General features: G+C 41.0%; 4 protein-coding genes across 12 annotated transcripts; 1 reads left to right on the top strand and 3 right to left on the bottom strand.

Moving 5' to 3' along the window:
- The first annotated feature begins 3,288 nt into the window (after window positions 1–3,288).
- LOC111859760 (inward rectifier potassium channel 2-like) lies at window positions 3,289–10,980 on the top strand. 3 transcript variants are annotated; one of them, XM_072704785.1, is made up of 4 exons: window positions 3,289–3,498; window positions 5,348–5,410; window positions 6,699–6,827; window positions 7,336–10,980. In XM_072704785.1, the coding sequence occupies exon 4, from the start codon at window positions 7,486–7,488 to the stop codon at window positions 8,827–8,829; it is 1,344 nt and encodes a 447-aa protein (XP_072560886.1). In that variant the 5' UTR covers window positions 3,289–3,498; window positions 5,348–5,410; window positions 6,699–6,827; window positions 7,336–7,485; the 3' UTR covers window positions 8,830–10,980. The 3 variants fall into 3 exon arrangements, with proteins under 3 accessions (XP_072560886.1, XP_023698497.1, XP_023698496.1); XM_023842729.2 differs by lacking the exon at window positions 6,699–6,827; XM_023842728.2 differs by lacking the exons at window positions 5,348–5,410; window positions 6,699–6,827.
- Window positions 10,981–51,614: 40,634 nt separating this feature from the next.
- Window positions 51,615–79,270, bottom strand: LOC111859759 (dual specificity mitogen-activated protein kinase kinase 6-like). 4 transcript variants are annotated; one of them, XR_011984840.1, is made up of 14 exons: window positions 79,167–79,270; window positions 78,876–78,994; window positions 67,655–67,721; window positions 67,309–67,357; window positions 63,162–63,275; window positions 62,730–62,849; window positions 62,470–62,586; window positions 61,530–61,581; window positions 61,147–61,274; window positions 60,612–60,689; window positions 60,185–60,324; window positions 55,836–55,881; window positions 52,434–55,557; window positions 51,615–52,133 (listed from the first exon to the last, which is right to left on the bottom strand). XR_011984840.1 is itself a non-coding variant. In XM_023842727.2 (13 exons), exons 1-13 carry the CDS (start codon window positions 79,253–79,255, stop codon window positions 55,480–55,482), a joined length of 1,197 nt encoding a protein of 398 aa, XP_023698495.1. In that variant the 5' UTR covers window positions 79,256–79,270; the 3' UTR covers window positions 51,615–55,479. The 4 variants fall into 4 exon arrangements, 1 of the variants encoding a protein (XP_023698495.1); XR_011984839.1 differs by having other exon boundaries at window positions 51,615–52,607; window positions 53,080–55,557; XR_011984841.1 differs by having other exon boundaries at window positions 53,080–55,557.
- Window positions 79,271–80,016: 746 nt separating this feature from the next.
- LOC111859758 (BTB/POZ domain-containing protein 17) lies at window positions 80,017–85,475 on the bottom strand. 2 transcript variants are annotated; one of them, XM_023842726.2, is made up of 3 exons: window positions 85,200–85,475; window positions 83,826–84,111; window positions 80,017–82,551 (listed from the first exon to the last, which is right to left on the bottom strand). In XM_023842726.2, the coding sequence occupies exons 1-3, from the start codon at window positions 85,444–85,446 to the stop codon at window positions 81,474–81,476; spliced, it is 1,611 nt and encodes a 536-aa protein (XP_023698494.1). In that variant the 5' UTR covers window positions 85,447–85,475; the 3' UTR covers window positions 80,017–81,473. The 2 variants fall into 2 exon arrangements, with proteins under 2 accessions (XP_023698494.1, XP_072561399.1); XM_072705298.1 differs by lacking the exon at window positions 85,200–85,475 and adding an exon at window positions 84,994–85,073.
- A 3,478-nt stretch (window positions 85,476–88,953) lies between these two features.
- LOC111859762 (vesicle-fusing ATPase-like) lies at window positions 88,954–133,519 on the bottom strand. 3 transcript variants are annotated; one of them, XM_023842731.2, is made up of 22 exons: window positions 133,414–133,496; window positions 122,740–122,757; window positions 120,527–120,612; window positions 119,309–119,408; window positions 114,791–114,830; window positions 113,107–113,273; window positions 112,582–112,689; window positions 110,809–110,884; window positions 110,219–110,374; window positions 106,957–107,156; window positions 104,909–105,074; window positions 104,437–104,511; window positions 103,734–103,921; window positions 103,038–103,133; window positions 102,639–102,795; window positions 101,818–101,951; window positions 101,615–101,681; window positions 100,624–100,703; window positions 99,682–99,816; window positions 98,972–99,085; window positions 98,721–98,772; window positions 88,954–90,127 (listed from the first exon to the last, which is right to left on the bottom strand). In XM_023842731.2, the coding sequence occupies exons 1-22, from the start codon at window positions 133,423–133,425 to the stop codon at window positions 90,084–90,086; spliced, it is 2,271 nt and encodes a 756-aa protein (XP_023698499.1). In that variant the 5' UTR covers window positions 133,426–133,496; the 3' UTR covers window positions 88,954–90,083. The 3 variants fall into 3 exon arrangements, with proteins under 3 accessions (XP_023698499.1, XP_023698501.1, XP_023698500.1); XM_023842733.2 differs by having other exon boundaries at window positions 98,717–98,772; window positions 133,414–133,495; XM_023842732.2 differs by lacking the exon at window positions 122,740–122,757 and having other exon boundaries at window positions 133,414–133,519.
- Window positions 133,520–144,179: the final 10,660 nt, after the last annotated feature.

Here is a 144,179-nt window from a genome sequence, read left to right as displayed (position 1 = left end):
GGAATTGGGTATCGTGACCGCTCCGAAACTGCATGGGATCAGCCACAGATTGTGGCGGTAATAATTAAACAACTGAACGCGACTTTTTGCTTTAAAATTTGTTTAAAATGTAAGTTAATTTACGTACAGAGTGGTAAACTGGTCGTGATTTAGCACATTAGCCTGAAATATATCAAACGGTGCTGCCAGCATTCCTTGACGTACAACATGAACATGTCTTTTGTGTTGTATATTTCTTTTAGATAAAATGAATAGGAAGACTGTGCCTGTGCCTCAAAATGTCTGAGTGCCCAGTGATTGTTTTTGTTGTTAAAATAAAGCTATGTTATATAAGTTTAAATATGAAGTTCTGATTCTTAAATAAATTATGTTTGTACAATTTGAAGTCTCATTTTTTAAATGAATCAATATATTGGCGGATATGGGGCGAGTCTGTACCGGATCCGGTTTGAATCCGTGATTTTTAGCTGTTCCGGATCCGTCCAGTTGTGCAAGTGGACTCTGTTCCGGACCTGTTGTGCGGATGTGTTCCGGAGCTCGTGATACGTCCGGCGCGGAGTCATTTTGCTATCTGGGTACCTACGTGTACTGTCCATTTTCCTTTGATTACCCAATTGGAATTCCTACGCGAAAGCATAGACTAGTGTTTGGTGCGGTGCTTTATATAATATTACTGTGTAAAAAAGGATATCGTCCACAGTTGATGGCCTCAGCTAACTCCTTCGCTCCCGGATGACACATGAGAGATTTCGCTCACTTGTGGCGCTGGATGGCGAGAATAGATCTCGCAATATGAACACTATTGGGAAACAAACGCTCATGCTCTCTCCACCAGGAAAAGACGTCAAAAGAGTTGTTTTCGTTATCTGAGATAACTCCGAAATTCTCGGACTTGATTTTAGTGGAGGTATTGGCCACAACTTTAAACTCTCCACTTGCTAATTTTCTTTTCAACTCCTCAGCATCCATTTCGAACAGTTGCAGGAGATCGCATGCGCTTTTGAAAATGAAAGTGGGAGAGATTTCCGGGAATGCGCGTGCAGGCGTAAACTGACATGGATTTTACATTTTTTCATCTTGAATGCAGGGATTTTTTTGTGTCATTAAAATATAACCCTAGGGTATTTTTTGTTGGCACATGATGTTTTGAAAACCACAATTTAGACCCGCGCTCTCCTGCGTCCGACCCGAACCCGTATCCGACACAGTAGAATATTTTTCACCCGTTTCATCAAAATTTGCGGGTCACCCGCGGGTACCCGAACCCATGCAGGACTCTGCCTGGCAGGACCTTTATGGGAGAGATAGTAATGCATACTAATAGATGGAGTTATGACACTAGTCTAATTGTATTAGTTTTGTCGCTTTTGGGTCTGTCTTGTTTTCTGCTTACCTACAGTTTACAAAACCAACCTGTGTTTTTAATATAAGCTAAAACCAGGGAAGCTACCTGAAATGTTTTCATATTTTTTCTATAATTGCAGATTTGCACAATAAATATTTTATGTTCACGACTACTTTGAAATGTGTTAACATTTTATTATACAAATTCCTGGTGCAATGCCTTTGCTATGGACATATGTTACCCTTTCAAAAACAGTTATATTGGAATTTACAGATCAAATTATATACCGCAATACATACCGTCTACCGTCTATGGTTCAAATTATACCGCAATATGAATTTTATGCCATTTCGCACAGCCCTAACTGCCCCTATAGTGAATTTAAGCCGGATTTCACATATGTAAATGTTCATGATTGTGTCAGCTTCAGACCTACTCAGATACATTAGAGTGGCACCCCTGGAATAGAAACAAGTGCTACATATTTCAAAAATAGCGCCATCAAAAACTTTGCTGGGTTACGTATAAACATTTAACTTATGTGAAATCAGGTCTAGTTTCTTGTTGGGGGGGGGGGGGGGCTATATTATAAGCCCAGCAAACTATTTGCTGATGCTTATTTTATATATCTGGCACTTGTTTCTATTGCAGGAGAGGTACTATAATGTATCTGAGTAGGTTTGAAGCTGACACAATTTAGTTTTCTGTTATGCATAAACATTTTACCTATGTGGAATCAGGCATATATTCACACTACAGTTAAAATCCAGCAGTCTTTTTGCTGTTGCTTATTTGATATATCTGGCACTTGCTTCAATTCAAGGAGTGTTATTAGAATGTGTTTGCATAGGACTCAAGCTGGCACAATACAATGTCAATTCAATTCCATTTTATTTGTATGCCACATTTTCACAACATTTGATTGTTTCAAAGCACTTTACATTATCCCTGCTCAAAGCACCCAGTGAGCAGTGGGTCTATTTCACCTGGGCAGCACTGTATTTAAAAGTCAGCAAACTTTGTGCTCATGCTAATAAGAGATATGTGTCAGTTGTTTCTATCCAAGCAAACTTACTGTAAAATACACTGGAAACCACTTATAGGGATCACGGTTATTGTGATCAACCGGTTATATGGATCAAAAAGCTTGGGACAGAATCATCCCTATACAAATACTGTTAAATAATTCACTTATAGTAACCAATTTAATTAAATAAGACTACAACTTAAAAAAGGAATGCATAAACTTGCATACATTTTTTCACCCATGTTGTGCAATGCAATTACAAAAACAATTAGCTGTACTCAATATGACATCAGAAACATATAAACACAAGTTCTATATTTTTATATAAAAAGATTGACCCTCAATGATGATGTTAAAGATAAAGAGTGTCTAGTTTGATGTCATTAATGTGTTACAGAAGCTTGTGCTGAAACACAGTAAGGACATCATACTGGATTGTCAAGACCAACTACATTTTGCCTACCACTGCAACACATCCACTGCATTACTCTCCACACTCTCACATGTTCAAGGTGCCTATACATTCACCATGGATCATTTGCTTATATTGCAAAACATATTAATTTGCTTTGGAAAAAAATTTATTTATATATAAATGTGTGCATCCATCGATCCGTCCATCTTTCAACCGCACACCCAGTTCTGGGTCTTGGGAGGGGGCTGTAACTTAGGTAGGCATTGTTACTATAAAAACTAAACATCTGAATTTTGTCTTCATAACCCAGTTATCAACTTCTGGCTGTGGTAGATGTTATCAGATTGTATATGTTTCCTTTTACTAACGTAATGCAACACCAAGAGACAAACGCAGCCGGTGCACAGCCTTTGTGAAAAGGTATTTGTATTGAACCTTCTCTGTAATGCGATTGGCTGAGCGCGAAAGGGGGGGGAGGCGTGGTAAAGTAGAGACACTATTTACGAAGTCACGAATGTGAGCGACATCGTCCTTCAGATATACCATGGTCTTCTAAGTGAATCTAATTGGCGCTGCTAGTGGTTGAGAACCACGCTTTGTCGAAAAATCAATAAACATTTAGGCTACGGGATATTCAAACCAAGAAATATCAAAAGTCGGGGAATGTAGAAAGGCAAGCAACCGCTGGCTACTCTTCCTAATGATCAACAGGTAAATATTCATGCTGGTTTTATAGCCCATTAGGAAACTGTTAAGTAAACTTAAGTAAAAAAAGACGAGAAGTTGCCTGCATTGGAATTGAAGGCAATCGTTGTCAATACAGCTAGGAAAACTGCATATTCAGAAGAACATTTATATATAAATGTGTGCATCCATCCAGTTACGAAAAACCTCGTTGGTGCACGTCCTGGGGCTGTTTTCCGCGTTAAGATGTTTGTAAATGTTTCATAATGTAGATTAAATGTATTTAAGGGAAACATGTTCTGCATCGGCGCGTAACTTTAATTCACAGACCAAATAAAGTAATTCTGAATAGTAGAAAGGTTAGACGTGTTTCCAATTCACAAAGTAATTCTGCCAGTAGCCAGTTTTAGCAAAGGGCTATATCAAATTAAATTCCATTTTAATTATAGGGTGATTACTTAAACGCATGTCGTTTCAAAATGTACGAATTACAGAGAGTGGTTTCGGTAGTGAACATTTTCTGTTCTTAAGGTAAACGGTCTCGTGATTGACGAATAGTTTTAAGACTTAAGCAAGACTCGTTTTAAGCTTTTAGGCAAAAGTAAATAAGGATGAGTTGATGTTGCGAAGGAGCTCTGCTGTGGCACGGCCGGTGTTACAGAAACCTCACACTGCCGATCCGGAGCGCATCTCCCGGCATGATTTAACCAGATTAATCCGGACACTACTGTCAGACGTGACACTGTTTTAATTATGATATAGCCTACTTTGATTTGGAAAAACTCCCAGCTATGGAAAAATAATGAATCAACTTTTTTGAAGGCTTATTCATAAAGTTTCTTGCACCTGCTCTCAGGAACTTTTTGGGAATCTGTTTTAGTCAATAAACCATCCATCTTCCGTTATTAATATAAACGTTTGATATAAATATGCAATATGCAATGTGTTTCTGTTTAATATATTTCTGGAAAATTTATATATAACTACGCCATTACGCACCACTGGATCTTCTCAATAACTGAAATCTAAAAGTAATCCGAAGTTTTATTTTATTCGTTAAACAAAATTTTGTTCAGCCAAGGATGGATATCTGAACATGATTACAAGTTACATGAGATCACCAGGTTTTTATGCCACATAATTATCATCGTCCTCTGATACAATATTTTGATATGTCATGTTTTTCCCATATGGTTAGTTAATCACACTACGGCCTGTAATAGAAAATAAAGGATGGTCTGGAAGTAATCATTCACAATTCACCATCAAAAATGTATAATCACACTGATGAACAAGAGGACAGTGTTGCTCCAGTCCTTGTTTTGTAGGCCTTTCAAAATCATAGGGTCACTGGATATTGGCTGAGAAGCCAATTGATCTTTCAAGCAAAAAAATAGACATGTTTATATAACAATTTTCCATTCACTTCCTCTGCATTCTGTAATTACACGCAGAAGAAAACAAATACCTGTGGGGGGGGGGGGGGGGCAAAGTCAGTATTTCACGTAGGTGTTATACAGATAAAACAGTACTGAAAACTGATGAAAAACAGAAGTGCTTTATTTTACAATGGTACAAGCAAAACTGATCATTTAACATTACTTGCCGGCCTACAGTTCATGGTTTTATTTGATTTTGGTTACATTCAAATACACAGAAAGCTATACAGCATTAACTTGAGCTTGGTGTTGGCATCAGGCTTGCTTGTAACAACTTGTGGCTGATTTTCATTAGGGTTTTATTTTCTAATGCCCCAAGTTTTTTGCAAGGACTGACTCACCACAGTCATCTATGTGCAGGAATTGGCTGACAAAGCAGTGCATGCATAACAAAAACAGGTAGCAATGTCTGACTGGGGGTCTTATCCCACATAGAGGATGTCGCTTCTGCGCAGTATGGGACCAAATCCGGATCATTCCTTGGAGCTGCACCCACTAAGGTAGCAAGAAAGGGTTTGACATTTTGAGCTTCTAGTAAAGAGAGAAAGATTTTGTTTGGATATGGGTGCCTGAGTAGTTTCATGGAAACTTGTTTACCATTGTTATTTCTATTGTCTCAGCATAAACTGAACTTTGTTCAAACCACACAGTTAACCTGATACCTACCCATTTGTTTACATATTCATGGTGACAGTTGGTTGTTTGGGTTAGTTAATTTTGGGGTTTGGTTTGACGGGAGCCATATAGCCATATTGTAAGACACTCTATTCAAAACTGGGAAATGGGGGCCTTTCTATCATCCTTAACTTAACAGGCCATCCTCACAATATCAGACACATAAACATTAACATTAGTTCAAACCACCAGGAATATGAGCAGTCTTTCCAACAATAATCTGAAAGTAGGAAGATCATTTCTAAGTAAATGGAAGAAAAACTTAAATGGATGGATTTTTAGGTGGCTGCACAAGTGCTGTAAACACCTCAGGATTTATGGAGAGTACAGTTTCCAGATCCAATAGATTTTCAAGTGCTCTAAGATTAGAATGAACTGCATGGCACATTCATAATCAGACCCTCAAATACAAAGCTAAACTATCATACCTTTCATCTGCAGAAAAGAAGGCAGTTTGCAAGGAACTTCCAAATTAAATCTGACCTTAAAAGTAAAAAAAAGCATAACAAAATTACAGATGGTGGATTAGAACTGGAGGAGTTTCCAGTAACAGATGGCCTCAGTCAACAGTATGTTTGCTTTTTGGTTGCACGTGGTGTAATGCATTCAAGTTATAGAACTGTGTGATCTGACAAATTTGTAATTTGCACGGTGTTTTTTTTTTCATTTTGTTTCTAATTTTGTCGTAGACAGAAGTAAATTAATTTTACTCTAACTATAATATAATTCCATACTCTAACTACACGCTGTGTAAAGAAGTGCTTTCTCAAATTAATTTCAAAATGTTCTCCCACTAATTTCCACTTATGGCTACGAGTTCTAGTATTTAAACCAAGGGTCTCAAACTCCGATCCTGGGGGGGCGGAGCCCTGTGTAGCTTAGTTCTTTCCCTGTTCCATCACAAGTGATTCAGGTCAAGAGCTGTGTGGTAATTAGCACAAGGAGTTGAATCAGGTGTGTTAAATGAGGGGAAACCCAAAAATGTGCAGGACTCCGGCCCTCCAGGATTGGAGTTTGAGACCACTGATTTAAACTAATATTGAAATAGCCATTTGGCTGAACAACATCCAGACCTGTTCGAATCTTATAGACCTGGATCATGTCCCCCCTTAGTCTCTTTTGATCGAGGCTAAACAGATTCAGCTCAGCTAACCTCTCCTCATAAGACATTCCTCTAAGACCAGGAATCATTCTTCTAGCCCTCCGTTGCACCCTTTCTAAGGCAACAATGTCCTTCTTAAGGTATTGTGACCAAACCTGCACACAATATTCTAGGTGGGGTCTTGCCAAGGAATTATACTTGTACTCATTTTTAAGTCATTGACCTTAGTTACATTAGTGACCTTTTTATAGGAAAGGGAGGAAAATTTAGAATGTAAAATGCCAAATGAAATATGGAGTTAGCACTTTCAGACACACATCTTTAGTGCCAGGATGATGCATTAACATGCTTGATTAGTCAATTAGTGTGCTGTATGTCAACGTATTACATTATCAGGAAGAGGGCAGGATGGCAGGGCCTAGTAATGTAGACATTCTTATGGCAAGTGTTTCATTTTAACTTTTCGGTAGGCCTATTTAATTGTTAGATTTTGAAAAATTGAAATAATCAAAAATTGTATTGGGTTATTCAACAAATTAGTTTTTGTGTTAGTAACTGGGAAAAAAAACTGTGTGATTAATCAATACAAGAACAATAGTTTCCTTTGGGTGGTCTGTCACAGCTGTTTTCTGCTTATCTTGTGTGCAGAGCTCCCATTCTTGCTGAGGTGCATGGCCCTGATGAAAGAAGACTGAGCTTCACTACTGTGGGATTTCTTTGGTTTAGCCAAGGCACGGTACGGGGCAGAGAAGCAGCTTCCTAGTCCAGTTGGTCCTGTTTTCTGCACAGGTTGGTCCTATGAATGTCCCAAACTGTTCCTCAGAAGGTTCTTCCAAAAACTTTTCCAAAGCAGTAGAAGTGGAGCCCTCGTCAGCAGAAGCGATGGATAGTGTGCGGGCCAGCCACTACAGTGTCGTGCCCTCCAGAGTAGATGGCCCCAAGTTGCCCACTGTGGCCGTGTCCAATGGTCACAGCAATGGTGATAGCAAGGTGCACATGTGGCAGTCGGTGCCATGTCGTTTCGTCAAGAAGGATGGACACTGCAACGTGCACATCATCAACATGAGCGAGAAAGGCCAGCGCTACATAGCCGACATCTTCACCACCTGCGTGGACATCCGTTGGCGATGGATGATAATCATCTTCTGCTTGACCTTTGTGGTTTCGTGGTTGTTCTTTGGCTATGTTTTCTGGCTGGTGGCCTTCTTCTATGGTGACTTGGGGAATAGCTCCCAGCAGTGTGTCTCCAATGTCAACAGCTTCATGGCAGCCTTCCTCTTCTCTGTGGAGACACAGACCACTATTGGCTATGGTTACCACCATGTGACGGAACAGTGCCCCATTGCTATCTTTATGGTGGTTTTCCAGTGCATTGTTGCCTGCATCATCGACGCCTTCATCATCGGTGCCGTCATGGCCAAGATGGCCAAGCCCACGAAGCGCAATGAAACTCTGGTGTTTAGCCACAACGCTACAATAGCAATGCGGGACGGCAAGCTATGCCTGATGTGGCGAGTTGGCAACCTACGCAAAAGCCACCTGGTGGAGGCCCACGTAAGGGCTCAGCTACTCAAGTCCCGGACCACCGCCGAGGGGGAGTTTATCCCCCTAGACCAAGTAGATATTGATGTGGGCTTTGACACTGGCATAGACCGGATCTTCCTTGCTTCCCCCATGACCATCGTCCATGAGATCAACGAGGACAGTCCCTTCTATGATATGAGCAAGCAGGATTTTGAGACTGCTGGATTTGAGATTATGGTCATCCTGGAGGGCATGGTAGAAGCCACATCCATGACAACCCAGTGCCGCAGTTCCTACCTGGCAGGGGAGATCCTCTGGGGACACTGCTTCGAGCCTGTACTCTTTGAGGAGAAGAACTACTACAAGGTCGACTACTCTCATTTCCACAAAACCTATGAGGTGCCGAGCACTCCGCTATGTAGTGCGCGGGAGCTTGCAGAAAAGAAGGATAATGAGTCCAGCTCTAACTCTTTTTGCTATGAGAATGAAGTGGCAATGATGGACAAAGAGGAGGCGGAGGACAAAAGCGAGTACAGCAATGATGGGAGCAGTTCACAAAAGGCTTCAGAGTTGGAGCGCAATCTCTTCATGACATTCAAACGAGAATCTGAGATTTGACTGCACAGTTGATGGGAAGGGAGTTTTTAAGCCTTGAGTGTTCATGAAAGCCCCGATGAGGTATTACTATTATTATTACTATTATTGTAGGCCTAAGAAACAAACTGTACCCCCCTTACAAGGACTGAAAAAAACACAGCACTAGGACAGAGTGCTGTGAGGTTGTGCACATAGTGATGGAGATTATTCTCCAGACAAATGTTATGCATGCGTGTGAAAAAGGTCACAGAACAGCAAAGAGACAAACAAAATGGCAGGATGCTGCTGAAATTTAAAATAACAGGCATGCTTTACAGGTCATCAGCCTGTTGAGTAACCAGACCAAGATGGGTTAAGTAGCATTGTTTCCCTGTTTACTCATGTTATTAGATATTGCTGCTATACGAAATGCTCTAAATTGTACATTTATTCATATTAAAGGGAAAAGAATTTTTGAGACAATAGAGTAGCACTTTAAAAGGAGCATGTGTGTGTAAACACAATATGCTTCTAACATCTTAATTTGTTATCAGAAAGCTGTCCTGTTTTTGCACATAATCTTTTAGATTTAGGCTGTCTGACGGCAAGACTACTGTTTAGCTATGGATACAGGCATGGCAGAAGAAAGACTCATGCCAGGAGAGAAGTCTCACTCTTGTACTGCCATCTGAGGTCTTGTGTGCACATTAGGCCAAGTCTTTGTTAGTTCCCTGAGTGCTCTTTGAGGAAGTGTGTATCTACCAGTCTCCTGAAGGCAGCCATCGTCTACTCACTCCAAAGTCAATGCAAAGAATTGACAGCTAGCAAAAAGCAATTTAAAATTTATCCTGTCTTTTGTGATACGATGGCTGTAATCCCGTCTAATTTTTTTAAATGTCACTTGATCTGTTAATGAGCTGGTATCTTAACAGAGGAGCTGTTAATAAGCAGGGTTGCTTTTCTTACAATTTGGAGATGAATGCGACATGATCCTTTCTTTTCACGGAATGTTCCATTCTTGTTCAGTGATTGCAGGTCATGCATGGTGAGTGGGGGTGTGTGTGTGGGTGGGGGGGGGTCACAAGAACTTATTTATAGTACATTATTTGACCCGTCTTTCACTTGTCAGATTCTATCATTACTCTGCAATATGATACCATGCTTTCTAAAAGGCCATCCCTTTTAAAAGAAATAATCCTGTGTAATATACAGAAAGAATAATTATATATATATATATTCAATTATATATATATAATTGTTCAATATGCACAAGAGACATATGCCTTACATGTTTGGTTGTGTTTGAAGGACTATTTTTAATTCTTGTCATCATATGAGGAGCTTTAAATGTCAAACTCCACCCAGCAGCACCATGAGAGAGTGGCCTGAGCCTGGCTGGTTTTTATGGTCGCATGCCTGTTTCTGACTGGTGGATTTGGGGTGGGCAACCCCCTGATATTATGGTCAACCCTCTTTGGCAGTAGGCAGCGGTGTAAAAGTAGATTAAGTGTGAAGAATTAGGAAATGACATACTGTGTGGCTCTGAGGCGGGCTGGATGTGACACATGCAACTCCACAGTGATAAAAGGAGGGGAAATGTACCAAAAAAATCAAAACTGGGATTAACATTCAAATTTGCTACCTATATGATAACAGATGCTACAGGTTCGCAGACATTAATAATATCACTGTAAGGTCTTGGAGAATTATTGTATGTATGTTACAAATATAAGTTTTAGGATGGAACCATTTTTAGAACATTACCTTGGAAACGGCACCACTGATATCCAAATTCCATGGTTCCCTTTCAGGTCCTTTAGTAGTCTGGTACCCCTGAAGTCGCATGTGACACAGAGTCACTAGGCCCAAGTCGGTCCAGATCAGTTAGTCATGGGTCCTGCTCCAAATGCCAAAGCTCTAAGAGATCACCACTCTCGGTCTACACTTCTAACCTACCACGGTTTGTCTGGAGAGATTCTGGAAGAATTTCGTCCCCTGCTTAACCCAAATCACCAATTGAAATTGTAACTTTAAACTCTGTCAGAAAGCCCTTCCCATGTGCAATCTTTTTTGTAACAGTCTTCCTACTGTATTGAAAATACACACAACGCACAGATTTTTATAAAAACAGATAATATAATAACTGTTATTGTTGTAAGTCTTTTTCAATAAAACAGAAATGATGAAAAAGTTCTAGATTTGTATTTGCACTGGTCTTATATTTTATTTCATAGTCACTCTGTAAGATCAAACCTCAAGTGAAAATAAAAAAAAACCTATGGCAAAATATATGGAATCACTTCTCTTGGAGGATGTTCATTCAACTGTTTTACTTTGTAGCAAAAACACAAATGACAGTTATAACACAAAACATTTTGATTTGTAAAACATACCTAAAAATGTTGTAAGGAATCACCTTGTAATTTGCATTTCTAAAACAAATAAATAAAGTCTAAATATGCAAATTAGTATACAGTTATTTGAGAGCACTTGCACCTGGCTGATTGACTGGAAACATGGCCCCAACAAAAGAGCTATCAGTCAAAACAATGGAAAGAATTATGAAACTCCTTCAAGAAGGTAATTCAACATGGAGTGCAGCAAAAGATGTTGGTTGTGTCTAAAATTTAGAGCAAGTACAAACAAAATGGGAAGGTTGTAAAAGGGAAACATACAGGTAGACCAAGAAAGATATCAGAACGTCAGGACAGAAGACTCAAAGCAATATGGCGTGGAAATAGAAAATGCACAACAAAAGAAATGGAAAACAACTGGGCACAAACAGAGTCAATGTTTGTGACCAAACTGTAAGAAATCGCCTGAGGGAGATGGGATTTAGGTGCAGAAAAGCCAAACATAAACCATCATTAACACCTAAACAGAAGAAAACAAGGTTTCAGTGGACTAAAGAGAAGCAGTCATGGACTGTGGATGATTGGATGAAAGTGGTATCCAGTGATGAATCATGAATCTCCACTGGGCCAAAAAGATGATGCTGGAACTTTTGTTTGGTCCAATGAAATGTATGCATAGACTGCCTAGAGAGAATAGGTACATTTCCATAGTCATTGATGTGATGGGGATGTGGGTCAGGACCAGGGGAGAAGGCAGTGATCACCTCTACAGGAAATGTAGAGGTGAACATTATGGACACTTTTCAGATTGCATAAATCTAAGGTCGGTTTGGTGATAATAAGTCATTTTACAGAATGATAATGCATCTCACCACAAAGCAAAAAGCGTTAAAACTTTTCTTCAAGAAAGGCATAGCAACTCAATGACATGGCCAGCAAACAGTCTGGATCTCAATTAGATTGAAATTCAATGGTGGAAACTGAAAAAAGTGGTACATGACAAGGCTTCACCCTGCAAAGCTGATCTGTCAACAGCTATACAAGAAAGTTGGAACCTGACTGGTGAATAATATTGTTTTTCATTAGTAAAGTCCATGCGTCAAAGAATTCAAATTGTCATAAAAGCCAGAGGAGGTGCAACAAAATACTAATTATGATTTTTATGGCTCATGATTCCATAACTTTTTCCTCACCATGGAGTGATTCCATATGTTTTCTTCTACTTGATCTGAAAAAAAGTCCCATTAGTTACAACAATTTCATTTGATTTTTTTTTTACAAAGCCAAAATGTTCGGCTGTTAAATAGCATAGTTTTGTGTCATAACTGTGATTTTTTATTTTTTGCTATAAAATAAAACAGCTCATGCATATAAGAACATCCTCCAAGAGTAGTGATTCCATATTTTTTGCCATTGGTTGTATTTCCCAGCTGTATTTCCTTAAAAATAGACCCACTGTTCACTCCTATAGGAAAAGGGACAGACAATCAAACCCCCATGCATTTCCATAATATGTTGTATTTTCACTTGACATCAATTGAAATTTTGCAAGTTCTTTATTCTCATATTGGTATTTGACTGACTTTACACAGTTTGATATTTGGCCAGCTGTGCCATCGCAGATCATGGCCCATTCAGAGGACACATACATGGAATTCAGCTCCCAGGATGCAAATGTCATACAAAATTCTCATTAGTAAATCCTCAATGAAGTTGTTTCATATCAGAAAACTTACCACAGCTTGATGTGGTAACTCTGAGCCTTAATGTTTGAGAAATAATAATAAAAAAAACACATTTACTTTAAAATCTTTGAACAGCAAGTCCCGTTTATATAATTGAATCTCTTTATATTTTCTGTAAAGAGGAAACTTCTAAAGCAGAAATAAAAACACACACAGCCAGCTTACTAGAATTACACACGGAGAAAATGCAGCTAATTTTAAATGCAGTAGAATGCATTTGCAAGATCAATTTGAAAACTAGATTTGATTCTACTTTCATTCTATTTTCAGTATCCCTTTGCCCCCAGGTATTTTTCCACATCATATAACCATCATCTGATACTCTTAGGTGGAGGAGCTCTAGTCTAATTCAGTCAGTCATACTTCACCACAACATTACGGTTTATGCCACTTTCAAACATATAGGTGTCTGCATGAAACTCACCATTCTTTTTCCAAGCCATCAATTGCAGGTAAGCAGTCTAAGATTCAGACCTACCATCCTGTGGTGCAAGAGCTAGTGAAAGGCTGACGGGGAAAACTCAGAACATGTAATGTTCTTTTGAGAATGGTAGGAAATGAAAATAGTGCAAAATACTGGCCAAACAGGCCATGATGTTTGGCAATACTAAAAATCAAACTGAACCCTATAAAATGTAACGATTACTAAAAACTCCCATAAATATCTTGTGAAATGTATTTATTTACTTATTTCTCTTCAATAACCATTTTTAGCCAATTGCCTAATAGGTGCCTCTTCAAGGACGAAATCCATATTTACCGGGCGTTCCACAGAACCTCCTACAGTAAGTCATGGTCCTTTCAAATATGAGTATTACGGTCAGTGCAAATAGATTAAGTTTGAGTCTGCAGCACATTCAGCCATATCAATTGCATTCTGGGTAGATTCACTATTACTGAGAAAATCAATGCTTCATACTGATGATGTAAACAGGGCAGATTGTTCAGAGGTCAGTCAGATTGTAACCTTGTTATGTAATCTGTTCCCTGTCCCATTATAATGATTGTCTCTGTGGAGTAGCTGTGTGTGAGAGTGTGTGCATGAGAGAATGACAGGTGAAGGCTGATGGGGGACTCCCCTCTGACTGGATGTGGACACACTGGAGGACACAGCTGGCTCACACCACTGAAGTGTCAAATGTTCAGGCCCACCAAGGGATGCCAGCATCTGAAAAGCTGTCTCAATAAGCCTAAAAAGGTGGTTACAGATGGTTACAGAAGGAAATGTGAAAAAACTGAAAATGTTTTATGCAGGGAAAACCCAGAACATGTGGATCCATGCTCTATGCAAACGGTAAGAGCAGAATCTACAGGGAACATACTTGTCTATCAATATTTTTGACAATACTTTGGAGTCCTTTTTGACTTGTGTTGATAAATACACAGGTCTACAATTTTTTTTTTCAGGTGCCAAGGTTTTTTGAATGGATTTAAGGTATTTTGAGGGTGCTGATTTAAAAAATCGCATTACTTTTGCTGAATTGGTTCTAGTTTTTGAGATAATGGACATCCATGATAATAATGCATTCCCCCAATGCGACTTGTGTTTGATAACAAATGCAATAACTTTTGGTCTGTCTTTTGACTCTTTAACAGTGTCTTAGGTAATGAAATGAATGATGAAGTGTTGAAGAGAGTCTGAAAATAAAATTAGAGTAAAGTTCACATGTGCGTGTTTGCATGTTCATTTATTGCTGCTGTTACCGTGGTGGTGAATATTTACCCAGATCAAATCTGCCAAGTCCTTTCAAAGGATGGGCATCATGGGAACACCTGTCTGGCATTTAGCCAGAAATGGTTGAAATGCTTGTGATAGGGCCATGAAAAAATGTAGTTTTGCCAGAAGAAGGGGATCCATGTTGCAGCTGTGAAGTCCTCTCTTCTGCCTGGTACAGAGTGGAAAAGAAGATGTAGTGCTTTGAGCACTTTCTCCACCATCCACACTTCAAAACCAGTCTTGAATGAGTTGTGAAGGGTATATAGGCCACAACTTCCTACAATTACTAACTGTGCCCCAGCAAATTGCTCACTACAGTGTGAATGTCATCATTGGACGTATAGGAGTGATGTCAGCTAACCATTTGCAAAGCCCATAGCAATTCTCCTGTCAGTGTGTCGGTTGAGGAGAATGTACTGAAGGCATTGCTTGTCGTGGGATCCGGAGACACTACCAAAGTGGGTGTAGGCCTATCTGTAGAGTTTATACTTGCAGGACTGGCAAACAACTGAATGGTGACAGTTGTTGTCTGACTTTCAACTAAACGCTTGTGCTTCTCTCCCCTGATATATGAGTCGATGGCTTTAGAGCCCATTATTGCCAGTTTGATTACTTTTTTTACAAAGGTCGCATCGCACTCCATAGACATTAATCGTCTTTTTCAACCAGCCACAGTACTTTTTTTTGAAGCATTGACATTAATAGCAATTAACAACTAATCAATATTGTATTATTTAATCAAATCATACATACTGTAACTTTTTCCTGTCACTGTTAGATATTTTGAATTTCTTTTTTGTATGATGTTAGACTGTTTACTTACTAGTTGTAATTAAAATAAAACTATTCCTGCTATTTTGAATGCTTTTCAAACGTGTTGCGTTAATTAATTAATTCATTAGTCAATTAAGTATTTCTCAGAAACTAGAGCCAATCTGGCAAAATCAAAGTCATATTCTTAATCAGCACCATAAACTTAATATAAAACTGTTCAGACATCGTTGGCACCAAAATCACTGTATACCAGTGTTATGTATTTTTGATTGTTCCCTCTGTCAAGAAAAGCTAGCTCTAATATACACCTTATATTTTGTACTTGGGTACAGTGACAAATGTGTTTATGTCCAAAGGGCTGATGCGTGGAAGATACTGTGCAAACAGAGCAAGCCATCTTGACAGTGCTAACGTCAGCATGTTGTGGGTATGTACAGGGCTGATGACAGGGCAGAGAAACTGGGTCATTGTCCCTGGGCCCTAGGTCAAGAGGTACCAAAAATTGGCCCTCTGACCTTTAAATAATCTGCTGGAATAATTCAAAAATACATATCTGTGAAAACCTTATACAGTATTTTTAGTTCACTTAAAAGCTTATTATTTTTTAACTTCCTACGTTTCCTTGAGAGAGTAGTTGAAAACAATTTTACTTCCCCCCCCCCTATAATGCAAAAATTGGTTTGGTCTGTCATGCCATGGTATAGTCAAAGGTGTCTTTTAGGCAGCCCCTCCCCACTCTGGTCAACTGTCAAAATGGCACGTTGTCAAAAGTCAGGCAATCTGAATATGATAGAAGTGCAAGAGACTTTACAGCGAGGTATTTGAAAAAAGATGTTGAATTTTAGTGGTGGGGCTTCCCTTTTAGTCAGCCTGTATTTTGTCTGGGTGTAACAGTACACAAAATTCACGTTGCGGTAAGAACCATCAATTTTGGCACAGCAGAGAAAACTGTTTGTTTTGAAATTTATTTTTAAATATGCAAATAAACACAATTAAGAACAGCTGTAAACCAAAGGCAATGCATCTGTCAACGTGTCTGAGTAACAAAACCTAATACATATTTGCAAATTGTGGTAAACATATATAGGTCTATGTAAACAAAAATATAACATCATAACATCCATCCATCCATTTTCTATACCTGCTTTACCTCTTCAGGGCTGTGGCATTACAATAATTCCATTGTGTTCTCTACTATTGAATATGATTGCATTTTTATCAACATGAAGACCTCTATATGTAGTTATGTTTTTGAGTCCAATCTGAATTTCATAGTAAAAGTACCTTAAATGCCATGAGGGCTTCCATTGCACACACACACCAGAGATAGTCTCAAATGAGTTAGCATGCTGGGTGCTGGTTTCCAGCAGAGTTGGGTAAAACAGAGTCAACAGACTGTTTTCATCTTATTAACTACTCCTTCTCCAGTGCTGGTGTACTTCACTATGAAACTAAAACTTTCCAAAACCAGCGACTGTGACTGATTGTAACCAGCTTTAGCCATAACCAAATCAGAGCTAATATTGGCATAGTATTTTCCATGTTTATCTATTTGTGAATGTAGGTTCCATCCATGTCAATCAAGGTATCCATTTGTTTCATTGTGAGTACCGAACCGAAAATGATGTACTGAATGGTACATGAGGAATAACTGTACGTGTACAGCCTATTATATGAGGTGTGCTCTTTTAGTGAGAGCTCTTTTGCCATGTGTAAATAAAACATGTGTTGTGTGTGTGTGTGTTATAGTCAGTAAGCAACCTGAGTGCAGTCAGGAATTGTGTGTGTGGAGGAGGGAGGCAGGGGGTGGGTGGGCCATTGAGATCATCTTGTCCCCGGGCACAAGTACTGTAAGACACATGGCAGACCCTTGAATGATGTCAACAATGTGTCTGATACCGATTTTAAGGAGCTAAAATGTAGTTAACCTATGACATTAGATGATACAATTGTACATCATCAAAAATTAAACATACTTAATACTTTTAGTTAATATTACTCACTTGATTATGCCAATTTGTCAAACTCAATCAGCAGGAAAAGTCTTAATAGAAATATAAAACAAGCCACCTTATAATTTAATCTGAAAACAAGTGAATAACATGAATTCGCAAAATGCTGAATTCTCACATAAGACTAAATTTAAAGTAAAAAACAAAACATTCAGTCCTGAAGTTTTCGTGGTATAATGCGATATTTCCATTCACAGTCAATCACTAATAACTCCTTTAAAATTATGTACGAAATTATTCTCTAGATGACAGGGCATGGAAACCTTTTGTTTTTTTTTTACTTAGTTAGGGAATTAGGTATAGTGTATACATCACTACACATGCATTCCAGCTGGTGCAACCCTAGACTGCACCATGACACTTACTAATCACTTACTAATAATCACTTACTAATAATAGGAGTGTCAAATTATAATGCATGAAGTATAACTCGTTGGCACTGTCACTGACGATAGAACCTTTCTCATCGGAACTGTTTAATAAGACATTATTGGTGCAGATTTCCTGCGTTCTGTCATTGTTGAGAAATTTGTGAAACCTGAGTATCTACCGATTATATTAGACATATACGTGTCAGCGTATATACAATATATAGCAGATATAGTGCCAGTATTTATTAACTCAGGTGTGGACAGCCACCATGCTTCTTCCAAGATCATCGGGTCTATTTATAGATCTGTGGTTTGCCTGCATTCCCAGACCCTTGCAGCCAGCCCCTAATTGACCTCTGCCTTGGTGATTTATCAGCAACTGAAACGGTAAGAATCCAAAGTATGACACCGTGGGTAACTTGAGGAAAGTAATGAGGCGTTAGGAGTCGAAGGGCTCATCATGTGCATCAAGTGCACAGCTTAACTAGCAGGACCAGGAGGCCGTGTTTTGCTCTAAGAACCAGAGGTGTGATATATCTTTTACTACAATCTGCTTTAATGATTTTGAGATTTTACTAGGTTCCTCTAAGAGTAATTGAAAACATTTAAATAACAGCAAACACAACATAATGCATTATGCTACAACTGTAATGTAGAATCTTTGGGGCCTAGATTCTAAGTCTAGTAATTTCATTGGCAAGTATCCATCTAAACAAAGTAAAGATATAGCACAAATATAGCACAATTTCCAACCAATGGCATTAAAAGTACCTGGGGTAGGGAGCCAGAGGGATAATTTATACCTGACTGACCAAACAAACAAACAAACAGAAAATAAACAAATAAATAAATAATGAATAAATGACTGCACCACAACACTTTCTGTACTATTTTGCCCTTGCTTTATTTTACCTTTCACCTCTTTGTAACTGAGTGTTACTGAATACATAAGCCATGAGAGATCCTACATCTTGCATATTGGGACAGATGTTTGACCGTGTGGACATTTTCTTTCTCAAGCTTTCTTCATGATGGGATGTGATGGGAAGGAGAATAACGCTAGAATTCAATTCCATTTGCTTACATAACTTCTTCCCCATGACATAGGAAATCTTCCTGATTTAAAATGTATAAGCAATTGATAACATTTTGCTAAAATGAATGGTCATAGTCTCTCTGCTCCTGCCACAATGAAAACTCACATTTCATGTGTTAGGCCGCTATTGTGCTGACAAGATTAACACTTTGAACTGATAATAACCTGGGTTTATAAAACACAGCAACACAAATCCAATACCAGTGTGTATGACATTACGCATTATAGAGTCATTCAGGTAAGGGAAACTGTCGAAAGAATAATGAAAATGACACTTTCTGACTATATTTAACATATACTGAAAGGTATACAGAAGTCACATACAGGTGCAAATAGATGTGCAGCAGGATACCTCTGGGGCACTGACACTGTTATGAGGGACACGCTGCCGCAAGCAGGACGAACCACAGCAATTCAAACTTCTAGTGAGTCCAGAGTTTGTCAAAAAGGGATTATGGAACTCAAGCTTTTGGGTGTCTAGGGCAGGTCTGAGTATCACAGGTGGAGTATATTGCTGGAGACCTGTCGAAGAGCATAAAGAATATTCAAACAGGCACGTAAAGAACAGCATTATTCAGGTCAGTGATCTGTAAACCTGACCAGACTTTCACTGTGCAGCTACACAGCCAATTAATAAAAGAACCAACTGTAACATTTTTAACAAGTCACATTTTTTAAGAAAGAAAATTGAGACTCTGGAGCAAACAGAGTTTAAGGGTCTTGCTTAGGGGTCCAATGGTGAAATCACTCCACTGATTGTGGGATTTCATCTAACAACCTTCTGACCTCAAGCATGGGATTCTTACACATTGAGCCACACACCACCACTACCTTTCCTGTAACCTTTGCTATCTTGCCTAAAAGAAGTATATAAGTGTATAACATGCATTTTATTGTATTCCTTTTTATTTTGCCTTTGTAATTTTTTTTCTACAGCTGACTAACATGCACTTATTGAGAATCTATGGATGGAGAGAACGTTTCACAGTGCTTTATCTTCCCATCACAGCTCTTTAGTAAAACAGTACTTATAGTACCTTTTTTTCTTTTAGTACCTTGTTTTGGAAATTAAACAGGGCAACATAACTGATAGTTATTTCTTTAAGGTCAACAGTTATGACTTTGAGAAAATTGCACGGCGATAAGGGGATTTTTTAAGTCAATCTAATAATAGATGGTCTTAAGTCGTTCCCTAGTAAATCCATCCATGACAAGGGGCACAGAATATGTAAGAAGAGCACATGCAACCAAGGGTTTTTATTTAATTACCACATACCAAAAGACCTGCATGTGTAGCCAAGGTGCTCTAATTCTACTGATCTTGCAAATGATAATTTAGGAGGAAACTAAATATATATAAATATATTTGCACCATTTAAACAGAGCTTCACTTAGCCGGTGTATTATTATTTATTTTTTTAACAAAAGAAACAAAATTCATATTTAACATAAGTGCCTTAGGGTCAGTCACCAACTCCAACCCAGTTTCAAGGAAATTATGCACATAAATCTGTACCATGTTTTGTACAAGTACATTAGACAGGAGTGTCAGCAAAACGATGTAAAGTAATACTGACACTCTCTGTAGAAGTAATATAACAGCCTAATTTCAGGATGCTCCTGTCACGTTTCAGGTTCAGACGTCTGTCACTGAGAGGAGCACTTTGATGGGGCATCGCTGGCCCCAGCATTTCACAGGCCACGTTTCAGCTATTGCCTACGCCTCAGTCTTCTTCTGATCGGGTTGCAAATCCACATTAGAGACCTACATCTCATTTGGCTTTAAAAACAGATTCCTACTTGTCCTGACACTCCACCTGCTCGTGCCCTTAGATCCAGTCAGGTTTTTTGCAGAACTATTGGTATTATGATTCCACGAGCCTGATGTGACTGTCGAAGAAACAAACTGAGCGACATGCTATTGCTCTTTTAAGCCATTATAAGCATTACAATCTGAATAAAGCACAAGGAGATTAAGAGATCACTACAGGACCTCTAATTGGAAAACATACATCCCTCCATTCATCTCTCACATCTGTTTATTATATACAGAGTAGTGTGGGGGCTGAGTTGAGAGTATAGGGCATGAGGCAGGGGACACCATAAGCATGACACCAGGCTATTGAAGGCCTCTTACCCACATAAACTCACACACTATGGCAATAAACGAGAGGAAACGCAGAGGAGAACAAAAGAATCCACACCCACAGAGTCAGGATTCAAACCCCACACCCTAGAGGTGTGAGGGTACACAGAAGCTCAGGGATTTAACCCAGTATAAGTAAATACATCTTGATGTGAACATTGGGCAATCATATTGAACAAAAATCTACAAATGGAACTAAGCTTTCAGATCTATGTAAACTTGATATGAGGATATGTCAGGTAAAACCTGGAAGTAGGAGATACACCTAGCTTGTCTGGAATACAATCTGGCCTTTGAAGGAGACAGTTGAATGGTAAATGGACTGCATTTATATAGTGCTTTTCTACTCCTACGAGTACTCAAAGCGCTTTACAATACATGCCTCACATTCATACACCAGTGGCAAAGGCTGCCAAGCAAGGTAACAACCTGCACACCGGGAGCAATTTGGGGTTAAGTGTCTTGCTTAAGGACACTTTGATGGGATCAGGAGGAACCAGGGGTCGAACCTGCAACCATCTGGTTGCTGAATAATAGCACTGGCTCCTGCGCCACCATCTTCCCCGATTGCTGAATGCTTTGCCCAGTGTAAGCTGCAGGTAGAGGAGATAACAAATCGCAAATTCCTCAAATCGGAAGTGGTGGCCTCAAAATGCAGTCAGTCAAAAAGCGGACTCACACAATGGCAGAAGGCAGGACTGTCCAATCTGACATTCAGGAGGGTCAGGCCATCGGTAGCGGTGTCGATGGGCTGACATGAGGAGTTAAATCGGGAGGAGGAACATGTCTTGGCCAGCAAAGGAATGTATTTCGGGAAGAAGAAGAACTGTTGCCAGGAGAAGTTTGGTGCCTAACCGGTGCACAAAACGATTTGACATCAACCCACTCATCCACTTCCAACTCAGCAGTTTGACCTTGTATAGGAAGGTCAGATGCTGTAGGTACATCAGCCATCATCCTTCTGCCACTGGCACACCTGTATGTCCCATTAATGCCGTGAGACACTGAGGTTAACCAGATGTAGTAAACAAATCAGTATTTTCTGTCCATCAGTGAAGAATGTTGATTGGATGATAATTTTGGTGTTGATGGCAGTGGTGCTCAATTACAGTCCAAGAAGCCAGAAGCATTCTAGCGATAAAGGACCAATACAGTCATGATTGCATTTTCAGTTCAGTTTCCTAACCCATTCTAGACACAAGCCTCATACAAGCCAACGGCCAAAATGATTATACCTAAACCATATACAAGTACAAGTACCACAACAATCTCATATTAATCACATGTGAAACATTTCAAAAGGAGAAAAAAATGTAAAAATAATGTAAAGATGTCGTACCACCAAGTAAGAAACCCCTGAATTGTCATGGTTTCACTGTGGTAAAGTGCAAGGGCAACTAAAGGGACCACAGTCCTCAATCCCCAACCCAGTCAAGATGACACTGAGTAAGGAGCCTGCTTTGTACAAGCAGAAATACTGTTAGGTTAAAATTTCTAGAACTGTGCAAACCGTGAAATTTTGTGATTAATATTAACAGCATTCAGAGATTAAATAGCTTTTGAGTTCAGATTTTACCTAGAACTTTTAGTTATGCAACTTAAGGACCTTGTTTTCTACTTGGCATTTGTCACGCTCGCAAGCTGGCGAGCCGGGAAGCAGGCGAACGGAGCCAAACTTACGGGCAAACGGGGTTTAATCTGGGCAGAATGACGACAAACATCCAACATGACATTACACCACAATGACTGGGGAAGACTGACTGAGACTTGGACTAAATATATAAGACTAGGCAAAAGGAACACGCAACAGGTGAGTACAATCAGGGATTAACACGAGGTAACGAGGTGGGCGTGGCACACACGAGGATCGGACGGAGCTGGGCGTGACAGAACCCCCCCGAGGGGAGGCGACGGACAAGACGAGGGAACCAAACATGGAAAACAAAAGCAAAACATTAACGGGACACCGGAAACAGAACAGACACGCAGAACAAGCAGAGGGGCAGAAACCAAGACAAAACCCGACAAAGGACGGGGAACGCGGACAGACAGACCAGGAAGGGAGACACAGGGGGCACAGAGGGAACACCGAAAGGCAGAACAAAAGGACCCACAGGAGGAGGAGGAGCAAAAACAGGAGGGAGAAAGGCAAAGGGAGGATGAACCAGGGAAGCCTGAAGGAACCCAGATGGGCTAAGGGAGGGGCTGCAGGCGAGAGGGAGGAGGGAGCAGGAGGGGACCACACAGGGGCCAAGGGAACGGGTCGAGGGAGTGACGGAGGAGACACGGAGGGAGCAGGAGGGCACCTCGGACGGTGCCGTGGGCAGTGCGGCGGCAACAGCAGCTGGCAGTGCCGCGGGCAGTGCGGCGGCAGCAGCAGGAGGCGGTGCCGCGGGCAGTGAGGTGGCAGCAGCAGCATCAGCCGGTGCCGTGGGCAGTGCGGCGGCAGCAGCAGCCGGTGCTGCTGGCAGGTCCGGAGCCGGCAGGTCCGGAGCAGGCAGGTCCGGAGCAGGTAAGCCTGGGACTGCCCCTTTAAGGGCTTTAGGGACCCGGGAAATAGCGTCCCTTACGGCGCGTATCCCGCCTAGACCCAGGCGTGCCGGCCGGTAGTTATAAGCCTCCAATGGAGGCGGCTTCTCCTGGTGGAAGCTGATTGGGCGGGCAGCAGCGGTGTCGTCCCAGGCGTGCGGTAAGCTCCCGGGCCCACTGGTTGACTCCCAGGCAGGGAGCAGAGAGCAGGCTCCCAGGAAGAGCGTCGGGGCTTCTTCCTGCTGTGCTCCGTCCCTCTTTCTCCGCTTCTTCCTCCGGCCGGGGCAGGTAGGAGGAGACGGGGTTGCCTCGGAGAAGGTGAGCGGTTGGAGTTGTTTTTCCATGAACCCCTCGACCAGCTGCCGGAGGTGTTCGCGCACGTCGGCAATGACGAGCACGCCCGTGAGCAGAGTCATCCCCTGAAGGAGGTGACCGCTCTTGCAGGCTAGCTGCCATAGCCCCGGGTCCTCAGGGACCTCAGGTTGAGACAGCTCTCCAGTACAGCACCTCATCTAGCAGCTTGAGGCGGCTGTCCTCAAGCTGCGGAGGTGCGCTCAGGAGATCAGTCATTATGTCACGCTCGCAAGCTGTCATCTGTGCTTATGCGCCAAATGACTGTTCAGAGTACTTGGTCTTCTTTGATTCCCTAAGTGGTGTGCTGGTTAGCGCACAACGAGGGGATTCCATCGTTTTGTTGGGGGAAATTTAAACAAGATGACGAAATCACATTGTAAAGTTCTAGTTTTACATTTAAAAATTACTTTCAAAACGTGCATAATTTGCGTCTTTCATTTTCAGTTTTTTTGTGATTTTTTTTCGGGTTCAGTGTGTGTGTTTCAGTCGCCATTTTCTGAGTATGTCGCACCGGTAATAAGTAGCCAAAGTTATGCTGTACTCTCGAATCCATCCGTAATTGTTGAGGCATTGGAGAGAAGCGGAGTTTATTAATTGCTTAAATTTGGGGGGGATCAGCTGCAGTGTGTAAACTAATTTTTAAGCTAGAGGTCCAAGATGCATTTATGTAAATTTTATTTACATCCACACATCCATCAATCTCCCCACTGCTTATCCTGATCGGGGTTGCAAGGCTTAATGATAATTACGACCGTAATTGCTGTAACACTATTATTATTTATATCGCATGGTTTTATGCTGAAATATTGCTACAGCTTTTGTAACTTCATATTAACTACAGTTTAACCCTATGAGTAAAGCCAGTTGAAAAGAGAAAGCAGATACGGCGCATCAGTTAAATGAGTTTTTCTTTATAGATGTCCAGATTTCCAGTTGCCTACTGAGCTTTTTAAATTGGTATTTTAAGCGAAAATATTAGCACCAGTTGATCCGTCGGTTGGTTTACTCGTAATATTGGTATTGTTCCAGCAGCTGATTAATTCACTGCTGGTACAATACCGATATTACAAGTATCACATTTTCCGTAAAATGTGGTTTCTCGCAGTTGTCGTACAGAATCATGGGACATATTCGGTCCTCCAGAACGCTAACCGAACGCCATGTAAACGCAATAGCGTCGTTTTCCTCGCGTTCGTCAGGATTTGACGCCAAGAAAACGTTGCATGCAGCATTTATTTGACGCCACCTGAACGTGTAGCCGGCCGAACGCCAGTGCTGAACGCCCGTGTGGACGCTTTGATTTGCTCCAATGAGCAGAAAAAAGGTCGGCGCTCACCTGGCGCCACGAACGCCAGAAAAACGCCTGGTACAGACGTCCGTGTGAACGAGGCCTAAGGGTGTCCATAATTGGACATGGTATGAACATGCAGATCATATCATCTGATCTGCGGCCTTCTGTCTTGGAAAACTTGGGTGAAGAGAAGGAAGGAATACTTTGAGGACCTCCTCAACCCTGCCTCAGATACATCTACGTGCACTGCCTTTGAGACATCTGAGGGCACAGAGCACAAGGGGGCTGGAGTGGACTTGCCCATCACTGGTGCTGAGGTGGCAAGGGTGGTTAAAGAGCTACGTGGCGGCCGGGCCCCGGGGGCTGTCACCTAAAGGCTCTGGATGTTGTGGGGCTGTCATGGCTGACACGCCTTCTCCACAGCACGTGGAGGTCAGGGACAGTACTGCTTGATTGGCAGACCAGGGTGGTGGTCCCCTTATTTAAGAAAGGGGACCAGAGGGTGTGTTCCAACTATGGGGGGATCACACTTCTCAGCCTTCCAGGGAAAGTCTATTCTGGGGTACTGGAGAGGATGGTGAGATCGATAGTAGAATCTCAGATTCAGGAGAAAAATCTGGTTTTTGTCCTGGTCATGGAACACTGGACCAGCTTTATACCCTTGCGAGGGTACTGTAGGGGGCCTGGGAGTTTGCCTATCCAGTCTACAGGGCTGCCCTTTGTCATCGGTCCTGTTAATAATATTTATGGACAGGATTTCTAGGCGCAGCCAGGGTGTTGAGGGTGTCCAGTTTGGTGGTCTCACTGTAGGCTTTTTGCGGATGATGTCATTCTGTTGGCTTCATCTGCTGGGGACCTCCAGCGTGTTCTGGGGTGGTTCGCAGCCAAGTGCAAAGCGGCGGGGATGAGGATTAGCACCTCCAATTCCGAGACCATGGTTCTCAGCTGGAAACGGGAGGATTGCCCTCTTCAGGTCAGGTAGGAGGTACTGCCTCAAGTGGAGGAGTTCAAGTATCTTAGGGTCTCATTCACGAGTGAGGGTAGGCGAGACCGAGAGCTGGACAGACGGACTGGAGTGGTGTCTGCAGTTTTGCAGGCGCTTAACCGTTTCGTCGTCGTTAAAACAAAACTGAGCTGGAAAGCAAAGCTCTCGATCTATTAGTCCATTTTCGTTCCTACCTTCACCTATGGTCATGACCTATAGGTAATGACCGAAAGAATGAGATCGCGGATTCAGGCAGCCGAAAGGAGGTTTCTCCACAGGGTGTCTGGGCTCTCCCTTAGAGATATAGTGAGAAGTTCGGATATCCAGGAGAGTTTCAGGGTAGAGCCGCTGCTTCTCCACATCGAAAGGAGCCAGTTGAGGTGGTTTGGACATCTGGCGCAGATGCCTCCTGGGCGGCTACCCAGAGAGGTTTTCCGTGCATGTCCTACACGGAGGAGGTCCCAGGGCAGACCCAGGACGCGTATCTCTCGTTGGCCTGGGAACGCCTGGCCATCCCCTCCAAAGAGCTATTAGAGGTAGCGGGGGCAGGGAGGTCTGGGAATCTCTCCTGAAGTTGCTACCCCCGCGACTCGAACCCCAGACAAACGGAAGTTAATGGATGGAGGGAGAATAATAATGCCAACACCTCGCACAATCAGAGAGTGCACAATCAGAGAGAGCCGACTTAAACCTTTTCTCTGGGCGAGGTGACAAGTACACAACGCAAGCAGTGTATTGACTGTACTTGCATGCGTAGCTTACGTCTATCTGAAGGGTTAAAGGTCATGTCCACCAGGGGGCAGTGTGAGAAAATCATCTTGGTTAGCTTCTTTGTTTCAGGTCTCACTTGTTTTGTACGAGGTTATGACATGAAATGATGTATACTCGCTGCCTCCAGTGATCGAGTTGCAAATTTTTTAATACTGCTGCAAGATTTTCTGTATTCTAAACACTGCTCCACTGTTCACTCTGCCACATGTCATTTTACTAGACCATGTTGAATGTCGTCATATATCTTGTAGTAGTTAGTAATTTGTACACAAATGACACTGGAAAATATTGATTTCTGCAATAGGTATGCAGTATTTATAGTTAAAAATAAATAAATTTCCCACAAACAAGGCTATTCATGAGTGTTTTATACAGCAAAGATGAAAATGATTATGAACAGCTTGAAGAGAGCGCATGCAGAGCTCATGCAAAAGGAGTGCCAGTAAACTTTAAAGTAATGTTGAACATATACTAGATAACCCTGAAAAGGAGTGGGCAATAAGCTTAACAATATAAATGTTCTAGTGAAAAATAAACCCCACGCTCTTGGCGAATTTCATAACCAAGATTTAAAAATACCAGAACTGTACTGATTAATAACGTTGCCTCCTAATTATCCTCTTTATCTAATTAGTGAATTTTATCTTACTCCTTCACCACCTTAGCTACTGTGTGGTGAGTGTACTGGTACAGAACGGTTGATGTCGCATCATCTAGGTGGGTGCTACACAGTGGTGGTTCAAGTGCTTTTCCACTGTTCTATAAAGCACTTCGGTTGACTTGAAAAGTGCTATATAGAAAAAGCATTTATACAAAATAATAGCTCAGTCCAACAATCTCTAGAAAACCTATTGTGAGAGATTTAACAAAAAAGGCAAGATCTTGAGAAGAACAAGTGTTCTGTCTTAATGGGACAGCATTACTGTGTAACAGAGTGATGTGGTTTGGCCAAGATGGCGTCATTGTGTAGGTATAACTCCAGGGCATTGACAGGAACTGGCAAAACAGACATCTGGAGTTTAAATTAAATTATGCTGCGTCTCTTAAAAGAGAGGCAGAATGTCTGTAAAAGATATTACTGCTCTGGAAACGGAAGCTGGTGAACGAGGACATCAAAGACAGCTCAGGGACACAAACTTGGACCGTATTAAAAACCTCACAAAGACTAATGCTTCTCTAGAGGCATTAAGCAGAGCTCACACAGGCATTCTGTCAGCCCTTGGTTTAATGCCTGGGTTCACTTTGATTTAGGGCTGTGTGATATGGCATAAAATTCATATTGCGGTATAATTTGAACCATAGACGGTAGACGGTATATAATATGATCTGTAAATTTCAATATAACTGTTTTTGAAAGGGTAACATATGTCCACAGCAAAGGCATTGCACCAGGAAGTTGTATAATAAACATTTCAAAGTAGTCGTGAACGTAGAATATTTATTGTGCAAATCTGCAATTATAGAAAAAATATGAAAACATTTCAGGTAACTTCCCTGGTTTTATCTTATATTAAAAACACAGGTTGGTTTTGTAAACTGTAGGTAAACAGAAAACAAGACACAGGACCAAAAACTACAAAACTATAATACAATTAGACTAGTGTCATAACTCCATCTATATTAGTATGACCATCTCTCCCATAAAGGAGTTCGGGTACCTGCACGGGTTCGGGTACCTGCGGGTGACCGGTAAATTTTGATGAAACGGGTGAAAAATATTCTACTGTGTCGGATACGGGTTCGGGTCGGACGCAGGAGAGCGCGGGTCTAAATTGCGGTTTTCAAAACATCATAACCTAGGGCTATATTTTAATGACACAAAAAATCCCTGCATTCAAGATGATAAAATGTAAAATCCATATCAGTTTATGCCTGCACGCGCATTCCCGGAAATCTCTCCCACTTTCATTTTCAAAAAGCGCATGCGATCTCCTGCAACCGTTCGAAATGGATGCTGAGGAGTTGAAAAGAAAATTAGCAAGTGGAGAATTTAAAGTTGTGGCCAATACCTCCACTAAAATCAAGTCCGAGAATTTCGGAGTTATCTCAGATAACGAAAACAACTCTTTTGACGTCTTTTCCTGGTGGAGAGAGCATGAGCTTTTGTTTCCCAATATTGTTCATATTGCGAGATCTATTCTCGCCATCCCGATGTTATGCTGAAAAACGCATCCCTGCCGAAAAAGGCATCCCTGCCTTAGAATGCATGCCGTTGTTCTGACGAGTTGAGCTTTTAAGGGTTTTTTGGGGGTTAGCGTAAGGGTTAGGGTTAGGGGTTAGGGTTAGGGCTATTGATTAGCACTACGGTAGCCTAACTCGACAAAGTAGCTCAACTAGTTTCAGATCAACGACCAATCGGTCATTTAGAGACAGGCATGCATTCTACTGCAGGGATGCTTTTTTCGGCATAACACCGGCATCCAGCGCCGCAGGTGAGCGAGATCTCTCATGTGCTGGATGTGTCATCCGGGAGCAAAGGACTCAGCTGAGGCCATCAACTGTGTACGATATCCTTTTTTACACATTAATATAAAACACGTGCTGCACTAAACACTAGTCTATACCTTTGCGTAGGAATTCCAATCGGGTAATCAAAGGAAAATGGACAGTGCACGTAGGTAGCTTATAAAACATAATTTGTAGGGTAGCCTAATGTACATTTTACATAATTTTAATTTTATTAACACATTTGATTGTAAGCTGGTAAGGCTATGTGTGGGCATGGCAGTATCAAACATTATTTGAGTTTGGAGGTAGGCTACTACCGTTTGTTTTGCTTCTTATTAGGCTGTTATTAAGCAGCGTGGCACACCACTGGTCGTTTGTTGTGGCAATAAACTTCTGTCTTTAGTTTTGGCAATCTGATTTTCATTCGGGTGTGGGTCGGATGTAGGTATTTCTTTAGAGCGGGTCAGATAGGGGGCGGAATTTCATTTTATTTCTTTCGGATAACGGTACGGATACGGGTTTAAGTATGACGATACGGGCGGATGCGGTTTGTCAAAATCAGACCCGTGCAGGACTCTGCTGCCAGGTGCAGCAATAATCATATAAATAATTTCCATATAAATCATATAAATAATAAATTATTTTTTAAATAATTTATTATTTATTTGATTACGTCATTTTGTGGGCGAGGAGCGGAAATTTCTGCGGTAGGGCGGTACAATCAAAATCTCTCCCGTTGGCCAAATTTATATCGTATACCGTTTATACCGCACAGTACTACTTTGATTTTAATCTAGTTACATTTGGCACATTATTCTTATCTAAAGCTCAATAGCATATTGATAAAAGGTAATATATCGAGCAAACTGAGTTGTTTGTTTTTGACTGGTCATTGGGGCTTGGAAGGCTGGTTAAGACATCACTGAAGGTCAGGGAGCACAGTGCCCCTGAAATGGGAAAACAACAGCTGAGCGGAAGACATCTTACAAACTGGCAGGAGTTTGGCTGCAGTTTAGAATTTCGCACTTTGCATATGAGATCACCCCCCTGTGGCCTCCAAAGTATTGTGCGAGGAAATGGACCAGGCTGGTGATCCACTTCCGACAGGGGTGAGATGATCACGGGGGGACATAAAACTAGGAAAAGGGCAAATGGGTGATCCATCCATTTGCAGGCCTTTGCAATGAGTAGCGAGCATATAAGAGTTTAATAGTTTCCACGTAGCGTGAAACGTCAACATTACCGTACTTCTGCAAAGAGTCTCCATATGTTTGTATACTACCCACCTGCTTTGCAGAGAGGTATATCTGAAAGATTCCTGTTTAGGGAATAAGAGGAACTTATGTGCATGTAAATATTGAAAAGTTATAGCACAAGTCTATATGCAGATATGTGAAAGAAGGCATGTTTACACATAGCCCTGCTACAGCAGAATTTGGGTGACGTCTCCCATTGCCTGATGATGGAGATGACACCTGCAACAGTGATGGCCTGAGGCAACAAATTGAGCTGCAGAGAGAAATACAGGGATTGGACAAGATGGAAAAATGAGACAAAATTCCGGAAGGACATGAATAGAGCTTAAAATAACTTCTCACAACTGGTGGATCTGAGCTGTGCCTCTTCAAAGTTGTATTTTGGACGGCACTACTCTGCTGGCCCATGTGCTGAAGTGTCCGAATTGTTAGCGCCGTTTCAGACAGACATCAACAACTGTGCTTTTGTTACGCTGATGCATGATGTATGCCGATGAGAAGAGGGCAGCGGAATAGCAGCGGCAGGAAACTGATACAGGAATTGCTATGTGTCCCACAAGAGTGAGTCTACTTGGCATCACTATAACCAGAAGAATTAAGAGGAATCCACTGGAGCGGAACTTGTGGTGCAACAGGTGATAGTGATAGCTGTTTATCACTTATGTGTGCTAAACCAATGGGGTGGTAATGAGTACACGCACATCCTGAAAGCAGGATTTCCATCTCAGATATTAACTTTCCAGCACAGCAAAAAGAAACTGTCCTCTGTGACCTGTGCTGCCATCCCTCCATTTTGTCAGAAGGGAAGTTGTCACCCTCCCAGAAAAGGGCTGAGAGGGTTGGACACAAAGCCAACTTATTAACCTATATCAGAAAGAGAACACATGCTGGCCTTATCACAAAAATTATACAGGTATATACAGCTCTTTTAACTCTTGTTCACTCACAAACTGCAGTTTATTTCCTAGAATTTCTCCTCCCTCTAAACATCAATTACTTACATACATCACACAAACTCCAAGACAGGAGCACAACAGACAGGGGGAAGCCAGGAACATCCAGTTAATATTCTGTTTCTCAGTTATGCCCACAGTGAATCAGATCTCACCTGGGCTTGGCAGTTTCCCTGCCTTTGTTAATTTACTGATTTTTGGATTAGAAGATACTGTAACTATTATGGGTGGTAATAAGTATTTTTCGGCCAGACAATACAGCTAAAATAATATATAGAATAGATATTAATCTGTTCAGGGAAAGGACATTACAGTTACACTAGTGACCAAAATTGTGGAAATACTTCCAGTTTTTAGAGATTGCAGAACTTTATTCCAATGTATGATATTTGTGAACATTGATTGTTTATACACTACCACCAATATTTACGTAATAATTTTAGACAATTTTACATAATGCCAAAAATGTTAGGATCTCCACAATTTTCAACACAAAATAACAATTTTGTAATAGAGGGACAGAACAATGGCCTCTGGAGGCCACGGCTCGATTCCCCACCCGGCTCTATGTGTGTGGAGTTTCCATGTTCTCTCTGTGCCCGGCCATAGGTGATTCCCTGCCATGTGTGGGCGCCCTGCCTTGGGTGATTCCCAGCCTTGGGTGGGCGCCCTGCCTTGGGTGATTCCCTGCCATGGGTGGGCGCCCTGCCTTGGGTGATTCCCAGCCTTGGGTGATTCCTTGCCATGGGTGGGTGCCCTGCCTTGGGTGATTCCTTGCCATGGGTGGGCACCCTGCCTTGGGTGATTCCTTGCCATGGGTGGGCACCCTGCCTTGGGTGATTCCCTGCCATGTGTAGGCGCCCTGCCTTGGGTGATTCCCTGCCATGTGTGGGTGTCCTGCCTTGGGTGATTCCCTGCCATGGGTGGGCGCCCTGTCTTGGGTGATTCCCTGCCATGGGTGGGCGCCCTGCCTTGGGTGATTCCCAGCCATGGGTGGGCGCCCTGCCTTGGGTGATTCCCTGCCATGGGTGGGCGCCCTGCCTTGGGTGATTCCCAGCCTTGGGTGATTCCCTACCATGGGTGGGCGTCTTGCCTTGGGTGATTCCCTGCCATGGGTGGGCGCCCTGTCTTGGGTGATTCCCTGCCATGGGTGGGCGCCCTGCCTTGGGTGATTCCCAGCCTTGGGTGATTCCCTACCATGGGTGGGCGCCCTGCCTTGGGTGATTCCCTGCCATGGGTGAGTGTCCTGTCTTGGGTTATTCCCTGCCTTGTGCCTGTTGTTCCTCAGGCTCTGGACTGCCTGCATGAGAAAGGTAGTATGCAAAATTAAGGAATTTTATTACTGCTAATATTAATCTGAACAAAAACTATGAATGAAAAGGGTTATAATTCCCGCACAGTTCACACAATACAGCAGTTCAAAGCCTTAAATTAAAACTGACAGTCTGCACTTTAAGCGCATATTGAGTGCTTAAATTCCTCACCATTAGTGGACTCAGGGCAGTCCAATCTGGAGACATGATACTGCAAGTGGGACTTGCCAAAGAAACGCTACATACAGTGAAGGCTGGACACCTGTAGGGTTGCCAACCAGAAGTTTACACCTACCCCTAAAGCCAATAAGGTGTCCTGTTAAACAGTGAGGAATCTTGTAGAGAATCAGACGACAAGATGTGGGGCTCAGTCTGTTAGGATTGCTCAGCAATGGGGCTATTTTGTGTCTGTTTTATTCCAAGAGTTTTAAAGAAGTTGAAATCCTTACTATCAAAGCAAAGTAAAAAAAATGGGTAGTTAGATTTTATCAAGCTAAAAACAAGAGGTTTTAAGGACAGAAACCCTTAAATTGTCATTGTTTTGCTGCTGGAAAAAAAATGTTAACATCTTTATTTTTTGGCTCAGCCGGTTAGGTTGTAACAGCCCAGAATGCTCCAGGGGTGCCTGGTTCACAGTTTCCAACTAAGGATTCCATGCATCAGGCCCAGAAAAACTTTTTATTAGATGTATTACTGAACAATGCAATAGACATTCAGATGCAGGCAATGTAATATAATGTAATGTTTGACTACTCCCACAAGCAATGGCAAATTGTACTGAGGAAACTTTACCTTCCTTCAATTAAAAAAAAAAGATTTTTGTATTGATCTTGGAAACAGGGATATTATTGACATAAAGGTTCTTGTGTGTGAAACCATCTGGTCACCAAAGCACAAGGCATTGGGGAGACAATGGGGTGAAGCATATTACCTCTGTCCTGAACAAAGACTGTCTGTCTGGGTATTGCAGATCGCCCACAAGTGCTTAAACTTAGAGAAGCAGCTGCATCAATGTCAGTTACATAGAAGGAAAGCTTGGGGTGTATCGGAACGTGAATTTTTAGGCTTTTTGTTTTTTTTATGATACCTTCTCCAATACTTGTTGCTCTTTAACAACATAATGGCACTTTTTAGAGCTTTAATGAAAATCTGGAAACGAGCGAATATGAACCAGTTCTTAGAGAGCTGTGATCAGAGGGCTGCAGGTTCAGCTCTTGAGTTTGGGTTATACCCTTGAGGATGGTACTTAGCACGAATGAGTTCCATAAGTACCCAGCTACATGAATGGGTGCAATGAAACAATTGTAATCAATGTAAGGCACCCCCGATAACGTCATCTGTTCAGCAAACAATTGACTAATTAAATTAATTAACTATGAGGTCATAGGCACTAGAGAACTGATACTCAGGGCAAGATCCCAGACAAACATTTCTAAGGGGTCAGAAACTCCTACATTTTAATGGCTGTAGAGGAGGCCTTTTAAAGCCTTTAGGGGAGACAAATGCGTAGGTCTCAGAAACATTACAGGATGTGCAGCAGCGCACAGAACATGACATCAGCCCTCCAGAGTCATCACAACAGCCTGGTTGGTTCCCTGGAGCTGGTGACACAGATATTTAGCACAATAGGGTTAATCATAGTACTTCATGTTAAGTTTCCCAGGTTGCCATAATTACACAAGATGTAAGTCTAATGCTTCCATACCTGTGACATGCGCAGAGAGCTCCACTGGAAGGGTGATGTCACAGTCTGAAGACCAAAAGCATGAAATAGAAGCTTATTCTCTAAAATCTTCCAGTTAAATATCCATTTATGAAGTTATAAAATGTTTGGTTTTATAGTATTTTTGTGGTTGGTCATCATTTCATTACATTTTGCTAGAACGTTCATTACAGTTATGAAGGAATATTTTCACACTAATACAGAGATCAGTTCCTTGATATTTAAAATCTGTTTTACTGTGAATAGTGCAGTAAATCCTTAACTTTCCAATATGAGAAAACCAGCCGACCAGAACGCTACAACAACAAATTTTCTAATTGTCACGGTGACTGACAGAGGACTTGAAGCTAGTGACCAGGCCATGCAGCTGGGGTAACCCCCCCCTGGAGTAGAGGCGGGAAATCCCAGAGCAAAGCAGACAAGTGCAGAGGTTTCACACACAAGTCCAATAAACAAAACTCAATTCTGACTTATTCTTAACAGATTCAGGTGTCTTCCATCCATCCCAAAGACCACCAAAGACAACAACATTCTGGCAAAGAGGAACCATGGTTCTTACACATAATCATGATTGAGGGACAGAGAGAGACATAACAAGAGACACAAAACAAGAGAAAGAACAGTAGAGGTAAAGGGAAGGAAAATTTTACTGTCTTCTGGTCATTGACACTCTGCCACTCCCAAGAGAAAACTCCTTACGTGTCCCTCCTACACCTTTTTTGGTTGGTTAAAACCATTGTTTTATTTTCATTGTTGTTGTCTAATGTCATGCCTTGCAGAAGTGCAAAAAGCATAGTCTTTTGGATTAGAAGGTACTGTAACTATTATGGGTGGACCATCTCTGTGGACCGTCAAGTGTCTTGTTTTGGATTTCAAATGTTCCAGTTTCCTGCGACAGCAGCAGGTTTGGAAAGCTGCTGAGAATGTGGCCCATACCACAATGAAACAGGTTTACAGCAAGTGCCTTAAATCATTCAAAGAGCAGATACTGAAGTATTTTATGAACAGACAGACCTATTCAAATTGAGCCATGCAGGTTTGGATCAGAACTACATCCACATCGGCCTATATAGGAAACTGAATTATGTCATATACGTCTGAGTATTTTTAGGAATCCTGAACTTTCAAACAATCCGTTTCTTTGTGTAAAGCGACATCATATAAACTTATACAAGGAAAAAAAAAACAGGAAGTGGATTTCTGTATCACAGAAACCACCACCCCCCACAAACATACAAGGTGTTCTTTATTTTTATTTAAAGCTATTTTTTCCATCCATCTGTCAAGGCACTTTGCATTTATTTTTGTTTTCAAAAGGTACAATCATGAAAAGAAAGAACAACCTGTTAAATCATCACATGACTCTACGTCAGAGGTCTCATGGAACCTAGATGACATCTAGAAAATTTTTACAACCAGTCATTACTGTTTTGGCCCATTATTCATATTCATATTTATTAAGGGTTACAATAGCAAACACATCCTTAGAGTATTGAAACACAGCAGGTCATTTAACTTGAATAAGCTCTGGGTGCCAAGCAACCACATTGTCTTCAGTGAATCTCATTCCTTTATAATTTCATAGCCAATTAATTCCACATACTCTCAGATACATAACGATCGAGGTCCGTTCCTACGAATGTATAGAATTGGTCGATAAGCAAGGAGCTGCCCCTTACTGATATTTCAAGCGTACTGTAAGCTACTAGTAGCGGGCTTGTATGAGGCGCCGTTTAGGAAATGACTTTTCTTACACACACACTCATATGAAACGGTCGCACACATACAGCTGAAATTAACTCACACACACACATGTGAAACGCTCACACACATACAGGTGAATTAAGTCATACATATATAAAATGACTCATTTAATAAACATAACCCTTACAGGATGAATGAAGCTTTTCACACATGTATGTGCATATGTGCATGGGAACGTTTTACTATATCCAGAAGGTGCTTCAATTCTGGACCCTCGCGCGTTTTGTCACATCGGTGCAGGCTGATGTCAGCGCATGAGTATAAGCAAAAAGCTACATGAATTCCGATCTGAGCGTCACATTCAGGTCTCATGGCAAATCACGAATCGGATACGTATGAAATTTAGTACCACATATGAAAGTGGCACAAATCCGATTTGAAAAGATCAGATTTGCGTGTCCACACAGCCCTGAAAAGATCAGATCTGTGTCACATTAAGGCAAAAAATCGGATTTGAGTCACTTCAGCACGGCAGTATGAACGCAGCCTCTGTGGCAAGGTGGCCTGCTATAAAATGCCCCCCCTAGTTAGAATCTCAGCCTTATAGCTCAGCCCAAAGTAATTTCTCCAGCATAAGTAAGGGACAAACATCAGTAACTGGTGCAAGTGTGGTGCATGCAGGATATTCCCAGCTTGAGTTGAGGGTGGGGGGGGGGAGGGCTTCTGGCTGGACAACTAGCAATACCACTTGTTAGCTATAATATACACACGGTGTTTACAGTCAGTGGTGAAATTTTGGTGACTTTTGATTACTTTTGGTCTGTCGATCAATGCCAGATCATTATATTATATTATACGACGACAGGATTGAAGAAAAATTTCAGCAGAATGGATTCAACAAAGTGTCAAAAATGTCTTTCAAGTAAGAATGCCTTCTTGCGACTGAAAGTGACTGTATTTGCACAGACGAGCATTGTCGAGAAGAAAAACATTACTGTAGCGACCGAGGCAGTTAGCTTGATAAATACAATTTTATCAACCCCCGATGTAATAAACAACATCGCAGCTGCCATAAATATCAGCTCTGTTGCACCAACTAAGCCTATGTATCACCTATGTATCTCTATATGTATCACCTCGATGCATCGCAGTGCATCAGTGAAAAACTGTATCATGTCTTCATTACCCCAAACACCCAACCACCGGAGAAAAAGAAAAAAGATCAAAGTTCGCAAATGCATAGTATCATCCAGTACCGTGATCAAGTATGACGATTGGAAGAATGCCGTTCCGTTAGGCCTATAATGAAAATCCATTATGGATATTAAATTACATTTAATAAGCCGACTGCTTCGGTCTTTAAACGGTCCCGTTTCAGATCTACCGTAAACACTAGTGGGAGCTAATAAATCTTTAAGATATAATATTCCATCTCGGCTGAAGCGGTATCTTTCGAAAAGAATATCATCCGGCAACAATAAAGGATCTTGCCAATCGTGCAAAACCCTCTCGATTTGAAATTCCCTTCTTAATATTTGTGCACCGATTGCATTTGGTCACTCATCCATGACTGGAGAGGCCATGACTGAATGGATTTCCATGCACGTGAGCTAATCCTTGTTTACGTAGAACAAATCTGCTCCGAGCAGGTTTCAGGATTTGGATGTGATGCTATGACAACACATCCAGCAAGAGTTAAAAAAAACCGACAGATACAAGATTATGCCAAATCGTCAACAATTACATCCAGCTAAAAGAGTAATCCACGTATGAAAAATACCCCCCTGATCGTAAGACCAGGCCATCAGTAAACAAGTATGTTGTTCAGTGAAGAGTTTTTGTATAAGAAATATGTAATAAATAAGGAGCAGTATGGTTTCACAGGTAATATGAGACAAGCGAAAAAAGGAAAACCAGATATGTGCAACAAATAATTCAACAAAAAGTGAATGGTACATGAGTAGGGAGTGAATGTTTAATTACACCTGTCAAATAGTGTTAATTAAGCAGTCTGATGGACTGAGAGTAGAAACTCTCATGGAAAGTTGCTATAATTTTCATTAGTGTGGTCAACTATTAGGTGATCCAATGCCATACCGTTTTGCAGAGCTACATGTGGAACAGTGGATAATTCAACCTTAACGGCCTTGTCTGATTGGCCACTTTTCCAACTGCAGTCTGTAGGGCAGCCACCTCTGTCTGAAGGTCTGGCACTCCAAGGGATGGAAGAAAAATCCCATAGAAGGGTCGTGCCGTAGAAGTGTGGGGCATATAATGACAAACCCAACAGTTTGAAACATTCAGTTTAGCAGTAACTGCTCGGGCCAAAAGCTCCACAGCATTGGCATCCATCACCTCCGTTTTCCCTCGGTCCAAAACCTGTCGTGGGTTTGGCTCTGTTGGAGTACAGCAGGTGACACAGCTGGAAAAAGCAGTTCTCCAAAACGTCATACTATCAATCCCAAATATAACTGTCACAATAAAAATCAGCTTAACAATCTCACACACTCAAAAAACAGTGCTGCTGGCTCGTGAAACTTGGGTACTTCCGAGAAAGGGAGCAGCTGCGCACCTGCAATGGTGAACGTTCCCAGTTAGTGTTCCTTTGCATGACGTGGCCAGGGTGACAGAGATATTCCTCCTTTTAACACTCTCAGCATCAGCTGCCAGATTTTCTAAATTTTTTTCAGGATTTCTGGGAGGGAAACTCATCTTCAATCCAATTCCCTGCCCACTAAAACAACACGTCTGCTCTAGAAGCCCATTATGGACTTCTTACCAATAGAAGCAAATAACAGTAAAAACATTAAATGTATACACTACAGATTTTTGAGCTTCGAGCTGCACAGCTGCTTCACTCGTTAAGCCTGGTCTATTTGGTCACGGAAAGTCAACACAGTTGTGAACCCCTCAGGAGCCAGTCCTGAAAGAACCACCAGGGTCGGACATGCGTCTGCAGTGGACTCGATGGATCCAGGCGTTGATTCCCTCCACTTTCACTGCGTGAGGGGTCACCATCATGACCTACTGTGGTGTCCTCCATCTCGGCATGTTCCATCTCTTCCTCCTCAAGTCACGAACCTGAGCTCCCTGGTTCGAGCGGTGTCACAGCTCGTAGTGGTTCTCCCTCTGGATTCCTCCAATTGGCACGAACCTGGTCCCAGGCTGCAGCTATTGCTTGCCGCAAACCTGTAAGATAAGTCAGCAAATCCCCATCCTTGGTTTCCAGTGTAACATATCATGAGGGAGACAAAACACGCATTGGCCTTCCTATCAACACTTCAAAAGGAGCCAACCCTGTTTGGCGGTGTGTCCTGGCTCACATGAATAACAAAGCCAGGGGCAGGGCATCCACCCAGGGCAGGCCCATCGTCTGTGAAATTTTTGCCAATTTCAGTTTCAGTATTTGATTTGCCCTCTCCACCATCCCTCCACTCAAGGGGTGATATGCGCAATAATACTTCAAATCAATTTGCATCCAGTGGGACAATTTAGCCAGGGTCTCTGCAACAAACGCAGGACCATTGTCTGTGCTGATTTTAGATGGAATGCCCCATCGAGGAATCACCTCCTTTAGCAGACATTTAGCTACGCTCAAAGCATCAGGGCGACGACAAGGGAATGCCTCCACCCATCTGGAAAACAGATCTACAATCACCAAACAATACTTGTGTCCCCTGCACGGCATTAGCTCAATGAAATCCATCTACAGGTGATCGAACGGGCTTTGGGGACTCGGGGTCACTGCCGGGTCGGTTGGAATGCCCTTTCCCACATTGAATTTCATGCACACCATACACTTCCCGCAGAATAGGGCAGCAGGTGCAGGAAACCCAGGAGCATGCCACACCCAAGTCACAGCTGCCACCATCCTGTCACGAGACACATGATCCAGGCCATGAACGGCTTTGGCCATCCCTGGATACGCGGATCTAGGGAGATAAGGTCGGTTAGTCCCAGAATGCTGTCACACGCCTTCCCCATCACACCGTGCTCCTCTCCGTTTCCATCCGCGGAGCTCACCCTCCGTTGCACCTGTTTGAATCAAAACAAGGTCATTTTCAGCACATGATTTATCAACATTCTCTGCCAGCTAAACCTTATCCCCAAACCCAGTGGAGTCCTTAGCTAAACTTTCAGCCCACTGGTCTGCGAGGTCATTCCCCTGTCTGATTTCATCAGTCCGCTTTGTGTGGACCTGGCATTTCACTATTGCCACCTGTTTGGGTAGCATGAGAGCGTCCAGCAATTGTTCTACTAACTGATGATGCTAAATGGGTTTTCCAGTGCTGGTACGAAAACCTCTCTGCTTCCACAATGCACCATGATCGTGACACACCCCAAAGGCATATCTTGAGTCTGTGTAAATCAGCGGTGGCCAATCTTATCTGCAAAGGGCCGGTGTGTATGCAGGTTTTTGGGATAACTTTTACAGTAGGTCAGCTGTTCACACACTCTTCAGGAAATCAGTCCTCTAATTAGTAATCTAATTAGGGAGCTGCAGCAAAAACCTGCATACACACTGGCCCTATGCAGATAAGATTAGCCACCCCTGGTGTAGATAGTGACTTTCTGTCCTTCAGCCAGTTGGCAGGCCTGTTGCAGTGCAAACAGCTCAGCCGCCTGTGCGGACCAATGTCTGGGCAGATGCCCTCCGTCCACACGTGATCCATCTTGCAACACCTCGGCATAGGAGGTCGCTGGGGATCCAACCTCCAGCCTCAAAGAACTCCCATCGACAAACAGGATGTTGCCTCCTTCCAGTGGAATGTCAGTCAGATCCGCCTAGGTCCGCACACACAGTCAATCATGCGGTTCCCCGTCCACCCCCGTGGGAAGGAGGGTCAAACCAGCCTCCCCTCTGCCCCTGATGCACCAAGCCTTCACTGTCGTGTCTGGCTCCCCTGCGGGTGATGGCTTCCCTGCCACCTGACGGCTTGCCTGCCGCCTTGTGCCCCGTTGCAAAATATACAGTGGAGCCACTCAAAATCACGGACTTACCCAAGGTCTCGTGCATCCACCTATTACGTAAAAGGTCACTCAGGTGTCCACTTGGACCGCACCCTTTCCTTATCACAGGAAAGGGTGCCGTCTTCCTAACCATGGTCAGTGCTTCCCCGTGCTTGGATTCCCACAGTCACGGCAGACTTTCACATAACATACTCAAACGCTACCAAAAACATAACTTTCAGCAACAAGCAAAGCAGCAGCAAGAATGAATAAACAGAGAAGCCTTTACCTTACCAAAACAGGTCTGGCCAAATCAGTCACAGGAATGTTCAGGTCTGGGACAGTGTGATCTCCATTGTTCCTTGACGAGGGACTGGGCCAGTCCTCAATTTCATCTGGATCTGGTCCCGTCCAGCTCTAAGCTATGCTACGCCGTACCCACTTCTCTTGCAGGATCCCTCCATCTGGATGAAGCAGAGAACTCAGTGGCCCCACGTTGGGTGCCAAACTGTGGTAGAAAAATTATAAATCAACCTCTCTGTTAACACAGAGAGTCACTTAGAATAAAAGTCTGGACCTCTGAATTTGGTGGGTAAAGAAAATCAATTTTATTCCAGCAATTCCAAGTCACCTCCAGCACACAGAGCAACCAGTTGATAAACCATAACTCCCAATTCCCAATAAGGACTTCTAAGTCCTGATTGGTCACAAAACACCAACAAACCAAGTTGAAACGCATAACAGACACAATTCTCCTGCTCCATTGGTTCACCTTGGTAGCAAGGTAAAGATCACCCATTTTGCTCAATTTACAGGAATCTGGCTCGGCTTCTAGACTCTACTTCAGATATGTATATAGATATTGATTATATGACATTGAATTACTGTTAATGTTAGGGTGTTCCATTGATTAATGATTAACACAGCCGTGGATACAGACAAAGGACTTTATTCGCGGGGTAACACACTTAAGAACACACATAACCTTAAAAGCCGGACTGGGGAAACAAACTGAAACGCAGACTAAATACATTGAACTAATGACAGCAACAGGAAAAAGCTGGTGAACATGGGGAATCCACATGGGGTAGATGAGGGGGCATGGCACATGGAAGGATCAGACGAGCGGGACATGACAGTTTCTTCCCCCTCCCCTTGCTCTGCTGTCTGCCTCTCCAAGGTCAGAGCTCTCTTCAGGGTCTGCGGAGCTAACCGCAGGCAGCTATCACGAAGTGAGGTCACACAGTATTCAAAACAATCTCTTCTTGCCTAAGGCCTAAGACATAACAGACCCAATATGCCTCCCCTCCCGGGCCTACCAATGTCCAATTTTACTTCCACACCAACAGAAATGGTTTTCAAGCCTCAGCCTAGTAAAGAGACAGCTGTGTGGGTGGGTTGTGTCCCTGCTGTTTTGGCTGCTCTGTGCCTTCTGAAGAATACGTCCTACAGGGAGGGCAGATTAGCCTTGCTGATGCGTTCACCTGATTTTACCAGCTTATGCTCTCAGCAATTAGTATCTGGATGGGATTTCCCAAAACACACACAGCAGTCATTGATACTCTCGAATGATTGTGGGCAGCTAAAAAAATATCTGCGTGGAGAGATGGCTTCTCACGTAGTAGGTAGTAATGGGGTGTCCTGGAGACGGAGTACTGCCATGGCCTTCACATTGCGTCAGACAGCTTAACAATCTCACACACTCAAAAAACAGTGCTGCTGGCTCATGAAACTTGGGTACTTCCGAGAAAGGGAGCAGCTGCGCACCTGCAATGGTGAACGTTCCCAGTTAGTGTTCCTTTGCATGACGTGGACAGGGTGACAGAGATATTCCTCCTTTTAACACTCAGCATCAGCTGCCAGATTTTCTAAATTTTTTTCAGGATTTCTGGGAGGGAAACTCATCTTCAATCCAATTCCCTGCCCACTAAAACAACACGTCTGCTCTAGAAGCCCATTATGGACTTCTTACCAATAGAAGCAAATAACAGTAAAAACATGAAATGTATACACTACAGATTTTTGAGCTTCGAGCTGCACAGCTGCTTCAGTCGTTAAGCCTGGTCTATTTGGTCCTCTGTCACTCCCCCTCTTTAATAGCCTAAATTCTCCAAATTAACATGTAAACAACACATGCAGCAAATATCTTGTAGAGAGGACTCAATAGGTCCTATTACTGATTACATTTCCCTCCAGTTGGCAAACAGGGCTCAAACAACCACTATGATCCTCCATATAGCTTGATGAAATATTCCTCCAGGTCATATATTTACTGGCTGACATTGATGGGATTCTCGGATGGCATATATAGCCCCTTGTGGTGTGTACCCATCTTGAGGTCAGTGGCAATAGAGACCATGGACAGAGTGCCTTCTGCTCCATCACGCAGGTAATAGTGAGACAAGCTTCACAGGTGGTGAAGAAACATGAGGTAAACATGGTAAAATAATGAGAAAAGTCCCAGTATACGATCTCCCGTCAGAGGTTTTCAACAACAGTGCCACCCAGCTGTGAATAGTGTTTTTTGTAGTGCTGCTTGGTTTTACTGACATGGCTATAGGACTGGCAGAAGGTACAAGCAAACTAAGCAGCTGCTTAAGGCCCAGCGGCCACCAGGGGCCCTTGTCCATTTGATCAACCTGCCAGAATGGGAAGGAAGATGACAAAGACAACCAGATTAATCGAATTTTGCTTTATTCTCTGAAAAGGTTAGGGTATCCCTGAGTTTCTGAATTTTCAGAGCCCACTGTTTGAAGCTGACCCATGGCTCAGTCTTGAATTACACTGAGGATACCAGGCGGATTGAACCCAACCAGATGGCTTGGGGCAGGAGGGTGCCAGTGGAAAATGCCATCCTGTGCCAGTGGTCCTGCTCCCCATCCACAGGCTACGCATATCCTACACACTAACCCTGCCTGTGCTTGGAAATGACACAGCGAGAGAAAGCTCATACCTCAAACAACTCAAAGCTTTATCCAAGTGACCTTGTACTAGTGCTATAACCATTTAGTATGTTCCTGTTCTTTTTTTATTCACACCAGAAAAACAGAATACAAAAGATCGTCTATGACAGTCTTTCTGACGGCATATCAAGTTGACCTATACGCAGCTAATTTAGATATTTCTATGGATACAAATGCATGAGATTTCAAGGTGCTTTATGCTAATGCATAAGTATTCCAAATATATTTACTAACAGCTGTTTCATTTACATTTCCTTTTAATTTGCTTTCCCTGCCAGGAGAATTTTTCAAGACACCCAAAGCGCTTTACAGAACCAACGAGGAGCCACTTCAACCACCACTGTGAAACCATTCTGGGGTAGGAGAGAATTCACCAGTTAGATTTAAGGGGTGAGTAGGACATCTCATTTGAAAGGGCCACAATGGGCAATTTTAGCCAGGGCATCGGGGTACTACCCCCTATCCAAACCTGCATATCTTCAAATGGATTACCTAGTCTGACCTGCAGGGGGTTTGGCTGCTGACATTTGCAAATAATGTAAATAAAACCCTGGGGAACCCAGACCACCTTATCATTATAGGAAAAATATGTCCATTGGCTAAAATGATCATACAGACCCAGTGAACTCAAAAACAGGTGTTTTGTAAAAATAACCCTTTCCCAGTCCATGTTATGAATGTGCCATATACGACCCGCTGGACTGTTCATGCTGTTCCAACTTGTTAATTTCACCTATGAAATAAGAACAGAAAAGAAGGAAAAACCAAATCTTTGTAACTCTCATTTTCAAAATGCATTTATTAAGTTTTCCTTTTCATCATTCACCATGTGCTGGCAATAAAACACATGCCTCAAACATGCCAACCCATCAAGAAACAGGTCAAGTGAACAGACCTGCAAAAAGGTGCACTACACAAAGAATGTTTACCTGTGGAAGGTTGTAAGGTCTGGTGCAACACCTGTATTCCCTCTGTTTTTGTCTGAGGCTGATGTTGAGCACATGGAACATCATCATCATAGTTGCCAGAAAAGTTTCAAAACATCCAAAACCTATTTGGACATGTTATATAACATCAAAACATTTTAACTGATGATGCAACATTTCTGCCACTTACCTATTCACAGCTTGACTGGTGAATCTTTGCAGCGTTGGGGGCCATATTTATTGTGGAAAAAAATCTGGTTAATTCAGTCAGTAATCACTAAATGTCACTGTTACTGGGTCGTATATGGTACAATGGGCTGTAAAGCAAAAAGAAATTCTTAACTTTGATGAGTGGGATGAATGTGTAAGGCAGAAATAAAAGTAGGGGTCGTATATGACCCCGTGGATTCCCAGGAATAAATCCATAGCACTTTAAAATAGAATTTTAAGATTTCACTTAAATTTCATAAAAATTCAGGCACGATTTGCATTACAAATGAAAAGATGTGCATATACTGTATGCATACTATATACAGTTAGACATGGGCAGTGGGTCATTATATAGTTGGCAGCACAGCCCATTCTCCTGCACCAGTTATACTAACCGATACACCTGTTAATGTCCTACTACATCCACTTACAGGTGGCTCTTGATCATTGTATATTATTTACTAAGGACCTTGGACGTAAATGTGGTCGAATGTGACTAGATCTCCTGTATCTCAATGTAAAACTGTATTTAGTGACAGTGACAAATTTCTTTGGCCTTATGACTTGAGAATGATTCTTTGTCATGAGCATAACCTGCCTGCGCATACTTTGTGTAAATATAACCAGACCATTCTATTTGACAATTTCTATTTGCCAAGGTTGATAATTAAGTGGAAGTCTGTGCATATCCTATGTACTGATCAGTTTACTTCAGTTAATCTTCTGTCCCGCTAGGGATTTGTGTACGCATAGTCGGAAGTGTTCATAAATAGGCCTATATGCATATTCCAACACAGCAGAAGAAATTGATAAATACCATTCTATGCGTAAAAATGTGCGTATGGACATTTATACTCAAAACTGGTCATACGCATGGTTGATAAATGAGACCCCAGGTTTGTCTGAGTGCACAAAGGTGTCAATAGCTGCATAATTTAGATTTTTCATCAAGTACAATAAACTGTAACACTTACTATAATGCCATAATAAACACACTCAGTATAAAATTTTATACATAAACAAGGCCCATGATAAGTACACTGTTGGTGTCATGACCTGCTCTTACGATCCTCGTGTGTAACACGCCCCCTCATTACCTACGCGTGCTACCCCAGTTGTGATCACCTGTTGCCTGTTATTTTCTGCTTGTCTTGTGTATTTAGTCCACGTTCAAGTCTGTTTCCCCAGGTCCGTCATTAACGTGAATTTGCCGTGTGCTCCCCTGTTGCCTTGTCAACCCTGAATAAACCCTGTTTTTGATCGCATTCACGGCTCTTTCGCCTGCTTCCCCGCTCGCCGCACGCCGGTCATCACAGTTGGAAGAGGGATGGGTATTGAAAGTGGTTTAGAAAGATCATGTACAATTACACATTTCAAGACAGTAGTCCTCCAGGATCCATGGGTGATACATTCCAAGACCTGTTGTGGATAACAGTGAACCATCCATGGACCCCACATGCAATGTGGGTTTTCATGTACATATTTATGGTGAAGTTTATGTGATATACTACGAAAAGTAAAACATTGCCAACAATAAATACAGTAATAATAAAATACTGTGCATTATAAAGTACTGGACAGTACTGTACTCTCTTGAATGAAAGGAATTCTGACACTTCAGCCTAATTCTCAAAAAACAATTTAGTAATGAAAAAACATCATCTATCGAGGGATAACAGGGCAATGAAAATAATGTTTTTTATACCCCTCAAAGGACGAAGGAACAATGAAAAACAGGCTACTGTCACACATTTTACAATGAAAAATATTGTGCCCGGAAATAACCTGTAATGAGAAAAAATTATTTGTTATTAGCCTGTTGTACGTACTCAGCGGTTTATGCCCTGTACTCACATGGCACATGGTTTAAAACTTATGACCCGATTCTGGTATCCGTAAACTTTTTTTTCTGAAACCACGGAAAGGGGGTCCCACTGTTGAAGACATAAGCACTTTTGACCCTTTTCTGTCAGACGGAAACATGTGACAGGACGTAACCACAAGAGTCTGAGCAGAGCACCATGCAAAGTGATGACAAAGATACAGTGACACCAGTAATACTTAAGGAGTTATTTTATGATCACATAAATCTTCTGTATATCTTTCCCCCACCAGTTACGAGGTTAGACAACCACAGGTAAATTTGTCAATTTTTAATAAAAACCCCCCCCAACGCAATAAGCGTACAAGATATTCCAAAGTAAATACTTAATTAAGCCATCTATACTGCATTTCCCCAATCACCCCTTGCCCACCCAATTTTCATTATCCAACATGTCACTCAGGTTTAAAACACAAATTCTTAATTCAATAATTCTCTCACAATAATTTAACATGCTGACAGCACTGTCAGACATCTATCAAATAACATATAATAGTAATGGTGTATAGGATATGACCCATCCAGAAAGACATTATTCGATGGCTACTGCAAAGAATGTTATAGAGCACCAGGCAGGATATGAATGGTCAGGGCTAGCATGCATGCTGATGGTGAAGCTCCTCCAACATCCATTTCCCAGTGACAGTTCCAGGCTCCTCTGAGGTTCAGGGGGTCATCTCAGATGGGACTGATACTACACCCTTTGACCTGACTCTTAGGGGTCCTGCTCGTGATCCAGTGCAGGCATTGTGAAACCCGGGCCAGGGTAGACTTCCACGTGAGTGCCGGGGCCCGCTCGCACACTCCACTATGCATGGCCCATCTCAGAAGTCTCTACTTACAGTGTTTGTTGCCTCTTGTTGCAGTCTGTGCGGTTCATAATTCCAGCAAGGGTGTGTTGAAGGCAGGGGACACAGATGAAGGCCCAAGTGTAGCAGAGGCTGATCAGTGAGGGTGATCAAAGACTGATAGAAGAGGAACCTGTGAAATGTCCTGATCGTTCAGTGAGAGACCCTGGGAGGCAGCCATCCACCTCTACCAATGATGAGGAATATTCAAGCTGAAAGAAGAGCATTCATGCACGGAAATGCTGAGGAACCTCCTTTCATTTAAGGAAGATTCACTTCCCTTACATCATTTACAATCATTATCACAAAGTATGAATGATCTTTCCCGCAGAACAGAGGTTCCTCCGACCATCTGGCTTGTCTGAGTTAGGAGTACATAGCCATCGCAAGCTCACTCGCTCGCTCACTTTCACTGTAGATCCAGCTGCCAACTTACTCACACAGGGAGCATCAGGCCAGACACCTGGCACAGCTCACTCTGAAGGTGCCCTGTAACCCAATCCGAGTGGCCAAGGTGACAGCTCTGTCCAGAGAAGTGGCCCACTTTGCATTGAGTGAAAAATGTGTGAGGGATCAACCACTGTTGCCAGGGGACACACCTAGCACTTTGCCCCAGGCACCGATGCAACTGAGTGGGGCAGCAGGGAATCTCACAGTAGAAAATCACTGGACATATTTTAGGATGGCACTTCATTGATCAAAAACATTCATTACCAAATGCCCGCTTCAACAGTGCACAGTGATTAGTAGTAATTGTATTGAACAACCTAGGGAAGTTTCTAGCTATTGAAAAGATCAGGGGCGTGACTTTTTTTTTGAAGTAAGGAAGATTGGCATCGGGGATAAAATACTTGGGGCTATAGCCCTGAGTGATCAGACCTAATGATGCCCATAGACAAACCACACATCTATCCTCAGAAGTGTGTAAATCTAGACATCTAACCCAGGTGAATTTAACTCCTTTATGGTATCTGGTTAAACATAACAAGCAAAGACTACCTGAAACGACAACTGATTACTGTGTAGGTTGGATACTTTATCTATATCCTGTAAAATATAAAAACAATTCAGCTGCCTGAGCCATGTGTACTGATGTTTAGTTCCACCTGATGGAACTTTGAGGTGGGATTTTATTGATCCCAGATGGACAGGAGGATGTTACAGCAGCTCTCACAAGAAAAATACACAGACATGGAAAACTGACTGAATAAAATATAAATGTTGAAATAAAATGAATAAATGTACAGATTTAAAAATAGACAAATCTTAATGAGCAAAATGTACATATGCAAATAAATAAAATGAATTCAAACATACCGTTACCATTTTGGAGAGTGTTGACTGGACAATTTTTGGCTGGAATATAAAACATACCCAACAGCCTACCCCCAATCTTGAAATATTAAAAACCTTGATGCAAAGGCTATAAGGGGCTGATAGGCATCCAAATTTGGCCACTTTCCCTTCCCTGGTTCTCCCAAGTGCTTGAGAGACTTAAGCATACAACCAAATATGACGGATACTGGCTGGTTTCGCCTGGAGGTCCCACACTCCACCTCTGTTGGATTCTGGACCCTGGTCCCATGACTCAGGATGATGTAACCACATGACCATACAGTCTATTATGAAGTTAAAAAGATGCTGGCATCCCCTCTGGATAAAATTACACCAGACTTCACCGGCCGTCATAATCACCGGCTATCCAACTCTGGAATATCTGGCTATCAAAACAAGGACCTATGAAAATACTCAGGACACAGGGGCATGTACACCAAGTGACATCAAAACTAAAACCTATTTATGAAACTGGAGGAAGACATTACTGCAATTTTTATCTTCGAGGAACCATGTGGACTGTACAATCCATCAGTCTTATTTTTAGAACATGTAAACAAAAACAGTTTCTGGTAAACAGGAACTCACAGCCTCCACATTTCTCGTGTCAGAGTGCCTTACCTATCGATCGGTCACCAATTTACAGTATACAACCGAATGCTGGTAGCTTGAATGGGGACAGACATCAGCCTCTGCCTTAGCTTGCCTTATTCCCACTCCATACACAATGGGAAGAGCATAATTTTACTGTCAGGTCCTGTCAGCTTCCCTGTGCAGTGACACCGGACCACCTACACCATTCCAAACACACATCATTCATGGGACCCAAAGCCATCATTGGTTCTTGCATTATTATTACGCAGCACAAGGTAAAACGTATCATCAGCACAGATGCCATCTTTACTCCCATGCTTTTTGGCTGGAATATAAAACATACCCAACGGCCTACCCTCAATCTTGAAATATTAAGAAACTTGATGTAAAGGCTATAAGGGGCTGATAGGCATGCAAATTCGGCCACTTTCCCTTCCCTGGTTCTCTCAAGTGCTTGAGAGAATTAAGCATACATTACATGAAGAAATAAAGAATAAGACGTAAGCCGACCTATTAGTATTGTACAAAATCAACAATCCATCAAAAAGGCACAACTAAACTGCTTGGACTATCTACAGTGTTTTCAAAAAGCTGGAAGATATGCTCGTAGTCAATGAATCTTATTTCCCATCAATCACAGTACTGGTATGTATGATCATGTGTGACAGATTAGCTACCAGTGAAACTGGCTATAGGTTTTAACAGGTATGGTACACTCTATGACAAATCCTTAGGAACCAGCTGCTTGATAAGCCACAAAGAGAAACATTCACTCGCACTAACAAACACCATCTTGGCACAGCTCCAGGGACACTGGAGGTGTGCCACAAGCTAGTATTTCATACCATTTAGGGGTTTTCTGGAACCCGACCACTGCAAAATGAAAACAGGTCTATAAGCAGAGATGTGGGGAGGGGCTTTAAGTAAATGCACTATCCACTGGAGGTCCGTTGAAGCACTGGTAGGTATTTAAAAGTACCAATCTTCGGTTTCCATAGATTGTGGCTACCATGTTTGCTCACAGCCAAAAGGTTCACAGTTTGAAACCAAGTGGAAACATGCTTGTATTTCCACTCCCTATCCCAGCCATAACACAAAGCTGTTTTTTTTAATTCCACAAATACCATCCCCCCATCCCTAATATTTACTTCCTTGATAGTCTATAATATTCTGCTTCTCAGTTTTTTTGTACTGCAGACTTTTTAATTAGATTGCACTGTGTGTTCTGTTTTTGCACCTTGTCTGTCTTGCACTAATGTATATTGTTTGTTTGTGCTCTATGTTCTTGCTGTTGTATGTATAAGAAGTTTATCAATTTAATTCTAATATCTATATTACCTATTTATCTAATCTAAAAACTAAATTAAAAAACTAAAATGGAAAAACACACAAAATGAAGAAAATCAAGCTTTTATCAACCATGTTGGGTCTTAACTCATACTTATGTTGTATTAAAAGAAACATGTTGAAAGTAACCATTCTCCAACACCAGCACAGCAAATAAAAACTGACATTCAATTGAAACCTTCAGTAATGCTGGAATATGAATACTGAGAAAAATAACACTGCAGACCAACTCATACAAATCAAAATGTAATTGAATCAAAATTAAAACTACATTTGCAATGCTGTGTCCAACAGTACAGTACAGAACATAATTTCAAATAATTTAAATTCAGTGTTTAATATATCGGCAGCCATCACAGACATGACTTTGCAATCGTAGCATAAAGAACAGTGTTATTCGGTTTTTGCTGTATATTAAGATTATACTGGAGGCGTCTGCATACAGCTATCTTCACAGATGGGTTAAAAAAAAAGATGTTCATTTTCACATTGGTTTCACACAACAGGTTGCGCATTAAGCTTTGGTGCAAAGCTGTGTAGGACCCAGAACTGACTTGCTCCAAATAAGGTACTGAGGGAGAAAAAAAACATTATCATTGAGTCCTCAATTGTCATAGGATCCTTGCTCCGTCCCCAAAATCCCACATCACAGGAGACTTCTGTGTAGCTCCAGGTACGTAAACCTGCCATCTTCAGTGACCAGATCAGTAGGAGTCAAACACTACGGTGAAAATTTGAGGCGTAAGAGTCTGCAATACAGAATACGGAGAAGGTCAGATCTAATTCTGGGGGGTGTCATGTGGAAACCTATCAGCAAGGCACTGAAGAGAAAGGGAGTTACAGATAAAAGAGGAAAGGTGGGGAGATATTACAAGGCCCTTTAAATAGGCAAAGCCCCGGAACAGAAGGTTCCATCTTTGAACATTTCTCATGACTCTGCTAAGAAATGCTCTGGACACAGAATGGCATTCAGTCCCCACTCATAGCAAGGTGGCTGTGATTTGCAAAGTAACATAAACAGTGCAGGAATATTAGTTCGTTCATAGTACCTAGAAGTTCAGTGTTAAGTAGATCACTGTCCTGAAGACCTCAGCCAGAGCACATATGGTCAATTAGCCAACTGTCAGTCTGTAACAAGTAAAACTGAGGCAAGGTGGCAGTACAGGCAGTCCTGCTGCAAGGCTCTCACCAAACAGGTCATGTCCCACTGCCACCACCCAAGCCTAAAGGAAATAGACCACATACTTAAAAATAACAGCTCCTCCGAAACACAACGCAGTGTCAAAAATACTCATTGTTATGTGGCTAACATTCAGAGAGCAGCCATAGAAATGCAAAAGGGCTCCAATAGGAAGTCAATTTTTCATGCTTACATACTCCTGCAGCCTTAACGGCCCCTCCAGGAGGAAGCCGGAAATGACACTTACCAGTACTGGCTGTAACAACACATGTGCTTCTAATCAAATACATTCACACAAAGCCCATAATTCATCTGCATTTGCTGGGCACCTTTAAATATCTTTGATATTCACAAGGCAATGGACAGTTATGCACAGAAAGTATTTGTGATGGACCTTTAACAAATAAGCTTCAGGGATAGAAATTCAGCCAAGTTAATTTGAATTTGTTCTGTGCATTGTTACATCTCATATTTCTGTCGCACCAATACAGTATCCGTCAAATATCTTCACTTACTGCATCCATGCAGAGCAGCTTAACCTATGGCTGAACGACAGAAGTTCACAGTCACGCTCTGTCTCTTTACTTTTCACACAGCATCCCCTGGCAGTGTAGGAGGTCAATTTGAGACACACAGACGCACATAAAAAAAAAAAGAACTGCTCATGTTACTGCACAACCAATAACACATAAGTCATTCTAGCTGTTCTCAGCTATTCAGGCTGATGAATGCAAGGACTGGAAGAGCAAACCTGGTTCCCTCAGGGGTAGAAAGACAGAGGCGTATGTAATAGAGATGCACCGATCGATCATCCAGGGACCGAAATTGGCTGTCTTTCAATGTGCTCGGCCCAGACTGGAGACCAGCCGATCTCATGCATTTCCGATACCGAACTAGTCCATTCTGCGCATGCACCACACATCATATGCACAGCGGTGCAGATAATAGCCTCACAGCCATGGGATCACTCATACCCACATGCTAACATGTCATTAGTGTGGAAGTTCTTCACTGTGTGTGAGTGAAGACGACACAAAGCTTGCAATTTGTAATACATGTAAAGCTAAAGTAAACCGTGGTGACACATCGGAGGTAAATTTTAAACCGATTATTAAACATATATTAGACAAATACTCTTTAAAAGGAATAATCATTAAAATTGCAAAGCTAGCTAAGGTTTTTTCCTATGACAGAGTAAAAATGTTTTAGTAAAACTTTAACCCCCTGCAACATAATGTCCGTACAGTAGGAAGGTATGAAAAAGCCTGATCTTAATCTAGCTTACTAGCGATGTAAGAATTGTATGCGCATAACATGCGATGTTGGTATTATAATATTACCCTGCATCTATTATTATTTGGAAAAGTATAGCACTCTTCAGTTTTATTTTGAGGTTTGTAACCTATGGACTGTAAGACGAGTAATAAAGAGAAAAAGGTCAATTATCCGGTGAATTACAACATACTGGAAAATTATTTAAGTAAATGACATCTGTTTTATTTAAATCTGTTGCACCTGCTCTTGTTTGCTAAAGTAAAATGTGTCAGATAAAATTGGGGGGTACAGCAGCTCATTTTCAGTTAACTGTTATTTATATCTCGTTTCCAGACTTGTTTAAGTGAGAGAAGATCTGTAACTTGCAGTTTGTTGGAAATTGTAAAATTTAACAATTTATTTTATTATGAAAATAAAATTTTGTATTGAAGAAAAGTTGATTTTTGTTTGTATATGATGCCAATTGTAATTCTTAGAAAGAAAATCGCGATCAGCAGGTCAAACTTGCAAAAACATCAGAAATCAGAATTGGCCAAGAACATTGCAATAAGTGCACCTCTAGTACTGTATGTAATCAGCATGGGGACTGAGGTGCAGTCGAGTCATTTCAGGCTCTGTGGTTGATCCACAAGTTGGACGGGTTCCTTCTGCATCACATTCATGGACCAGCCCTTTTGACATTTCACATGGCATGTGTGCAGATGGCCGCCTGAATCCTCTCTCTGCTCATGACTGACTTGGTCTGTCCAAACAGACGCTTATCTGAACAGTATTTCTGTGTTGGGAATCAGTTCTATCACATGACTCTGCCCATATATGGACAAATTATAAAGTAATGATAAGCATACATGCACTAGTGTTTATGCTTTTTCCCCAGGAGAATATATGTTTATGAACCCACATTCAACTGTGGCTTATCCAGTACAAGGTTATGGTGAGGTGGAACTTACCATAGGAAAAAGAGGGTGCATGCGAGGGGAGACCCTGCAGGGGACACAGGGCATCCACACGCACACACATAGCAGAGAACATTCAAAGCCCAGCTATACCATGAAGCTATCAGGCTACCCACTGTGCGTCACTGTGCCTCACTCACTCACTCACTCACAATATTTCAAATGTTAATCTTCTTTGCATGAAGTAGGTCTGATTACTGATCCCTTTAGTGGTTTAGTGGCAAACTCACTGCATGAAGGCCAACTGAAACTGGAATTACTATTAGAGGGTACAAATCCAACCAGGCTGGGCGACAGGGTTATCATAGTAACACCTAGTTTCCAGAAAGGAAGCCCCCATCCCTTTTGTAAGCCCTCCATCTTGTTCATGATTCAATACTCATCGGTTGGCAATACGGGGACCCTGAATACCAAGCAGCGAGTGAAGAGTAGGTGTCCAAAGAAGTATTACCCCACTAATCCTGCAGAACTCCCAAGTGTTTGCTAATTGGTGGACTGGCAGAGGTGCCCAATATTTCAAAGGTCACATGGGTAATGCCTGACAACCAGAATACTGGTGAGTTGGCATAGTGCCCAATCCCTCAGAAGTTATTTGGGCAGTGCCCGAGGGCCCAGGTGCATCGAAGCATTGGCATAGTTGTCCAGCCTGGCAGGGGTCCAATGGGAAGTCAGGGACTGTCACTTTCAGTTACCAAGAACAACCTTGACGAAGCTGGATACATCTGTCTCTTTTGAGTCGTGAAGTGTGAAAAATGGATGTTGCTGCAACGGGGCAAGAAAGTAGCAGTTAGATTAGGACACAAATGTTGCATCATGACAAACCAGCATAAGTGAAACAGTTTTACAGTCAAATCCTCACCATTCAAATGTAAATGGCTATAAAAAGAGAACAAGTCTACCCACTAGTGACCATTTAATAGAGATGCATCTGATCTAATCCACAGGTTCAGATGTTGTTATGCATTGAATTACTTACACACACTGATTTCTCAGGAACAAATGGAGGTTTATGCAAGTTCAAGTCTGTGTTCAAAACTCACCATGAGCTCGGTGTAAGCTGGCCTCTCTTTCGAGTTCTTCTTCAAACTGAAATGGGGTAAAACACTCAGATGAGACATATCACAGGGACATCTTCAGTAAGGCAATATCAAAAGGCAACATTATACATTGCGAAAAGACCAAGTGAACAGAATATCAATGCAGGTTCAAGAGCCTCAGAGCAGTTGAAAATTGCATGACTTGCTTCTGGAAATATGGTTAAATCCTAGAACATTAGTCACTAGTCATTAACTCCATTGTTACTGCTCTCTGTTACATCCTGGACAGGTAACAATGACTGTTGTGGCGCATTTTCACTGGCATCCAAGAACCATGCCGGACCCAACTCCAGGTTTGGAGAGCGACAGTGATGTAAAACCGGTGAATCATGATTTAATAAGTGCTAATTTCCACCATCACGTCTGTGAGAATCACCTGATATGTTAACATCAAATGCTAGCAGAATTAGTATTTGCTTGAGTAAATTTGTATTATGGCTCAGTTTAGCCATGCCTTTGACCCTGTTAGTGAGCATGGTTAGTAACTGTCAGAATGGCTACAGCACGGGTACGGCTCACATCATTTCATGGTTCCGCTTATGTACGGCTACGTTTTTGGTGGTAGTGGAAAAGTGCCATTAGATATTAAGAGATGGGGAAAAAGAATCACTTCCTGGAGACCTGGAGGACTACTTTATACTGAAAACTCCTGATTCCCCAGAAGTTCAACTCACATCGACCCAACAAAAATGTAACCCCTAATCACATATACATATGTGATCCAAGGCCAGCTGTTTGCAATCTCCAGTGGCATTTGGGAGTTCCAGCAAATGTTTCCTGTTCCCATTAAATCCCTTTGTATATTAGGTGTATTAGTATATCCATCCATCCATTTTCTCCCGCTTATCCGAGGTCGGGTCGCGGGGGCAGCAGTCTCAGCAGGGAATCCCAGACTTCCCTCTCCCCGGCCACTTCATCCAGCTCCTCAGGGGGAATCCCGAGGCGTTCCCAGGCCAGCCGAGAGACATAGTCCCTCCAGCGTGTCCTGGGTCTTCCCCAGGGCCTCCTCCCAGTGGGACATGCCCGGAATAGCTCACCAGGGAGGCGTCCAGGAGGCATCCTAATCAGATGCCCGAGCCACCTCATCTGACTCCTCTCAATGCGGAGGAGCAGCGGCTCTACTCTGAGTCCCTCCCGAATGACCGAGCTCCTCACCCTATCTCTAAGGGAGAGCCCAGCCACCCTGCGGAGGAAACTCATTTCGGCCGCTTGCACTCGCGATCTCGTTCTTTCGGTCACTACCCATAGCTCGTGACCATAGGTGAGGGTAGGAGCGTAGATCGACTGGTAAATCGAGAGCTTCGCCTTTTGGCTCAGCTCCTTCTTCACCATGATCCGCCTGTCGACCTCTCGCTCCATCGTCCCCCCACTCGTGAACAAGACCCCGAGATACTTAAACTCCTCCACTTGCGGAAGGATCCCATCCCCGACCCGGAGAGAGCATTCTACCCTTTTCCGGCTGAGGACCATGGTCTCGGATTTGGAGGTGCTGATTCTCATCCCAGCCGCTTCACACTCGGCTGCGAACTGTCCCAGCAAGAGCCGAAGGTCACGGTCTGATGAAGCCAACAGGACCACATCATCTGCAAAAAGCAGAGACCTAATCCTGAGGTCACCAAACCGGACACCCTCAACGCCCTGGCTGCGCCTAGAAATTCTGTCCATAAAAGTTATGAACAGAATCGGTGACAAAGGACAGCCCTGACGGAGTCCAACCCTCACCGGAAACAAGTCCGACTTATTGCCGCTCATGCGGACCAGACTCTGGCACCGGTCATACAGGGACCGAACAGCCCTTAAAAGGAAGCCCGGTACCCCATACTCCCGGAGCACCCCCCACAGAACTCCCCGAGGGACACGGTCGAATGCCTTTTCCAAGTCCACAAAACACATGTAGACTGGTTGGGCAAACTCCCATGAACCCTCCAGAACTCTGCGGAGAGTATAGAGCTGGTCCACTGTTCCACGGCCGGGGCGAAAACCACACTGCTCCTCCTGAATCCGCGGTTCGACAATCCGGCGGACCCTCCTCTCCAGAACCCCTGAATAGACCTTACCAGGGAGGCTGAGGAGTGTGATCCCCCTATAGTTGGAGCACACCCTCTGGTCCCCTTTCTTGAAGAGGGGGACCACCACCCCGGTCTGCCAGTCCAGAGGCACTGCCCCCGATGTCCACGCGATGCTGCAGATGCGTGTTAACCAAGACAGCCCCACAGCATCCAGAGCCTTCAGGAACTCTGGGCGGATCTCATCCACCCCTGGGGCTCGACCACCGAGGAGCTTTTTAACCACCTCAGCGACCTCCGCCCCCGAGATAGGGGAGTCCACACCCAAGTCCCCATACTCTGCTTCCACGTCGGAAGGCGTGTTGGTGGGATTGAGGAGGTCTTCGAAGTACTCCCTCCACCGACCCAAAACGTCCCGGGTTGAGGTCAGCAGCACCCCATCCCCACCATAAACAGTGTTGATGTTGCACCGCATTCCCACCCGGAGCCGCCGGATGGTGGACCAGAAACGCCTCGAAGCCGTCCGGAAGTCGTTTTCCATGGCCTCGCCAAACTCCTCCCAAACCCGAGTTTTTGCCTCAGCGACCGCCGAAGCCGCATCCCGCTTGGCCTGCCGGTACCCGTCAGCTGCCTCTGGAGTCCCACAGGCTAAATAGGCCCGATAGGACTCCTTCTTCAGCTTGACGGCATCCCTCACCACTGGTGTCCACCAGCGGGTTCGCGGATTGCCGCCACGACAGGCACCGACTACCTTACGGCCACAGCTCCGGTCAGCCGCCTCCACAATGGAGGCGCGGAACATGGCCCATTCGGACTCAATGTCCCCCGCCTCCCCCGGGACATGGGAAAAGTTCTGCCGGAGGTAGGAGTTGAAACTCCTCCTGACAGGGGATTCAGCCAGACGTTCCCAGCAGACCCTCACTATACGTTTGGGCCTGCCAGGCCTGACCGGCTTCCTCCCCCACCAGCGGAGCCAACCCACCACCAGGTAGTGATCAGTTGACAGCTCCGCGCCTCTCTTCACCCGAGTGTCCAAGACATGCGGCCGCAAGTCCGACGACACGACTACAAAGTCGATCATCGAACTGCGACCTAGGGTGTCCTGGTGCCAAGTGCACATATGAACACCCTTATGCCTGAACATGGTGTTCATTATGGACAATCCGTGGCGAGCACAGAAGTCCAACAACAGAACACCACTCGGGTTCAGATCGGGGGGGCCGTTCCTCCCAATCACGCCACTCCAGGTCTCACTGTCATTGCCCACGTGAGCATTGAAGTCCCCCAGTAGAACAAGAGAGTCCCCGGAAGGAATGCTCTCCAACACCCCTTCCAGAGACTCTAAAAAGGGTGGGTACTCTGAACTGCCGCTCGGTGCATATGCACAAACGACAGTCAGAACCCGTCCCCCCACCCGAAGGCGAAGGGAGGCTACCCTCTTGTCCACCGCGGTAAACCCCAATGTACAGGCACCCAGCCAGGGGGCAATAAGTATGCCCACCCCCGCTCGGTGCCTCTCCCCGCAGGCAACTCCAGAGTGGAATAGGGTCCAACCACCTTCAAGGAGACTGGTTCCAGAGCCCAAGCCGTGCGTCGAGGTGAGCCCGACTATGTCTAGCCGGAATTTCTCAACCTCGCGCACCAGCTCAGGCTCCTTCCCCATCAGAGAGGTGACATTCCATGTCCCAAGAGCTAGCTTCTGCAGCCGAGGATCGGACCGCCAAGGTCCCCGCCTTCGACCACTGCCCAGCTCACAATGCACCCGACCCCTATGGCCCCTCCTACGGGTGGTGAGCCCATTGGAAGGGGGACCCACGTGCCTTGTTCGGGCTGTGCCCGACCAGGCCCCATGGGTATAGGCCTGGCCACCAGGCGCTCGCCATCGAGCCCCACCCCCAGGCCTGGCTCCAGGGGGGGGCCCCGGTGACCCGCGTCCGGGCAAGGGAAAACGTGGTTCCAATATTTTCTTCATCATATGGGGTCTTTTGAGCTGAACTTTGTCTGGTTCCTCACCCCGGACCTGTTTGCCTTGGGTGACCCTACCAGGGGCATAAAGCCCCGGGCAACTTAGCTCCTGGGATCACTGGAACACGCAAACCCCTCCACCACGATAAGGTGTCGGCTCCAGGAGGGGTATTAGTATATCAACAAGCATTTTAACTGAAACTGGTAAAAAAGAACAGAAACTTTAGAAGACGACACTGGTTCCTCTCTTTCAGCACATGCATTTGACAGGCCCCGGGCTGTGGATTCATCACGTCAGCAGAAGCTGAATGAGGGACTCACCATTGAGACGTGAAGTCCACAAACTCAGGAGAAAAGCACTCGGCGGGCAGCTGGGGTGACGGTTCCTCCACCACCTGCTTGAGCTGCTGGAAGGGTGTGCCCCATGAGTCATAGGGGAAACGCAGGATGGCTAGCTCGATCTGGGGGCCAAAGATATAGGGGCATTTCAACACAAATGTCATTCACTAATTGGAATATATATTAGAATACAGGCAAATGTGCAGAATATTTACAAAGAACAGATCTAATCATATTATTTCATATTATTAGCATACAGACAAGGATAAACATAGCAAACAATTGCTGTCTCATCCATGCATTTATGTGTGTGGTCGAAATGAGAAATCACTTCTGGTAACACTCCAATATAACAATGTAACTTTGGATATAGAGTGTAAAAAAGATACAGCGAGACTAAAATACCCACCATTGTGATGCCTAAACTCCAGATATCAGACTTGACATTGTAGCCCTTTTGGTTCAGTTCTGGGTTAATTCTCTCAGGCTAAAGAACAGTAACAACACTAGATTAGACCAACATATTATGTCAGCACCCTCCCCAGAATCAGGGCTCCTGATAATCTCTTCACTGCCCCAAAAATATGGCCCTCCCCCAAGCTCAGTAAACTCACAGCTAGGGCTGGGCAATTCATCAGATTTTAATTACAATAACGATTTCGGCTTCCAATGATTATCAAAACAAAACAATCAAGATAAAACAATAATTATGCCACATTTTCGCAATGTTGCTCCCATTTTGTCTTGTGTTGTAAGTCACTCCTTTCCAGCTCCATATTTATTTCTAGGTTGATTTATAGAATTCAAGGAAATCCACTGACAAAAGGCATTGTTTAAAAAGTTCAATAAATGCATAATATTTCCAATGTCTTAAATAAGGATCTCAGTATTGACCAAAATAATGGTGATTATGATTTTTGTCATAATCAAGCAGCACTACTCACAGCCATGTACGGCTTGCACCCAGCGTCCATGGTCTTTGCGACAGAGTCTACCAGGTAGCCGCTGATCCCAAAGTCACACATTTTCACTTGGCCCTGAGTGTTGATGAGAATATTGGAAGGTTTCACATCTGGAGAAGGCACAAACAGAGCTGTCAAGGAAGGCTAACACCAGACTAGCCGCAAGCAAAAATATATTTTAGACCAAAAGCTACCATATGGTCATGAGCAGCTTCTATTTGCAAAGAAACCTAAAACAAACATGGAATAAACAGGCATATATCACTGTACTGGCCAAGACTCTCTGTTCTAAGCAACATTGATCACTAATAACAGTTTGTCTTTGCAAATGACCACTGGTGAAGAGAGAGCTGGCATTTTCTTACCTCGGTGGATCACGGATAGATTTCGGTGCAGATGTTCCAGTGCCTTTACAATCTAAGAATACAGCGAGGAGATCAGAGGTGGGGAGCCAATCCATGAGAAATGACCCCTTCCCCAGAGGTGCCCACAATTACACACCATCCCTACATAATCTACACATTCACTTTTAAATATCATAAATATAAAAATATAATAGAATGTAATAATGCCATGACCATCTTCCCACCTGCAAAAAAACTACATAAATAGAAACTTTCAATTTACTGCTAAATTACTACTTTAACAACAAAGTTATAATCCAAACTCCTGTTTGTTCTGGTAAGCAAACATATTGAAAGGGAGTATGTCTGTCCTGTTTTGGTAAACAAATGTATCAAATAAGAGTATGTCCATGCTGGTCTGGCAAGAAAACGGATTGAAGGAGTGTATATTCGTTCTGTTCTGGTAAGCAAATAGATCAAAGGCGAGTATGTTCGTGCTGTTCTGGTAAGCAAATGTGTCAAAGTGTGTATTAGCATTAAAAATCTACAGAGTGCTGTCACTGCCTTCTGCCATGTCTTCACTGACACAAAACAAACCCACATTGTATGCTGGGCCTGTGTCAGGGAGACTGTTGCTCACTTTGATTGATGCTGGACAGTATTTACCAAGAGTTTTTGAAAGAGCAGCAATCAACCACAGTTTTAATGATAATTAAAATCTGAAATGGTAATACTAACTGTCAAGAATTTTAATGGTTCACCATGAAAGCAGTAATCATCTCATCCTAGAGGCATAGGTTCTCATATCAAAGTTAGGGAGAGATGTATCACATAAGACTCATGTCATTCACCAGCCCCTTTCAGAACACCTCATCAAATCAGACAGTGGAATACGTCTGCCCCTGGCTTTATTACAAAAAAAAGCTTTAATATCAGCAGCAATAAGTTGGCAACCACTTACAGATACCGTGATCTTGCCCAGGATATCCTCTGGGATGGTCAGGCCCCTGTCGATCACCTGCTTGTAGAACTTGTCCAGAGATGTGTCCATAAGCTCCATGCAGATCCACACATCGCCCTTGTGATGGTTAAAAGATCCAACAGGATAAGCCAAGAGAGGCAGAGCACAGCATTCACCTCCACCAATAAGAATGGTTTCAAGGGGACGATTTTTAAGGCATTTTTTAACATACTACCAAAAAAGCAGTGCCTGTGATATACCTCTCTGAAGAGTGCTCCATAGAAAGTCACCGTGAAAAAGCAGTCTACTGTCCTCATGGAGATGTCCAGATCCATCAGCAGGCGCTTCTGTTCCTGTGTGTTCACCGTGGCCCGTATTCTCTGGAAAAAAAGGGCATGTAGGATTGGAGATGCCCCTGTGGTGAGATTGCTGTGAAATTCCCACAGGTTAACTGGTCTGTCAAGATCACCACAGAAGACAGTACTGTCCTTTATTCCAACAATTCAAATCATATTCAACAAAATCAACCAAGATGCGTATTTTTGCGTACTTTTTTGTATACACACCTGAATAATTTTTTAAATGCCTGTAAAAAAATGAAACACCTTGATTATTTTATATAAAGGGCACTTCTAAAATTGCACTGAGGTCTATAGCGGTCCTAGAGGATGCCTCTGCCCACTGCTGCTCACCTTCACAGCCATGATCAGGCCACTGGGGACGTGTCTCATCTTGTCCACTACGCCATAGGCCCCCCGACCCAACTCGCAAATCTGCTCCAGGTCATCCGCCTTCACAACAAAGTTCTACTCAAAAGCCAAAGCCATGGGCAAAAAGTGAAGGATCAGTTCAGTTCAAAATAAGCATTAATCTTGAGAACTCAGCACCATACAACACAATATACTGACATCCATGACCAAAAATACATCTCTATAAACAGTACCAGTTAAAAGATTTGAATTACCTGCTGTAATATATAATTATCAAGGGTTTGAATCCCATTGGCAATGAATCCCGAGCAAACCTTAACCCAAGGTACTCCAGAAGCTACTCACACCTTCTCACCTTTACCTGGCACTGGCATATACACACACATTACATATGGGTTCCTCATACATATATACACACACACAGGCCTAATTCTGTCATTCCCTGATCAGGTGGCCGGAGTGTACTACACTGAACAGAAAACTAGGAGCACTTAATTATGAGGGATGAAATAGATTTTCATGTCACATAATTGAATTAAATTTCTTGCTAATAAGGGTACTCGAATGGTGAACAAACTGTAATATTTTTGTCAGCAAAGAATATTGAGTGTCTTTTTAGCAAATGTTAAGTGAGTAACATGCAAATGTAGAAAACCTCAGTGTGTGCAAAAACTTTTGACCAGTAGTCTATGTGTGTGTATATATATATATATATATATACTGTATGTGTGTATGTGTGTGTATATATATATATATATATATATATATATATATATATACACACACACACACATACAGTATATATATATATATATATATATATATATATATATATATATATATATATATATATATATATACACACACACATACAGTATATATATATATATATATATATATATATATATATATATATATATATATATATATATATATATATATATATATATATTAGGGGTGGAGCCGAACCCGAATACGGTATTCGGAAAGGCACAGATAGCGTGTTTTACTTATTTCGAACAAATACTTTAAAAAAAATTTGTATTCGGGAACAAGAAAAACTTTATATCGCTCTGTTTACATAGCTCTGTTAGCTCGGTCATTTAGAGAATAGGCTGTTGACAGAGTAGCGTTAACGTTCAATTAAAAAGGTTAAAACAATGCTTGTGTAGTTGTGTCGAATTGTATGCACTCGTGGGAGTTATATGGTACGTTTAAGTTAGTCTGTCTACTCTGTCTATTGCATATCTATAATTATTATAATAGATATAATTAAAGAATACTTACACTATAACGTAAATTAGAAGTGTAACGCAAAAAAACTGGATTTTTACGCCTATTTCGAATACAAATACTTTCCCCCCCACAACAAATACAGATACAAATACCGGCTGCTTTGCACACCCCTTATATATATATATATATATATATATATATATATATATATATATATATATATATATATATATAGATAGTAGTGCTGGGTATTGATTTGAATTTCAAGAATCGATTCGATTCCAATTCTCAAGATTTAGAATCTATTATCACGATTCAATCCAATCTGTTCTGATCTGATATCGATTTGGGTCAGTGTTTTTAAAACAAAAAAGCTGTTACCTTAATTATATGACTGTGTAGTTGTGCAACATAGTAATACTAGTATTATATTGACATTGAAAAACAAATTAATTAAGTATTGATAGTTAAAGATTTTAAACTTGAACTGTAAATAGAAAATAGAAAGGCGTTGCCTACTAATATCTTTAATCACGCACATCGTGAATTCAATGACGCGACAGTAGGTGATGTTAAAGATCACCAGGGAAAACTGTATTAACCCTTTGACACCTAAGCCTCAAAATGCCCGTCTGGATTTTTTTTCCTATTTTAGCTGTAAAAAGGGCAGAAAATGTTAAAGGGTAAAATCGATCTTTGGACATACGAATCGATCTTTAGGAATTATTATGAGAATCGATTAAGAATCAGAGAATCGATTTTATCGACACAGCAGTAATATATAGGCTGTGTTTGTTGTGAATTTTTTGGGGTTTTATGTATAGTACATTTAGTGATACAGTAATCATGGCCCCTAAGAAAGTAAGCAGTGATAGCAGCAAACCAAAGAGGAAAATAGTGAGAGTAACTGTAGAACTTAAAAAGGAAATTATAGAAAGGGGGTGAATGTGTGTCTGCTCTCGCTTCGGAGTATGGGATTGTCATTTATTTAATGTTTATTGCTTTCGTATGTGTAATTTTCATCTGTGTTTTAGTTCTATACTGATTGTCAATGTTTTTTTCCATTAGTCAGGTAGGTAGATAAGTTTAAACAGGCAAGCATTTGGGGGTCTGGAACGGATTAAATTCATTTACATTATTTCTTATGGGGAAATGCGACTTGGACCTCAACCAAATTGCAACTCAACCAGCCTTCTGGAACGAATTATGTTCCTGTTCCAAGGTATCCCTGTGTCTGTGTGTGTGTGTGTGTGTGTGTGTGTGTGTGTATATATGCCCCCCACCCAACCAGCCCCCTTGTTGTTTATTCTGTGTGTTTCTCTCTCCCTTTGCCTTCTTCTATATTCCTGAAATGCTCCACTGACTTACTTCTAGAACTGCCTCCTAACACTCTGCCGACACACACACACACACACACACACACACATATATACATATATATACACACACACATATATATATTAGGGATGTAATGATACACTCAACTAACGATTCGATATGATTCACGATTCTGAGTTTTTTTTTTCTCAAGAATTTTTGACAGAATGAGCTGCAGACAAATGTATCCAAAAATATTCCTTTATCTTTCTAAACTGTGCAAAATGTGTCCTCTGTTACAACTCGGACCAGGGAAGCAGGAGCGGGGAGACGGAGAATCAGGGAATACAGGGGTTTACTAGGAATTAATCCTTTCAAGGGCATAGGAAAAACGTAACGTCAATGACTGGACTGGGGAAACATACTCAAACGCAAGACTGAAATACACAGGACTAATGGCAGGAAACAAAGAGCAGCTGGTAAATGTAGAGATTCCACACGAGGTTAACAAGGGGGCGTGGCACACAGAAGAATCGGACGAGCCAGGCGTGACACCTCTTCTTAACAGTGCAACTGAAATTGAATAAAATACTGTTTTTAAAAAAATAAACAGTAACACTTTACATTAACTGCACCTTCATAATGCTTTTATATTGCATTCATAAAACGTTCAGTACACCTTCATAATGTATTCATTAAGTATTCAGAAATCATTCATAAACATCATGCATGTATACCTTTACATCCTAACACTCCTTAACAGCTGTAATATACATTAATAACAAACATTATATAATAACAAGCACTATAATTGTATAATCATGTGATGTTTGTTATTAATGCATATTAAAGCTGTAAAGGGATGTTAAAGTGTACTTACATGTTGCTTATGAATGTTCTTTTAATGCATTATGAAGGTGCACTGAATGTTCTATAAATGCATAATTAATTCATTATGAAGGTGCACTTAACATAAAGCATTACCAAATAAATTAACTCTTGCATGTGCAGCTTTTTAGCGTGGTTTGCCCTTTTAATAATCTTTGCTCTGGCGGTGGTGAATTGAGCTCACTGTGGTGCCGGTGGACATGCTGTTCGTTGTGCTATTTGTGTATGTTATCAGTGTTTTACAATGTTTGCACGCAGTTTTTGTCATCTGTGCTTTTCTCACTGTTTTCATTTGTGATTACAGGAAAGCTAAAATGCTGCCACACCGCCAATTTAAAATCAGGGGGTGTGTCCTCAATTTTAAATTCGCTCGCCATCTCGCATTCGGTCAAAACCAAAAACTAACATACGACGTCGACGTGAATACACAGTGACATCTGACATCAAATTCACGTTGTGAAATCAAACGTAATATTACACCAATTTTGCTGTTATGTAAAGTACCGTGAAGTATTCCTAAAGTAGCGATTCATTTTCCACATCAGCTGGTTTAAATCGTCATACATTCACATCGATTTTTAACCGGTTTGCGATTCATCGTTACATGCCTAATTTTATATATATATATATATATATATATATATATATTAATTATACAAACACATAGCCCACCATTCCCAGCTCGTACCTTGTCCCCAATAGTGACACAGGCTTTAGAGTCCAGGTCTCGTGGAGGTCTTAGTAAGATGGAGAAAGATTAGATGGGTTATGTCACCTTTCTAAAATTCACATGGAACATTTTTTATGGGGGTTATTCTCATCTACTGCAATGGCTGAGAAGCCATATATCCAGCTGCTTCACAGACCATTATTCTGGAGGACAATAGCACTCCATCCGGGAGGAAATCCGAAACCCTGTTTCTATTTCATAAACATGTATGGTGGAAAACGTGCATCTCTGTATTGTGTTTTACGACAGTGTTTGCAAGCTGTGCATGACCTGTCTGCCCAAAACAGATGAGAGTTTTCCTTACGACGCTGCTAACGGGGGCTGATCAAACACCTCCTTGGAAATCTTGAGCCTGGGATTCTTCCTCCTACCTGGGAGGATGGGAAACTGAATGTTACAGCGGTCATGGACAGAGCCTTTCACATTTTCTAAAGTCTTTAACCAAGCAACATCGGTACACCTGCAGTAGCAAGATGATATCAGAAGGAAGGGTTTCCCATGACATCTACATCTAAATACACACCACTGAATCACATGAGAGCCTCTGCAAATCCTCATGCCCAATCATGCCAAGAGGGCACATTTCCCAACATCCCAACTCCTTTCCCAAGATGGCGGTGTGTACAGATGCAACAGCTTCTCTCTGTCCCGACAGTACAGTGTTTACATGTCTGTCTTTGTGTGAATGATTGAGTTTGTGGTAAACCTACAGTCATCAGCTGCTCCTAAACATCAACAGTATGGCATTTTTCAACTTAGATCCCACTCAAGCAGAATAAGCCCATGGGCAAGGATTACTTTGCAAGCTTGCCGCATCACCAACCTCAACTGCTGCTGCCGATCCAGAAAGGAGGCACCACAATTGGTGGGAGAGGAAGCAGAAGAGAGGTAAATGTGGAGGTACATAGCTAACCCATACAGTCCAGCCATCCCATCCATTCTACTCACCAGTGTGCATTCTCTGGACAACAAAATGGATCTTATATATCTTTTAAGGACTACCCAGTATAACATGAGAGAATGCTGCATTTTTGTATTTACGGAAACACGGCTTAATGACAACATCCCGGACGATGCTATTCAACTCGATCGGCTAACATGCTACCAAGGGGACAGAGCCCTGGGTCTGGGAGATAAGACTTGTGGTGGTCGGTGTCTGCGTTTATATCAGCAACACTTGGTGTCGTGATGCTGGGGTGGTCCGTAAACATTGTTCACCCTTGGCAGAGTTTATGATTAAGTGCCAACCGTTTTATCTACCAGATTTTTATCTACTATCTTGCTGGTCACGGTTTACATTCCGTCCAGCAACGACAGTGACAAAAATGAGGCACTCTGTGAATTGTATCATGCCATCTATAAGCAACAGACAGCCCATCCAGATGGATTTCTAAATTACAATGGTTCGTCTAAATTGTTTTACATTAGCTGGATCAAAACAAGCACTCCAACTTTTCCCGAGAGTCTCAAGCATCCCATAATTCTGCACTCTCTTTAAAGGGCCCTTTTCCATCACACCAGGTACCAGGTTCAAGAAAGTACCAAAATTACAGTACTTCAAGGTGGTTTTCGACAGCCGTAACAAGTGGTACCGGCACTGAATGACATCATAACACGAGGCAGGGTATTTTGTACTGAATTTGAAAAATGGCTGTAGGCCTATATTACGGCTGCAACTAACAACTATTTTGATAGTCGACTAGTCATCGACTATTAAAACGATTAGTCAACATCAGATTATAAATTGTATAATTATAAAATGGCTCATATTTAGCTACCAGCTTTTACATTTAGCATGAGGTTATTGTTCGACTTGAATGCCGCAAAAAAAAACATGTAAAATGGGAAAGAGCTGTCGTGCGATTGAATGTTCAAATAGATTTAATACGAAATAGGAGCTATCTTTTTAGAGATTGCCAAAAACTAAATAAGTAAGTATAGGACGTGGACTGGTCACACATGGCCGATACCCGATCCGTCAAATAGGTCTGGATTGGCGTTTATATTGATCTGAATTTCTGATACAATCTTTGTTATAATCAGAGCTGCATGTAACTGGTACGCAAGTACGCATTCACCTTTAAAAGCGATACGTGCGGGAATCAATTGCTGTGACAGTGCAAATGCGTACGTATTTTATGTGCATTTCCGCTTATATGACAAGAAATTATCATGCATTTTAACCTGTATATGCTAATTCGTACTTCATTTGCGGTATAGAGGTTAAAATGCACGGTAATTTCTTGTCATATCAGCTATTTATATAGCCTATGTTTACAAATAAAAATTCATTTTAAAGCAGGCTGAAAAATCCCAAGATCCCGACCCAAAATGTGGGAAATTTAGAGCAGCTTCCCATTGCCATTCCTCTGTTAACAGCAAGAAAACAGACTTCAAAACTGCTGTTATTTATTTTTAATGGAGCATAAGCTCTCGCAGCACTTGCGACATCGGGGCCACTGTCCTGAATCTTGAGCTTCGGAGTTTTGGCTTCTTTGTCTATTTAAGCAAATGGGTTTTCTCCACTGTTTTCCGACCTTTTTTGAGAAGGGTCCAGCTGCAGACGCCTGTAGAGTGGAGATCCACCGGAAATACGTCACCTCCACAGGAAACACGTGGCCTCAACTCTGTGTCACAGCGAATAAACCCTAACCTTAACCTTAATCCTAACCCTAACCGGAGCTCCACTTTACGTCCTTAAAGATCACGTGTTTCCTGTGGAGGTGACGTATTTCCGGTGGAGCTCCACTCTACAGGCGTCTGTAGCTAGACCCTCTTGCCTTTTTTAGGTATTAGCGAATGAGACACCATGACACACCACTGACTTCCAAACATAAACTATTTTTATTGTCGATTTTTGTCAACAATGTCGAATAATCGTTGCATCCCTACTGTATATTACAGGGCTGGGCGAAATGCGATATTAATACCAACATCGCATGTTGTGAACATGAAATGCTTACTTCACCAGTCAGCTAGACAGGTTTTGGAGAAATTTATGTTGAGCTCCTTTTTTGTTTTCTAAATACCTCAATATTTATTACAACAAAATCACGCTGCACTTGTACTTATAAATTTTCCAATACCGTAATGTCTTAGTATATTATACAAAATACTTTATTTCTTTTTATGCTATCGTGATCACTGATTCTTCCGACCAGATGGCAGTTAAAGCTTAGGTCACTTCATTTGTCCACACATCTATTATTATTGTTGTTTTCTTTTTTTAACCTTGTTCATCATTTTCTGAGTTATATTGTGTTTCAGAGGCAGGCTATTGGCATAACCATTCGACAAAGAAAGCATTTCAAGTCCCACTCCCAAAGTACTGAAGTACTAAAAAAGTATCCCATGGATACTTTTGGTACTGAAACTTTTGATATGGCTGTTTTGGTTACCCTAATTGAATGGCCAATCGAGCATTTCCTTTCTCTTGTCAGAAGTTCACATGCCGGCCCTGGATCAATCATATGTTTGGCACAAGTCATGTTTTCCTTTTTGCAGTTTAATGAGTGCAATAAATGTTTAAATTTAAGAAAAAAATCATTACAGAGAATCATGATCTCAATTCTAAGCAAAATATCACGATTCAAATTTCCTACTTTTAGCCAAGCTTTCCTTCGCCTTTCCGGTAATTCTTCGGTTTCTTTGCCTTGATTTTTACGAACTGAAGGTATTCAAAAGAAACTCAGATTCCAGTTTTTCTTGCTGCAGTTTCTACTCCTTCCCCAGTGAAATGAATGCCGCCTCGTTTACTTTGGACAATGATATCAGCTTATTATAACCCATACATCTGGCATCATCACACTGGGTATGCGGGCACCCCAAGGATTTGTGCTCAGTCCCCTGCGCTTCACCTTGCTGACCCATGACTGCACACCAAACCACAGCACCAACCTCTTCTTCAAGTTTGCGGACGACACCACAAGTGTGGGTCTCATCAACAACAACGATAAGACAAACTCAAAGAATGAGGTGAACCAACTGGCCATGTGGTTCAGCAACAACAATGTTCTCTTAAACATGGTCATCATTGACTTCAGGGGATTGCACAGCCAACAGCCCCTGCTGACCATAAATGGTACTACTGTGGAAAGGGTGAGCAGCACCAAATTCAACAACATCTCTACTGACTCTGCAAACTGAAGAGATCTAGTGCCTTGGTACCGATCATGGCCTCCTTATATTGACGTACCATTGAAAGTATCCTGACACACTACATCACTGTGTGGTTTGGAAGCTGCACTGCCAACAATTGAAAAACCCTGCAGCACATTGAACGCGGCAGGAAAGATCATCGGAGCCCCACTCCCCTCCCTCCTGGACATCTACAACACCCGGTTAACCTGCAAAGCAGTCAGCATTGTTGGAGACCCCACCCACCCCTCTTACAGCCTTTTCAGTCTCCTGCCATCCGGGAGAAGGCACCAGAGCCTCCGCAACTGAGAAATAGTTTCATCCACCAAGCTGTCAGGAGGCTGGACACTTTCTCCTCTCTCCCCCCTATCCCCACTGCCCCCATACAGCAGCACTAGCCACTTTACTACACCCATATGCAGCACTAGCCACTTTACTACACCCATATGCAGCACTAGCCACTTTACTACACCCATATGCAGCACTAGCCACTTTACTACACCCATATGCAGCACTAGCCACTTTACTACACCCATATGCAGCACTAGCCACTTTACTACACCCATATGCAGCACTAGCCACTTTACTACACCCATATGCAGCACTAGCCACTTTACTACACCCATATGCAGCACTAGCCACTTTACTACACCCATATGCATTACTAGCCACTTTACTACACCCATATGCATCACTAGCCACTTTACTTTTTACTTTGCTTACATACGTACAACATAGACTGTAAAAATGGCTGCTTTCTACATTTGCACTGTGAATCCAACACATCTGCACTGCCTTGTTTCCAATGCTTTATTTTTAGTTTTTCCATTTGCATAGAAAACGGCAGAAAAAAAAAACCACATTCCCCACACCCACCCACCCACAAGTAACGAAGAGGGGGGGGAAAAAAAAACTGGGTAATATGTGGACATACAGCCAAGCACACATTAGTAAACTGAATAAATATATCTGCGTATGGAACAATTAAAACTAATGAATAAATACATAAACAAAAAAAAGGGGGGGGCCTCTCTCCTTTGCTCAGTGTCAGTTAGTAAATGGGACATTATATACATTATATACAAAAAAATAAAAAATGTGATTGTCATGGCTATGATATTTATGATGGGGTCAGGTTTTTAACATATTCAATGAAGGGCGACCAGGTCACAAAAATTTTCTTGACAGTCGGACTATATCTCAATTTTTCCAACTGCAGCATGGAGAGATTGAGATGAGTGGGGATGGTAGTATCGTTTTTCTACACAAGCATGACAGGACCTCAAAAATACTTTCCCAAAAAACTGCTCAAAGTTTGGCAGTGCCAGAACATATGGCCTACAGTGGCTGGACCAACAAATTCAGTTTGTAGCCTGATATTCTACTATATGAGTGTAATATGTCAATAAGGACAGGTAGGGATTCCAAGGGATTTGGTAAATATATTAGAAGGTCGTCCACATAAAGTGACACCTTATGTATTGTGTTATAACTCATCACTCCACTAACCCTCCCTTCCTTTCTTAAAGCAATAGCTAAGGGTTCTATGACTAAGTCAAAAAGAAATGGCGAAAGACGGCAACCTTGTCTTGTACCGCGGTGTAGTGGGAAGTAGCTCGACGTCACTGAGTGCGCAGAGAGGCCAATGACGAGGAGTAAATTGTTTTATCCATCCATCTATCCATCCATCCATCCATCCATCCATTATCTCCATAAACTTTTGTATTTGTTGGGATATGTCGGCAAGGCAACAGCTACGTTTTCTTTTTTCGTAAGCTGTGTATGAAATTATTTGACCCCTGAGAAAGGCTTTAAGCGTCTCCCAGATAGGACAGGACGTGCCAGGCGTACAATTAACATCAAGAAAGAAATCGATTTGAGATAAAATCTTGGAATTGCTTATGAGAAAGTAACAATGGATCAAGACGCCATGTACGCTGCAGTGCAATAACACCTGGGAAACTCACATCTACCTGAACTGGGGAGTGGCCTGAAATCACAATGCTATGGTACTGGCTATTAGTAACATAAGGGAGGCTTCTATTGTCAATTAAAAAAAAAATCTATTCTTGAATATAAGTGATGAACAGGTGAAAAAAAAGAATATTGTCTGGAGGTGGGGTTGACACTTCTCCAGGGGTCCGAGAGTTTGTAAGAATCCATAAACGACAGAACTGCAGCTGCAGATTTAGATACAAAATTTGAAGACTTGGGGTTTGATCTGTCCATATTTGGTTCTAACACCAAATTAAAATCACCCCCTAAAATGAGATGATGCGTGTTAAGAGCAGGGAGTTTTGCAAAAAACTACATTGGTTCCAAATAACCTCCCCACAACTATGACATATCTGCCACTGGTCTCTGATATTGTATTTGTCAACACAAATGGGACACCTTTTCTTATCAATATGGCAGTGCCTCTGGATCTATTACTGTGATTACAGTGGTATATTTGGTCTATCCACCCTCTTCTTAGTTTCGAATGCTCACTGGTTCGGAGATGTGTCTCCTGTAGAAATATTATTTCAGACCCCAAGGTTTTCAATTGTGAGAAGATCCTGTAGCGTTTTATGGGATGATGTATCCCTTTGACGTTCCAAGTTATGTAATGCGTCGAGCTGATAGGCGCCGTATCAGACCCAGTCATGTATTAGATAACCTGAGTATGAGCAGTCTCCGACACTGAGGAGAGAGGATGAAGGGGAGGAAAGGAAAAAAAAAAGGGGGGGGGGTAAATAAATACAAATAAAACGATCCCAAATCCCTAAATCTGTGCTGACCCCTCACAACAACGAGAGATCGCACCAATGCTTCTACCACAAGTCAAAATCAGCACAAATGTACTCAGGGCTCTTAACCACACTACCTACTAAGCTCAGCAGAGCAACACTTACCAGAAAAAAAATTGAAAGAAAAAAAATATATACACATATATGATGTTAGCAGCAATAATAATAGTAGTAGTCTTGATCGTAATAATAATAATAATAATAATAATAATAATAATAATAACAGTAACAATAATGCTAGTAATGGTACCGGCAACAATGACAATAACAAGGGTACTTCTGAACTGGCGTTAAAGGCCCAGATGACAGGTTGATGACTTTCTTTTGTCTTTTGTACAAAGTATTTAATTTTATTTGATTTTTGCATATATGTATATAAATGGACTGCATTTATCTAGCGCCTTTCCACTCCTACAAGTACTCAAAGCGCTTTACAATTCATGCCTCACATTCATCCATTCATACACACATTCATACACCAGTGGCGAAGGCTGCCCTCCGCGTGAGTAGCTCTGCTGCAGCCCCCCACAGGAAGGATGCACGCATCATGAAGGGAATGAGGGGAAGCCCTTGGAAGCAGGGATGTCACCAGAACCAGTACGTTTTTTTTAGAGGTGCACCAATCCAAGTGGGCACAGTTCCATACCTATTAGATGGATCAGGTATCAGCCACAAGTGATTGATCCACGTCCAATACTTACTTATTTAGTTTTTGAAAGTCTGTAAAAAGTTAGCTCCTATTTGTTGTTAAATCAATTTGAACAATCGATCGCACAAAAGCTCTTTCCCTACTCAGTGTTTTGCCACTCAGTCGCTGTGAGCACAGTGACTTCTGCCTGCTGAGATGTCATGCGCATACCCTCTGCAGCAACAGGAGCTTAAGAACAGAGGGTGATGATAGCAAATTCAATTTGCATACTTGCAAGGCAAACCAGCAAAAGTCTGCCACCTGGAAGCATTTTATGCTTGAAGCATTTAGTAGCACCACAATTTGCAATCTTTATAAAAACAAAGTTTTGAGAAGTGGAGGAAGCACATAGTGAAAAATCCCTCAAAACAAAGCGCACAGAATTGTGTGAGTAATATGAAAAATGCAATGAATGATTTGGGGATCACTAGTTGGGCTATTTTGGGCACTTGCTACAGTTTTTGATACATGAGGGGCTGCTATCGCAACAATGTGTAAGTGACACTGTTGCCAGTTGGAGAAAAACTGTGGGGCATTTTAAGCATTCGCCACTTGCATATACTCACTTGGAAGGTATTCAAATTGAACAGCAAATGCCTCAAAACTGCTTAACAAGATGTAAAAACGAGGTGGATCAGTACAGTACGCATGTTTCGAGTAGCCTAATTAAAGATTTTTTGGCATACATTTTTTTCCATTTGTATTTACTAGTTTATTAATAATACATCAAGTTTTTTTTTTTTTAAGTAAAAACAGCCCTTGTATCGGAATCTTCATCAGTATTGGCAGTTGTGTATCGGAATCGGATCAGAACTGAAAAAATATGGATCGGCCCCTAGACTTATTATTCGCAACTTTGCTCAGTGGTTGATGGATTCCCACAAGGTGACACTCCTCTGGTCATTGGTGACATCATTGTGACCACTGGCACTGACAGGGCTAGCTATGAGGAGTCCATATGCATGTTCCTCAGGACAGGGGCTGCGAATCGCTGGATCCTGGTTCCAGCTCCCTGAGCAGTATGATTGGACTCGGTCCTCCAATACTGGTGGTGTGGTGAAGATGATTGATCCTCATGGGCAGAAACTGACCACAGACTTGTTGATACTGCCCTAAAGATTCAGTTTAGGTCCAGTAAGCTACCACCTAGTAGGAGAATGAGGCTGGACGTGGCCAGACTGCAAGATCAGGCTGTTTCTGGTGAGTTTGCACATAGTTTGTGTGACAAGACCCAGAAGACTGCTGAAGGTTGTGTTGATGTTGCTGGTGTTGCCAGAAGGCCCAGAAATGACAAAGAATCCTAAACCTAAAGCTGCTCTGCTTCAAAGGTGATCCATACACTTTTGGAAAATTCTCCACGTCATGCTTAAGATGAGCAGCCCTCCATCCTCTCAGTTGTTGTAAAACGCTATTTTTTGCGCCGACCTACCATTATGCAAGTGTTCAAATTTCAACAGGTGTTTTGAACTAGGTAGATAAGTAAATTCACCCGACAGAATAATAAAACAACAAAAAATAACATCAGCCGCAGTTGTTGCTTCCACTACACTAAAACAAGCCTCAAAATAGAATCACTGTGTGAATAAAATTACAGCTTATTGGCATGTCCGACCCATTAGTGTCGCTGTTTACACTGGGAATGGTCCTCTGCGCAGAATCGGAGACTGTAACATAGACCTTGTCGACATGTACACGGGTATTTTTAAAACATAGCTTTTTCTATGCATTTTGGCCTTTTGTCCACATGCAAAGAGTGTTTTACGTCACTGAAAACTGAGCTTTTTTAAAAGCCTCATCTATAGGGTGAAGATATTCAAAAATTGCATTTTCAGTGTTGCTGTATAGTGCCGTTATCTACTTTGTTTGATGTCAGAGCATGTGCAGTTCGCTGTTCACATGAGCTGTTTTTAGTCTAGCAGAACTGGTAATAAGGCTCCTGACTGGCCAGCATGGCTTTACGGGAGTTATATCGCCACCTGTTGGTTTGGCATGCTCTTGACAGCACATTTTAGCATTTTCATATGGATGGAGATTTTTTTCTAATTACAAAAGAGGAATAACACCGATTTAAAAAAATACCACTGTACGTGTGGCAAGGCCTTAATTCCAGGCAACTGCAGTTTCTCTGTATCTAGTGCATGGTAGCATCAGTGAGCAAGGTTTGAACATTCAGCACTTTGATGGTCTCAAACTGGCAGGGAAACAAATGTACAGGTCCCAAGTAATAAGGTTAACTAGGCCTCGATCAAGCTGCCTCTCAGAACACAGATATGTGAATCTGCACTGACTGCTGACTCCAAGCTGTCCGGCATACTTCAACGCTTCCATTACTGTACACCAGGGGTGCCCAACTCCAGTCCTGGAGGGCCGCAGCCCTGTGTAGCTTAGTTCTTTCCCTGTTCCACCATAAATGATTCAGCTCAAGAGCTGTGTGGTAATTAGCACAAGGAGTTGAATCAGGTGTGTTAAATGAGGGGAAACCCAAAAATGTGCAGGGCTCTGGCCCTCCAGGACTGGAGTTGGGCACCGTTGCTGTACACGAAGGACACAAAATCATTTTAAAAGTCATCTGTGCAATACCTGCGTATATACCAACTAGTGGAAGTGTCCCAGAAAAAAAATCGTTAAGGAGAGTGCCCTGAAAAGATTAGCTTTGGTAATGCAAAGACAACTAACTGAACTGGAATACTTCCAGGACCTGGCCTGTCAAAACAGTATGAAGGGAATCCCCTTTCAGTATAGCAAAGGCCTCTACATGCTATCAGTCCGAGTAATTATCAATCCAAAACAGGACAGGCTAAGGTAATATGATATAGGCAGGGTGCGATTAGAAAATGCCGTGATAATATTACAATACAATGATTAGTCATCAAAACTAGACGTTTTCATCTGTTTACTTTCCTAAGACAAAAATGCGCTCATACCTTTCCCATATCTTAACCATTAAATGTCATTTTGTACAAATTAAGCAATGACCCGGAAATCATAAAAAGTGAATATATCGTGCATTCGAATATCTTCTACTGTAAATTTACAAGCTACAAGCGACAGACAACAATTTTATGTATTCATTAAATTTTGCGATGGTCTGCACAAACATATTACTGGCGAAGATATGCACCAGTCCTAGTCCCAAAAGATATGCTGGAATTATATCCAGTAGACGGCATTTTATTGCGGACTGAGTTCTAGCTTGGAACTGGAATTTGCTTGGAGGCTAATACCCTTTATATTGTCAGTTTCATAGAGACAAACCTTCTATCTTTAGCATGTTGCATTTGTGAAGTGTACTATATTTATTACACAGCCGGAACAACGTACTGTAAGAGCAGACGTCAAATAGAGAAAATATTTTCCATTACGCACGTAGGCAATGAAAACAATCCACTGTCAAGTTGTTGAAATAATTTAAAATTCTGGGAACATCTGCTTCACAATATCGTCCAACACCACAGCATGTCATCCATTGTACAAACTTCTTGAGTAAGCAATATTTTAATGTAAATATAATTGAAAAGTAATTCTACAAATGCAAAGTGTTTCAGACATTGAGTCAGATACATTTATGTGTTTTATGACAAATCGAATGAGTATGAATATAACTATTGGCTTTAAAATAGTTTATGCAAATCATTTACGTTATCTGCCCTGTTTTGCAGGAGTTGACGACTATGTAAGATGTGGAGAGGGTTAGCGCAATTAGAAGTAGGACTGTACGTAATATACAGTCCAACTGTTGCCAACGTGGTCTTAGCAGAAACTCAGCAAAAGGGCAGATCCGTAACAGGAAACACAGCTGCGTGTTCTTGGAGGTGCATTTGCCCAAAAGAAAACGCTGCAATGCACTCAGCAATAAATGCAATCCAGGCTGCATTACGGTGGTTTTGCACAGACGTCTCCAGAATTCTTACCTCCTTTGGGCACGGACATTTCCCCTTTGCTTGAGTGGGGGGGAGGGGATGCACAAAAGACTTCGCCTTTCTTCTCCCTCCCTCCCTCCATCTGTCTGTTTAGGAGCAACTGCAGCTCACTGCAACAAAGGTGCAAAATCCAAGTGGTGTTCCACATGCAACTGGAGCGGTTTTGCCTTTGGGCTGCAAGTCTCCAAGCGGACGAATCCAGTGTGCATGCACAACTCGTATAACAAGCTAGAGGGGGGAAATCTCCAAATACACTGCAAGGAAAAGCTCAGTTGCACTTACATGAAGGGCCAAAGCTGGCAGCTGAAAGCTCCTAACTTGGATCCGTGGGAGTCTGAATAGACGTTCTTCCTGCATACGAAGCAAAGCATTGTGGTAAATGTAGTTTTTAAACGTAAGCGATTCCAAGCATTGCCACATGCATCGGCTTTTTCTTCAGAAATGTTTTTTTCTATATTGTTCTGACCGATCCTAGCTTGTCATCCCCTTTGTAATCAAATTGATATTACAGCATTTTCATGGTCACTGCTGTGCATAATAGGAGAACATTTACAAATGTGGTGATTGCCTGTATTGTGATGCTTACTGAATGGACAGGAAGCTAAAAATGTAATGGTGTGAATTCACCCTTAAACTGTAAATTTGTCACAAAGCAATGAATCGTTCATGGCTGAGTGCTGGACTGTGGAGCAGATCCCTCTATTTTCTGCAGCTTGTTCTGCAGCATACGTACTAGGCAGTGATTGATACTGGGCAACGGCGACTTTTTATTTTGATAAACACGTAATTTCTGTCACCTTATTACTATCCATGCCGTTCTACTATTCTGTCCTGCTTAACTGTTAAATAATTCAATTTACTTTTTATCTGTTAATTACTAACTGGTGGCTAAGAAACTGAGGAAGTAAGAAGATAATACATTTTTCAAAGATTTTTAAATGACAATTAAAGTATAGTAATGCTTTATGCTTCTTGTTTTAGAATTTAATCTAAAAAGAGGAGGTATTACCTGCTCTACCTCCATGAACCAGGTACCAAAAAAATACAAGTAGTCTGATATTTTATTATGCTGTGATGTGTTTTTCTGTGGCTTATACTATAGGGGCGCTGTGGGACATAAACAGATAGCGAATTGAGAAAAATGTCTTTATTGAAGAGAATTGACTGCCAGAGGGAGGTGTGGCTCAGGGAGTGGGGGAAGGGTGTAATAATATCCATAATTAAATAACAGAAGCAACTACACTAAACATGTTTTGTTTTATGACTTAATTCAGAGATACAGTCATATACTTTAAAGGGTCAATAGGTTAGTATCCTGGAAATAATCACAATAAGAATTATTTATAAGAAAAAAAGCTGTATGAGAATCATTTCTCCATCTACCAGAGATTAGCTGATTTAAAGGAGCATCCGCAAAGGGAACTGGGGTCGCATCATCACTATACTATATATCATTTCCAGAAAACGTGTAGTTTGTACTGGGACACTAGGAGAGCCTATGCAACTGGATATAATGGACAGCTAGTCTTGTAAACATATGTTTGTCTGCATATGTGTCTGTCTTTCACTGTGTATGTGTATTGTGTTGTGTATTCTTCATGGAAACCAGGTAGCACCTTAGAAATAAGAAAATCCCAGATCGGTGCAAAGATTTAAACATGAATCAGGTCCTGATGATGTTGCATATTTTGAATAAGTATGAATGGTGTAACGCTTCTGAAACTGAGACAAACCATGGTACAAGCATTCACGATCTCGTGATGCGGTTCTGGATGACATAACCATGACACCCACCTCCAACCCGCTGCCAGCACTGTAGCTGCAGCATGTTGAGCTCTCATTACGTTATTAATGTTACACCAGTCATTTTTCATCTCACAGTTAACACTGTAACACATGTAAATGACTAAAATATTATTCTATTTAAAGTTAGGGCAAGCTGGACATTTGGTAAATATTACACATCACACCTATTTTATTGTCTCCCAACTGCGTGTGTCTCATGACTATTTTCGTCCAAACATGATTGACTAATCACACCTGGAGTAAAAGCTAGGCTAGTTTAATTAGCTCGGGTAATAACCCTCTTTAATGTTCCAAATTGTTCATGATTAAAAAACGCAGAAAACATCCCCGCTATTTTTTCTTATTTACCCCCCAAAAAAAAAAAAAATGTGGTTCAAGAATCAAGGTCTGAACTGAATCGTGGGTTTGGAGAATTGTTACACCCCTAATAACTATCACACAGACAAATTCAGTCCTCAGAAAACAGATTTGAAGTTATGAAAATGCATTACCATACTGGAGATCTCAAGCTACGGTTTGAGGAGCACAGGAGACATTTACACGTGCCATAGGATGGATCTTGGGTGCCATTATCAGAGCTCTGATTCAGTGTTACTGAGCTGGCCAGTGGGATGGAGTCAGTAGAAGCTGTGAGAAAAGCAGCCAGATGAGGAAAACCTGACGCTGATTTGCTCTCTGCACTGGTTACAGATGTGAAAAACAAAGGTCAAGCTGCTAAGAGCAGAAAGGGTTGGCTGGGGATGGGGATGGTGTGTGTGTGTGTGTGTGTGTGTGTGTGTGTGGTTACTTCCTGGCCACAATGAGGCTGTGGTAGAGGGGCTTGACCACTATGTGCAGGTAGAGGGAGCTGTCGATGAGATACTCGGAAGCCCTTCGCTGGAGATCGGCTTCAGCCAGGAAGTCGCCCGTCTCCTCAGTGCTCTGGTGGAAGTTGTAGATGTGCCGGACCACCACTTTGCCCTGCTGCCGGGCGGCCACAATGACTGTTTTCTGAAAGCTGACCCCGGCAAAGTCAGCACTGGAGGTGGCAGGTGTGATGACGATGCGTGGGCGGCCCCCATCGGCGCGAGAGGCCTGCACGACGGCGCTCCCGTCCGCGTAGGCCGAGCGTGTGCTGAGCGGGAGCCAGCGTGGTGAGAAGAGAGCATTCCACGTCACCCGCTTTCCGGCGTCATGTCCGCTGGGACCCAGCTGTGTCTGGAAGCTGGTGCTGCGGTCATCCCGGGTGGGGTTGTTGATCACCCACTGGGCGCCCCATGCTGCAGACAGGTAGTTGCGAGGTGTGAAGATGCTGCAGTTCACATCGAAGTACTTGGCGAGCTGCGTGGGGGATGCCGAGTGGAACTGGAAGGCGAGGTAAAGGAGGTCACGCACTGACTCCTGGTGCTTCAGCATCAGTGGTGACTGCTTCTGCAGCCGAAAAAGCTGCTGTGGGGGGATCATGCCGTAGCGAATAGAGCGCAGTGCCGCCTCTGCCGTCAGCTCCGTTGGCTGGTTCCTGCCCACCCAGGCCTCCAGCGCCTCATAGAGCTCTAGCTCACTGTGTAGCACCAGGTCGGAGCGCTGCAGCAGTGAGAGCAACAGCTCGGAGCCTAAAATGCCCCACTCGCCGCTCTGCAGCGCAGTTGACAGGTTCCACGACAGGTACTGCAGGCAGCTGTCACGCAGTGCAGTGTCTCCTGTCTGGGCTGCATACTGGTACCAGCCCACCACATGACTTGCCGGTGAATCACTGGCCAGGTGCTGGCTCATATAGAGGCTCAGGCCACGTCGCAGCGCCTGCACGTGATACTTGGTGGCCAGCTTGTGCAGGGGGACGGCCTGCTCCAGGCGTAAGAGCAGCTCTCCGCAGTACAGGTACCTACGTGGTCACAGGAAGTACAGGAAACTGGGTATTTTTGAACCTTGAGTGGGGCTGCTCTCAAAGCCCTGACTTTGACTTCTCTTCTCAACTGGTGCAGGAAGTGGTATATTAAATGGAGCAATTATACATTTCTCTGAAAATATGGCAGTAAAATAGAAAATATACATCTTTCTTCACCAGCGGAAGCAGTCCAGAGATGGATGGATGTTTCTTAAACCACCAATCAGTCATAATAATATTAAAACTGTACAAAGTTGCCATCACTAGTAGGACTGTAACGGTACACAAATTCCTCATGTGCTGTTTGGTAATATCATTTCAGTACTCACAATGAAACGAATGAATTGCCTGACACAGGCAGAACCTAGATTCACATGTAAATGTTCAATATGGAAAACATTATGATAAATGTGGCTGTGAGTGGGTTACGGATAAAGCTGGTTACAGTCAGTCATAATCAGTGGTTTGGGAACATTTTTGTTTCCCAATAAATTGCACAAACACTGGAGAAAGTGTGGTTCATAAGACTGTGTTATACTGAACTCGGATATGGTTCTGGAAACACATACAACATGCTAACTCATTTGAGATCACATCATCGTGTGCTTAGGACTGGAACAGAAATAGCTTCTGCAAGTTAGTCTCCCCGTGGAATTTAAGGCGCTTTTACCAGGACTGAGGTTAAAAATAAATAACTAATGCTATGTGGATGTTTATCACTAGAGATTTGCGACCATATATAGTTGCAGAGAACACAGGGTCTAGGCTGGATTTAGCTTATTATGACACATTTAGCATAATGTTATGATGCAGTCTTATTTTTGAATTTTTTTTTATTTTTCATATTTATTTTTACAACAAATAACTATCTCTTTTTTGTTATTCAGACACATCAACAGATGCATTGCTTTGGTGTACAACTGCTCCTAATTGTTTGTAGTTTTAATAATAAATAATTTCAAAACAAACTGCTTTCCCTGCCGTGTGCCAAAATGGCACCAAACCATGAATCCAAAACAAAACTTTGCACCAAACCATTCATTTTGTGTACTGTTATACCCCACATCACTAGCATATTTAATTGACTTTAGTGTTTTCATAGTGACCTTGGAGTTGGTGCACTAATAGCTGTTCTGTACTAGATAAATTTCCTGATTAAACTGGCCTGTTCTGTGTGTTGATTTTTATTCTCTCCTGTGTGTAGGACTGGCTGAGCTGCTCGATAGAGAGACACACAGAGACATGACCACACAAGCATCACGGCTTCTCACCGGATGAACTTGTCAAAGACAGCAGCGCAATCTGCAGCTTCTCTCAGGGTGAGTACACTGCCATTGAGGGTCAGCAGCAGCTCCTCAAACACTTCGCTCTGCAGCGACAGCACCAGCGAGTGCGCCTGGATCACCTTCACCTCATCCGAGTTGGTCGTCTGCACACGCAGGGACACATCGCTGCCATTGCCCTGGATGAGCAGTGCCTCCATACGCTGCACCAGTGCCATCGAGTGGTTGATCAGGGCGGCACTGTTGTCCAGAACTGCCTCCTGCCGCAGGACAGCTGTGAAACAGTCACCCATTTCCTGAATGAACAACTCACATCCACCAATGAATGAGCACCTTGCACCGCAAGCAACCAATAAAAAGGTTTGTGTACATGCAGATCAGATTTAACCCAGATATTCTCCTACCTGTTAAAAAACAACATGGCACATTTTTTTCTATAACTCCTATGTATAAACCAGCTCTGTCTTTGGTCTGAATTATTCGCCGACCTCTGTATAGTGAGGAATTTTAAATTAAGCCCAACACACTAACACATCTGTCAATTCAGCTTTCTGCTTTTCTGTGCCATCTGTACAGATCTGTCTGTTTACGGGTTTGTTCGATTCTTTCTGTGGGGGTATGGGACTCCAGCTGAGAGGCTGAAAGGTATTTGAAAGGCGCCCCCACCCCCGCCGGTCTCCCCCCCCATCTCCCCTGAGAGGGCTTTACTGTGACCCAGTCCCAAGCGCCAGCACTCCACATCAAATGCCAGGTTTAATACCCCCCCCCCCCCCCCCCCAGCTTAGATCTCATTCTTCTGAAGAAAACCATGATCTAATGCAAAAAGCCTTGTTTTCCTTTCACGGGCTTCTTTTTCTTTCCCTTTTCCCTCATTAAGTTCCCCAAACACTTCTTCTAAAGTAATGCAGCGCTTGCTTGTTTCATGAGTCGGTTTAGTTCACCCATCCGCCTTTCGCAGGGGCCGTCAGCCATGTCTCCTCTGCTTTCCATTCCACTCATGTCCTGTGGCTTCCCACCAGTAAACAAACAGGATGGAGGAATGGGTAAATATCTAGAACCTCCCCCACCATACCCCCCATGAAAGAACTGAACAGAATCAAATAAACTTGTCATTCAGATCTCCTAACAACTATAAATAGCACCCCCAAAAACCTACATCCAGGGTCCGAAAGCGGACAAGGGCAGCGCTTCAGGAGCTGCGTAAGTCCAAGCTCATCCATCTTTGTAAGAACAAACAATCAAGCATGACCATGCTCTCTCTGCCAGCCCTCAGTTCCTCATACCAGTCATCAGCTGGGATGTGTGTCATGGATGGCTCTACTTCTGTTTGACTTCCCCAGCAATCTGACCATATCACCTTACCTCCGCTCACCATTGCAGCCTGCATGCTGAAGGTGAGTAATATGACCCCGCAAATCCCAGCAGGGAATCCCCCTTGGAACGCAAAGGCCATTTCTGGTCTCGTTGCTCCTTGTTTGCTCTCCCTTCGTGGTGTAATCCTCTTCTGTTTTGTGCGCCTCCTCTCCCTTAGTGTCCCTGTGTATCCCACAGCGAGGCTCGTCACTGCTCGGTGGCCACGCTGCCCCATGTGGCACTCCAGCTCCAGCATGCACACACTTTATGTAGGACAGCAGTCCTTTCAGGCACACCTCGCAGCCACTTGGGCCTCATTGATTGGTGGAACCTGGCCAGGCCATTGCCATGACGATGGGTTTGATTTTGAGTTCCCCCCTTCTCAGTGCAGTGTGTCATCAATCTGCGGACCATTCTGCCATGAAAGGTGGGTGTGGGGGCAATTTACTTATTTTATTTTTAACATTCGACAGCGTTGAGTGCACACACACACACACACACACACACACACACACACACAAAGGCTTCTTTGCTGGCAGCCTACACCCTTGTGGAGTGTGTGTAAACCTAGGGGGAACCACAGGTCTTTCTGTAAAGGAGGAGCAGGACTCACTGACAGCCCTGTGCTTTGTGACAGGTCCTACTGTAACATCCACGCTCCCCAGAAACAGCCTCTAGCAGATACATGAGACACGCCCAGACTCGAGAGCCAGTCAGTGTCTAGCTCTGGAGCATCTCACAAGGCAGGCAGACCCTGTGTGTCATGACATTGCTTTGCACTCCTCTTGGGAAGCTGCCTTGTAAAACTGCAACTGCTATTTTCCTGCAAGCAGTGCGACGGGTACCGTACTCCATCTTCCGGATTGATCAGCCAGAAATCCTTACGTAACTGTGGCTCACAGCACTTTGGAGATTCACAGCAGATCAAATCAGGGGGCTTTTGCATCCATTGATCGAGGCCAGGTTCCAACTTTGAAATGTTGGGTAGGCTGCAGGCTCATGTAAGGGGGCGGGACAGGTGGGCCAAACTACCCCCTCAAGGAGCCCCGCCTGCACGGATGCCTTTTACCCCTGTTATTTTATGTAGCTCAAGATGAACATGGCCCTGGTGTGGTGTGGTTTAGGGCATGTACCCTAAACCACCACAACACTCACCCCATTAACAAGACAGTGAAATGCTCCTCATCTCTGAGGGGAACTGCAAAAGCCAGTGCAGCACAGGGCTTGGATGAGTGTTGGCTGGAGTGTAAAATCGAGCTTCATTTTGCTGGAAACCATGACAACTCACCAACTGACACAAGGGGATCATGGATGGGAATGTGCGCGAGCACGTATGTTACCGGCCTTGCCAATCACTGCCCACACAGGGGCAGTAGTGGATGGGAAACACGCCTAATTACCCTAACTAGACTGGCAAATCAATGGCCTTATTTCTTACTCTACAGTGTAAAACTGCGACAGCCAACACTATCAAGCAGATGTTCTGGGGGATTGTGGTCAGAAAACAGACTCACCGTGGACCCCTATGGTGGGAAACGTGACCACAGCTGATCCAGTAAACCTTACAATATACAAATAGCCAGTGTCTTTACATATCACACTGTACCACAAAAAAACAGGGAGGGAAGGAATCAGAGCTCAGCACCATTCCTGTGTAACAGTCACTGACCCAGCGTCTCCCAGGTCTCTCCATCCTGGAAGCCCCTCCCTTGGTCCCTCTGTCAGTCCAATAAACCCTGCAACTATCTGTGCTGACACTTTTTCCATGGGAGTCCAAAATTCAAGGAAAGACTTACCATTCAGGAGCTAAAAATGGAGGCAGAGACCAAGAAACACAACACTGCTTGACTTCCTGTGGAAGCATCAGTGCAGCACCCATGTACCTGAGCTGTATCTCATATAATCTGACTGCAGAACAGAAAGTCTGTGCACTGGCCTCGCTAGTCTGCTCTGTTCACCACAATCTTTTCCCACACATGCCCCCCCACCCAACCGGCCCCCTTCTTATTTATTCTGTGTGTTTCTCTCTCCCTTTGCCTTCTTCTGCAGCATTCCTGAAACGCTCCTCTGACTTACTCCTAGAACTGCCTCCTAACACCCTGCTGACACACACACACACACACACACACACACACACACACACACACAGGCCTAATTCTGTCATTCTCTGATCAGGTGACCAGAGTGTACTACACTGCACAGAAAACTAGGAGCACTTAATTATGAGGGATGAAATAGGTCCCCCCTTGTCACATAATAAACAATTATATATATAACCTAATTTATTCAATTAAATTGATTTTTTTTAAATGCACGGTACAGACAGAGTTTTTGGATCCATTCTGAAAGTCTACAGTGAGCAATTTGCTTACTGTATGTTGTTTAGTCTCTCTCTGAGGGGGTCCCACTCTTCCCACCTGTTTTAAAAACAATCATACCACTTCCAAGGAATCACAAAGTGCTGAGTTAACAGCATCCTCAACAAGCTGAATTGGTAAGTAAAATGGTAGGTATTCAGCAGAGGGGTGGTATGGGATTTGAGGAGGAACCTTTGAGGAATCTTTTCAACTTGGCAGTGGGAAGCTTATGATCAAGATCTTCTGTGCATGAAAACCATCTCCAAGTGAATGATGAAGACTGAGGATTCAACAGAATCATGTGGTGTGACCAGAGACAAGATTGAGACAAGGAGTACCATTTTTAACTTTTCGCTACTATAAGTGTTTTTTAATTACAGAACTTTTGTATTCTCTTTGGATATTTTTGAGTTCTCTTTTCAAAACCTTTCTTTTACTGTTCCAGTGAACATTTAAATAATTTTACACATTTACATTTATGCAGTGAAACAAAATTCAGTGCTGTGACATTATTTTTATAGTGGTGTTTTGTGTTGATTACCAGGGTGTAATAACATTTAATATAGTGTGCAAATTTCTGGATTGTGTGTGCCACATAAGGGCAAAATTTTGACTTACATGGAAAATGACAGTTTTTTCACCAAATTATTTGGTGTGTAGCTGGAGTGGTGCATGATTTCAGGAAAAATATCGTAGTGGTTGAGAGAAACTGCAGCATATTGGCCCATATACTGCTGGGCAAAAAATTGTCATTTTCAGCCTTCTGTCATTTTGACTTGTTGTCACTTTAGGTCTTCCAAAACCTACCTGCCGTGCCACAGATCCTGTCACTGGAAATGTGTGACCGATTTTCTGAATTGTAGACGGTAGAATCTGGATATCCTCATACTTCAATCAGACATGAATGGAACAGTACTGATGCAGTACATTGCAAAAGGCTGTCAGACAGCTTGCCCAAATGGAAATGGAAAAAGCCACTCCCTTCTAAGTTATACACTGGCTACAGACAATGACAGTACAATGAAATACTGTTATCTATTTCACCTGTATTTGTAAAACAAGAGTAATCATAAAACATGTGATAAATCGTGTTTGCCTCATTTGTTGGCCCAGCAGTGTAGTAAGTCAGAAGCTATCAACATGAAAAAGCACAGATGCACAAACTGCAAGTGCACATCACAAACAAAAGCTTGTGAGATATACTGGGGAAGTGCCTATTCCAGAAGACAGTCTACTGTGGCTGTAATACAGTGTATGGGCTTCTAATAGTATTACTCACATAATGAGATGACAAATCAAAGAAAGCAAACCTCTAGTAATAGAATAACGCACTTCTCTCCAAGTGGCACTCTTGTATATATCAAAAATACAGAACAGATCATAGTGTATAATATGACACCTAGGGAAATGGGTGAATCTGTGCTTTATTGCAATAATACATCTTATTATAATACATAGGATTTATCACATATCCTCAACAGTAAGAATAAAGAGCTATTGAACAGTAAAATGTGGACATCACACATTTGGAGCACAGTAAAATGTATACAGCAGATGTTCTTCTGACAGGACCGGCAGATAGACAGTTAAAGACTAGAAAAAAAAATACACATTGCTCACAATCAAAATATGATGTTCTTTACACTAACAAAAATACAGGTTAGAGCAGTAGGTGGAATGAATTAACCGTTAATTTAACCTTGCGAGCTTTTATATAGGGGTCAGCCATTTAACTGAGTCTAGCTGCTAGAGTGTAATGCCAGTTTCTTTCTGTTGTATACAGGAGTTCAGGCTGTACAGGGCAGAGGACAACCAGTTTGCTTCCAACAGTACATCTGCTCAGTTTGCCTCCAATATGCACTATATCTACCCCATCAGACCATGTTTCATCTGCAAAACACACATCCCTTTTGTACACAAGATGTCTTTTTCTACGAACACCAAATGCCACATTACGAGGATATTTCATTTGACAGACACATTCTCCAGAGCCAGTCAAAGCAATGAACCTGATTTACATAGCAGCTCTAACAGACAGTCATTCACACAATTTTAAATCTTAACAAGTCAAATATGCAAGAAGTTTAATTAAAAGACATTGCCAGGATCATATATTGAATTGATTGTGTCTATGCATTTATATTGTACATACTATACAAAATATAAATTAAATAAGTTAAGGATAGACATTAAAACAGCACTTTATATAAACACCATTCACTATGTGTAAACTGAAAGTAAAGCTTAATATTAATGTTGTACCAGTATATATATATCTATATATATATATATATATATTTCATAAACTTAAGTATGCGATTCTAACAGCAAAGAGCACATCTCACAGTATTTACCATTGAAATTGCAATTATACACAAGACATTGATTCAAATATGGGATATGTCATCATAACAGGGTAGACCAGGTTGTTTTTCGCCATAGGAAACATGCAGAATAGCTGAAGTGGGACATGGGAAAGCTTATATCCTCTGGTTGGCTCCATCTGAAGATCAAGGTTAACAATGTCTAGGTCTCTTCATAAGAAAGAATCTGCAGTTCTACTGATAGAAGCTGCGGTCCCTGTGGACAGAGGAGTACACACATCAAAAAATAGATCCAGGCCTGGAAAGAAGACATGCAGGTTTTGTGGTCCAACTGTTTCTTTACTCTGGATTATCAGGCTTTGTCATTGTAAATGTATGAAAGCTAGAGATGCACCGATTGCAATGTTCTTGGCAGAGTTCTGATTAATGTGTGACCTGCCGATACCGATTTTAGCCAATTCCGATTTTCTTTCTAAGGACTATAACTGAAAGCATATTCAAACAAAAATAAAATTTCCTTCAATCTGCACTAAGTTACAGTATCTTTTCTCACGTAAACTGGTATGAGGCACAAATAACAATTAACTCAAAATGAGTTGCTGTACACCCAACTTTATCAGACATATTTTACTTTACCAAACAAGAGCAGGTGCAACAGATTTAAATAATGAAACAAACGTCAGTTACTTATGTCATACTTATGTTCACCAGATAACACAACATTAACCTTATTTGCTTTTTTTTAAACTCGTCTTAAAATAAAAAGTCCATAGGTTACAAATCTCCAAACAAAACAAGTGTACAATTCTCTTCCAAATTATAATAGGTGCAGAGTAATAGTATTAATACCAACATCGCATGTTATGCACATGTTATGGACATTAATAGTGCAGGGGGTTAAAGTTGGATATACATGAGATTGACCGGCCAGTCTCCGGTCTCGGCCAAGCATACTGAAAATCGGCTGATTCTGGTCCCTGACTGGTCCATCTCTAGTGAAAACCATTTGCCTAAGGTGACTTTCTGAATTACAGTCTAGCTGGCCGTTCTAAATCACAAGGTTAATCTCCCGGGAGGTGAATTAGAATAATATACTTCCAATGGTCTGACAGTCTCTCCATATGACTCTGCAAAACTTGTCAATGCCCACTGTCTGGTTTTGTTGTCGTACATGAATTAAAAAAATTAATTCATACAAGGATAATCAGAACAAAGAAACAAAAGAAAGCTGAAAAAACTTTCTAGGGAATACACATCAATTAAAAAAGTTTGCATGGAATTAATTGAGGAACCATTGAAGCATCATGAAGCAAAAAAGGATGTATGTAGAAGAACATGCTACAGCTGAGGAAGCAGCACAGGTTGTGGTGTTTTTATACATCTACAGCACAGAGTCAGCTAGGACGCTCTTAAATGGACTAAGGGACAAGCAGTGAAACTGTCCATAACGGGTGTGATTCTAGACCCCCAAAGCCCACTGTTTTTCTGTCAAAACCATGCTTTATGGTGCAGCTGAGATATAATTTCTATGTCAGTTGACACTGAACATGTTTCTTGAAGTAGAACATGTGTTTGGGCCATCCGTCACTGAAAAGCCAGAAACAGGGAAATCTTGTATTTTGCTCCACTGTGTCCCTCTTTGTATGGGCACTAGAACTGGAAATTTTTGTATATTATGGAAGAGGGGCATAGCTATAGACTCTTACCATGGATAACAGCATGTCCAGAATCTTAGACCAGTGAAAAAGTGGCTAAATTCACATATGATTTGCGTCATCCAACCTAGTGGTCACAAAAAAAAACCCCAATAAAACGACTAATTATAATAAAAAACTTTTTTGTAAAGGATATTTGCCTGTGTGTCCTGTTCCTGGTTCACAAGTGCAGGACAGATGAGACCACATAAGAGTTATTGGAGCTGTGAGTTTGTGTGTCCATATGACTATGGCTTATAAGTGTATGTAATTATTATTGTTATGGTTATTAAAGTAAGCATCCTGAACTTGATGCGTGTAGACTGAACCCAAATGATACTTGCATATTTATGTTGTCCACCACCTGAACAGCAAACATGCAGGAAGTACTAAGGCTCCTTTGAGATTGCTGATATTTTGTTACAGCATCGTCACTGTGCCTGTTTGCTCAACTGCGCTTTGGCTTCTTCAGATTGTAGCAGAGGAAAGGGGATTTCATGGTTTCCAGTCATCTATCCAGCCTCACTACAACGTATAGTCCTCTCACAGATACATTCCAGAGAAGACATCCTTTGCATCTGTAGGCACTTACGTAGTTAATTTAGGGCCCGGATATACTTCAGGCAATGCAATGCATACGCAACGCGGCGAATACGCAAGACAATCAGTATACTGACTGTACTTGCACGCATAGCATACATCTAACGGGAGGATTAAAGGTCATCTTGGTCGGCTCTTTCATTTCCGGTCTTGCTTGTTTGTATGAGGATGTGACATGAAATGTACACTAGTTGACTGCAGCAAGTTATTATTTTATAATATTGCTGCAGTATTCCCTATAATACATATATTACAACTCAAACAATATGCAATAAAAACTTTGCACTTACAAGCATTTAAATTAACTAGCGACTAGCGGGATGCTAATACAATACCATAAATCCCATTGGCGCGCCAGCGCAATTAGCAATTCAGTGTTTATATTAACTTTTTCACAGATGCGAACCACTTAACAGCTTATCAGGTAAGTATTTAAGGTAAGAAGTACAATTAATGTCACTTTGTACTTACAGACATATGTTCTTTAGGGACCAAAGAAAGTTAACGGATAGAACCATCGCTATCTGGGAAACTATGGTAAATTAAGAGGAACAAACTAGGGCTGTGCGATTAATCGAATGTCAATTCACAAATGTATACAATCTCTTTTCTAATTTATGGCGATTCACACTCAGCTCACTTCGTGGCGGTAATGCGCTTTTTAGCGCATTTTTTTTTGCCAACTGGCATAAAACCCTACTGAGACAGAAGAAAAGCAAAATGAACACCAATGCGAAGAATGCCGGTGGTGATGGCAAAGACGCCGGTATACTGGTTCAGAAAAAAAGGAGCTCAATCTTCGGTGTGGAACTTTTTCGGCTTTAAACTTGTTGACCATGCACAATGTGTCGTTATCTGTAAGCAGCGCTTTAGCAGTGTTGCTGCACCGTGAGGTAACACCACCAATCTCTACAATCACCTAAAAAGACACCACAAAATAACAGTACGAGACAAGAACCCACAACTGAAAGTGCCAGTCGGAAGACCACACAAACATCCATAAATCAGACGTTATACGGTGCATCACCATATTCTTCAAGTTCCCAGTGGCACAAAGATATAACCAACGCTATCACCTATCACTTGGCCAAAGACATGGCTCCAATCAGCACAGTTGAAAATAAAGGATTTAAGGCAATGATAAAGACTCTAAACAAGCGCTACTCTCTTCCCTCTCGCAAATAATTTTCAACTGTTGCCTTACCTAGTCCTTACAACCAGTGTCGAATGACAGTCGAGAAAGAACTGCAAACTGTGCAAAACTTCGCAGTCAAGCCATGCTATGGACAGTGCATTTCATAACAAGTGACTTCAACATGAAAAGCCAGTGCCTACGGACAGCGTTTTCCCCAGCTGATCACACCAGGGAGGAACTGGCAGAAGGACTGAAGTAGAGTCTTAACTCCTGGTATTTGGATGAGGAAAAAATGGTGTGCATCACCACAGACAGTGGTCCAAATCTCATAAAACAATGTCCCTAAACAACTGGACGAGGCTTCAGTGTTTTGGCCATAGGCTACACTTGGCCATAGGTGAGTTTTGTATTAAAGTTAATCGCACAGTAAAATCTTAAAATGTTCATTTAAATCAGAAAAATGTGCTTTAATGTTTCTAAGGATTTAATTATACAATGACATGACAGAAAAAAGAAATAACAGACTACACATTAGCTACTGTATGTTTATAAACATGTCTTAACCAAATGCAAGCAGGATAATAGAAAAGAAAAAAAAAGGTTGAATGGGTCTGTTTAACACCTTTGAATTTAAATAACATTGAAAACTTCACTGTTTCTATAATTTAAATGTGTGGCTTTTAATTATTACTGCTTGAATTATATATAGAAATGTTTTAATATCTTTAAATGTTAGCACCCACAAGCTTATGCTGAAAATAAATTGTGCTTGTCTCCCTTCATTGTATATTATTATATAGAGTTTATAACAAGGAATAATTTTATTTGTAGGGAATGCAGTGAAAGATTCGCGGCTCTGCAAAAAGCTTGTGGCCTACTTCAGTCACACCTGGAAGTGGAGCTTGGTGCTGCCCAAAAGGGCCTCAACCTACCTGAACACCAGGTTAAAACTGAGTGCCCAACAAGATGGGGATCCCGATAAGCTATGGTCCAGAGGATCCTTGAACAGCAAACTGCTATTGATGATGGCAGTGCAGGAAGATGACACGGATCTTACACGATCATTGAAGTAAAAAATCCTGCATTACCTTAAAGAAAAATACAGTGATCCAAACACTCAAGACCTCCTCGATTTAAACTGGACTATGTCAGCGAGGACAACAAAGCCATTATTAAGGCCAGACTCAAGAATGAGATGACTACTACTGCCATTGTAAGTATATCGTTACAAGAAACTTTTTTGTCCAACAGTATAATTTACGTTCAGCTACATTTTTTACAGTTGCATAAAAATGTGGAAATTGATAAACCACTTTGGTTTTTAACTGCCGAGATATTTAGTTTTCAAGTTTAGTGTATTAAGATATTTTTGTGATCTTTCCTTTTTTTAAAGCAAACTCTTCCCACAACTGCCCCCACTGCCCCCACTGCGCAGCCTGCACTGCACTACACTGCCCTCTGCAGAAAAGAAGAGAAAGACCCTGGGGAGCTTTTTTTTTTTAAATCGCCAGAGGGTAACGTTGCAGCAGCACCATCTGATGCTTCTTCTAAGGAGTGTGATGTTGACATAGAGCTAGGCTCATACCTGTTCACAAGAAACATTGGCAGTGAAGATGACCCCTTAGTCTGGTGGAAAGAACACAAGGGTCAATATCCAAGATTGTCTGTCTTGGCCAGGAAATACCTATGTATCACTGCAACAACTTCCCCCTCGGAAAGGGTTTTCAGCACAGGAGGGAACATTGTGTCATGCTTGTGTTCCTCTCTTAAGCCTCAAAATGTTGTTAAGCTAGTGTTCTTGGCCAAAAACTTATAAGTGCTGTAGTTGACTGAGTGCCCAAAAACACAAGTGCTATATGTTTATTATTTAAAAAAAATATTTTAATTTACGTTCTATTATTTACGTTAAACAGATTTTAAGTTTACATTTAAGGGTCTAAAAAAAGGAAAAGAAAGGGAAAAAAAATTGTTACAAGAAACTTTCAAGTGCTATGTATATTTTTTTATTGTTGAAAGCCATTGTCAAAAGCACATTTTCACTTTAGTGCAATAAATGTTTTTACTGAAAGAAGGAGAATCATCTGAGAGAATCGTTATCTCAATTCACATGGAGAAAAATCGTGCTTCACATTTTAACCAGAATCGTCCAGCCCTAGAACAAACTAACAAAAACAATCTCTTTTACCACTTTGGGCAGCACAGCTGCTAAAACGAAGGTTAGCCCTGTTTCTTAGCCACATCATTTTACATAATACGGTACATGTAAGCAATTACTATAAATTATCTTTTGGGAACATATTGTGTGATAGAGCTGAACGATATTGTAAAAAGTTCACATTGCAATATTTGAAGTTTTTGCGATTATTTAGGAATTGAAAATTAACTATATACTGTAGCTAAATAGAACTTATCTAACAGCAGAGTCTTGCAAATAAGTTAGTGGTGCCTTGTGTTGTGCCAGCAGACACAAAGCAGAGCTGGCAAATCACTTTGGTTCTGCTCAATTTCGAAAGTGTACAGAATACAAAATATTTCCATATTCAGAAGACAAATGTCTTTTCGTGACCAGTTGTCTGCTGTCATACCCGGCTCGTACGATCCTCGTGTGTGCCACGCCCCTCATTACCTACGTGTACTACCCCGATTGTAATCACCGATTGCTTGTTCAATTCAATCTGTCTTGTGTATTTAGTCCGCGTCTGCGTGAGTTTCCCTAGGTCTGTCATTGTGGTGTCATGTAATGTTTGGTGTCCGTCGCCAGTCCGCCCTAAATAAACCCCTTTTACCCGTAAGTTCGGCTCCACTCGCCTGCTTCCCGGCTCTCCTGTTCCTGAAGTGTGAAATCTGCTTTTCCACATTTAATTATCTTTTTTTTTAAATTTCTCGCAAATGCATCACAAGATCTACGAGTGAGTCCAACAGCAAGCATGAGAATGATTGTGACTGCCTCAGAGAGTACATACAGAGCTCAAGCAAAAGCAGTGGCGGTAAACTTTAGGCTTTTTTTAACATTTACTAGATAATGGTGAAAAGGAACCATCATCAAAACTGCAAACGCTTCCTAAGTTTGGTTTCCTATGACTGAGTAAAAATGTTTTAGTGCAACGTATTGATGGTTTGAACACAGTAGACTATCTCGATTCTTGTTATGTGACAATTGCATGCGCATGAAATGCCATGTTGATATTAACATTGCACATCATGCATGCCTGTCAGGGTGGTTCAGTGGTGCAGTGGGTGGTGCTGCCGCTATAGATCTGATGATATGACAACAAAATAGATCAACGATCTATGGCTTCGGTTGTGTAACAACACATTAGGTAATAACGATGCATTATGTAATAGTTCAACAAAATGTAATAAATTTTCATTAGGATAATTAGGTACAGTTTCAGGGGTTCATTTCCCGAAAGCTTCATGACGCTAAGTAGTTTGTTACCTCGTACTTAAGACCATTTGCTTGTTAACCGAGTGTTTCTCAAATCCCTTTGTAGCAAAAGCAGGTAAAAGTAGGTAACCTCATAAATTAACAAGTGACTAGGCCCACTCGATATTTTCTATGCAGTTCTTTATTTGAACTTTTGCCTGCTATTCTGTCACAGAGACACAGAAGTCATCTGAAATGGATCACAAAAACATGCCGATGCTCTTCTTTGGACAATGTAATAATAATAATAATAATAATAATAATAATGAATAATAGGTTAATGTTGCAACAAAATTATAATGTAAGCTGTAAATTTCTTACATTTTGTCAAGTTACATAATTACATAATGCATTGTTATGTGGTATTACAATGCATTATGTAATAATCCAACATTATGTGATGAAAATCTGTTACATTTTGTTAGGTTATAACATAATGCAGAGTTATTACATAATGTGTTGTTAAAGGGCATTCTGGTACACCTATGAATACTGTACGGCTTGAAGATGGTGCTTGTTACAGACAAACTGTGGCTAAAACAAGATAAATAAAAATAAAACAAAATAACAAATTACAAATAACAGAGCACCACTTAGGTTCAGATCAGGCAGGCCATTCCTCCCAGTCACACCCTTCCAGGTTTCATTGTTATTACCCACATGAGCGCTAAAGTTCCCCAGTACAACAATGGAATTCCCAAAGAGGGAATCTTCCAGCACCCCACCCAAGGTCTCCAAGAAGACTAGATTCTGAACTGATGCATAGGCACAGAGAACAGTCAGTACCTCCCTCCAAACTTGAAGTCGAAGGGCAGAGACTCCAATGTATTGGCACTAAACCGATTAGGCCCACACCTGCCCGGAGCCTCTCACCCAGGGCAATTCAAGAGTGGAATAGAGTCCAGTCCCTCTCCATGAGTTTGGTTCCAGAGCCTGTGCTGTACGTTGAAGTAAGCCTGACTATTTCTGGACAATATCTCTCTACCTCTTGCATTAGCTCAGCTCCCCCCCACCCCCAGTATTTGAGAAAAAGAACCTCAGGCTCATTAAGCATGGTGGTGAAACTGTTTTTGTTTGGGGCTGCTTTAATGCCTCAAGGCCTAGCTAACTCGTCATCCACTATGAATTCAACATAATACCAGAGAGTGCTTGAGAAGAATGTGAGGCCGTCCATGAAAAAACAGCTGAATAAATGGGTCTTTTAACATGATAGTGGGCATCTAGAAAGGAGCGGCTCAAAACAAAGAAATGGACAGTATTGGAATCCCGAAGTCAAAGACCAAATAGTAATCCAACTGAAATGCTGTGTCAGGAGTTGAAAGAGACACAGTACATGCAAGAAACCCTTCCAGCATCACACAGTTAGAGGAATTCTGCATGTAGGAATGAGCAAAACTTTCCATGAAAAGAAAAAATTTCAAGAGTGTGCTTATTTGGGGGGGAAGTGTGTGGCTCAGTAGTTTAAGGCTCTGTTCCCGTTATGGGATGGTTGCCAGGTGAAAGCCTGGACTCAGATGAATAGTTACATCTCCACTGGGCCCTTCAGCAAGGCCCTTAACACCCAGGATTACTTCAGCGGTGGCAGATAAATGGCCTGACCTGCACTCAGACCCCAATCTTTGCTCTCAAATATGTATATTTGTGTGTAGTGTATGTTTCAAAAGAGAATAAGAAGGGATATGCAAAAAAAATCATTCAAATGTACCTGTAATTCTGAAAATGGCAAATAAAGGATCACAGGACTGTAACTAGATGACATTAACTAGATGGCAGTAACTGTGCAGCATTGGAGAGGCTGTTGTTCATTATTCGTAACATATTTATGGAGGTGGTGAGGCAACTGAGTTTTGAAAATACAGGAGAGGAAGTGATGAACTGATGACATATGAGTGAGAAAATTCAACTGGTGGTCTAGAATACTTTTATGAATGGAGATGCAATGAGTTACAGTAAGCTGAGGATATCTAAGAGGTGATGGGAAATACTCACGTGCCTTCATCCTTGAGCAGAGACAAAAACTTGCCAACTCTGTATTCTTGGTCCATCTGAAAACCAAGCATATCACATACTGTTCATGCAGAAATTCAGACACTGTAACAAACTCTAATTACCAGGGATCGTCAACCTGTTCATACACAGACAACCATGCCTGTGGAAAGGCTTGTCTGTGTCCATGGCAAAATGTTTTGTGGATCATGGAAAAATGACAAGGCTTTACAAAGGATTTAATGAGGTGAACCGCACCTGGAGGGACATCTCAATAAGCATCAGCAGCTTCTTGATGCCAATCCGCACTCTCTTGCCCTTAACTTGCTGTGAAATGGTGGCCCTCTCTTTGTCTGTAAAGCTGCCAAGCAGCTGGCAGAGACAAAAAGGAGATTCGAGGTTCAAGATTGTTTAATTGCCATACTAATAAGGCTGGGGTATTTTGTATTCAGCTTGGTGCAGTGCAGCAAAAGCAGACACGCAGCGTCACACACTACAGGGAATTTCGAGATGCTGATTTGCCTGAATGCATGCTTTTGGACTGCAGGAGGAAGCAGATAAAAATTCACAGCTGGAGGCAGGAACTGAACACGCAGAACTGAACATGTGAGCCTCTGTGGTATTAAATGCATTGCTATTAACAACAAACATAAACTTAAGGAAGAGATGTTGTAAAGTTATTTACAGCAAAAGATAACTTGAGTTTGTGAGAATACAGTCAGTAGAAAAGGCACAAAAACAAACATACCCCTGAGGCAGTAACTTCACTTGAAATACTGATCAAAAAATGTATTTTTTTCTGTTAAAACATGCATTCTTTAGCTACAGTATCTAAGTTAAAAAGTTAACTTAACCCTGTACATGTGAAACCCTGAAAGAATAAATCTCCTATTTCGTCATATTCTTTCCTCCATTTGTTCTCCATCATTATCTTTTCTCTCCCTTCTCCATCCATGCTGTTACTGTACCTCCAAGGCCTCGACCAGGTGTTCCCCAGTTGAGATGTTTGGAACATGAATGGTGGTGCTGAATGCATCCAGCATCTCCATCTCTTGCAGCACATCCTTCCGACTGGTTGTTCCTATGATCAGCAGCTTGCGTCCCTACAGAGAGTATGGAATACATCTGTTTGCCTCTGAATGGCTGGAGTAAATGTAAGTCATTTCTTTACTCAATCAATACTGTAATTAATACTGACCCCTACAGAAGTAATAAAAATCACAAGTTTCAGAGTACTTCCATAATTTCAAATTAGTTTTTGAAACTACAAACGAAAACAATGTTTTTTATAGTTGAAATAAGTCTCTTAATACAAATGACATCACATACCTTAACCAATTTGCTCACCACTAAAAGAAATTAAATGAAAATTTAATTCCAATTCATGTTTTGTTAAGCAGAAAGCCCAATTGTTCTGTCATTCTGTCATAGAGTAGCTGCAGGCTGAGAAAAAAATTCCAAACTGCAATTCTGCTTCATAGGGAAATCATTTCAAACAAAGACCTGCAAGAGGTTGTTATGAATCTTGTTGTGAACTAAAATTTGAACATTAAAAATGGTCAACTAATAAAAAAACACTATTCAAAGCAGTTTTCTGACTCTTGTAACTGTCAAATTTTAATGAATTGTGAAGGGCCACCCCCCTCATTTTGTACATCTTGTATCATATAGCACCTCAATTCATTTTGGTATTAAAAAAAACAATTATTGTAGTTTGCTGCAAATTAAATAAAAGTTCCACTTATTTTCCATTATATAAAAAGATTTAAAATTTATAAAGATTTAATTATAATTATATAAAATGGGCGCAGAATTGCAAAGTGTGCAAAACACTAAGTGTTATTTTTCTATATAAGATGCAGTTTAAGTACAATGGATGTACAACAACCTCAGGTACTGTATATGCTCACCTTAGGTGGGGGTTTCTTCAGCAACACAAGCAGAGCCTGCAAGACGAGATTGGAGAAACGTGGCCCAATAGGAACATAATCTGGGAGAAGACATGAAAGAAGGATTCAGTGTGTATTCTTAATGACCCAGAGCCAAATATCCCTGAATCAAATACTCAGCAACCATTGTGGTCTATAAAGGGTCACACCTTTGTAGCCACTCTGCTAGTACAGAAAACATCACTTAGTACAATTACTATGTCATTTGATATTTTTTCTGATCTGACACAAATAAAAGACATCAGATGATTAACTACAAAAAAAACTTCATCCATCCATCGTCCAACCAGCTTATCCTTACCAAGTTAAAATGAAATGAAAATTAAACTGGCTGGAATGAAATTAAGCACATATTCAGTTCTCCATTGGGCATTTAAGATCTCTGTGGGCTTGTAGCCACAAGTCCCTTATATTTAAGCCTAAGGCCATTAATCCAGTACACAGGACAGAAACATATATATTCTTCTCTGGCCTGAATTAGGTCATCCCAGAAACTGAGCTAGGTTAGGATTTGTAAACTACCATTTCATTTAAAAGAACCTGAATTTCATTGCACTAAGTACTTGCTGTGTGCTGACTGGTCAGTCTCTAGTAATCATGCACGTGTCACTAATGCTAATGTGAAACATCTGGATGAGCCTTTCAATCAAGGAAAAATACCAGTCAAAGTCCAAGAAAAACCGAAACATTTAACCAAATACAGCTTTTCAGTTTTCATGCAGTTTGCAAAACCTGAAGTAGCTCAAAATATCCTCCCTGACATGGATTATCCAGTCACCCTAACCTGAACGGAGAATGAAACATGCACAAAAAAATGACTTCTATTAATACCATGGTTGTAGATTTTACTCAGTTTTTTGTAAAACACCCACAGAGCTTCAGTCTCATTAAGCTGCCAAACATTTTGTCCAGAGACTGAGCTGACCACGGGTGGGTGTTCATGCCTGCTTACCAAGCAGACGCTCAATGTCATCCACCACCACGCAGCTTAGCTGGGATTTGTAGGCATCGTCGAAGATCTGTCACAAACACAGTGAGAGTCTGGTTTCAACTAATTCATGGGGCATTGCAGGAAAAATGTGCGGGATTAAGCTATCTTGATTTCCCGAATGCAAAAGGCAAGGAGATCATTTGAGAAATGGCCACCCCTTTCACCTTCTTAATCGCTTGGCACTTGGAGATCTCTGAGTGGCCAATCATCTTATCCGGAGAGCAGATCTTGATAAAGGGAAACTGGGAATCCTCTGAGATCTTGGCAGCCAGTGCAGTCTTGCCACTGTGGGGTGGTCCTAGTAGGGTGGCAGGACGAAGGCTTTAAACTCCCCATAGCACCCGTACCATTTCTCACAACTGGCTTTTAACACCTTTAACAAAAGATTCCACATGACAGATTCGATATTTAACTTCCCCTTAGGGATTATTATTATTTTTAACTATTAGGTTTATCCATCTTTAAATATCTTGCTTCGGAAAGTTAACTTGCCACACGCATCTTATGTAAAGTATGAAACTTGATTTTTAGTTCAAAATTAACAAGCTCATTCTGAAATAGTACTTTTCTGTTTGCTGTCAAAATCCTGGTTTAAGTCATAAGTGGTTTGTGCCACCAGTATTATAGGTCCTTGGCAGGTGAAAGTGACCAAACGTATTTTTACTTTTTCATTCTTAGATATGATGGCTTAAATGATAATGCTGGCTTAAAAAAGCATAAATTATCTTTACACTGTCTATTACAGACAGTTAAATGCAGCTAGCAGCCATCAATCTGATATTCATAAATATTTCAGATGTGAATTCTTCCTGTATTCTCCTCTCATAACAGAATAAAACTTATTCTTATTATTATGAAAAACGTATTATTAAAACATATTTTGTATGCTTGTCAGTTAAAGTCTTCCACGTTCAATAACTTTATTACAATGTTTCTGTGTGACGATGTCAGCACAGAATGAGAGTATTTAAGAGTCTTCAATAACCTTCCAAAAGCACAGCCACCAGAGGTGTACGATCACTGTTCTTTGTCTGCTGAACCAGCAGCTCCCCATCATCTAAGACGCGGGTCACGGAGTCTCCCCATTTAATGATGCCATTCATAATGTAGCTGGCATAGTCTTCTTGGTTGGTGCCAAAAGCCTGGTGAAGGCAGAATCCCAAGATTAATCAATCAAGGAAAGGATATATTTTCATATGAAAAATTCACATGTACACTTTACTAACAAAAAATTTAAGCTGTACCTTCTAGAACTTCATTTTCAGAGACTGTCTGTATAATCTCAAAGCATCTATTGATTTATTAAATGATTAATACAACACTGCAGTATGATTTGCAGTTCAGGGCGCAAAGGCTTCCAGTGCAGGTCAAAGCAGAGACTTACGGGCTTGATGTCGTTATTTAAGGACCCTAGGAAGTCTGCACGATGGACTTGCAGCTTCTCTGCTTTCTCCATGTCCACTTCTACTGTGGTACTAGCCTGCACAGGAAGACAGCGGCATATCGGATAAAGCAAAAGCTTATGTGGTTTAGTTGTAGCAGTGGTATCCAAAAACAAACAAATGTAAAATGTAGCAAAGGCTGTATACAGTTTTCCTAGATCACTGCACTGTCAAGAAAAATCTTTTAAATTATTAAACTAGCCAGAAAGAACTTTCTAACAACATCTAAACATAATCCTAAAAATGCCATTTCCACTGTCAGTAATTTGTGTAAGTCATGAGTTTATATTAACTAAATAAATAAAATAAATGTTTCTACATTTCTACATTTAATATTTTTGCAAATCAGTTATAAGATATATAATTTACATTCAGTTCTCATTGATTTTAACACATTTTAAAGCATTTTTCATTTTATAAAAAGTATTCTGGTTTAAAGGTGCAATATTTATGTTGAGTACTACAGGACAAAGACGGCTTGGATAATGCCTGAGAACTAATCTGATAACATATTCAACTGAGCGAGACACGGGGAAGGCAGAATATTCGGCAGTGCAGAAAACATAATGTGGTGACAGCAAATGAAAATTGTGAGAATGCAACCCTGAAAGGAAGCTCAGTGTAAGTGAATGAAGGACCTTGATGTGGCGATTCATGGCAGTGGACTGGGCAGCCCGAACCAGACCCTCCAGCTCAGCACCACTGTAGTTCTTGGTCTCTGTTGCCAGTTCTGGCAAATCCACGTCGTTGGACAGCAATTTGAACTCGCGCATCTTGGCTGTGTGAATATTAAGAATCTGCAGCCGGCCCTTTTCATCAGGTAGGCCTGGAGGAGAAGATGGAAGACTTTTTTTTAAAGACTGTAAAACTAACAAGAGATAAGTGGTGAGGGATTCTGGCAGAGTAGTACATGAAAGTAATAGTAGAATAGAAAGGCTTTATAAGAAATGAAAGGTTCTGTACCACTCATATAAATACATTAAGATATTTCATCTATGAGGATCATTCTGTTAACATGATTGCTAAAAAGGTTGTTTTGACATTATAAAAAATTCATTAACATACAAAGTTAACGTTTCCTGGGCTACATGACCAAGTTAACATTTCCTATATGGAAGATCTCTTACACATTCCATATTCCAAGATAAAATGTCATTTATCGTTATCCAACTAACGTCTAAAGTTTTCAGTTTGTCCCAAAATTATAAAACATATCTGAATTTATTAGTGTATGTTGGTGGGTCTCTATCAAATCTACATATATTACACCTAAAATATGGAAAAGCTTAATAAAATAGACCAAGAGCAGGTTTTTCCAGATGGCAGGCCAATTTTTCTTACCAATTTCCATTTTAACCTCAAATCTTCCTGGTCTCATCAGAGCTTCATCAATCAAATCTGGTCTGTTTGTCATTCCTAAGGACAAGTATTGCCAAACAAACACGTTACACAGTCATCTCTGAAAGAAGGGTGCGTGATTAACCTGCCACAGCAAAACATCAAAACATTTCACTTAACCGGCCAGTAGCCTTATGCACGCTCACAGTAAATCACACTCTCCTTTCTGCTGAGTATGCCTTAGGTCAAGGTTCTTCAAATCTGTACCTCGATTCCAAATCCAGGCCTTGTTTTCAGTTGTCCCAGGTAGTTAGTTTAATAATTACTGATTCTGATTGGTCAGAGGCTTCACACCTGACTGACAGGTAAAGGAAGGCTGGAAAACCAGCCGTGCTCGGACCTCGAGGACCGTGATTTGAATAACCCTGCCTTAGGTGGTAGAGCCACCTCAGAATCCATGGAGAAACTGTCGCACCTATGACAAGGATGTTGTTTAGCTGCTCCACACCATCGATCTTGGACAGCAGCTGGTTGACCACCGTGTCATGAACGCCTGTGCTACTGGCTCCAGTGCCACGCTGCTTGCATATGGCATCAAGCTCATCGAAAATTATGATGTGCAGACCACTGTTAGCACCTAGCTGTAAAGACCAAGAGGGAGCAAAGTTAAATGCAAAAAATGACACTGCTGTACATGTAACATGTGGTTAGGAAAGCAACATCTTTAGTGTTGACATGCCATATTAATGAACTAATGAAACAGTGGCATACAGAGCTTAAGATATTGAGAAAGAAAGAACAGAGAAAGAAAAATGAATAAAAACGTTGGAACGACAGTATTGCATGCCCTGAACAGCCCTGTCACCTTTCCTGCCCATCTAATCTGTACTCCTCACACATTCACCAAACTGTACAATTTCTAGAAGTACTGGATGGATCAACTAGAAATGTTGGCAATAAATGTGTTTTTACCTGAATGCTCAGAGTCCTAATTGTGACATGTAACTCTGAAACTACAACTATACATTTATTGTACATTTCATTTAAATGTCAATTTGCAGAATCTTTCCCCAACAATTAGGTGGCTACCTGTATTTCTTTGTGCCTGTCTTAATGTCCATATCTTAAAGTGTCATTTATATTACTCATATTGTTTATACACTATATTGCCAAAAGTATTGGGACACCCCTCCAGATCACTGAATTCAGGTGCTACAATCACCTCCATAGCTACATGTGTATAAAATCAAGCACCTAGGCATGCAGACTGCTTCTACAAACATTCGCGAAAGAATGGGTTGCTCTCAGGAGCTCAGTGAATTCAAGCAAGGTACCATGATAGGATGCCCCCTGTGAAACAATCCATTTGTAAAATTTCCTCACTACTAAATATTCCACGGTCAACTGTTAGTGGTATTATAACAAAGTGGAAGCAACCGGGAACAACAGCAACTCAGCCTTAAAGTGGTAGGCCACGTAAAATCACAGAGCGGGGACAAGGCATGCTGAGGCGCACAGTGTGCAGAAGGCGCCAACTGTCTGCAGAGTCGATAGCTACACCCATGGAGCTGGGGGTTAAGGGCCTTACTCAAGGACTCACAGACATTATTCTGTCAAAGCCAGGCTCGAACCAGGGACCTTCTGACCATAGGCACAGAGGCTTAACCCACTGAGTCATACTAAACCATACAGTTTAATATATATTAATAACAAGCATTATATTATTATATGATCATAATGTTTGTTATTATCATATAATGTTTTATTATTAATATACATTAAAGCTGGTAAGATATGTTAAGATGTTAAAGTATACTTAGATGCTGCTTATGGTACACAAAATGGCAGTTTAATTATTAATTCTAAAGGTGACACTTCATTTATTCATTCTCTATAACATGGCATTTTTATACCAATAATACAGTATACACTGTGTATTTTAACATATTTATGTGTAATTCATATTGAAATGTTAAGCTGCATTGCTGAAAGCTGCACCAAAACAATGTATCTGAATTTGTTTGAATTAATTTCCTTTTTAATTCTACTTTTTTAAATTCAGAATTTGAGCTGCAATTCTGCATCTGGTTTTCAACCGCAATTCAAATTCAATCCAAATTCACAAACTGAATTCGAATTTCAGGGCCATTCTTAGTTCAGTTTTGAATGATGCACAACTCTGCTTCTTAAGTACAAACTGAAGCTGAACATCCCTTTTACTGTCTGCTCTTCTTTTGTACTGTATGTGTTGTAAGTGTGTGTTTGTGCATGTTTTTTTTTTTATTTGCCTAATATACACTGCCAGAAAAAGGGTACACCTCTGGTTTTTCCCTATGATACAAACAACATTAATGTATCCACAATGGTACATTTACGTACTGCTAGGATACAACTGACAGATCCTTGTGGGTACAACCTGAGTGACAACTAATTGTACCATCAAAAGTTATAAATTGGTACTTTTCTTCTGACTGTGTACACACAAGCATATGTGTAATTGGCAAGCCTGTTGGAGTTACTTACTCTCTTCTGCTCTTCTTCAGCCTCAGCAAAGAGTTTACGAATGTTAGCCTCTGATTCCCCCACGTATTTGTTCAGAATTTCAGGCCCATTGACAATCTTAGGCTCACGGGCATTAAGCATCTTCCCAATCTGCCGGGCCATTAGAGTCTTTCCACAGCCAGGGGGACCAAAGAGCAAGATGCCTTTAACATGCTTACAGCCTAGAGGAAAAACAAGACAAATGGAGGCACAATTATGACCTAGTATGTTTATAACCCTTCATCTCAAGTAAAGGAGTTTTGGATGTGACCAATGAATTTCATGGCATCTATAAAAAAAATGATAAGCAAGCAAATACTTTCCCACCTACACTTCATTTCTGGGATTGTCATAAGTTTCACTGTGACAGGCATAGATTTAATTAATTTTACAAAGCATCATAGTAGAATAAACCATAAAATAGGAAATATAGTGCTTACAGAAATTATTACATACACTTTTCTTTACAAAGATGATTGTGTTGTAAACTTACTTAAAATGGATTGATAATATTTTTTGCCACTAAGAGACACAAAATACTCTGTAATGGAAAACAGAAAACACATCTCTAGGAATTCTTGCTAATTGAAATCTCCCATCTACATCCTCTCAGACTGGATCAGAACTGCCGTAAACAGATTTTCTATTTCACCCTTGGCTGGACCACTCAAGGACACTGAAGCCATTCCAGCATTGTCTTGGCTAGTTGGCAAGTTTATACATGCTCTGGAGTAGGGTTTCTTCAAGGACCTCTCTGTGTTTGACTTCATTTACCTTCCCGTTAATCCTGACCAGTTCCTGCCACTGAGAAGTAGCTGTCCTTTTAGCAAGATCTCCCATCTTGAAACAAGAACTAATGATCTGTTACAGTGGCCATTGAGTTATTGGTCACACACTTGAACAAGGTCCTTCTTGCTACCCAATTTGGCCAGTCGCCTCTTACACTCAACATTGAAGGAGGTCACTGTGATGTGGATGTCATGCACTCTGATCTACCGGACAGGAAGACCTTAATTTGGAATATTATAGTAAATTTCAAGTTTTTACATTTTAATACATTTTCAAAAATACATAATGTGTTTTTACTTAATCTATATGGTGTACTGTTGACTGAATTTCATTTTGCTATCAATCTGTTATGAAATAACACACGGTAATGTCTGGAGAAAGGGAGGGTTCTGAAGGCACTGTATGCCTATAAATTAATTAAAATTCACATTAAAATAATTGTCTGAATTATTTTGCAGATCTGCTCTGCCGTGTTGGGTGGGAGTTTCTGTGGGTTTGTGTTTTTGATCCCACTTGCTATTACATTAGCATATATCTCCTTCCCAACTGGCTGATTCCCAATTTACCACTTCTGTCAACAGCCAAACACTGAAGAAGGAAATATTACTTTTACAATTTGTGTTGCTTTCTGTGACTATTAACTACTCTCTCTTCAATTGTTAGTGTGCTTGACACTTTCACAGTTCTGTGCTTGAATGTGTAGCCCTCTTGGATTCAGTTGCTTAGATCTTTTTCTGTAAATAGCATCTACATATTTGGAAATATTGCATACATTGTGAGTAGCCATTAGTTTCTTCCGTGCTTATGATAAGATAGCGAGTTATGCAAGTTGTGTGCTTTTTTATTTTACTTTCCATTTTGTTAAGAAGCTAATCTCTCTAATTAGCAGTATTTTTGTTTATGTTGGCCTGATTGGCTCTCCCCAAATTCATTAATAAACTAGAAAGGGGGGTTGTCTGAACAACAGGTATTCCCAGGACTATGTCACTTCCTTCACCCATTTAATCAATTCGTTCCACACTCACCAATATTGAATATAATTCAATGTAACGTTTTAGTTATTTGTGTTCTTGTCTAAAAATGAGTGCACAAAAACTATGGGTTTTACGGTAGTAAATTTATTCACTCAAATCTTTGTAATAATACATATGTCTCCCAATCTAACATGGTCTTATTCTGCTAGAACGCACATCTACAGTCTGTTTCCCTGTCAGTTTTCACTCTTTTCTTGTCCCCTAAACACGAGCTCCTATTCACCCAAGAATTAAATTGTATAAATCAGCCTTTTCAGAATATCATGGTTTTACTTCACTGTTTTGTTGTGTTCGGCTAACTGGACACACAAGCCTTCAGCAATTAAAATCAGTCCTCACTAAGGACGCCACCTTAGATTGCGAAAAAATATGGAGGCTAACCCCGGCCTCTGCGTGGCCTAAAACTATAAGGCAATACAAGTTCAAAACCGGGTACAGAAATTTATTTTTCAATATGGGATGAGCGTGCAATTTAAGGGATATCACATATCCCAAAAGACTTAATTGCACGACTAAAATAACATGTTCCTTTTCCACATAATAAAAAAAGAACAAATACTAAAAAAGGGGGGGGGGCTTTGATAAAGATAGCATTGCATTCCCTGGACATGCCTGTCACCTGCTCCATCCATCTAATCTGTACTCACACACTCACAGTCCTCTACAATTTCAAGAAGTACTGAATATATCAACTGAAAAGTCAATATATGTGTTTTTTTTCCTGAAAAAAGTCCTAGGTGTGACATGTTACTACATGTATTCATTTACTGCACATTTCATTTGCATGTCAATTGGCAGAATTTTTTCCCAACAAGGTGGTTACCCATTCTTTTATATAAAACAGGTAAAACAGGAAAGATATGTGAATATGTGCAGTTTGTGTGTGTGAGTACATGTTTGTGTGTGTGTATGTGTGTGTGTGTGTGTATATATATATATATATAAAGATGTAAATTAAATAATAGTAATAATAAATAATGTATTTAAATTAACTCTAATTGCACAGTTTTATGTGATTGTGATTGATTACACCTAATTTTAAACCTTACAATCATAAATATTTACACATTTAATCTCCAAATTAATATATAATTCATACTGTAAAATATATAATTAATAAAACAAGAACCATATGGGTCATTCTCATGAACTAATTCTGTAACATATCAATTCTCTCTGATTTTTAAAATATGTTTGAAGACAAACAAAAGAAATTATGTGACTTCATTGTTTAAACTTTCACTTTGGCCTATCATACAAATTGCTAGTTTATTGTTTATCCGCGCCGCTAATGCACTCCTGAACTTGAACATACAATCTACAAACAGCATTTTGCAGCAATGCAAATGCAAGCGGAATGCCAGGAAGACATCCTACTGTGGTGACCGAGCAGAGGTCTGCTTTGATATCTCAGGACTCACCCATTTGCTCCACGATGTCCGGGGGGAATACCCGAGAGGCAAAAGCCCTACGGAAAATGTCGGAGAACTCCTTGTCTAGACCTCCAATGCCCATGCGTTCAAAGTTCCAGTCAGGGTTAATGATGGTCTGCCGGGCCTCTTTGGTTTTGGCTTTTCCTGAGTTGGGGTAGGGTTTATTCCAATACATTATGTTATTTTAATTCATTTCTCACAAATCTGGTTTCAACAACAAAATTACAGCAATAAGGCATTATACATAACTCATATTACCATAGTCCTTTAACAATAAGTGTTAGTGTTTTCACAATAGACATAGCAGAATAGACATATATCTATAGTTTATAAGCTATGGTATTACAAGACACCTTTTAAAGACAGATATATACATATTATTTCATAATGAAATGAACAAGCATTATTCCTGAATTCTTGAATGATGGTTAATGATCGGTTTTACACTTTGTTGTTTTAAGTATCCCATGCCACATTTCCAGCATTTCAATGGGATTTTTTTCTTCACAGCCAAATAACACAAAATGCACCCTCTTGAAATTGGCCAACACTAGTGTGCCAGCTGATATGCCACTTACCCACCAAGGAGAGGGAAGAGCTCTCCGCTTTCTCAAAAATCACCTGACTATTCCCTACCAAAAGGCCAATATCAATCTAAAACAGAAACATAGGAAGAACTATTAAAAATCACAATGCTACAAATGGTGCCCTCAGTAGAACAAAGAACTATGTATTAAGGCGGCTTTCAACAGGTCTTCACAAAACATGAACCAGTAGCGGTTCCAGGCATCTGAATGCCCACTTCAAACATTGAATAGAACACATGGATAACAGTGGACGTGGAAAGCAAAGACCTTGCTTTGAACAAACCTTGTTTTGTTATGTTACAAACTAAAATTCCAATAAAGAACAGATATACTCTCACTATTAACCTATAAATAGTAGCAATATATGCAATACCCACAGTTGTTATTTCATAATTAGTTATAAGTATTGAGTTCTTGCAAACTCTTCCTTGCAAAACTGCTGTTGCGTGTTATTTGGATAGCAGCAGTCTACAACAGGGTTCCCCAGTTCTGGTCCTTAAGGGCCAAAATCCAACACATTTTGCTGATTTCCCAAACACACCTACTAAACCAGGTAATTAGCTGATTAGAATGTGTTTGAGCAGGGAAATATACAAACTGTACTGCATTCTGGCCCTCTAAAAGAAGAACTGGGGAACCCATGTTTACAGTGATCTTGTAGTCATACTTGTCTTTGGACTTTGTAGCACGTTCTACTCACAATACAACTATATCATTATCTATCAGTTCTGCTGCAAATCCTCCATTTCATGCTGATGAAAAGCCCAGCAAAAGCATGACTGTACCAGCACCATGTTTAATGGTACTGATGGAGTTCTTCAAGATCTTTGCATAATGAAGGTGAGAATAAGCTTTTCTCAAGTGTGACTTCCTTCTTGCCAGTTTAAGACACAGGCTTTAGGAATTATATAATATGGTTTAGTTGAGTCCTTCTTGTTTTATTCTCCCTTAGTCATATGACAATGGAGATCTCTGAGGGGTGTTTTTTTTTAATTTAGAAGATGACCCTGTTCTAGGTTTTTTTACATGCACACTGGATATTTTTATGTCCCTTCACTAAATTGTATCTGTCTGTATCACTTATTAGCTGCATTCATTTCATTGCCTGCATATACTGCTGTACACTGCAATGTTGTGCATTTGATAAATGAAGTTTGTCTTGATTCTATTTAACCATAACAGCTGTGTTTAATATGAATGATTATTTGCACATGTATGTATTCTATTCAACGGCTCCATGTTCTGTAGGCCAGCTGCATGAGGCAGTGGTACTTCGGAAGCAAATCCTGAGTTCAACATGTCCCTGGGTCAACGAGGGAGGGGTTCGTGTTTCACTTCTTTAACCATTCACAGTCTTAATTGTATGACATCACCACATTCATTAAAACCAGTGTTTTCTGTTAAGCAGCAAGGTGCACAGTTTTGTTATGGACCCATTTTATTGTGCATGCCTTTTGTTAAGGGGCTTGTCACAGACACAAAACATAGGAACAGGCTTACATGCAAAGGCTGAATGAAGCAATGTAAGGACATGTTTTTATTTCATAATAATAATAATAACAATAATAAGCTGGCAGCTAAGGACCTTGCTCAAAGGCCCACGGTCATGAGGTTACTTTGCCAAGGCTGGGCTTAAAGAGGTAAGATACAGTAGGTAAATACAAACAAGTTGCATTGCAATCCAGGTTACACTGAAAACTCAATTTAAAATAAGTACATCAACTCGCACTGAAACCCAACATAATACTATAGTATCGTCTGTACCTTCTGCTTCTTTCCAGAAGCTGGCTCCCCCTTGAGGATGCTCGGGTCCATGGCCTCAATATCCTTCACCATTAGCCCGAATAGTTTGTCACAAAAGCTGAAAACCAGCTGCAAGGAAAAGGCAACCAGAAGAAGAACTGTCTGATTCAAAAAGAGAATAACATGCTTTTGTTTGGGTGCCTGCACAGTTAAATATTTTAAATTCAAGTCAGAGAGAGCAGTTGCATCCTCTCTGGTAAACCAAAACTGCAGAATGAGGCTTGGATTTTTAAAGTGAGATACCTGAATGCTCAAAGACATACTGAGTACAAGATAAAATGCACATATGCGAGAGATAAAATTAAACAATCCCAGTGAATACTGGCAGTAGTCCCAATTCAAACAAATGTCAGCAGCAATTAACACTGAACATTAATTTAAAACCAAAATAAACAACAAATTACAGGCTTCATAATAACCATTAACTTATGCTTTTTGGATATTTGAAAACATGACCAAGGCCTTTTCTTTTGCAATCTTGCCTACCTGCTGCCCCACGCTGAAACCCTGATTGTTGAACTGCTGAATGAATTCACTGGCCATCTTGTCAGAATCGTAGGGGCTGCTGTCTGTGCTCTTTTTCTGCAGGAAGTCAATCTCAATGGTCATGGCTCCAACACACTGCCTGGACTTGTCAAAATTGTAGTTGGACACTGGGGGTAGATTAGAGGACTAAGTTATATTTAAAAAATCAATTTACCAGTCAAAACCGCTACTCCTGACAGGGGGATGCATTGGTGGGAGCGGGTTAACATAACCAACAGATTGAAATTCAATAATATAGTCACCCCTTCACATTCACGAGAGTTAGGGGTGGAACATCCCCGCAAATATGAAAATTTGCAAATAGTACTTGGACACCCCAAACCTCAACCAATAACAGTCTGCTAGCTTGAACAATAGACTTTTTATTTCATTTATTACTAGGGGTGTAATGATATACTTAGCTCACGAGACGAGACGAGACACGATATTGGGTTCACGAGAACGAGACGGTATTTTAACAATATTTTAAGGAAGACTTCAAAGAGGAAATATATTATTGGAAAGCAGCCTTTTATTTGATTAATTTGAAAGACAAAAAATGCTAAATAATGCAGATGTATGGTGAAATGTTTTAAATAATCATCATCATCTTATGCAGTAAAGAACAGAACAAATATCTCAAATATCTAGCACCATAAAATATTTCACCATAAACTCAAATGACAGGCTTCTCTTGTATCTGACTACTCAATTGAACATAAAATAGAATATAAATAACAAACATAAAACATTTTTTTAATGTTTTCTTCACTGGTGCAGTGGATTTTAAGTAAAGAGCTATGATGGTGCTGCAAATGGCTTTACATAGTAGTAGCGTTAGCCGCTGCGTACGGCATTATTTTCCTACAATGCTTACAGATGGTTTGTGTTTTGTCTGTCACCTTTTTGCTGTTTATATTTTCCACTGAGTACCCAAAATGCTGTACGGAAGAGGATTAGGGCCACCATGAAAATATTATTTGAATTCTGACTTTATTCTCAGGATTCTCACTTTTTTTCTAAACTAAAGTCAGAATTCAAATAATATTTTCATGGTGGCCCTAATCCTCTTCCGTAATGCTGCCACACAAAAGATTTAAAAGTGTCTGGGGAATTTACTATGGTAATTTCATCAGACGCTGACATGCTTACATCAGCTGATTTGCCGCACCTTCGCGAGACCGCTTTTCACTCCGACGAGAAATCTTGCCATGTTGTAATATCGCAAGATCTCGTGACACAAGATCTCGTTATACCTCTATTTATTACCAATTCCCACACAAACAGTACTGCCCTGTACACTTTGCATGTCACTCTACTTTGTCATTTCCTAACTAGACCTTTTTAGAGAATAATACAAACCATCTAAATTATGGTCCTAACCTGTATATGTACAAAGTTACTACTGAATGAACTGGGAACACTACACATTAGGTTCATTATTAAGATTAAAAATTAACAGAACTTATAAGTTTTAATGTTACAGCATGAAACGTGTGATTCCAGAGACATAATGACAGGAAAGATAGCAAACCTGTGCATAAGAATTCTCAGTTTGAACTGAGCAATTTCTGATTTGAACAAAAACATGATGTCATTCTTAAAACATTCTAATCAGTAAACAAATCCATCCATCAGCCCTTACCTTCTACTTCTTGACCAATCGAGAGGCCAGCCCATTTCCTCTACAGAAAAAAAAAACAGATACAAGTTAGCAATAGCTAGTAAACAGGAAGGAGGGTAGACCAATAAGCTGCTGTAGCTATAGCTAAAACCACATACTTAAATATAGTGCTAATTTTTCAGGTTATTAGTTACAGTTTTGAATCTCTGTGAGCTCTTAAAACTGGGTACCTGAATGATGTTAACAGGACAACATCACAGTCCTACTGGCATTATTTGTAAATTAACAATTCTTTGAAATGTTACTATCAAGCCAGGGAGAAAAGTATGACAGTACATGATGTGATTCACAGAAATTCTTTTCAGTGGATTTCATAATAGAGGACTCCGATTAAAACCAAAAAAAGCAAATGACGTTTCAGGTTTAGGCCACCTACTTAGAAACCCTACTCTACAGAACCATACAAAATACATGGGTGAAGTGCTCTGACTCGTGATTTCCTAATAATCAATGTACTGCACACAAAACACAAAAAACTAGAAAGGATGCTGTCGGAATGACAGAAATGTACTCCCCAGACAGCCCTGTCCTCCCACACCCCCCAACCGCTACGATTTCTAGAATAACTTGATGGATCAACTGGAAATGTGAAAGGCGATAAATGTTTTTTTACCTGAATGCTCTGAGTCCTAGTCATGACACATACACCAATTAGCCATAACATTATAACCACCTACTAATATTGTGTAGGCCCTGCTTGTGCTAACAAAACAGCTCTGATTCTTCAAGGCATGGACCTCACAAGACCTCTGAAGGTGTTCTGTGGTATCTGGCACCAAGAAGTTAGCAGCTGATCCTTTAAGTCCAATAAGAGGTGGGGTCTCCATGGATCAGATTTGCTTGTCCAGCACATCCCACAGATGCTTGATTGGATTGAGATTTGGGGAATCGGGAGGCCAAGTCAACAGCTTGAACTCATGTTTCTCAAACCATTCCGCAATAATGTTTGCAGTGTGGCAGGATGCATTATCCTGCAGAGAGTGATCACTGCCACAGGGGAATATCGTTGTCATGAAGGGGTGTACTTGGTCTGCAGCAATGTTTAGGCAATACGTGTCAAAGTAACATCGACATGGATACTAGGACCCAAGGTTTCCCAGTAGAACAATACACAGAACATCACGCTACCTCTCATAGTGCATCCTGATGCCATCTCTTCCCCAGGTAAATGACACAAATGCACCTGGCCATCCACATGATGTAACAGATAACATGACTCATCAGACCAGACCACCTTCTTTCATTGCTCCACGATCCAGTTCTGACAGGTGCTTTCACCAGTGGACAGGGGTCAGCATGGGTGCTCTGACTGGGTTTTGGCTATGCAGCCCCATATGCAACAAGCTGCGATGCACTCTGTGTTCTGACACCTTTCTATCATAGCCAGCACCTTCGGGGAGGTACTGACCATTGCATAACACGAACACCACACAAGACCTGCCATTTTGGAGATGCTCCCTATCCGTATGCTTGCACATTTTTCCTGCTTCTAACACGTCAATTCAAGAAATGACTGCTCACTTCCTATTTACTTTGCATATACACCTATTCCCAACTTGTCGTATACTTTAAATCATGCCTAGATTACAGAACTGTATCTATATAATGTAAATTCTATGTGAAAATAGCATTGTAGTTATTATAATGTATTGTTTAGGGAAAAATGACATTGTACATGCACATTACAGTACGAGTACAGCACTGCCACAAACCAGTGCTTGATAACAACTAAGTTAGGAAGCTGAGCAGTGGATGTCTGAACAACAGACAGTGTGCTGACACACATCAAGCTCAATCCACGCTTACGCACTTTGCACACCAATTTGAAATTGTGCATTTTGGCGTTAAAGCTGTTTCCCAAATCACAACTGTTCAAACCGAGGTAAGATGCAGGGCTGACTACATTTGTATATATCTCTCAGCCCATGGTCTCAACCCTAGGTCACACAGCTTTACTGTTTTGCCCTACTGTACATGTGGGGGACCCCCTCTGGTGGTTGTGAGAAAGCAGTTAGAGGTTGCAAATTGATTCTCACAATATGACATGTTACAAATTAAAAAATGTCATTCCATATTAACTGTAAGACAAGTAATTGCATTACATCTACCAAGACGGAACCCCCCATCGAGTGATGGGACTCCCACCCTCCAGGTCATCAATATCAAGATCACAGACTGAAACGTTTAGCAACCCATGCTCTACATTATATCATGACACTAACAAAAACAGAACATGGTCATAGTGGGAAGGCACATCTATAGTTTCCGACAGTTTTCACTCATCATGTCCCCTGAATAACAGCTCCTGTCCAAAAATTAAATGTCATCAATCAGCCTTTTCAGAATCTCATTGTTTTTCTTCACTGTGTCATTGTGTTTGGTTAAATGAAGTTGCACAGCTTCGCCAACAAATCAATCGTCACTCGGGTTACCACTAACACTTTTTAAAATAAGGGAGGCCATCCCCCACCTCCCTGGGTCCATGACGATAAAATCTGCAGGGGGGAGGGGTTGATCACACAGTCCAAACATTTTGAGACAAATCACATTGCTATATTGGTGTGAAATGGGACGTATTTTATTTTTCAATACAGGGTGATTGCTGGCATGCAGGGCCATGTATCAGGCAGGCCATTTATTTGGTGACCCTGGAGCACTTTGTGTGACTTGTCTTAATGGGTACTTTCCCATCACAGGAAATTGTCTCAGTAACCAGAACCGTTTTCTGGAACTAGGAAATTCTCCCCTTTATTTTTAAATAATTCAATAAAAGGTATTACATTACAGATAATCTTTAAATTGTATTTCGCAATAACGCTGTTATTTTCACCTCAACACAAATTATTTCCCATAATGCAAATGTGAAATGTGAAAATAATTTCACAATATAGTTCAATTTTTCACATTGTAAGCATGCATTTTTATACCGTGTCAAAATGATACAAATGTACATATTAAAAAAGTCTAAGATATACTGAGGGCAGGCTAATACTTTTTTATTCAAGGGCAAAGGGTTCAGTCTGTAATGCATTGTGTTGGTTGCCATATGATAATATTTCGCCTTTTAATCGAGCTCAAATTTTGCTCAAAATTTGTGAAAATTTCAACAAAGAGGTTCATTATTTTTGTCTGATACGCTGAATTATATGTCTGACTTGGAGCAAGTTAAGTAAAAGTAGTCAGGGACAGGGTGGGACTGGATTTCTGACTGGGAGTTCAAGCTCCCAGACAGCCCAATACAAAACCATATAAACAATCATACTATTATACAGTGGTACCTTAGAACTCGAATTTAATCCATTCAGAACTCAGGTACGAATCCTAAAAAGTTCGAGTTCTGATCGAATTTTCCCCATAAGAAATAATGGAAAACCAATTAATTGGTATTTAATGTAGGAACAAAAGCAAAACATGAGAAAAAAATAAAGTGAGTGTATGCCATGCGGTCCATTGTTTATTTTTATTATTACTCTGTATTCGTTAATTTGTTTGTAAATCGCAAACTTTTAGGTTGTAACATTTGTACAACTATTGCATAACTTTTGGTGAGCAATGGCTACCAAAATGATATAAAGTACAGTGTATACCTGATATTTTCAATAAAAAAGCACTATCACCAACAACCAATGCTATCACAGAGAATGCGAGGCTGAGACTGAAGCATTACCCTTTGTTTCCACTGAGAGACATGCCACGTGACTCATTTCCCCGCGCGTACAAGTTATCTTAGGTCGGAGTTCACGGTTCGACTTCTGAGATTCAGATCGAGTTCTAGGTCATTTTTTTTTAACTGGTTGGTTCGACTTTTAAGAAATTAGAGTTCTAATGAGTTCGATTACTGAGGTACCACTGTATGTTTCTATTAACATATCCATTATGTAGACTTTTGAAAGAACATTCTTACCTACACGCTTTAATTTTGCCACCTCTGAATGTGGCTTGAGCAATCAGATCTCGATGCGTTTTCAATGCATTTTGGGTGCGCTCACACCTGTGCTGTCTACTTGTAATCGGATCACGCATGTTAATAACAGATGTGAACAGGGCCTTAAATGTCACCTGCTATCACCATTCCCCTTCTGCTGCCACTAAGCAGCAATGCTTCAATTTTGGGACAAGTTGTCTCGAAATTTGGCCGGTCCCAGTTCCTCACCCATACAATGTGCCTACAAAGTTCCAAAGATCCTTCAAATACTTTTTCAGTTCTAACTATCATTCTAACAAAATCAAGTGTCAAAACTGTCCTTTTCATTGATATCACTATGACGCCCCTTTCGTTTTTGGCTGATCTGTCTCGAAACTTAATCAGTTGCAGGTTGTTATACATGAAATGCCTCTGCAACATTTGAAAATCATTCATAAAATAATTTTTGAGTTATTGTCTTAACAAGAAAGCATTTGCAGGGCGGTGGACTGGTCCTAAAACCAGACGCATTCCCTGTCCAGGGCATACAATAAATAGATATCTTTCAACTATACCTGTGGTAAACTGAAAGCAATCGTCCCTGGAACCACACTGTGGTGGCTCTTGACAGTGAAGACGAACTTGTGGGTGGGTGTGGTCTTCACAGTCACATGTCTGCAGGGAATAGCAGCGGGTTAACAAAACAATCAGATCTGAGTAGCCTGTAGAACAGAAACAGTTGAAATTACAACAACACATTATTCAAAAAACTCAGAGGAACATATCTGATTAACACATATTGAGAGAATGGGACAGAGTCAATAAATTAAAAATGTAGTTAGTTTCACTATCAATTAATTAGTATTTAAAACTAATAATGATAGGTTTTCTACATCCTTACTGTTCTAGAATAAACAAATAGAAAGACAATGTTACTCCTTAAAATGCTCCACAATTTTTCTCACACTGGCAACAAGGTCACTTACACTTCGTTGCAATAGCAGCCCCTCAAATTGCAGCAAATGCACAAAACAGCCTAAGCTAGCGAGTCCCAAATCATCTATTGTTTTTTTCAAATTACTCACGTTGTCTCACACTCCACTAAATGCTACTCCCACCTCTCAAAACTTTGTTTTTACAAAGACTGCAAACCGCTTTCCTACTAGTTGCTGTTAAAAGCATCAAAGACTTCCAGATCGTCATCCTCTTAGCTGATGTTCTTACGCTCCTGTATATGCATGACATCGCAGGAGGCAGAAGTCACTGCGCTCACACACACTGAGTAGCAAAAAACTGAGGGGCAGCATTAGTGTTCAGCTTGAATGTCACAAAAGCACATCTAAAATGGGAAAGAGCTGTCATGCAATTGATTGTACAAATAGATTTAACACGAAGTAGGAGCTATCTTTTTAGAGAATGTTTAGAGAAACCTAAATAAGTAAGTATTGGAAGTGGATTGGTCACATATGACTGATACCAGATCCGTCAAGCAGGTCTGGATTGGCTCCGATACCGATCCGAATATCGAATCGGTGCATCTCTAATATAGACATTAAGTTAAAAATGGAGTACAAATATCATATTTTGTGTTATATAAATATTTTAATTATATAAATATTTTATTGTTGCACCATTGATAGACAACATACTCAATCTGGTCTGCAGGTAATCTATCTATAATAGCCTTTTGTATCACAAAAGGGATTCATAAATATCTGAGAAGAAACAAAAACAAATTAGAAACAATGACTTCTCTGTATATCAGTTGTCTCACTACAACTGGTTGTACTTACTGCCCAGACTGAAGGTCCTTTTCGCTCACCACAGCACAGTTAGTCAGTGAAAGCTCATCTGTTGGGCATCGAGCTGCTTGCATCGTCTGAAGAAAAGAGAGAATTTGATAAAGTTCCAGTAATACACCAAAAATGCAACTTTCATTATAGCACAATGACACAAAGGGCCTCTTTAGGGTGTTAGCTGTTCTGTCCAACTCTGAAGAGATCTGAACTTTCCTATGGAAAAAACACTGCAGTTGTGAAGATTGTGAGATTGGAATCTTACTCAGACACCAAGTGCAATTTTCTGTTTAATATATTTTTAATTGGTTACTAATCACTTATCCAGTTAAGAAGGAATATGTACATAGTAACAAATACAAATAAAATATTTAGAATGGAGTACATTTCACAATCAGGCCAAAATTTCACAGGTAAGCAAGCTATCCCTAATTGACAAAAATCACGTGGAGAAATGATCCTATAAACCTCATGTCTTTGCACTGGTTTGCGGACCACCCTGCTGAGTATGAAAGTGAAGTCAGACTCAACATGACCGGGCAGCTTACAGATACCTACCTCGAAGCAACACAGCATATTACCACTAAATTTATTTCGGGGTTATGAGGAGAGCTCAGCATTTGCCGTTTGTAATGGTTATCTACTTCCCTGCACACAACCTGTAGCTGTGAAACCAAACCAAGAGAAGAAGAGCAGCCTTCGGAGTCAATAGATTTTTTTCTCCATTTTCTTCACCATAATTTGTAAATATATATATATATCATAGACAACAATAAATTCCCTCCCCCCAGTGTGGCTAGGCATGAACTGGGGAGGGGGCGCGTAAGTGATGTTCACAGCAATGGCAGCTTACCCGAACTTCAATACAGTAATGCTGTAGGATGCTACATTACAGTTCACCCCAACTCTTGAGAGTACTTCAACTGGAAACCAGCCACAGAAGATGATTTAATCAGAGGCCCTGCTTGTTGTTCCTATCTAAAATGATTTCTGAGAACATTCAGCTTTTATTTCAGGTTAATCATTTGTTACTAGCAAGGTACTCCGGCCATGAAGCTTGCATACTGTGAAATGCAAATCTTTTAAAGCTTTTATCCATATACATCTGAAATCACACTAAATCCTTTCCTGTTGACACAGGTGCGGCAGCATCAGATTCCGAACTTTTCCGTTTTTCAGCCAAGCATAAGCCATTCACAGTAGCATTTATACAGGCAGCCTTGTCAATGCTAGAGCATGTCTAAACACACCGGGTTACTGCAGCTGAAAGACATGCATAAGGCCTGGAGACCCTCTGCATCCACAGCCGCAATATCACTCCTGTCCACTTGGGACAGCATTTGATGGCCAGTTAGAGATAACTGAATGAAAACAGGCTTTTGCCAATTCTATCCAAAAATGAGACAGGGCACAAACTATAACACCCACTATAACAGCAAAAGAAATGAAGCATTAGCATATTTGTCTTAGCTTAATGCTTCTTCCCATACCCATTCGGCAATCTGAAAGGCTGTCACCCTAAACCTTTCACTCTTTCAAACAGAAACAAAAAGCTTGCACTTCACATCTTCTGCACCACTGATAAACCGTACATTGGAAATTGTGTCATCGCATCAAGGTTGTCGTGGTGCTGGATTTTAAAAAGAAACTATATTTATAAATATTATAACGTGTAATAATAGGCATATAAACCATTCTGAGCAGAAAAAAAAATCATGTAAAATATTTCTCAACATCAATACATTTACCTTATATCTTTCTGAAATGTAATATACAACAAAAGAGCCAAATGTACCCCGTGGATTTATCATCAACATTCTGGCTAAGGCAAGCGTCCTGAGCACTGTACCTTCTCTGCAGGCAGTGCAGCCAAACGAAAGCAGTTAGTCATTGTGACAGCATGCAGCCTCATCTTTCCACTCACTGTAGGGTACAGCGTTATATTTCAGAAAGTGTTAAGATTGCAAGTGAGTGATTAAATAATTCTACTGAAACAGATCAAACAAAAAAAAAACAACTTTTTCATGTGTTCTTCTTTAGCATTCTCCCCAAATTAAGCAAAATTGCCGTCATACACCAACTGACTCTGCCCGGTTGTCAAAACCATCTATTCATTTAAAACAAAAATGGTGTTGTGTTAATGAGGATTACAAACATCCCCCAGGACAACTGACATATTGTTTTTCTTGCTTTCAATAAAATATACATACCTTGAAAAATATTACGACCTGGGGGCCAAACGTACGCAAGGGAAAGGGAGGGGAAGAGGATATCAGATACAGATCGCAAAAATGCCAAAATCCCCGTTATGGTACTCCAGTCGGTAGTTCAGTGCATCGAAAGAAGCATTTCAAATTAATAATGAAGTGGGTTCAGAGTTGAGGTCAATTCTCACATTACTACTGACATGTCTGTTAACATAAAATGTACATTCTGATTTTGACAACTGGACAAATCAGTCTACCAAAACATACCACTTAATTGCAATTAGAGAAAGTAAATTAATTTTGAAGTAAATTGTCAGATCTCTTCACAATGAAATTGACCCCAAGTCTTGAAACAGAGAAACTGAGCATATACATTTACATTGAGGAGTAACTCAACAGCTGATTTTTTTCATGTTTTTCTTGCCTAAGTGTTTGTAACATTGTAACAAATTTTCTTGTAAAGTACCGTTGAAGAAACACTATTATATATACACACGCACATTATATTACATATTACATACACACAGACACACACACACATTGATCTGTAATGTAAAGATACTCAAACTCCAATAGAGACATTCTCACTGGACAATCAGGCATCTTCTGTCATGGAGGGTGAGGGATTTCATTGGGTCTTTCATCACTCATCAGAGGTCTCTAATTACCAGCCAGCGACATCATCATAATTCATTATTAAATCTGTGCCGCTGATCAATCTTTCATTTTCCACTAAATAAAAAACAATATAATGTCATTCCACTAATCCCCAAATCAATAGTACTTCCTTGATGTGTTTTCATTACAGTTCAGTAGTTGGCCGTTTGACAGTTTACACTGGCTTCTTTCCCTGTTTAATAATATAAATTCAGAAGTTCTGCTTTCTTTGTATTCCATTAATAGTGTATAATTAAGTGCCCATGCTAATACTTAAAAAAAAACCTCAGTGAAGTCAAAAGGTTTGAATTTATGTTACCATAATCAAATCGATTCGTGATAGAAATGAAAGACTTCTGACTCATCAAATCGTTCCCTCAACAACAGCAATCGAATCGCCTTGTGACCAAAGATTTACACCCCAATAAATATTAAATGTGCCCTTTGTAATTTAAACACAAAGAGTCTGAGAAAAGCTTGAAGAGCCTGAAATATTGCAATACTGACACCTACTGGCAAAAGGGCTTGGAGCTGTCCTTCAGCACCACCCACAAAATGAATTCCATTTTAGCAAGAGGCATTATACACTATGCAACTTTCAGCCTTCTCGAAGCTCTTTAAAATATTTTACGTATTAAGCCAAATGGTCTCACACCATATTAAGTATTCTTCTGCTATGCCTTCTGAAGAGAGCAGCTCAAAAATAATCAGTTACAGCATCCTTTAGGCATTTGTATCACAAACCACAAGGCCACTATTGCCATGTCAAAATTACAAACATTTTTATCATTTTACATCGCTAATCTAAACCAATTGCAAATAAAATCAAATAAGAAGTGTTCATTGCACAACTAAAACATTTATTCTTACTTACATTTTTGTTGACATGTTTTTCTCTATATGCACACTCTATAGTAAAGTATACTATTACTTTAACTCTGTATACCTTCTATATTTTCTGTATTTATGCACAGTCTTCAGAGTGACCAGGTGTACATTTCACTAGTCCAGTAGGTGACCAGGTGTACATTTGTAATGTAAGACCTCTTTTTAATGTACAAGACTGGGATTTTACATTGTAACTCTCTGCACAGCCTGGGATACACTAAGCAATACAAAAGCAATACCAAACATCTGAAAATGCTTTGCTGCACCTTAAAGCACAAAGTAGGCCTACAGGTACAAAAGACGATATGTGTGTTGCTAAATTTGTGTGTGCAGTATTTAAGTTCAAATTATTAACTCTATGGAAGGTTGTATAAAGCTTTTCCAAAAGATTATCAACTTAAGGAATGCCTTTGTATTTATTCTGACTCTAACCTTCCTACTCTGCTCCCAGAAGAAACTAGTTCAAATAGTTTGCAAAAAATGTAAAAGTAGCATGTAACGTTTTTGTTTCACCCCTAATATTAAGGCATTGATCAACCCACATATGTTGCCATAAATTAATCCTGATTAATCATGATTATGTGTTTTTAAAACAGCTGTAAAGAAAATACACTCCTCTGATAATTGATAACACTTTCCCTTTTGCCAGCCTGTATGTTTGTCTCAATATGTATGTTCTGGGACTGATAATACGGACTGAGCATTCTGATGCAGCCAAACATTAGAAATGTTATCTGGAGTTGGCAGGTATTTTCAAGATAGTCATTAAAATTTGGAACTGAACAGACCACTAATAATCTGTGTTAGAATTTTAATTCTGTAAAGGAGCAACTACACTAGTGGCCAAAATAGTGGAAACACCAAGCATTTTTTGCATAATGTTTTAAAAACTATTACACAAATATTGGTGGTAATGTTTATAAACAATCAAAGAATATTTGCAAGAATCATACACTGGATAATTAAATAAGTAATTGGAATAACTGGAATAAAATTCTGCAATTTATAAAAATTAGAAGTGTTTCCACAATTTTGGCCAATAGTATACCAAAGTGAAAAACCATACACACAGCTGATATTGTTATTACAACAGCAACAGAAAAAAGCAAAACAGTTCAGTACTGTGAATAGATAATAAGAATTAAACACAGTGACCAATGAACACAAAGCATGCAGCTGGCTGAGATGATACATGTCTTTTTTATTAAGGCTCCACAGGGAGATAATTCATTACCAACCCCATTCATAGCATTGATCCAAGAGGCACCCTCTTATCTCCTTGTGAGAAAATGCTGTACTCTAAGCAGAAAGTCTAAATATAGCACACCTCAGGGCTTATAAAGGGGAGTGCAAGAGGACAAGCCAGAGGAAGAAGGAATTAGAAATACATTCTCTATTTCAACTACACATATAGTCAGTCTGAAATTAGCATTTCATTTAAATAGGGCTGCACCTAACAGGTATTTTTGTATTGATATATTTGGTGGTTCATTTTTTTCGATTAGTCGACTAATTTAACAGCTAATTTGTTGAATAACCTTAATAAAAAATTCAGCTACACCATAAAAAAAAGCAAATTAATTAGTAAAAAGGTAACATTAAAAGCTTACTAACAGAATATCAGCATTTGATACAGATCTAATACAGATGCTCCTCTACTTGCTTGAAATGTTTGTAAGTCGTTATTCAACATCGTTTTAAGGGTATACGCAAGTACAAAGAACTAGGATATGCTGGGAGTTTGCACGCTACGCTGCTGCGCGGCGGGAGTAGCGGCCAGAAGTTGTACTAGGTGGAATTGGTGCACAGAAAAAAAAATTGATGTTGCAGACAGGAAACAGGAGCCCAATGAACACAATTTGGACTTACAGTCCTCTTCGTTCGTATTTCTGAACGTTCATAAGTTGAAAGTTCCTAAGTAGAGGAGTGTCTGTACTGTCATGACCTGCTCGTCCGATCCTCCCATATGCCACACCCCCACCAGCTGTTTATCGTTATTGTTGGTTAGTCCAATGTATTTAAGTCTGCTTTAGGTATGTTTTCCCCAGTCTGATCATTAACGTTGTAAACGTCTGACGTCCTAAGTTTCTGAGTGTGACTTCCTATAATAAATCCCTCATTCCCCGATTCTCCTGCCTACCCAGTCCGTTCCACGACAAAATACAGTGCAGCAAGGTACGCAAACTTAAAAGCTTTCCAAATAAATATAAAGTCCTGATAGCAAAAGTAACATAATTTAACAAAAGTAATGCAGTTCAGGCAACACTGAATATATAACAAAAACTTGGGTAATTTCGACTGGATACCAGTATAAACAGTCAGATCAGATTTTAACTTTACGTAACACTGGATATAAGAAACTACTGGAGTTTCATCTTAATAACACACAAATTCCTGTTTAGCAGTCCAGCATTAGTGCAAAGAGCTTGCAATAAAAAAATATATCATCATTCCTCTGAAAATAAAGTTTTACTGTCAGCACCCCCCACCCCCCGCCCAAGCTTGGGAAGTAGCTCAGAGGTAAGTAATGGTATCAGCTAAATTACACAAAAATATAATGATCATCAAGAATTTTGATTCCATGCTCATCTGCACAGAAGATCTCCTTTACTAGGCACTACCACCTTGCCCTCTACAAATTTCACGGTGACACGACGCACTGACATATACCACACATTAATTGACATATTCGCATACTCAATTATATCGACACATCATCCCAGCACAACAGACAAGCACAGATACTTTCACAATGTCTATAAACCATTCCAGTACCAGTCCTATGCACAGAGATACAAATATACAGTATGCATCAAACTGAATCACAGTCATCTACAGAATAAACTTCCACAAAATTCTATAATTGGGGTATAGTCAGACTCTGTGGGTCGTGATTGGAAGGTTTCTGGTTCAAATCCTGTGGCTGGAATAGTGGAGCAAGGCCTTTATACCCCAACTGCTCATAGGGTTGCCCTACCCTGCTCTCATCTGTATGTCGTTTTAGATAAAAGTGCCTGTTAAACAGATGACCCAGGCCCTGTACATATATAAAAACAGCTTGTTTCAGAGGTTTGAAGAGAAAATCTGGGAGGGTTTTTATAAAAATAAATACTCAAAAAAATCTTAGGGGGGGGCACGGTGGTGCAGTGGTTAGCACTATCACCTCACACCTCTGGGACTGGGGTTCGAGTTACCGCCAGAGTTCCATGTGTGTGGAGTTTGCATGTTCTCCCCGTGTTATTGTGGGGTTTCCTCTGAGTATTCCAGTTTCCCCCCACAGTCCAAAAACATGCTGAGGCTAATTGGAGTTGCCAAATTGCCTGTAGGTGTCCATGTGTGAGTGAATGGTGTGTGTGTGCCCTGTGATGGGTTAACACCTCATCCTGGGTTGCTTCATGCCTTGTGCCTGTTGCCTCCGGGATAGGCTCTGGAACCCCCCCCCCCCCGCCTCCCAACCCTGAATAAGAAAAAAGTAAGAAAGGAAAAAATCTCAATGACTCAAAAGTCACTCAGAACAGCTATGTGAGAGTTTGTGAAATACTCAAAAAGGTGAATATGGAATAATCATATGGTGGGCAGCGTGTGGCTCAGGGTGCTGTGCCTGTAATCACAAGTTCGCCGGTTCAAACCCAGCCTCAGCAGGTCTGCGGCTCCTTGAGCAAGGCCCTTGACCCCCAGCTCCCTGGGCGCCCTAATAGGTGGCAGCTTACGCTACAAAGAGCAAGTTGAGGGAGGCGTAAAAAGAATTTCCCCACAGGGACAATAAAGGATTGATTATTATTATTATTACAGTATCAGAAAGCAGGTCTGGCATTGAATTTATGCCATACAGTACCAGCAATAAGATCAAGAACAGTAACATTAAACAATTAATGCAATATGTTTAAGAAATATGGACATAAAACAATAAGATGATTTTGAGAATTACACCATTTAAGTGAGCATAAGCACTGGAATAAAGCAAGTAATTTACTTTAAGTAGGGTAGAAGTATTTAATCACATGTTACTCACACTGAGCTAATGCAAGTCTACAACTTCAACACAGCAACTTAGCCTGCAAACTACTGACATCACAGACTGTTGGTATCTTCCTTTGAGATGCTTTGTCACGTCTTTGGGCAGCCATTCTCTACTGTGTGCTTTCTGTGATCAGCAAATTGTCCCAGAACATGCGCTCACCTAAAACACGATTATGAACTGAAAAGTGATATTATTACAATGGTAAAACACATATGCAAAAATACCAAACAGCTGACAAAGATGACAGTCTGAACTTGCACCAAATATTTCATACTCAGTAAATGCTGATTTATTTAGTGCTGCACTGTGTGAGGAGGAAACTTTGACATAATGCAATTAGTCATAATCATAATAATTTGCTGAACATAGACATTTTATTCATGTTCAGACTACAGCTGCCTTTCCAAGTTGCAGATCTCAATACAACTCTGCAAATATGCGGGATGAGATGGAACAAGCCACTAGATCCAGGGTTCCACCACTAACAAATCAGCAACAACTAAAGAAAGTTATGGGTTTGGAATGAGTTATGGGATACCTTTAGTCATGTGACATCTCACAGGAAACACGTGACCTCAACTCTGTGTTACAAAAAGCTTAACCTTAACCCTAACCGTAACCGGAGCTCTTAAAGATCACGTGATTCCTGTGGAGGTGACGTATTTCGGGTGGAGCTCCATTCTACAGGCGTCTGCAGCTAGACCCTCTTGGGGCCTGTACCAGGTATTCGGTGTTCCTGATTGGCTGGGAGCTGGGAGGGAGCAAAAACGTGGACAGTCCAGTGGCCTGTACTACGAAGCGGGGTTACTGGCTTACAGGGGTAACTTCTCAAATTTAAGGTGGTCTGGGAAAAATGTAAGTGAGCGAATATGAAGTCCATTTAAACTGTGGTACCTTAAATCCGACAAGTAACCCCGCTTTGTAGTACAGGCCACAGGGTTCCCCGAGGACTGGGTTGGGAAACACTGCATTAATGTGTATATTTTCCTAATCTCATGTCAGTGAATCTCGAAACCTAACGTTAATGTGTTTCTATACCATTGTGTCCTACTTAAAAGCCCATAAAGGCATGCACAGTGTTTGTAGACATTCTTAGTTTAGTAAAAACTTAGATTAGTAAACACTAAAATCCTTCAGCTTTTTATTACTGTGACATGACAGTATAAACAACAAATGCACACCGTATCATCCGCCATCTTTACACCTTGTATCCTTATATGGTAATTGTGTGATATCATGCTCCGCCCACATATCGCTCCGCCCCTTCCCGCAGGCTGCAGTGAGGACCCTCTCAGGCAGTGGATGGAGTTATGGATCACTGCTGCGCTTTCTTGGTGCATTTGCTGATTCCACTGTCATTGTGTTCCTTGCGCATGGTTGCCCATTTCACCCAAACTATTGGCAAAGTCTCATGGGGTCAAATTTAGCTACTCATTTGCAGCTTCCGATTCATTTAGCTTCTTATTCGTAGCATCTTATTTCACGACTTAAGTTATTCCCAGCTTCCTTAATGGGAATGTTCGCAGCGGCACATACTGCACAGTTTATAGTTAAGACACTTTGAAAATACGAAATAAAATGTGAATAGAATTTTTAAGCTGTAGCACACATATTTATGCAGGTATGCTACTGTAAGGAAACACTGAAATTAGCCTAGCCCAGGCTGCCATGTTTCCAGCTAATTAGCCTATAACACGTACCTATCTAGCCCAGGCTAATTTCAGTGTCCTTATAGTTGCGTGCCTGCTGTGTACTATGCATTTCATATTTGCCTTACCCAAGATGAATGTAACCTCCACATTCCATTTGGAAATGTGGCTTCTTATTCAAATCAATGTGTACAATTGCTCAAAGTGTCATGCAACCAGTTCACTGGTACGAAAGAAAAATCACATTATGATTGGGTAATTCCACCACTTTCATTAAAGGGAGACTTGTGAAATTCTTATATGAAATAAATATACGTGCTACAGCGTAATCCGACACTCGTGTTTTGTGTCTAGCCAAAAAATCAGTCAAATATGAAGGAAAAGCAGCACTGTAAAATTATGCAAAAACAAAGTAGCACCACAGTTTTGTATTAAGCAAATGCAAAAATCTACCCCTTGCAACTTTTGGTCAAAACAGTACATCAAATTAAACTTTAAATTATCATGCTTGGAATTCGAAACATTCACTGAGGGACAGCAGGGACTTCTGCAGGCAGCAAAAAGGATGAGAAATACACATGGAAAAGAGGTGAGAATGTCAGTGTTATGTTGTCCAAATTCATTAGGTTAACAGGTTGTTTAAAATGTATTATAATACGTATAATAATGTTTTCATTGGTAAAGGGACATATTAGGATTAGGGTTCATAATAGATTATGATTAGACCACATATAAATTTCCACAAATCGCAAATCGTGGGTGGCAAACCTACCAGTGAAGCTGCGAATAAGAAGCTAACTTTAGCCACGAAATAAGACGCTGCGAATAAGAAGCTAAATGAATCGGAAGGTGCAAATAAGTAGCCGTGTGTAACTGCCATTAGTGTGGGCGACACAAATGACTCTGTGGAAGGAACACAAAGACAACGGAATTGGCAAACGTACTGAGAAAGTGCAGCAGTGATCCATAGCTCAGCCCACTCCCATGCTCCAATTAACATATATTTACATGTTGTGAACTTGAAAATGAAAAAGCAAAGTAGGAAATGAAAAGTCAAATCAGAAAATGAAAAGACAAAAAGGTTTTTTAATTATATTTTTAATTTTTTCGCATCTGACTCATGAGTGGAAAATTAAAATGCAAATTGTGCTATTTCATTTTAATTTTCATTTTGGCAGGATTTTTGCAGAAAATACCTCCCATAGTAAACTACTGCATGCAAAAGCAAGCTCTCTTGTGTTTGTGAAGGGAGAAGAATCGGCAACTCGTCCTTATGTTTATGGGAAAGTGAGGAAGAATCTTTAATACAGTCCAAAGTTTGGTTTTTGCTTTGTTATTTTTTTTATTTAGGCCTACAATCAAGTCTTTAGTTTTATTTTGTTGTATAAGTCATATTCACCTGCAGACTGTATTAACCTGCACCCACCTCTCCCATCGGATTGCACTCCCCATTGGGTCAGAACTGAAGTCAGGCTGGCACCACAGTTGCTGTCACTGTGCCACACCTGGGCCAGCACCCTCATCGCCACGACATGACATCACCAACACACCAAAACACAACGCAGAGTGCCTTGACGGGAGGGTCCCAGGGCTAGCGTGCCCTGTCCACTGGAGTTATCAGCAGGAAGCATCATATAGCCAGGGTTAAATAAATATTTATTTATTAGTAGAAGCCCTATGCCTTTATTATTTAGAAATATAACCAATAATTTTATATTTAGATTGATTCCCCCTCTAACCTATTTCTCAAGTGTACTCTTTCATCTCCAGTACTCCACTGCTGTCCGTTGGCCAAGTCTCACCCAAGTTAGCGTGTCTGGTAATGCATCGCATCATGTCTTGTCGAATCCTACTGCATCGCAAAAGGGGTCAATCACATCGCAATAGTAGATGCTTCATATGTACCTTTAATGTATCGGGTCGTTGATACATTAGTGAGAAGTGTATCGTATCGCCTCAGAAGTGGAGATGCACATCCCTAATACATATACATGTTATATACTTGCCTATTAACATGTAATATGTAATTATATGGTTAAAGTTTTGATAATAATAAGAAACCTGGTTTGAAGTAGATGTTCTTTTGACAGGTACAGTATATTTAATGTAAAGGTTCTGGAAATTCAATACTTAAAAATGTGAAGAGTGCAAGTATGCATATATGCATTACCTAACGACAATATATCTTTGTAACACTGTGACTTAACAGAAACACTGAACTCTCTCCATAACACTAAATTCCTTTTTCTAGTAAATCTTTTCTTGAAGTAAGGGTGATTAATTGACATTACATCTAAGACGGACATGAGTCAGTATTAGTACACATAGAGTAATATATATATATATATATATATATATATATATATATATATATATATATATATATATATATATATATATTTTTTTTTTTTTTTTTACTACATAATATAAAGTATACGTATAATCCGCGTTATTAATATTCAATTATCACATTGGTAAGACAGAAAAACCAGATCGAAGACTTATGGTTTGTTTTCCAAATGATTGCCAGAATATGATACTGATGTTAAGGAAACTATTACTGTTGTTTAAATAGACAAACAAACAAACCCATACAGAGAATATCTTGCGTCTTTAAGCTACTGTCTATAGTAGCTCTGTATCTACTGATGGTGGAGAGCCGATCTGCAGTTGTGATCTAGAATTTTGCGACGTTTACATGACGAGGAGACGTTAGAGCCTCCGTTTTAACCATTTTAATACATCGTCTAATACATCGGATGTAAGGGCTTTCACCTTAATGGTGACATCACCGAGTTCACGTAAAAGGTACGCAAAAACAAATAAAATAAAACTCGCATGAAAGGAACTTTATTCCCTCAGGGCCTGTCAAGGTTAAATGGCTTTCTTTTTACCATATTTATGTATTATTCATTCATTCATTTATTTATTTATTATCCTAGGATTAAAATAATCCTGCAACGCATCGCCTTGTTAAACCTTTAACATATCATATGCGGTATTTGGGTATGCGGTAATTCACATCAAATAATGTATTTTCCCCTTAAGATCCAGGTAACGTTAACTGGTAAATGTCAAACAAGCATCGTATGCCAGTACACACCAGTCCCGTCTCCATCCCCTAGTCCTTTCAGCATTAGTTTGTTTCTAGGTAACCTAACAGCCCATTTCATATCTCAACATAATACGCGTTCGGCGATTTTTCTGCAAAACGCCGATCTAAATACAGAATTCATTGTGATCCTGAAGGATGTAAAAAGGGCAGGCATACGGAGCATAGTGTTAAAGATGACTTGCTATATACCGGGTGCACCGTCACCCGTCTGCAGCAAGTCCCGGACATATTCACCGATTACGTTCTGTAAACAACAAGACACGGTCGTGTCTGCAGAATACCGAATTAAATGCATGTCCTAGATTGCCGAGTCTGCTACGGATTAGTAAATGATTACTAAGACTTACTCGGGCCGCCATTTTCGTATGTGCCGATGCCACTGCAGTCAGCGCTGAATGACTCGGCTCCCCGCACGGATCACTGACAGCGAATAGCGGACAGTCTGCGCATGCGCGTCACGACCAACCGGCAAACCATTGCACACAGACAAAATGGTTATAAAACACGCTCATAATAATTAGACATCTATTTTTTTCTGGTTCGGGTGCTTGCTTTTCGCTGAATCTTTTTTTTCTGGTGTTCACAGGTCCAGATATGTATATATTATTCATGAAATGCGATTTACAGCTTCTTCACCTTTACTGCAATTCTTTCACCTCTTACCGCGTTCCCTACAGGGGCGGTTTGGGTGGGTGAGTGGGGGTGGGGGTGCAGCGGGGCCAGTGCCCCCATAAATAACATCGTAAATGCCCCCCCATTAAATGCGTATGCTACTTGAAAATATACTTGAAATAAATGTGTTATTATTATTTACATTTATATGTGGGCTTCAGTTTTCTGCGCAGGGAACTGGCGAAACACAAACGTAAGCACATTTTTTGACATTTTTTGATGGCGCAAGGGGCCGGGTGGTAGAGTCAATTCAATTAGTGAAAAGTGTAATTATGTAAAGGCGTAAGGGTGAGTTGCATATTTGTAAAAACTGTAAAATGTAACTGCAAAAAACTGCATCAATAACTCGAAGGTTTAAAAAAAAATGTCTTGCTTCTACTGCTGGCAGTGTAGTGTAATTCATATTTGCTTCAGTAAGGTCAAATACATGTTGAAATGGTCTAAAATTGCCACTGACTAATAATATACAAAACAAAACACGTGAAAAGCCATATTTTGAGAGAGCCAAAATTAGATTATCAATTTAAATTATATTTTCCCATTTTAAGGTAGTGATCAAAATAAAGCTTAATCTAACTGAAATTTAAAATGAATATCACTTTAACAAAAATGACCGAAATACGACCTTAATCAGAATATAACAATAATAATTAAAAACTATCTGTTATAAGCAGATGTTTATATATGTACATAAGTGGTTTCAAAAGGTTTCATTTGGTTCGAGGGGTAAATTGTACTGAAGGTAAATTACAAGCTGTAATCCCAGGTGTACCGGAAGACCATGGATACCCTGGCAGATGTTGGGGGTCTACCACTTTATAGGGGCCAATGAATACAAAAAGCAAACAAAAAAAAAACAATAATTTATATGTTTCACCCTTGTGAAAAGCATCCTGATGCAAATTTATAAATTTCAAAATTAGTCGCATGCAAAACTGAAAGTGTATTATTTCACACGATAATAAACACTTTAAATGAGTACCAGTAAAGCAAAGGACTTAGGGCGAGGTTAACTATTTACATAAATACCATGCCACTGTATTTGACATTTGTAATATTTACATAAGTTACGCATTTAGTCTGTATGCAATTCTTTGTCAAATTAACTCCCTGCCTTTATTTATGGCCACAGTATTGCCTTTTTTAGCAATTACATCTTTGTATTTTTCATACAACTCCATCAGCAGCATTTGTTCTGTGGCGGAAAGAAACACTGCTCTCGTTTTACACACTTTCCAACTCATTCGATCGATCTATCGTTAACCCATTCATTAGGGCTTTTTAAATAACCCAGGTGTGGGCATTAAGTGAGACTTAGCAAGTCTGTCTTGTATGAGCCTTGAATAGTTAAAGCTGAACTGCATTAGTGGAACTATGGAATATTATTTAGCACTATACAACGTAGAATATAATCATTATGATATTATTAAAAAGCATGCCAAATACCCATGATGTAATCATTACAATGTAATCATTATGATGTAATCAACACAATGTAATCAATTGAGTATGTATTTGCACCTCGTGTTAGCCTCAAAGTTTCTGGTAGCCATTTTATGTTAGCCCTGAATGTATGAACATCCACCTTTATTAGTGTATACCTTATCACTATGTTGAAGGACAAATATATTATCAACCCTCTAGTTAGACAATGTGCAACAAGCTGAAGCTGCCAAAGTTTGCTACTGAAGGAAGGGATTCACCTGAGTTCACCAAAAGTTCATGGCTGAACATTTTTAAAAAACCAAGTAGAGATGGTCATGCCACCATTATGTTCAGCTGAGGGACCAAAAAGTAAAAGAAATGATTGACAAACTTATCACCTAGGGGTGTGGATCAAGGGAGAAAACAATGATTGTGAATGGTTGAAGGAATGATGATGCTCAAGTGGCAAGATATTGTTAAACGATAAGAACTTGTATAAAAATTGGTGTAACACATATTGGAGACACTTGCAAGTGTCCGTCCTTGGTTGTAACCTCATTGTTGCAATAAAGACTGAATTTGGATCTACGTGAGCGGCTTCTGACTTCTGATTTGGCGGGGAAGGAAAAAACCACAACATAAAGATCGGAGAAGAGACCTGGGGAGGCGACCACCTGGCGGAAAACCGGGAGACACCCGTCTGCATCAAAGGGGCGCCCTAATGGTAGGTAAGGAAAGGTTTTTATCATTGCTTAAAAGAATAGGGAAATAGAATAGGGAGATGGAGACGGGGGTGACATACGCCGCCAGGCAGAGCCTCCCGGTAAGGACACTCGCCGACTAAAAGAACTAAGGAAAGGAGAGAGCCGCTTGTGTAGTATTCAATGTGCCCAGTGTGTGTGGTGTGAGAGAAATCCCTACCAGAAGGGTCACGTGTGGATATTGCCCCAGAGAAAAGAGCCTGAAAGAGGGGATAGTTTAATGTGAGGGTTTGGGACACTGCCTCAAGGCACAGAGGCCTTGAAGGTTTTAATAGTGATTAGTAATAAAGGTAATGCCCTGAGAGAGGGCCACTGTGCTGCAGGTTCTTGAATCAGTGTGAGTTGGAGACATCGCCCTAAGAGAGGGGGGTCTCCTTGTTTTGATAAAGTAAAGGTTAGGTTGCCCTAAGGGAGGGGCCCATGATTTTAAGTTGTGGGGAAACGTGCTGTTACGTCGTGATGCAAAGATATTGTTAAGTTGCAAAGGAATTGTTGTAAGCAAAGGTTCTGTTGAGCTGCAAACAAAATTATTGGTAAAGTAATAAGGCCAAAGACAACCTAAGTATTAAAAGTTGTGCCGATTTTAAAGGTCTGCTGGATCAGACTGGTTGTGTTAAGAAAGGTACGCTGAGAAAAAAAGAGCCCGAAGAGCCTTTAGTTTAATGGGAAAATATTATGCGGAAGTGGGGAAAATGGCCATATACTGTATGCAATTTTGGGCTGAATCAGAGGAAGAGCATATATATATTTGACGGATAAGTTGAGTGTCAAGGTGTATAAAGCAGAAATTAATACCCTAGAGGTGAGAAAGGTTAAGACTAAAATTGGAAGGGACCAAGTTAGCAGAGGGCCTGGACAAGGCATCTGTGCATTTCCATAGAAAGTCACTAACAGTAGTGGAAGTGCGGGTAGGTGAGTTTAGAACTTTGACAAATCTTAAAATAACGGTGAAATGTTGTGATTAGAAGATGGCCACCATCATATCAAAGTCAGTACCCGTTAGCGGAAGCCCCCCCTCCTTCTAACAAGGGTCTGTTTCCACTAATAGAGGGGAAGATGGAGTTCAGAGGTGAGGTAACACAGAAGGATGAAGCAAGTAGAGAGCAGAAAGAAAGGGCAGGTTGTTTTGATGGGTACAGGGAAGTTAGTGCCATGCTGCGGCAGGTGGTAACGGAAGGCCAGGTATGTGGGTCTGAGAAAGAAAGGAGTGAGATAAAGGAGGGGTACGAAGCAAGTGGTAGTAATGCAGAAGGGCTGATGCATCTGCTGGACACCCCTAACCCTCCATCTAAAGGATGGAGTCAGTTTCAGGAGAGGGAGATAGACACAGAGAGTGAGGAAGGAGTAGAGGAAGATAATGTAGATCATAGAATAGTGAGAAGCAGGAGGGCTGTGAAGCCCCCCACCAGGTACACTCCGATGCTTCCGCTGATGGTGAAAGGAACACAGACACAGTATGTGCCGTGGGCAGGACAGAATCTGGAGGGCCTGATTCTCAGACTCCCAGTTCTGGCAGAAGGGGCCAGAAAGTGGATAAAAGCATTTGAGGAGGAAACTATGGGTCGGCTCCTGGCAATAGGGGACATAAAGGAGGGGGAGAGCCCAGCTGCCTATCTGCAAACTCCCGAAAAGCGGTGGCGCACTGAGACGGAGCAGGACCTGCAGAATCCGGCATTCAGAGGTCTGTACCGGAGGGCACTGCAGGACGCGCTCCCTAAGCCAGTGAGAAGCAGGCTAAGGCAGGTTGTGGGGCTCATTACTATGCCTGAGGAGCAGTACCGTGAGCAGCTGATCCATACTATTGACTTGTACTGAGAGGAGGAGGACTCTGCTAAAGAGCTTGAGAGGGAACTGAAAAAGAAATTGAATCAGATGCAGCTGGAAATGCTGACCGCCAAAAAGAAAAAAGTCCAGGCACCAGTGCTAATACACTTAGCAGGGGAACACCAAAGAGAAGGCCTTGCCGAGTTGCAGAACATCCCAGCAGTTAATGTAGCAGACATGTGGACCTCCTTGAACATGGACACATACCTTGCCATTACATGTTATTTCATCACACTGGAGGTGAAGCTGTCTACTGTTCTTTTGGGGGTCAGAAAGTTTCCCCAAACCCACACAGCAGTTCGCCTTGGATCGACTCTGGTCATTCTGTTCCAAATGCAAAGGAGGTCAAATCCAGGGCTAGAATAGGTGGGTGCTGCAGGAACTGCAGGGCAAGGGGGCGCTGCTGGGAATGCAGGGCACGGACCCGAGGGAGAAGTGAATAGGGAAGGGGGCAGCGGAGGGCCGAGGTCGGGGCTGGAAATGAGCTGGGGTCGGAGCAGAAGCCGACGGGGTGATGGCTGCAGGTGAGTGGCAGGCAGGAACCAGAAACTACAGTGAGCGAGGCTGGGCTGGGACCTCTGGAGACGGATGAAGCTCAACAGGACGGGTGGATCTGGGACATGCTTCGGAAAACTCGCACCACATCGCCGTAACCTCCTGGGCCCAGTTTTTCAAAAAATTTTATCTGGATCAAATTGGTCCAGATTTGGAAATTTCATGTTTTGCTATCCAGGATTAACTGATCTATCTTACTTTTATGACAGTTTTTTAAAGGAACATTGGGTTGGATCACTGTGATACAAATATCAAATTTCAGGATTACCAAATCCTGTTTACCATAGCCTTAAATGGAACCAACAGTGTAGCCTACTGGCTTAGCAAAAAAACAACAGGTAGGCAAAATACCAGTGGCCACAAGTAGCCATTGTTTGTTTTAATTGTAAGAAACAGAAACACTGCAAAAAAAAAACAAAAACAAAAAAACCTTTTACATTTTTGTAGTTTGTTCTAATGTTAAATAACAAAACAAAAACAATACTGTCAAAAAGTCAAAAATCACTTACAGGACAGACACCAATGTTCTTACATAATGAAGGACACACCGGACATGCAATTAGAGATGCAATTGTGAGAAATTACTTTTCCTATTAAATGACTAAAGGAGTATATCTGTTGTGGTCATTGTCATTAATATACTGTGGAATTATAGAGCTATGAGCAACAGTGACATTTATTTGACATCTGATAGCTTTGATATTAATTTGTTGTTGTTGTTTACCATATCTCAATATCATTATATGTGACATGCTTCATATAGGCTTCAAATATGAAGGAATTTATATATCATCAGTAACCATTAAGTTTGTGATCATTCACTTAAAAAAAAATTTATATATATATTTTATTTGGTTTATTTTGGATGAGAAGAGTGAGTCTTCTACCCACGGATCGAAGTAGTGCGGCTGCCTTGGGGATCTCCCCTACCACTGGTGTGTTGCATCTCATTTGACAAGTTTGTGGGAGGGAGATGTATGCCTCCACCTGAATGCAGTTTGGTTTCCATGGCAAAAGCAACTTGCAGGATCCCCTTCTCCAAGACACCCAGGGAAAACATCCACCGGGTGGAGGTTGGCTTGAAAGCCGTGAGAAAGTTAGGTGAGTCCAGTCATTCTATTGTGTTCCAAACACAAAGAAGGCAGGAGCAGGCATGAGGGCAAGACAATGAGGGGTTTATTAAAGCAACGTGAACAGGGCAAATATACATAGACCATGTGGGACCAGACAAAAGGCAAAACTGGCAATAGGGGAACCACTGGAGCACACACTAGGGCATTGTCAAAGACTGGAATGGGGAGCACAGAGCTGGGAGGCACTCTTATACACCACTCACGAGGAGCACACGAGAGGCATCTGGTGTGAATCACACGAGGGATGAAACGAAAGGGAAGACAAATGAGCTACAGGAGAGAAAGAGATGGGCAGAGATGCAGGGCATGACACATCAAGCCACTGGAGATGTCTGAGGAACAGAAGGGGTCCAGGGTAGCTAAACAATGTGTATAAATAATTTTTATAATATAAAAAATAATCTGAGTGAAAGAGAGAAGAAGGGAGTAGGACGAGCGGCCGAAGATGGATGAATTGATGGATTGATTTCTGAATATAATTTTTTTAGTAATAGAAAGGATTACTGATCTGTCTTTGGCTACGATGCTGGACCCCAGATTTAAAGAACTGGTGTTCAGGAATGTCAGCTGCACTCGGGCAACTGTGGAAAGGCTGCCAAGAGAATTCATTCCAGCATCACAGCAGTAATCAGTACCTTCTGTAAGATCTGGTTCTCAGCTCAACAGTAAGTGGATCTCTGGGGTAGGCTTGACCATAATGTGGATGCACAACAGCAAGTGACCAGTGCAACGGTTAGCGCTATTGCAGAAGTCCAAAGGTAAAGTTCTCTATTTATTCTATGCATTTATTCTTTGGGAATGCGTTTCATAAAATGACATTTCTCTTTCCGTTTGTGTAGGCATGCCAAAGATTCACACATTCCAAGGTCAGAGGACCCATTGACTTACTGGGCTGCTCACAAGGCTGTTTAAAGCTGTAAAAAGTTGCCATGCAACACCTATGCACACCTGCATCAACTATGACTTGGAAAAAGGATCTTCTATTAGGCTGGTGAAAGTGTCAGCCAGAAGAAAAATCACTTGAACCCTAGCATAGTTGAACAAGTACAGTTTTTAAATAAGAACCTATTGTACCCCCCATACCACAAACACAGATTTATATATTTATTGCTAATCTCTCACCAACATTCTCCTTTCACATGGAAGATGAATATTAAGATGAATATTAATTATTTTTTAATAAACAACCTCACACACATTCATTTACATATTTTCATAGGTAGTATTTCCATAAACATTTAATTGTCCTCACATTTGTTGCACATATTGCATGAACAAACATAAAGTAGTGTACCTCTTTCCTTTGCAGTTTTAAGGAAATGGCTGCTGTTTTTTTTATTTACCACTAGATGTCACTGTGCTAATTGTTTTCAAGCTTTGAATCTTTTTACGACACAACCAGGAAGGTGCTTCAAAAGATTCACAAGGCTGCGTCCTCCCATCTCCATGAAATTTACATCACTCACCCTGTGCATGGACCATAACAGCACACAGAAAACTGAAATATGAATTGACCTAAGAGCAATGACAGTGACTGCAGTGGGCAATTATGCTCCCTGCTCTGTTTAAATAAGGATGCGATACATTACCACTTGGCTCAGAGCCACAGAGCAGACTCAGCTGCATGATTACTAATCGGGAACAGGTATGACAAGTGTCTAATTTGTTGTAGAAGTTTGGGTTTTGTGGGGATAAGTGTGTGTTTTTGTGTTTATAATTTTTAAAAATATAGCCTTTTGTTTATTTGTATCTCACTTGTGTGCTTTGTCAGACCCGTTTCCCCTTCGCTTTCTGTTATGGCTTTTACCCCTAGATGGGTTGCAACAATCCAAAACTGTACAGGGAAATCTGCATGCTGATATATTCCACTGCATCTTGACCAGGAGATAATAAATAGAGTTCAGTGTTTTGCTAACTACAACCTGTGATTGTGGTGGTAAAATCAGCTCACTGTAATAATATTCACGCAGCTCTCTTTTACCAATATTAAATAGGATGCTATATTATCACAAGTCATGACTAGCTGTTGAGCTAGAAGGCTAAACTGGATTGGGGGATGGTTAACTTTAGCTGTTACTAGCCAACTATCTTGCAAAACAAACTGCCTATATTTTCATACACATTTGAAAAAGAGATTGATGCTCTGCGAACAACTTCAACAACACACTACTGCAAAAGAGTTGTGTGTGTGGGTGTGTACCTGCTCTTGTGATCTTTGGAAGAAACTAATGCCATAGGGAAGGGGGGCATAAATAATATTAAAAATAGCAATAAAATAAAAACCTTACTATGGTCCTAAGCTCTCATTGCAGTGACTGGATATTCCACAAGCACAGCAGCATTCAGTGCTAAAAGCTGAGAAATGTCCAGGTGTCCAGACTCCACAGTGGAACATGGAAGTGTTACCAGCAAAGAACAATGGAATGGGGAGGGGATTCCAAAATGCAAAGTGCACCCCCAAAATTCCACCTTCTTATAAGTTGGGGTCACATTCTACTATTAATTGGTGTCATGTGAGTAGGCGCGCCCAATCAGATACCTTCACATCACCACACTAGCATACCCTGGGTCCATGTAACTCTTCTCCTTCTGAATTTTATTTTTTATTATCCAAGTTGGAAATGTACAAAACCTAATCAAGTTGTTGCTTTCGGAAGTAGGACTTTATAGTGGGAAACAGAAAATGGGAGATTGAAATTCTGTACTACTGCCATTACAAATAATTGGGAAGTTTGCTCAAAAGAATCCTTGGATGACTATTTATCCATCGTCCAGTTGCTCCTTGAATCTTCATCAGATTCGCAAGGAGGTTGGGAATATAGTGGGCAGCACAGAGCACAAAGGTCCACCCTGGACATTATGACAGTCCATTGCAGGGCGCATACAGAATCATACATTACAGGAACTGCAGAGACAGCAATTATCCTAACTGCATGTATTTGGACTGCAGGAAGAAACCTGTGCAGCACAATAACATGTGAAACAAACCCCCCATAACCTGGGGGAGGGGGATAAAAGCATTAATGCTACCCACTTAGCCACTACTTTTTCATAGTATTATGAAATATGTAGACTAAATGTGTAGAAATGCCAAGTGCCAATTGCATTAAAGGGGCCTTAATACAAACTGACAATTAATGCTTGCCTGTGTTTTTAGAGCTTCAGCAAGTCTTACACCTGGAAGCCTCTTGTTATTGTTTTGTCTTTCGCCATAATTAGCCACTATTTTTAGTCTAGAAAGAACATACTGCAGCATATAATGGCCATGATGACAGGGTAGCGGCAAGAATCTTAAGTCAATAAATAATAATAATGTAGCTGATAGGTTTTGACTGTGCAGACACTGTCTGGCCAACTTTAAGCCTAACTCTAAGAACACAATAATAGAGTTCCCAGAAACACAAGCCCCTCATATAGTCCTTGATATATCTCATTATCTGATGTGGAATTTGAGTTAGATAAACACAAAACTGCTACATTATTTGTTAATGATTTCATTTTTTCCATTTTGGACATTGTCTTCTTGCAGTCCAAGGACATGTCTGTAGACTAATTGGTATCTCTAAATTGCCCATAGAGTATGATTGTGTATGTGCCCTACAATAGAGAGCACATACACAGGGTGTCTCCCAGCCTCCTGCTACCTGGGAAAGACTTTACGCCTCCCTGTGACCAGGATAAGTGATCAGAAGATGGATGAATGTTCAGTGTAATAAGTGCTATTGAAAGAAACAGCACTAATACACTTCCAGCTGGTGCACTTTATGTTCTGTAGCACAACAATGGGCATTTATAGTTTACAGTTTATCCATCCATCCATCCATCCTTTTTCTGCTGCTTATCCGGGGTCAGGTCACAGGGGCAGCAGTCTAAGCAGGGAGGTTTACAGCTTATTCCGGCATGGAAAATACAACACGTGCATGAAATACATACACAGGATCACCAGTATAATCAATAAATATTTTATTGACATGTTTATACAGATTTTAATACTTTATTCCAAGTATATATTCATGAAAATTGTATAGTGCAAATTAGTGAGTCAGATTATTCAAAAACCAGCAACATTTACTCTATCAAAAAAGGCAAATCTTTGCTCAGAATTTTTTTTAACCAAAGGTGAAGTTTGCCTGTAAAGAACGAAAAACAGAGTCTAAACACTCAGTTAACTGAATCAATAGAATGTGTGAAATTTAAAACATCATTGTAAAGACTTTTAAATGCTGTAAGATATTGGTTGACATCACCATATTTCTACAATAGGTATTTTGCTGTGCTTGAATGAACCATGGTGGCAAAGACCTTTTATTATTCTTAAATTATCCATTGTACTGCATGTTGCACATTTTTTCCACAGATGATTTTTTGGTTAATCATTTTCTCGTCATTTCCTATCTTAAACTATTCACAGTTTAGCTTCAAAGACACCATGTTATTGTAAATCAACATAAATATAGCTAAAGTGGCAGAGTGCTGTCTAAGAATATTATTTTCTGAAATTTGTTTTTGTGGTTTTAATTAACCAAACCATTTCATTTTGTTCCCTTACCACCAAATAGATTATTTGAATATTTTGCTATATTGCTCAAATTATTCCCGAAGACAAATGTATAGATATACAGACAAATGTATCTTTATAAATTATTCTGGAAGGCATCATAAGGTATACAGGCCACAGCTTCATTTTAACCATAGTGACTAAAATCTTTTTCATCCAGTAGCTTATATATATATATATATGGT

The sequence above is a fragment of the Paramormyrops kingsleyae genome, chromosome 22, assembly GCF_048594095.1.
Source record: "Paramormyrops kingsleyae isolate MSU_618 chromosome 22, PKINGS_0.4, whole genome shotgun sequence".
In the NCBI taxonomy this organism is placed as follows: domain Eukaryota; kingdom Metazoa; phylum Chordata; class Actinopteri; order Osteoglossiformes; family Mormyridae; genus Paramormyrops; species Paramormyrops kingsleyae.
The sequence above is the reverse complement of the archived record's forward strand: the minus strand, read 5'-3'. Positions and strand labels throughout refer to the sequence as shown.

Coding starts and splice junctions, on each gene's coding strand:
- LOC111859760 (XM_023842728.2), top strand. CDS start 7,486: ATGAATGTCCCAAACTGTTCCTCAGAAGGTTCTTCCAAAAACTTTTCC.
- LOC111859759 (XM_023842727.2), bottom strand. CDS start 79,255: ATGCTTTGCTTCGTATGCAGGAAGAACGTCTATTCAGACTCCCACGGA. Junction 67,358..67,654: donor CAGCCCCCGTTAGCAGCGTC/GTAAGGAAAACT, acceptor CATCTTACTAAG/ACCTCCACGAGACCTGGACT. Junction 61,275..61,529: donor TCTATCCGTGATCCACCGAG/GTAAGAAAATGC, acceptor TGCCTTCTCCAG/ATGTGAAACCTTCCAATATT.
- LOC111859758 (XM_023842726.2), bottom strand. CDS start 85,446: ATGCTGGAGCTGGAGTGCCACATGGGGCAGCGTGGCCACCGAGCAGTG. Junction 84,112..85,199: donor GGCTGCAATGGTGAGCGGAG/GTAAGGTGATAT, acceptor ACTGTTTCACAG/CTGTCCTGCGGCAGGAGGCA. Junction 82,552..83,825: donor GTCTTTGACAAGTTCATCCG/GTGAGAAGCCGT, acceptor GTGACCACGTAG/GTACCTGTACTGCGGAGAGC.
- LOC111859762 (XM_023842731.2), bottom strand. Junction 107,157..110,218: donor GGACATCGTGGAGCAAATGG/GTGAGTCCTGAG, acceptor TTTTTCCTCTAG/GCTGTAAGCATGTTAAAGGC. Junction 90,128..98,720: donor GTCTCTGCTCAAGGATGAAG/GCACGTGAGTAT, acceptor CTCTGTCCACAG/GGACCGCAGCTTCTATCAGT.